Source organism: Macaca nemestrina, chromosome 17 (assembly GCF_043159975.1).
Source record: "Macaca nemestrina isolate mMacNem1 chromosome 17, mMacNem.hap1, whole genome shotgun sequence".
Taxonomy (NCBI): Eukaryota; Metazoa; Chordata; class Mammalia; order Primates; family Cercopithecidae; genus Macaca; species Macaca nemestrina.
In genome coordinates this window covers 13,710,910-13,855,088 of record NC_092141.1, presented here as the reverse complement: position 1 = coordinate 13,855,088, position 144,179 = coordinate 13,710,910, and the positions used below count along the sequence as shown (strand labels likewise).

General features: G+C 41.2%; 1 protein-coding gene, 1 long non-coding RNA gene and 1 pseudogene across 2 annotated transcripts; 1 reads left to right on the top strand and 2 right to left on the bottom strand.

The window, feature by feature from the left end:
- Positions 1 to 22,942: 22,942 nt before the first annotated feature.
- On the bottom strand, positions 22,943 to 23,384 carry LOC105473718 (small ribosomal subunit protein eS24 pseudogene; annotated as a pseudogene).
- An 8,015-nt stretch (positions 23,385 to 31,399) lies between these two features.
- On the top strand, positions 31,400 to 134,664 carry LOC105473537 (heparan sulfate-glucosamine 3-sulfotransferase 3A1). Its single transcript, XM_011727350.3, has 2 exons — positions 31,400 to 32,254; positions 131,901 to 134,664. Exons 1-2 carry the CDS (start codon positions 31,656 to 31,658, stop codon positions 132,520 to 132,522), a joined length of 1,221 nt encoding a protein of 406 aa, XP_011725652.2. The 5' UTR covers positions 31,400 to 31,655; the 3' UTR covers positions 132,523 to 134,664.
- Positions 64,064 to 78,612, bottom strand: LOC105473536 (uncharacterized). The gene is made up of 3 exons (XR_982289.3): positions 78,500 to 78,612; positions 73,141 to 73,196; positions 64,064 to 64,140 (listed from the first exon to the last, which is right to left on the bottom strand). It is a non-coding gene; the product is annotated as an uncharacterized lncRNA (long non-coding RNA).
- Positions 134,665 to 144,179: the final 9,515 nt, after the last annotated feature.

Below are 144,179 nucleotides of genomic sequence, written 5' to 3'. Positions count from 1 at the left end.
GAGCTGGGGAAAACTCATTAGCAAGGTAGATTTATTTTTACTCTGATTGTGCTAGCAGTTTTCCAATTTCTTCCAATTAGAAACTAAATTTATGTCCTCAATTGCATATGCTAAAATCTTATTATTGCTAAGACAATTGCATATGCTAAAATCTTATGTTATTATTGCTAAGACACCTTTGAAACAAGATAAAGGGTTTAATTGGTACAAGATATAAAAGATACAGTCCATAAGTTTGGCTATGTGCCCATGGTCAGTTTTAAAGAGTTAGTAAAGCGAGATAACAACAATAATATTTACTGTTTATTGGGCACTCTTTGTGAGTCAGGCACTCTATTAAGCCCTTCATATGTGTTACCAGAAGGGGTCCTGATCCAGACCCCAAAAGAAGTTTCTTGGATCTTGCACAAGAAATAATTCAACATGAATCCATAAAGTGAAAGCAAGTTTATTAAGAAAGTAAAGGAATAAAAGGCAGAACAGCCCTGAGGACTGCTGGCTGGCTATTTTTATGTTTATTTCTTGATTATATGCTAAACAGAGGGTGGATTACTCATGAGTTCTGGGAATGGGCTGGGCAATTCCCCGAACTGCAGGTTCCTTCCCCTTTTAGATCATATAGGGTAACTCCCTTTCATTGCCATGGCATCTGTAAACTGTCATGGAGCTGGTGGAAGTGTCCTTTAGCACGCTAATGGATTATAATTAGCATGTAATGAGAAGTGAGGTTGATCAGAGGCGACATTTGTTGCCATTTTGGTTTTGGTGGGATTTGGCCCGCTTCTTCGCCACCTGCTGTTTTATCAGCAAGGTCTTTGTGACCTGTGTCTTGCGCAGACCTCCTATCTCATGTTGTGACTAAGAGTGCCTTAACCTCCTGGGAATGCAGCCCAGTAGGTCTCAGGCTTATTTTACCCAGCCCCTATTCAAGATGGAGTCACTTTGGTTTGAATGCCTTTGACGTATGTACCAACTCATGTATTGCTCATGATAACTCATTGTAAGAGTGTATTATGATGCTAATACTACTATTATCCCTGTGTTTCAGATAAGGAAAAGCTGAAGCTAGGAGAGATAAGTAACTTGTCCAAGGCAACTGACAGGGTGTGGACCCAGATTCAAACCCTGGTCATTCAGCTGCAGAGCTTGTGCCCTTCACTCGGCTTACATCCTAATTCTCAGGTTTACTGTGTAGCCTCTATAATACTGGGGAGAGTATCTGGCCATAGTAACTGTTCAAAAAATGCTAGCAATCAATAGCAAATTGTAGTTTGGCTTTATCTTTGTCCAAGTATTCATTAGGCAAGTAATACTTTACTTTCTTACTACTATGATTTTGCCATGTTTTTTAATTATAGTTTTCTTGTCTTATTGCATTGTGGTCAGACATTATGACTGATGAAATTTATGCTATTTAAATTTTTTAAAAATTTAATTATACATGCATGTATAATAGTCTCTAATTTATGTTTTGAACCAATTTAAAATATTTTGCTTTCAGTAAATTAGTATGACTTTTATTCTAAGATGGAACAGGTATATTTGGTTTAATTTCAATAATTTTCATATACAGCTTTTGTTTCTTATGCTTCCCTTCTATTTTCTTTGTTTTCTATGCCACTATATTTTCTGGAAATTTTACACATGCCTGTGTTAGTTTGGAAGACATTCTGTCTGCTCGAAGTTCTGCTTATAGTTGTATAATGTCTTTCACAACTGATAAGCATTCTTTTAAACTTATATTTGTTAATTTAAAAATGATAGAAATGAAATTATAATTGGTGAGTTCCCTCAATGAAACATGAATTCAGTTATACTTTTGAAATGTTTTTTTCAGTATTTTAAAATTAATTTATGATTTTTTAACCTGTCACATTTGTCTCAAACATTGTAAGATGTAAAGTATAATATTTATTACACCACTTGTATTTATGGTTTTAGATGGAGTTTTAACTTCCTACTTATGGTGTTTTTACTTTTGAATTTTTTTTTTTTTTTTTTTTTTCCCTGAGACGGAGTTTCACTCTTGTTGCCCAGACTGGAGTGCAATGGCACGATCTCGGCTCACTACAACTTCCACCTCCCGAGTTCAAGTGATTCTTCTGCGTCAGCCTCCCAAGTACCTGGGATTATAGGCATGCGCCACCACACCCAGCTAATTTTTATATGGTTAGTAGAGACAGGGTTTCGTCATGTTGGTCAGGCTGGTCTCGAACTCCCAAACCCAGATGATCCAACCACTTTGGCCTCCAAAAGTGTTGGGATTACAGGCATGAGCCATCGTGCCTGGCACTTTTGAATTTTTAGTTGGTTAAATTGTCCCTTCAACTAGTTTTTCAGGAAGAATACATGAGCAGCATTGTTACTGAGTCATTTTACTAACTGTGAAAGTCATCGTATCATCTTTATTTGAGAATGATAAGTTGGCTGAATAGAGAATTCTACTGTTTTTTGCCAAAGTGTCTGAGGAGATATTTGAGGTCGATGCTTTAGATGTCAATGATAGTGACACAGGAGTTAAGAAAAAATTATTTAGGCAGATAGTGAGAGGAAGGAAGTCCTTGGTAATGTTCTTCTTTTAATAAAAAAGCAGCCCCAAATCATTTTCTTTTCTAATAAATGGCAGCCTGTAAAATCAACCTGCAGGCATAGACAAGCAAGCTAGAAGCTTGCACAGGTGAGGCAGCTGTGCCAATAGGAAAAGGCTACCTGGGGGGAAGGCATGTCCAACATGGCGGCTCCATCTTCCCCTTATCTTGTAAACCACGTGCCCAGTAAGGAGCAGGCAACATGGCCCAGCCAAGTACAGACTGTATTTGCATAATAAATGATTGGGGTGGGGTGGCCAGCTTCCTCGTGGGCTATGTAAATGTCACACCTGGTCCAACCAATCTTTGAGCCTTATGTAAATCAGACACTGCCTCCTCAAGCCTGTCTATAAAACTCTGTGCACTCCAAGGTGGACCAGGAGTCTCCCTGGGGCACCCCTCTGTCTTGTAAGAGAGAGAGAGCAGTTCTCCTTTCTCTCTTTTGCTTGTTAAATCTCTGCTTTTAACCTCACTCCACCTGTGTCCATGTCCTTGATTCCTTGGCACGAGGAAACAAACGTTGGGTATTTACTCCAGACAACAATGCCGCTTCAATAGTCCTAAAAAATTTATTAAAAATGGTTTGGCCTTTCCTTGGTTTCAGCTTTTTCTTTTCTTTCTTTTCTTTTCTTTTCTTTTTTGTCTTTGTCTTTGTCATATTTGTTTCTTTCTATTTGTTTCAGATGGTGCTATATATGGAAGTTCCAGCTTTCCTCAATTTCTTAAAATTTTAAATTAAACATATATGAGGCTTCTCAGTACCTGTTATCAAGGTTACTTACAGAATTTATCAACATTATATTTCACATTTTATTTTCTATTTTTAACTTATTATATTTTCATATCTGATCTCCTCATGCAAATTTAACCTTCTAACTATTTTAGGCGGGGCGTGGTGGCTCATGCCTGTAATCCCAGCACTTTGGGAGGCCAAGGCGGGTGGACCACGAGGTCAGGAGATTGAGACCATCCTGGCTAACACGGTGAAATCCCGTCTCTACTAAAAATACAAAATATTAACTGGGTGTGGTGGCAGGTGCCTGTAGTCCCAGCTACTCGGGAGGCTGAGGGAGGAGAATGGCGTGAACCTGGGAGGCGGAGCTTGCAGTGAGCCGAGATCGCGCCACTGCACTCCAGCCTGGGCTACAGAGCGAGACTCTGTCTCAAAACAAAAACAAAAACAAAATTTAATACTTAAAAAAATTCAATATTCAGTATCAGCCATTTAAAAACCATTTCTCTTTCTTTTCCACCTCTACTTCAAATACATTTTTTTCAATAAATATTATGAAACTAAATAATGCAAACTTAAAACTGTTGGAACTTTAAATTATTTTTTGAGCCTTGAGATGAATGTAGCTATGTGGCCTGAGCCACCTAACATGCAGCTGTAACTCCTGCTTTTTCCTGAAAATGACTAGGAAAGGCTTTGTGGCTTCAGAGATAAGACCTCCTTAGATCATCACTCCTCCCCACAGAATGTTAAAGCAATCATTCTTGCAATGTAGCAAGCTGTAATAAAATTGCTACAGCGTAGGTACTGACTTTGTTTGGAAAATGTTGCAACCCCTGTTAACTGCCTATATAAGGGAAACTGTAACTTCCCCACTTTGGAATGCTGACCCATTATTTTGCAGTCTGTGTTTCCCAAGCACTTATCCTCAAGCTCTGCACTTGAATAAACTCTATACACTAGTCATATTTTCTAAATCTAATTATCTAAGGCTGACAATATAAATATATAATACTTTCTGGATATCTGAATATATACATACATATATAGGTACATATAATTGTTATATTACTTTTCTGTGAGGAAAAGAGCTTTAATAGGTATATAATACTTCAAACAGTTTTCCTTGAAAACTTTACACACATTGCTCCATTGTCTTAAGAGCATTTCAAGTTGTAGGAAGGTCTGAGGCTAGTTAATTTTTCATCATCTGTAGACAGCCTTTCCTTTCTACCTGATTTTTTTCAGGTACTCTCTTTTTGTTATGTTTTTTACTCCTTTTAATCTGAGGATTTGCTTTATTTCTTTTGCTTTGCTCTGCTCAAGAAAGTTCTCGTGTGTGTGTGTGTGTGTGTGTGTGTGTGTGTGTGTGTGTGTGTCTGTGTTTTGAGATGGAGTCTCGCTCTGTCGCCCAGGCTGGAGTGCAGTGGCGCGATCTAGGCTCACTGCAATCTCTTCCTCCCGGGTTCAAGTGATTCTCCTGCCTCGGCCACCCGAGTAGCTGGGGCTACAGGCACATGCCACCATGCCCAGCTAATTTTTGTATTTTTAGTAGAGACGGGGGTTTCACCATGTTGGCCAGGATGGTCTCAATCTCTTGACCTCATGATCCGCCCACCTTGGTATACCAAAGTACTGGGATTACAGGCATGAGTCACCGCGCCCGGCCGCTCCTATGTTTTAAATTCTTGTTTTGATTGCATTTGTTCTGGAGAACCCCTCAAGAACATTAAGATTTACATATTTAATCTTAGTTCCTTGTTCTCCACTTCTATCATCTTTCTTATGTTTTAAATTATCTTTCTTTTTTCTGCCATCCTGGAATAACTTCTCCAATTTACTCTCCATTTTCTAATTCTCTCTTCTTGAGGATAAATTTTGTTTTCACCACTTCTAATAAATTTTGTTTTTATCACCTTTTTAGTATATTAATATTATCAAGTTTCTTGTTTCTGTTTTGTCCTACAGAGTCTCCCTTTTAATCTCAGTTTATCTAGTCATCTCATTCATTCTTTTTTTTTTTTTTTTTCCAGATGCAGTTTCGCTCTTGTTGCCCAGGCTGGAGTGCGATGGCACAATCTCGGCTCACCACAACCTCCGCCTCACAGCTTTCAGCAATTCTCCTGTCTCAGCCTCTCAAGTAGCTGGGATTACAGGCATTAGCCACCAGGCCCGGCTAATTTTGTATTTTTAGCAGAGACAGATTTTCTCCATGTTGGTCAGGCCGGTCTCGAACTCCAGACCTCAGGTGATCTGCCCGCCTCAGCCCCACAAAGTGCTGGGATTAGAGGCATGAGCCACCACACCCAGTCTCATCTCATTCTCATCTCATTTCAGTGAGCCAATATGTTATTTTAGTTTATTGAGAGCCAAGCAAATGTACTCTAAAATATACCAGAGAAATATACCATAAAATATCATTTGGAAAATTTTATTTTTCCTTAAATATATATTTCCTTTTACTCAAGCATGCATGATGAGACTTCTATCTAGGAATTATATTCGATTTCTCGTAGATTGAGTAGGTTCTTCTTGAATTCCTTTGAACTTTACCTATATGCTTGATTGCAGTCTCTGACACATCATCCTCATAATAAATATGGAGACTATAAAAAGATTGCATAACAGAAGGAGAAACAAGGTAAACAAAACGAATTTAAACTTAACTTTCTTATCTACTTAAAGGAGATAATAACTCTTAGGCCACAGAAAATATTGCAAGATTAAATGCCTAAGGTGTTTGACATACTCCCTGAGAAATACTTGACAAATACAGCTCTTGTTATTACATCAGTGGAGAATCTAGTCATTATCCAGAATATGAAATTGGCATGGAAAAAGCATCTAGTTATTGAAACTTTGGATACGTAAAAATAGCATTCATGGATCGAACCCATTTCTTACCACATCACTGCAAAATTACAAACAGCCTGGGAGTCCTTCATTTTTATTCTTCACCTTGAGAAGTGTGTGGACAATCTAACTACCAATGTCGTCCTTGACGTAACTCCTTAACTCCCTTTAAACATTATACTTCTGGGCAGGAACTGTGTTGATTCAACCAAACATAGGCAAGTCTAGCAAGTCTGTAGTTACAATCAGGCTAAGTAAAAACATCTAGGTTGTTTGAGGATACCAGGTGGCCATCTTTGCCTTTCTCCAGGTAGACCAGTCTCGTCAGTTATTTTCATCATTTGCCCTGTCTGAACCCCAGTTATATGCAAATCATTTTACTTAAAAAAGACCATATTTTATTGCTTTCTGAGTTTTCAACATTTCAAAAATGTTTTTTTAAAAGTCCTATTTCGCCGGGCGCGGTGGCTCAAGCCTGTAATCCCAGCACTTTGGGAGGCCGAGACGGGCGGATCACGAGGTCAGGAGATCGAGACCATCCTGGCTAACACGGTGAAACCCCGTCTCTACTAAAAATACAAAAAACTAGCCGGGCGAGGTGGCGGGCGCCTGTAGTCCCAGCTACTCGGGAGGCTGAGGCAGGAGAATGGCGTAAACCCGGGAGGCGGAGCTTGCAGTGAGCTGAGATCCGGCCACTGCACTCCAGCCCGGGCTACAGAGCAAGACTCCGTCTCAAAAAAAAAAAAAAAAAAAAAGTCCTATTTCAGGCCGGGTGCGGTGGCTCACTTTGGGAGGCCAAGGCAGAAGGATCACGAGGTAAAGAGATCAAGACCATCCTGGCCAACACGGTGAAACCCTGTCTCTACTAAAAATACAAAAATTAGCTGGGTGTGGTGGCGGGCACCTGTGATCTCAGCTACTTGTTCGGGAGGCTGAGGCAGGAGAATCTCTTGAACCCGGGAGGTGTAGGTTGCAGTGAGTCGAGATCGTGCCATAGCACTCCAGCCTGGTGACAGAGTGAGACTTTGTCTCAAAACAACAACAACAACAACAACAACAAAAAGTCCTATTTCAAAAAATTGTACATATAGACACATCAGTATTTTTTCTTCTCACTCTTTCTCTTAACTAATATTTTAGAACTTCACAGCTTTGATAGGCTTCCTGGATATAACTTCCTCTTCATATTTTCCTCAGTATAAGAATTTGCTCCTACCTTTTTTTTTTTTTAACTGGGTCCAGTGTATTGATTTAGAAATATCTTTTCCCTTCAAATAAATGTAGAAAATGCCATTGCAGAGGACAGAAAGATGTCTAAATTTCAGAGGCTATTTAAACAGCTTTTTCAGTTTAGCAATATTATAATTATTCTTATTTTTTCCCTTCCTTGTTTGAAAAGTGGCACAAACAAGGTAGTCTAAAGTGAATGTCAGGAGAGAGAAGAAAAAGCAAGATAGAGTAAAAAGCCAACCAAGCGGAGCTATCCTAAAATTAATGGTTACTTCCACTTTGCAGGCTTCTACAAAGTGGTATAGAATTATGTAGTTCTTAGGGATATTCAGGGATCAACTCCTGACCACCCACAACATCGCTTAATCTCCTTGTGCCTTAGTCCCTCTTTTTTTTTTTTTTTTTTTGAGATGGAGTCTGGCTCTGTCACCAGGCTGGAGTGCAGTGGCGCATTCTCTGCTCACTGCAACCTCCATCTCCCAGGTTCAAGTGATTCTCCTGCCTCAGCCTCTCAAGTAACTGGGACTACAGGCTCACGCCGCCACGCCCACTTAATTTTTGTATTTTTAATAGAGATGGGGTTTCAATATGTTGGCCAGGATGGTCTCCATCTCTTGACCCTGTGATCGACCCACTTCGGCCTCCCAAAACGTTGTGATTACAGGCGTGAGCCACCGCGCCTGGGCAGTCCCTCACCTTAAAATGAGACTGATTGGCCGAGCGCGGTGGCTCAAGCCTGTAATCCCAGCACTTTGGGAGGCCGAGACGGGCGGATCACAAGGTCGGGAGATCGAGACCATCCTGGTTAACATGGTGAAACCCCGTCTCTACTAAAAAATACAAAAAATTAGCTGGTGAGGTGGCGGGCGCCTGTAGTCCCAGCTACTCGGGAGGCTGAGGCAGGAGAATGGCGTGAACCCAGGAGGCGGAGCTTGCAGTGAGCTGAGATCGCGCCACCGCAGTCCAGCCTGGGCGACAGAGTGAGACTCCGTCTAAAAAAAAAAAAAAGAGAGAGACTGATTATCATTTTGTAGGGTTGTTCATGAAGATCAAAAAAATTGATAAAAAAAAAGTTTCTGTGAAAAGAAACTAAAATAGCACTATATAAATGTTAGGTTCTCTTTTATTTATGTTAGATTAGATCTGATATATCCGAGTTTACTTTTCCAATGGCATATGATCAGAATTTCATCTGTGTAAAAGTTGCAAGGATTTTTTTTAATTGGTAACTTCACTGAATTAAGAGTTCTACTCTTAGTGATTGAATATTAGATTATGACTCAACCATGATTCAAATGTACATGAAGATACCATTTATACTGATTTCCTTCTGTCTGTGATCCTTCATTATGTCAGTTTGGTGATGTAAATTTAAAGAGTTAAATTTCAGCAGCTGTGTAAGTAATGATATTACACTTCAATTAAAATTGCTACTTGATTCAAGCATTCTGACGGGACACCTGGCGAGGTTAGTTATGCAATAGAAGCTGCGGGCTGGTGGCAAATGTTGGCTGTGAAGTCATGTGTACTAGCCAAATTGATAAAGAACATTTACTTTAAAATGTTTTGGCGCGGCCGGGCATTGTGGCTCACGCCTGTAATCCCAGCACTTTGGGAGGCCAAGACGGGCAGATCACAAGGTCAGGAGATCGAGACCATCCTGGCTAACACGGTGAAACCCCCGTCTCTACTAAAATACAAAAAAAATTAGCCGGGCGCGGTGGCGGGCGCCTGTAGTCCCAGCTACTCGGGAGGCTGAAGCAGGAGAATGGAGTGAACCCGGGAGGCGGAGCTTGCAGTGAGCCAAGATTGCGCCACTGCACTCCAGCCTGGGCGACAGAGCGAGACTCTGTCTCAAACAAACAAACAAACAAACAAACAAACAAAAAACAAAATGTTTTGGGGTACGCCTTTGGCCTTTGAACATCTGCAAGCACAGTGGAGTGGAAAGAGTACAGACGTGGGTTGAGAGTTCTGAATCTGGTCCAGCAGTTCTAAGATCGTAGAGTGGAGCAGTAATGTTCAGACTTGATACAGAGAAAGCATCTAGCACACAGCTAATATCTATGACACTAAGTGATAGCAGTGTGGGTTAAAATGAATGTGTGAGGCCGGGCGCGGTGGCTCACGCTTGTAATCCCAGCACTTTGGGAGGCCGAGGTGGGCGGATCACGAGGTCAGGAGATCAAGACCATCCCGGCTAACACGGTGAAACTCCATCTCTACTAAAAAAATACAAAAAACTAGCCGGGTGTGGTGGCGGGCGCCTGTAGTCCCAGCTACTCAGGGGGTTAAGGCAGGAGAATGGCGTGAACCCGGGAGGTGGAGCTTGCAGTGAGCCGAGATCGTGGCCATTGCACTCCAGCCTGGGCTACACAGCCAGACTCCGCCTCAAAAAAAAAAAAAAAAAAAAAATGAATGTGTGATAGTGAATACTAATGAGTAACCACACAAAGCAGGAATCATAGAGACTCCGTCTCTCCAGATATTCAATCTTAGATAGAGATTCAGCACTACCCTTTTCCAGGTGGGTGACTTTGAAAAAGTTAATTTAAATATCTAACCTTCAGTTTTATCTCCTCCAAATTGGGAATAATACTTGGAGAGGTTGTGGTAGAAAAAAATGTTAGAAATATTATGCGTAGTGTGATTACCTGAATGTGTAACATAGTAAATGCTCAATAAAGAACCTGACTTTCCCCAGCAATAGATTTTATATCACTTCTTTCCCTCTATCCCCTGCATATCATGTGAGGTGTGCTGAACTCCTACTAACCTTAGTTAGTAGGAGAGGGATCAGGTTCAAGAGACCAAAGAAGAGACCCAGAGCCAGCAAACGAGACATGGGGTATTATTTTTATTTTATTATTATTTTTATTATACTTTAAGTTCTAGGGTACATGTGCACAACGTGCAGGTTTGTTATATATGTATACATATGCCATGTTGGTGTGCTGCACCCATTAACTCGTCGTTTACATTAGGTATATCTCCTAATGCCATCTCTCCCCACTCCCCACAACAGGCCCGGGTGTATGATGTTCCCCGCCCTGTGTCCAAGTGTTCTCATTGTTCAATTCCCACCTATAAGTGAGAACATGCGGTGTTTGGTTTTCTCTCCTTGCGATAGTTTGCTCAGTATGATGGTTTCCAGCTTCATCCATGTCCCTACAAAGGACATGAACTTACACATGGGGTATTATTAGGGATTTACGTATAGGGTACAGAATCCAGTGGCGGTGGGTTGAACAAGATATCTTCCTTACCTACTGTCTAGTGGTGGCGGGCTAGGCAGCAACACTGCAACCCCTTGCAAACAGCATGCAATTTATATGACATTTTCACCTAATACTCTCCCCTTAGTTACCTCCTTCTGGTAACCTTCATTTAACCCAAAACTCAGGGGCTCAGTCCCCTGTATGGCCCATGGGTGCTCAGAAGTTCCTCATAGACAAGGAATCAAGGAATGGGTCTCCCGGTTGGCCATGCCCAGTTTCCCAAGAACGGAACACACATTCAGATGCCTGTGCCATACAGGGTCAATCTGAGGGTATGCCTAAGTTATTGCTATCGGGTGTGTTTGCCCTACAAGTCCATTTATTTTCTTCATAGGAGTCATCATTCAGTATCTGAACTTATTTTTATTTATTTTTGTTTTATATCTTTCTTCAGACCACCATTTTGGTGACAGCAAGAATTAGCCCTCTTGTTCTTTTTTTCTTTTTTCTTTTTTTTTTTTTTTTTTTTTTTTGAGACGGAGTCTGGCTCTGTCGCCCAGGCTGGAGTGCAGTGGCGCGATCTCTGCTCACTGCAAGCTCCGCCTCCTGGGTTCAAGCAATTCTTCCGCCTCAACCTCCCAAGTAGCTGGGACTACAGCCGAGCGCCACCACGCCCGGCTACTTTTTGTATTTTTTTAGTAGAGACGGGGTTTCACCATATTGGCCAGGATGGTCTGGAACTCCTGACCTGGTGATCCTCCTGCCTTGGCCTCCCAAAGTGCTGGGATTATAGCCGTGAGCCACTGCACCTAGGCCCTTCTTGTTCTTAACTCTATCCTTAGTATGTTGCACATGTAAGTCACATAATAAATGTTGGATAAATGAACAAAAGAAATTATTATTAGTATTATTATTGATTTGGATACGAGATACTAAATAAGTCTTTTCAAGCTTTTCATATAGTTTGTTTTTAGTATTCTACTAGTTGTTTTTTTGTTTGTTTGTTTTTGTTTTTTGAGGTGGAGTCTCACTCTGTTGTCCAAGCTGGAGAGTGCAGTAGTGTGATCTTGGCTCACTGCAACCTCCACCTACTGGGTTCAAGTGATTCTCCTGCCTCAGCTTCCCGAGTAGGTGGGATTACATGTGCCTGCCACCACGCCCGGCTAATTTTTTTTTTTTTTTTTCTTTTTTAGACAGAGTCTCGCTCTGTCTCCCAGGCTGGAGTGCAGCAGCGCGATCTCAGCTCACTGCAAGCTCCGCCTCCCGGGTTCACGCCATTCTCCTGCCTCAGCCTCCTGAGTAGCTGGGACTACAGACGCCCGCCACCACGCCCGGCTAATTTTTTGTATTTTTAGTAGAGACGGGGTTTCACCGTGTTAGCCAGGATGGTCTGGATCTCCTGACCTTGTGATCCGCCCGCCTGGGCCTCCCCAAAGTGCTGGGATTACAGGCGTGAGCCACCGCGCCCGGCCACTCCCGGCTAATTTTTGTATTTTCTTTGTTTTAAGTAGAGACAGGGTTTCACCATGTTGGCCAGGCTGACCTCAAATTGCTGACCTCAAGTGGTCTGCCCGCCTCGGTCTCCCAAAGTGCTGGGATTACAAACATGAGCCATGGCGCCCGGCCTCCGCTAGGATTCTTGTCCTGAGTATATTACACTCTAGCAAAATGTTTACATGCCCTTTTGCCCATAGTTCAATAATTCATAATTCATATATTATGCCATATATAAGTCTTATTAATAGAAAATAGGTCTTGACCTTTCTATACATCTGTACTTGAGTAAGAACGATCTACATTTAATGACTGGATTGATGAGGCAGGGATTGGTGCAGGTGGAGTTAATTATGGTGACAGGTAGATTTTGGATCAAATAGAAAAACCTAGCATTGTTTTCAAGAGATTATTGGCCCAATCATCATAGATGCCAAGAAATTTAATTGAAAGGCTTTCTAAAAGTCTCCTGACCTCATTATATCTGCCAGGAGGCAACAAGGACTAGTGTAAGGCGAAAGTAAAGATGGGGAAGAAATGGAAGAGATTCCAATTTCAAATTTGTTTCCTGAGAAACAAAATAAAATAAAATTGTTCATTGACAGTTTGGGTTTTTTTTGTCTCTTTTTTGTTATATCATGCTCTAGATTTTTGTAATATCACATTAGATTCGGTGATTTATGTTGCCATATATTTTAAGTTTATAATTAAAGTAACAGCTAACAGACTCTGCTTAAAGTACATTATGTAAATTATCTTACCCTGCCACAAAATCTTCTATGATATATATATATATATATATATATATATGTTTTTTGTTTGTTTGTTTGTTTTTGAGACGGTGTCTCATTCTGTCACCAGACTGGAGTGCAGTGGCACGATCTCAGCTCACTGCAACCTCCGCCTCCTGGGTTCAAGCAATTCTCCTGCCTCAGCCTCCCAAGTAGCTGAGACTACAGGCGCGGTCCACCACGCTCAGCTAATTTTTGTATGTTTAGTAGAGACAGGGTTTCACCGTGTTGGCCAGGATGGTTTTGATCTCTTGACCTCATGATCCTCCCGCTTCAGCCACCCAAAGTGCTGGGATTACAGGCATGAGCCACCACGTCCGGGCTCTTCTATGGTATTATTAGCATCATGTCCATTTTAGAGATGATGAGGCTTGGAGTAATGTGCCCAAGGTGTCACAGGTGCTAGATAATTGTATGGTGATTTGAACACAGGTGAGCCCACAGGTGATCACTACTACAGGGGTTCACAAGCTGTGGTCCAGCAACCCTAGCTTAAACTTGCTAGAAATGCAAACATTTATTTCTCACAGTTCCGGAGGCTGGAAGCCAGCATGGTTGGGTTCTGGTGAGGGCTCTCTTTCTTGTTTATAGGTGGCTGCCTTCTTGCTGTGTCCTCTATGGTGGAGGCAAAGATCATCTTCTTTATGTCTCTTCTAATAAGGGCATTAATCTCATTCATGAGGGCCCCACCCTCATGGCCTAACAAGGGTCCCATCTCTAAATACCAACATATTAGAGATTAGAGCTTTAACACAGGAATTTGAGGGAGACACATTTAATCCATAGAAGGTGGTTTAGGGTTTGGAGTCGTAAGATGATATTGTATAATACCATGATAATATGTGGTTCTGATGAAAATGACAGATTAATGGAACAAAATAAAATGGCTCAAGATTCAGGAATGTGTCAAATTAAACATAAGATAAATGCATCATTTCAAGCCAGCGAGGAAAGACTAGGTATCAGGAAAACCAGTTCATTATTTGGGGATTAAAAAAAAAAAGTTAGATTGTTACCTTACAACAAAGAGAGAAATTGATTAGGTAAAAAATTTTACTCAGAATCCCTTTCTTATTAACTCTTTCTAATCTTGCTTTTTTCCTTAGGATATTTAATACATTAGTTTGAATTTCTGTGCCTATTCACAAAGATATCTAATCATATGCAAGCAAAATAGGGACTATCTTTTGTCTCAACATAACCATGTCTAAAATTTGCTATTTTTTCTTGTGTAAATGGAGTTTTGTTTGTTTGTTTGTTTTGTTTTGTTTTGTTTTGTTTGAGACAGGGTCTTGCTTTGTCAACCAGCCTAGGGTGCAGTGGCACAATTATAGCTCATTGGAATTTCAACCTCCCATACTCAAGCCATCTTCCCACCTCAGCCTCCGGGGTAGTTGGGACCATAGGGTCATGCCACCATGCCTGGCTAATTAAAACAAAAAAAAGAAAAGAAAAATTGGTAGAGTCAGGGTCTCACTATGTTGCCCAAACTGTTTTCTAACTCCTGAGTCCAAGTGATCCTCCTGTCTTGGCTTCCCAAAGTACTGGAATTATAAGCACAAGCCATAGCACTTGGCACTAAATGAGTCTTAAAAACTTGTGTTCTTAGATAGTCTGGGATTTCAGTCATTCTAAGTCCTTTAAAAGAGTATGGTCTGTGTCAGAGGTCAAGCTGTAAAAAGCTTAGAGGTGAGTTTGAGCTTTTAGTGTTTAATTAGTAAAGTTAAGCATTATCTTCATAGCCCCAGCTAATATAATTCCAGCAGTTAAAGGGCAGGGTGTTAAAGAGATGAGGCTATAAAATGCTCCCCTTTTTGGATAGGAAATAAAAGATACCTTCAGAGTAGTAACACTGGCAAAATCAATCTCTCTCTCGCTCCAGGAATTATGAGAAGTGGTCAAGTTTGCAAGAAAATCAACTACAGGCCTTTTCTAGGAAATGACAAAAGTTAGAATGAGCAGAAGCTCTGGGAGAAGGAAACTTTGGGGAGTTTTAACATTTTGAGGATGTTTCTATTAGTACTAAAAGTGTGAACGAAACAGAACAAGGAACTGCAGATTGAGTTGAAAAAGTGTGTTTTAGTCTGAGATAAAGTAAGAGTACCTTTTAAGAGTAAGTTGTGTAAGTAGGACAATGCCCAGCTTAAGGATTAATATTGGCTGTGGAGTTAGGCAAAGGTGCAAGAGAGCTTGATCATGCCACTTCCCAGATGTGCAACTTCTGGCATGTTTGCTCATCCTCTTTGGACCTCAATTTCCCCAGCTGTCAAATGGGGCTAATACAACTTACATTCAAGGTGACCCTGGGAGGACTCAGTGAGATCGTGGTTGCAAGGCACTTAACACATAGTAAAAGCTAAAAAATATTAGCTATTATTATTAATTGTATTGACTAATTATTGCATTATTATTATTATTATTATTATTATTTTGAGGTGGAGTTTCACTCTTGTTGCCCAGGCTGGAGTGCAATGGCACAATCTCCACTCACCGCAACCTCCGCCTCCCTGGTTCAAGTGATTCTCCCTGCCTCAGCCTTCCTGAGTAGCTGGGATTACAGAAATGTGCCACCATGCCTGGCTAATTTTGTACTTTTAATAGTGACTGGATTTCTCCATGTTGGTAAGTCTGGTTTCAAATTCCCAACCTCAGGTGATTTGCCCCCCTCGGCCTCCCAAAGTGCTGGGATTACAGACATCAGCCACCGCACCTGGACTATTGCATTATTAATTAGCTACTATTATTAATTGCATAGTCATGTGTGTTGTGACTTGAATTGGGTCCTCCCAAAAGATACGTTCAAGTCCTAACCCATAGTACCTGTGAATGTGACTTTATTTGGAAAGAGTCTTTGGAAATTAAGATTTAAATTAAGATGAGGTTATACTGAATTAGGGTGGACCCTAAATCCAATCACTTGTATCCTTAATAGAAGAGACACAGACACAGACACACACAGAGGGAAGATGATCATATGCAGAAACTGAAGTAACACATCTACAAGGGAGAAACATCAGGGAATGCTAGCAGACACTAGAAGCTAGGAAGCAAGGAACAGGTAAGGAAATACCCTTCCCTAGATATTATCCCTTTCAGAGAGATATATCCCTTTCAGAGGGAGCATGTCCTGTCAACACCTTGATTTTGGACTGTTAGTCTGCAGAGCTAAGATAAAATAAATTTCTATTGTTTTAACCCATCTAGTTTTCAGTAACTCGTTAAAGTAGTTCTAGGAAATGAATATAGTACTTAATCTTTCACTTTTAGTTGTTTAACAATATGCCTGGAAAAGTTATATTATTGTATAGAAAAAAATAATAATTAAAAATGTACATTTATTTAACTGTTGTTCTATATGTGTTTTCATTAAAAAAATTAATTGATGCCATCATTTTGCCCCAGAAGTTTCAGTACAACTTGAAAAAAACTATCAGACAAGGCAAGAGAGGAGATGGACATTAGTACTTTGGGGTTGACATCATTTGGATTTTTGTCTCCAGTGGCAAAAATGCAATAGAGGAGAAAGCAGTAAAGGGATGAATGTTGCAAATAGTACTGTAAGAGCCTGAGCCCGTATCTGACCTGGAATAGAAACCTCACGGGAAACAGAAAATAAAAGTTCTCTTCTTGGTAACCACTGTCTACTTCGTTTTCAGTTACCCAAGTGTGCACCAAGCTTTCTTATGATTTTGCAGGTAATGCAATATTTTCCATCATCTCTAAAATTTCATTTATTTTCTACCACCTCCAGGGATTTTATGTGCTTTATGAAATAACTTGCTCAAGGTGAAATTTGCTTAAGTGGAATATTAAATAACCTGAGGAGTACCTGCAATGATTATTCTAATTCCAGTTAATATTCAGGTTCAGCTGTATTCATCATTTTTTTTTTATTTAACTTAAAAAAAAATCAATTACTAGCAGGTCCTAAGAGAACAATCAATTCAAACTTCTTGCAGTAAATATAAAGCTATTCATGTTAATGTGTGTCTATATGCTTGCATATGATGTGTGCCTGCCTCCACTAGGTATTCCAGAAAACAATGAAGAGGAGATTATTTTGGCAGTGAGGGTAGAAGAGATCCCTGAGTTGAAAGTATATCAATTCTTAAAAGCTCTGTAAATATTTATTAACTTGATTAAATAGAGCTGTTTAGACTGTAGGAGATTGAGCCATCCATACTTTAAAACTGTATTTAGTTCTGATTAAGTAAATATGCATAGAAACTACCAGTAATTAATCTTTCACTTTGAGTGCTTAATCATATGACTCAAAAATCTATAGTGTGTGGAAAATAATTAGAACTAAAAAGAAAAACAAAAAATCATTTGTTGAAAAAGGTGGCATGGATAGATGCTTTAAGGTATGCCTTATAGGTTCCCTTTAGTAAACTCATTTAGTAAACTTCTTCAGTGACTGCTGCAGACACAAAATATTGGATAGGACAATCATGTATGTAAAAATTAACTTCCTTGCGCTTTTTGAAAATTGAACTGAATTTCCATTTTCAGGGCCCATTTTTCTTGGTCCATTCTGGGTAATCTCAGGGTCTCTCCCCGACCCCCACCCCACAGCCTTTATCAATTCCTCTGATCTTGCCCCCAGGTCTCCTGGGTGGTCTTAGAGAATGCCAAGACATCATAGGGAATCTGGTTTTGGCTACCATTATCCGTACATAGGCCATCTGGCCCTTGGTCACCACTCCATAGCGATCACAGCTGTACTAGCTACAGAGACCATGGCTTCTCCAGACCTGGATACTTTTTAATTGTTTCTGTGCCTTTTCCATTTTGGAGCTTTGAGGGGCCCCTGGAGAGTGATTGGAGGTGCTACAACATAGGTGTTCTTTTTTTTTCTGCTCTCATGATTCTCTGGGCTCTTTGAGACTCACCCCTTCCCTGGGCCCTCCTATAGGCCTCCTTTACTTTCAGATTCCCTCAAGGGATGTCAGGACCCATGTCTTACCTCCAGCTTCTGCTACACTTGTGGCTTAGAAATGGTTCTTGCTTAGGAACCAGGAACATTTCACTCTCACTTTCCCCCTAACTTACCTCCCTCTCCTGCAACACAAGGAATGCTTTTAAGTCTCCTCTAGAGATGGGGAGCCAAGAAAACTAACTCAAAGTCCTCTTACTTTTCAGGTTTAGTGTATATGCCCACCTCCTTCAAACAATCATCTAAAGATTAATTTTTAATCTACTATGAAAAGCATATGGTACCTTTAAAATAAAGGAGTACCAATATTATAATAAAACAAAAAAAAAAGTATGGTCCTCTACTTTCAGAAAACAAATTGAGAAGAGAACAAATAGAATAACCATGTCGCCCTCATTGAATCGACTTTTAACAATACGTTACTTATTTCAGTATGTCTCATTTTCAAACTGTGAATTCTTCTTCCTTCTGATGCTTTGTTTTTATTCTACCCAATGTTGAAAACCTAGATGCTCTACTCAAACATGTCTCTTGACCTTTTTGCACACTAACTTATTTTTAAATGAGTTATATTTCAAAAACCTGTCCCCATTTCTTGCGTGTATCACAGAATATGAAAGAATTTACTCAGGGTACAAGCAAGAAGCATGAGGCGATCTCTATGTAATTATAAACCTTTTCAATTATTTTTGGCCAAATCAATAATTCATGAAAGTTGCCATTTGTCAGGACCTTGGTGAAACCCCTATCCCTTGGGGAGAGTGGGCCCTCCGAGAAATTACAGAGCAAAGAAAATTCCAGATATTTGGTGAAATATCCCCCTACCTCGTCTCAAAGTAAACCAGGCCCTCACTATATGCAGCTGAGGCCCCAATATGTTCACAAAACATTCGTCCTCTGAGGTTCCTGATAATAGCAATCCCTATAAAGCTGAGGATTGTGTTTGCTGATGGGTGTTCCTCAGAACAATGAATGTTACCGGATAGGGCATGAACAAAGAGAGCCCATGATCCTCAAACCTTGGAAAATGTTGAATTCAGCACAATTTAACTAGTATCTTTACTGCGACATCATCTTAGAGACTATAATATGCTAATGTTTATCGGGAATGTTCAAGAGACGATATGGTCTCCCAAATTTGTTTCATCACAGTATCGTTTTTTATGGGACATTTTTCAGGGTGAAGATGATACCTGGGGAAATGCTGGCCTCTTTGAATACTGGAAATGACAAGAAGAAAACCTGAGCATCCACACAGAGAAAGACCTGCTAGGAAAACCGTGGTGCTGAGTGTAATACCCAGCCTTCAGTGAATATCAGCCATCTTTCATCTCCCTTCCTCATCATCCCGCTGGTCCAGACTGCAAAGAGTTCTGGACACTCATTTTGGTAAGAGCAATTCTTACCATTGGTAATAATTTTCATTTGTTTTGTTTCTCAATCTGGGATACCCACGTTGCTCATATCCATCTGCAGAAATCTTACTTCTACAAGGCCCTATTTAAATTTCACTTACTTGGAAATTCTTGGTGATCTCTCTCTCTCTCATTTTATTTTAACTCACTCTCAATAATAACTCCCAGTTTAGCAATGGATAGATTTTTAATCATCATCTCACCCGAGGCTGAGAATACAATCTTGCCCCCAACACGAGATTAGTAAGAATTGTATATGATTTAGACAGCAATTGAAATAGTCACTATGACTTCATTTCAGGCCTGCTTTGTCCTGCAGTGAGAGCTGACTTGTGACCAAAGCTGTAGCTTCCATTCTAAAAGTGACTTGAACCAGCCTCTGTCCCTGCTTGCCCTCTTGTCTGCTGCCCACTCAGGGCTACACCTCCTGGCACATCCCCAAGTCAGTTTGGAGCAGGGCATCAGCATGCCTGACTGCAAAGACAGAAGACAAAACCAGCCAGTAAATAGACACAAGGCCAACTGTGAAGAAGAATTCAATGGCAATAATCGCAGTGGCTTTTGATTTTTGCTTTTCATTCACCTGCTTTATCTACCCCATCACAGGGTTTTCTGCTGCTTTCTTTGGAAGATAGTTTAGAGTTTTCTATTTGTACCCTCTGCTGACAACATAGTTTAGGCTGATATGATTTCATGACTGGCACCTAACTAGAGCTTCTCTACTGGGTTATCTACTTCAAGCTTTTCCAACCCATCCAGCATGCAGTCCTCAAAGCAATTTTCTAAAATGCTAACTTCATTATTCCTGGGATTGAGAATAAGAAATCAGGCACTTGAATTTGAGCGCTGAACATCCTGAGGTCCTATTTTTGTTTGTTTGTTTCTTTATTTTTATGTGCTTTGACTCTCAATAAACCTAAGGTTGCCAGGTGCGGTGGCTCATGCCTGTAATCCCAGCACTTTGGGAGGCCGAGGCAGGTGGATCACGAGTTCAGGAGATCGCGACCATCCTGGCTAACATGGTGTAAACCCCGTCTCTACTAAAAACACAAAAAATTAGCCGGGCGTGGTGGTGGGCGCCTGTAGTCCCAGGTACTCAGGAGGCTGAGGCAGGAGAATGGCATGAACCTGGGAGGCGGAGCTTGCAGTGAGCCGAGATCGCGCCACTGCACTCCAGCCTGGGCGACAGGGCGAGACTCCGTCTCAAAAAAAAAAAAAAAACTAAGGTTTTGAGACCAGGTAGCTTTCTATCCCCAGCAAGTCCGAGTTAGTCCTTTTTTCCTCCTAATATTGTTGTGATTAAAATAAGTTCAGAGAAGCAAATGGTTTTCATTCATGAACAATAAAGCTTTCGAACACTATATTGGAATTATTTGCACATAAAATCCAAAACAACGGGTATATTTTGTTATATAAGAATAATCAATTAGACTTCAAAAGCAAACACTCCTGTTTTATAGTCAATAATTTAGTAATGTGTTAAACCCCTATTAGAGTAAATAAAAATGGCTGTTTAAAATGTCAGAAATAGTTAACTCCAGTTGAGCAGGCTCTCTGGAGTCAGGCTAGGTGGCCTCAGTTCAGGCCTGACTGGTGTTCTGGGAACAGGAAAACAGGTGCAGTCATACAGGTGACAGCCGGTGGGTCCTGGTAGGTTTCAGCTGGTGGGCATGGAGTGGCACAGGTTGGCATCATTAAAAATATCACTGGTGACCCAGCTACCTGGGTGGGCTGAGGCAGGAGAATGGTGTGAACCCGGGAGGCGAAGCTTGCAGTGAGCCAAGATCGCGCCACTGCACTCCAGCCTGGGCAACAGAGCAAGATTCCGTCTCAAAAAAAAAAAAAGAAAGAAAGAAAAAGAAAAAAAAATCACTGGTGAAAATGTCTGATTAGGCAAGCAAGGAAGCTTGTAGGGTAGAATAGAAAACCAAATTTGGACTGGGCATGTTGGCTCATGCCTGTGATCCCAGCACTTTGGGAAGCCAAGGTGGGTGAATCGTTTGAGCCCAGGAGTTTGAGACCAGCCTGGGCAACATGGTGAAGCAATATCTCTAGAAAAAGTACAAAAATTTGCCAGTACTGGTGGTGCACGCCTGTAGTCCCAGCTACTCGGGAGGCTGAAACAGGAGGATTGCTTCGGCCCAGAAGGTGGAGCCTGCAGTGAGCTGAGATGACACCACTGCACTGAAACCTGGGTGACACAGTGAGAACCCGTCTCAAGAAAAAAAAAAAAAAAAAAAAAAAAAGGAGAAAACCACATCTGTTGAAATTGAGAGAGACCTGATATTTTAACATCCTGATGAATCTTGAAAATGCCAACAACAACAACAGAATTTATCAGTGCACATAACTACTAGCTCCAGGGTAGAGATGAATCCAGGACCTCAGATTAAGTTTCGTGGAATCTCCTTCCTGCTTGCCTCTGCATTCCTGTGTTGACTCCATCAGAGAGGAAAACATGGTAACCAGCAGCTCAGGCTTACATGCTGTCAGCCCAGCAGCCCAGGGAGAAGAGCACTTCCTTTTTCAGTAGTTGCAGCAAAGTCCTAGAGTTGAACCTCTGAGCCTGACCTGATTTACTTGCATCTTTTAAACCAAACCCTCTGGACAGGAAGCTGGGCTACTTAGACAGCTAAAGCCAGGGGGTCAGGCTGGCTTTATTGGGATTTTGTGATGTGAGTCCAAGGAAGAGTATTTGCCCCGAGGAAAATCTGGGTGCTGTTATTGGAAGAGCAGGAGAGAAAAATTAGAGCTATTCACTGCCATCGCTCCCCAACTCTCATCTACCTCTCAACATACATAGCAGAAAGCACTCTTCCCCCGGACTCGCGAACGTCTGGGGCAGATTTTGTCAGGAGAGTGCTAGAACCCATGTGAGTCCCCTTGACACCACTGTGCCCATTAGATCAAGGTACTGCTTCTTCTAAAAACATTTTATTGCCATCTGACAAAACATTAGCATTATAAATTACAAATCTGCAATGACCGACATGCAAAAGACATCCTGGAATGTGATTAAAGTAAGTTCAGAGAAGCAAATGGTTGCCATTCGTGAATAATAAAGCATAACATAAAAAATATAAAAATGTAAAAAAAATACATTAAGTTGGGTATAATCTTCACAGCCTAACTAACTGTGGTCCTAAGTTTGGTATTCCGTTGTCCACTGTATTCCTTTTCAGGTGAACAGGGGCAATTTTGCAAGGTTCCTTAATAATTTCTTGACTTCAGTGCTTCTTTTCTTTTTCTTTTCTTCTTCTTCTTCTTTTTTTTTTTGTTTTTTGTTTTTTGTTTTTGGTCTTCAAGGTGGTTTCTGGCAGCAAAATCCTGATGCAAGTCTTGAGAGTGAGAATAATGGAAGCAAAATATTGGGTGACAATACTACGAAAAAAGGAACATGACTTCTCATCTGGTAACTTCATTCTCAGGAATTGGGCGTAACCTACAGAAAACATGAGGAGTGGGTAGGTCAGGAAACAGACTACAACGTAATGTAGAAGTCTATGACAAGCCCCAGAGGCTGCAGAAATCTAACGCCTGCTTCTAGGAAACTTTCTTAAGTTAATAGATAGAAATACTTTCTTTCCTTTCTCCCTGTCATTGCACACACATTGACTGAATTTTTTTTTTCACATGAAAGTTTTTAGTTTATTAATCTTCTCATGAAAAGTCCAAAATGGGCACAGGTAGCCTTTACTGCAGCACCTTCATTCCTTCGGCTTTTTGCCAGCACCAACATTGGCCTTTGCAGTCCCCCTGACTTTCTTCATTCTGTTCTTGCGTTCCTTTCATGGCTTTCTTGAGGTCTTTTTCTTCTCATACAAGCCATGTCTTGCAAGTCTATGTTTGGGTTCATTTTTCTTTGCACAATCCAGGGAGTCATGAATCATGCCAAAGCCAGTTGTCTTGCCACCACCAAAATGAGCTCTGAATCCAAATACAAAGATGACATCCGGTGTGGTCTTGTACATTTTGGCTAGTTTTTCCCGAATTTCTGTCTTAGGCACTGTGGCCTTCCCGGGGTGAAGGACATCAATGACCATTTGTTTCCTCTGAAGTAGTCGGTTGGTGATGAACTTTCTAGTGCGGATAGTTACGATGTCGTTCGTGATGGTGGCCTATCTTCAGACAGTCAGGGAGGAAAAAGCTGACTGAATTTTTAGAAAACCACTGCATAAACCCTGTAGAATAGATTTAACTATCCTCCATTGATGGACATCTAAGCCATCATTTTTTTTTTTTTTTTTTTTTTTTTTTTGATACAGGGTCTCACTGTATCACCCAGGCTGGAGTGCAGTGGCGCTATTTCAGCTCACTGCAACCTCTGCCTCCAGGGTTCAAGTGATTCTCCTGCCTCAGCCTCCCGAGTAGCTGGGACTACAGGCACCTGCCGCCGCGCCTGGCTAATTTTTGTATTTTTAGTAAAGATGGGGTTTCACTATCTTGGCCAGGCTGATCTTGAACTCCTGACTTCGTGATCCACCTGCCTTGGCCTCCCAAAGTGTTGGAATTACAGGCGTGAGCCACCGAGCCCGGTCCCATATATATATATATATATATATATGCATATATGTGTGTGTGTGTATATATGTGTGTGTGTATATATATGTACATATTAAAAGGAGAAACAGTTTCTTAACACTAAAATAGGGATAAATGAAGATTTGGTTATAGTTAATCATTCAACAAATATTGATTGACTGCCTCTTGGGTGGCACTTATTCTTTGTTTCTCAATGTCCCCACCTGCCCCACATTCCTCAAGACTCAGTTCGAAATCTACCACCTCCACCAATTCTCCCTCTAGTTTCTAGCCAATAATTGATTGTCATTTTTGCTCTCTTCTAATAGGAATTTGTCACACAACTGGAATCCTGCTCTCCTGACTTGATACTGTTTCTAGCTAATAATTGATTGTCATTTTTGCTCTCTTCTAATAGGAATTCGTCACACAACTGGAATCCTGCTCTCCTGACTTGATACTGTGTAGGAGAGCTTTCTAGAAATGCAAAGTGGCCTTGTCAGTCTCCACCAGTGTCTCACAAAAGTGCAGCCCGTCAAGAAAATTGTACAAGATCCTCAAGATCTGCTCTTGATTTCTGCTCTGGTCTTATTCTCCTGCTACTTCCAGCTCTCTTTAGTAGCTCCACTAAGCCAATCACTTACTTCATTCCGACTGAAACACAAGCTGTTCACAGGACACCACGTCCTCTCTGGTCTCTTGGCTTTTTTTTCTTCTTTGAGACAGAGTTTCCCTCTTGTTGCCCAAGCTGGAGTGCAATGGTGCGATCTTGGCTCACTGCAACCTCCGCCTCCTGAGTTCAAGCGATTCTCCTGTCTTAGCCCCCCGAGTAACTGGGATTACAGGCGCATGCCACCCTGCCCAGCTAATTTTTGTATTTTTAGTAGAGACTGGGTTTCTTCATGTTGGCCAGGCTGGTCTCGAACTCCTGACCTCAGGTGATCTGCCCGCCTCGCCCTCTCAAAGTGCTGGGATTACAGGCATGAGACACTGCATCCGGTGTCTTGGCTTTTTAATGAAGTGTGCTCAGGCCCTGCCCCACCTCTGGATACATAAGTCCATTCAACACATCTTTACTGGGCATCTCCTTACAACAGGTAACATGCTAGATGTTCTAGGTATACTAATGGGCAATGGGGTAGGATCCCTTGGAGTGCTTGTAGTCTAAGGGGGAGACATAGACACAACCACACATCTATATAGCAAGAAACTCTCATACAGTCTGCAAGGAACAGTGCTGGGCACTATTAGCATCCATACCAGGAGATCTCATTAAACCAGGGGCAAGAAATGGACCAGGAAAACATCCTTGAAGGTGAGTTTAGAGCTGATATCTGAAGAACAGGTTGGGGTAGGGGAGCAGTGCATTCTAGGTAGAAACACCATGTGCCTCAAATCAGAAAGAAACAGGTCAGCTGGGTGCGGTGGCTCATGCCTGTAATCCCAGAACTTTGGGAGGCCGAGGCAGGTGGATCACCTGAGGTTGGGAGTTCGAGACCAGCCTGACCAACATGTAGAAACCCCATGTCTACTAAAAATGCAAAATTAACCGGGTGTGGTGGCGCATGCCTGTAATCCCAGCTACTCGGGAGGCTGATGCAGGAGAATTGCTTGAACCCAGGAGGCGGATGTTGCGGTGAGCAGAGATTGCACCATTGCACTCCAACCTAGGCAACAAGAGCAAAACTCTGCCTCCAAAAAGGAAGGAAGGAAGGAAGGAAGGAAGGAAGGAAGGAAGGAAGGGAGGGAGGGAGGGAGGGAGGGAGGGAGGGAGGGAGGGAGGGAGGGAGGGAGGGAGGGAGGGAAAGGAAGGAAGAAAGAAAGAAAGAAAGAAAGAAAGAAAGAAAGAAAGAAAGAAAGAAAGAAAGAAAGAAGAAAGAAAGAAAGAAAGAAAGAAAGAAAGAAAGAAAGAAAGAAAGAAAGAAAGAAAGAAAGAAAGAAAGAGAAAGAGAGAAAAGAAAGAAAGAAGGAAAGGAAGAGGTGAAATTTGTGAATTGAAAATGAATCTGGTGAGTGTGGAACATAAAGTCTGATAGTTTATTGAATACAATATAATTCTGCATTCTAAGGGGTGCATTCATGTTTTGGCTCACTAAGCTCATAAGCTCTTAAATCTGTGTCCCCACTTGTGGGACATACTCTGTTCTGAATGCCTTTTACTCTTAATCTCTATCCTGACCTGGGTGTAGCTCACATCAGTGGGCTCCTGAGTTCATTGGCTTCTGCGTTAGTTTGGCTGATATGGTATCCTGGCAGGCGATGGAGGCAAGGATGTGACTGAGAGACAGATAGGAAAGGAGCAGGACTCTGGAGAGCCATAAAGGTTGTTTCTCAGATATGTGGGTCTTTGGGGAAAGGGGAGGTAAAAAGTCTTCGGTGAAGCACTCTAAATTCTTGGAGCAGAACTATCCATGAGTTCATGCACATCAATTATGCGCATTATTACAGGCGGCCAAAGGGTGGGTGATCTCCATATTCTCCTCACTGCTAGAAACCTTTAGTTTTTTTTTTTTAAAGTATCTGTTTTTCTGTCTATCGATCCATCTGTCAATCTATCTCTCTCATATATCTACATCCACCTCTCTTCCAGAGAGAGAAAGAGAAAGAGGTGGATGTGCATATGGATGTAATTGTTTTGTTTGTTATATATTCAGGTATATTAAGTTTTCTGAATGAGTATAAACGATTGATATGTGAGTCAGTGGGAGTGAGTCATCTTTAAGAATATTCCTTACTTTACAATGTTAAACCTCTGTGGTAGGGCATGAGAGATGGTAAGAAATGCTCGTACAGTAGAATAACAGGTTTATAAGATCCAGGCCCGGGAAGGGATTGAAGGTGGGAGGCCTCACAGGACCCTGGGTGGCATTGCAAGAGTGGACATCACAGTAAAGGAAGCCAGAAGGGTACAGAGAGGGAAGCTGAAAGTCACTGAACACAGACCTCACCCCTTTCACCACCGAGCACAAGACCAGCTTCTGTGATAGCAAGAAAAACCTGGAGATTTTTCCAAGGCAGAGCCTTATTGCTTTCAAGGGTCTTGAAAGCATGCTTTAACATGATGTGATAATGAATTTTAGGTGTTAACATGACTGGATTGAGGTATATGTACAAAAGGCATCATTTTGGGTTCTTTCTGTAAGGATGCTTTCAGAGGAGATTAGCATGTAAGCCTGAGTGGACTGAGTTGAAAAGATCCACCATCAATGTGGGTAGGCACTATCCAGCTGGTTGGGGGGCCTAGACATAACAGAAGCAGAGGAAAGTGAATGTGTCTTTTTTTTTTTTTTTTTTTTTCTGAGATGGCATCTCACTCTGTCGCCCAGGCTGGAGTGCAATGGCACAGTCTTGGCTCACTGCAACCTCCCCCTCCTGGGTTCAAGCAATTCTCCTGCCTCAGCCTCCCAAGTAGTTGGGATCACAGGCACCCACGATGCCTGGCTAAATTTTGTATTTTTAATAGAGACGGGGTTTTGCCATGTTGGCCAGACTGGTCTTGAACTCCTGACCTGAGGCAATCCACCTACCTTGGCCTCCCAAAGTGTTGGGATTACAGGCATGAGCCCCTGAGCCCGGCCCAATGTATCTTTATCTACCTCCTAGAGCTGGAATACATTCTCCTTCTCATGTTACTGGGCATCAGAATTCCAGGCTCTTTCGCTTTTGGACTCCAAGACTCACACCAGTGGACCTTCGGTTCTCAGAACTTACACCATTGACTCTCTGGGCTCGGAAGCCTTCAGACTTGGACTGAGCTACACTACCAGCATTCACGGTCTGTGGCTTGCAGATGGCTTGTCATGGAACTTCTCAGCCTCCATAATCACGTGAGCCGATTCCCCAGTAAATAACCTCTCATCTCTCTATCTCTATCATCTCTCTCTAATCCATCTATCTATATCCATGTATCCCATTAGTTGTATCTCTCTGAAGAAGCCTAATAAACATGGAATAACAAAGAGAAAGGGAAGAACAAGAAGAAGCTGTGCAACAAAGTCTGTTGTGCTCTCTGGTACTTTGGTAGGCACTTTTCCCCCATCAAAGACCCATAATAATCATCATCTCCAACTTGTTTCCATTCTAATGTAAGCATCTGAGTGGATGAAAGAAGACATTTTCTAAAAGGCTGTGTAGTGTGACTGCATCTAATGTCATCACGAGGCTTTAATCACCCTTCTTGATTTTTATCACGATTAAACATAATGCCACATACCTATCCCCTGCTGTCTTATCAAGAACATTTCTTTCCCTGATTCCTTTTCTAAGAGGTGCCTTGGACAGGCTGTGTGTCACCACGAAAACTTGCTGCCACTCTCAAGGGCCTCTTCTATGGACCTGTTCCCTCCTGGTTGTGGTAACCCTTCCTTTCCCTCATTCTGTCCCTCATTCTTTCAGACATAAGGGTAGTGACAGCGCCAGAGCTACTAGCTTGGGGTTGTTGTCTTTTCTAGTCCTTTATAAACAGTTCTTTTGTAAATAAACCCTCCATGTATTATCCTAATTTGAATGTGCTGTCTGATTCCTGTTGAGATCCTGACAGATTCATCCCTCCCACCAAAGCAACATCCCCATTTGTGCTGTCTACTAGGGGAGCCACCAGCCACCTAGGGGTATTGAGCATTTGAAATGTGGCTAGTCCCAACTGAGATGTGCGGCAAGTATAAGATTCTTTCACACTGGATTTCAAAGACTTGGTATGAAAAGAAAGAACATATATGATTTCAATCATTTTTATATTGACTACATGTTATAGTCACCTTTTTGGATGATGGGATATATTATGAAAAGATAACTTTCTCTGCTTCTTTTTTAACCTTTGTAAGGTGATACAATTTATTAGAAATCAGCCTGGGCAACATGGCAAAACCCCATCTCTACAAAAAACAACAACAACAAAAAAACTAGGTATAGTGGCACACGCCTGTAGTCCCAGCTACTCAGGAGGCTAAGGTGGGAAGATCACTTGAGCCGGGAAGGCAGAGATTGCAGTGAGCCAAGACTGTGCCACTGTACTCCAGCCTGGGTGACACTCAGACCCCATTTCAGAAAACACACAAAAAATTACTGGAAATTAAAAATTACCCATGCAGCTTTTATTTGTGCCTCACATTTTGCTTCTAAGGTACAGAGCTGTCCTACATATCATGCAAGTGATGGTGAGAACCGAGCAAGTATTTAATTCCCACCTAAAGGAAAGACCTGTGCTCAGAAAGTGAAAGACCAAACGCATGCTATGATGTCATGTTGGAGCTAGAAGGGAACTTCCAGCCCATCATTTTCCAGTCCGGGAAACTGGGGCATGTTTATAAGAATTCGCAGAATTGCATGTGTTCAAAACAACTTAAAAATGGTCTTTGTTTTGTCTTCCTTCTGCAAATCTGACTGAAGTACTTAGAGAAAAAATCTGAAAACACAGGAAAGCTTAAGTTAGCATTAGATCTCAACTGGTTTGTCAATATCCAATTTTAGAACACAGAAGGACGTTAAAGCTTGGCAGGGCTTGTCCATCCTCGTAAACGCCCAGTGCTTTATGGCATCAGAATCTAAAGGGCTCTTCAATGGTTGTTGAATCAGTTGGGATTGGTAATTCATAAACATAAAACCATATCCAGCAGTGAGTATTTATCCAGCAGGGCACAAATTCATGGATCCATGCAAGCCCAGAGTTAGAACCACTAGGTTCCCCTTGGAAGCTGAAAAAGCGGAAGCTGACTTCCACTTCCATGGTCAAATAACGGAAGGGCTGCGAAGTTCCTGCACGGGGGCGCAGAAATGCCTGGTAAGTTTCCTGCACCGTGGACCTTGAGCCTACGGTGGGCCCTTGTTAGTACCCACAGTGGACCCAGAAAGCTGCCTCCACAGCTTGTAGCGGCTGGTATGAAACTGCCAGGCTACCGCCCACATGGTGAGGCATCCCGTGGAGGCAAGGAAGTCAAGAAATAAGGAACAAATAGGATTGGAACAAAAAACCACCTAATGCATCTTCCACAGGCCACCTCCCTCCATTAGACAGCAAGGCGGTTTGTATCCCTTCCTGACCTGCTCTCCGGGGAGCGCACGAAGGGGATATAAGGTCAGGGGAGGCAAGAGAAAGAGGAAACCGCCGTTTATGACAGGACATTTAACCCCTTTGGGAGCGTGCACGAGCGCGCGCGCGCGCACACACACACACACACACACACACACAAGTACAAACAACAGTAAGAAAATACACACTACATTAAAAATTGGGCATAGGGACTTGGGATAGGAGCTGCATTTTTTTTAATTTTAGTTTTGCCTTTGATTTATGCATTGGTTTTTCTCCTAAGAGTCTGTTCCTTTCTAGGCCCTGGAGGACTGGATCATCTTATGCAAATCCAGGGGAAAACAATCAAAAGAAGAAAAGAAAAGAAAACAAACAAACAAACAAAAAACAAACTGATGGGAGAAAGAGCTTTGCTCCAAGGCCCGTAGCAGACAGTTGAGTAGGTAGAAGTCGAAGCTGCCGCAGAGGAATTCGGCTTGCGCTAGACAAACGGGGGCGTGGCGTGCAGCGCAGTACTGGAAACTGCTGCAAACAAAACTTCCAACGGGACGAAGAGTAGGTTCCAGGCGATGGAAAGTGGTGGGATGGAGAAGGATAGGGCAACAGTGCCGAGAGAGGAGCAGAGCGCGGGGAACCTGGAGAGGGCCAGGGCTGCGGAAGGCTGAGCTGCGGTGGAGAGCTCTGGAGCTCCTCACCAAGCTAGTGGCTTCTTGGGTGGAAGTCAGGCCTCCAGGGATCCGGCCGGCCTTAGCTGTCACTCAGGCAACCCCGAAGCAGCCGCAGACCCCGGATCCACTGGAAGGGGGCGAAGCCGCCGGGAGGAATGGGGGACACTGGGGAAGGGGCGTCGCCCCTGCTACCCCCGCCCTCTCCAGTGCCATTGGGCGGCCGCTGCGGAGCCCGCGCCACCTTTTCTCCAACCTACCCCGCCCGTCTGGCCCCGCCCGGCCGCTGGTCCGCGCCCCGCTGCGCTGGTCCTGGGGCTGGTCCGGCCCGGGCCGTTGACGTCACCAGCAAGTTTGCTGCCCTCGGCGTCCCACGTGTGGCGGCGGCGGCGGCGGCCCGGGAGGCAGCTGGTGAGCGCCTGCGAGCACAGTGGCGGGGGCCGCTGACAGGTCCCGCGCAGCCCAGCCCCGCCAAGCGGCTCACCGGTGGGGTACAAGAGCAGTTTGGAGCAACCCGGCGCGCACGGAGAGGGGTGGACGGCTCCGCAAGGGCCTTCTGTCTCCCGCTCTGGCAGAGGGACTCGGGCGGACCTCGCTCCTTGGCCAAGAGAACCTGAACCAGGGCGGAGAGAACGCGCCCAGGCGGGCAAGGGGACCAGAGGAAGCCCGAGCTGGAGGGCACTGTCGCTCGCCCCTGTCTGGAGCGCACGGAGCGCAGAGGCGCCGCAGCCGCGCGTGCCCTCACCGGGACCGAGCCAGGGATGCAGGATCGCTGAGCGGACATCCGCCCCGAGAGGCCGCTCGGGGCCGGGGCTGAGACGCACGCCTTCGCCACTGCTGCCAAGACCCCGATTCCGGCGACTCTTGGGGGGAACCGGGTGGCCGAGGGCTGCCCCAAGCTCAGGACTTGGGCGAGTCTAAGACGATGGTTTCTTAAGCACGGACCCGCGTTCCCCTTCCCGCCCCCTCGACTGGAGGCAGGGATCCTGCGTGAGGCCCCCGGGGGCTCCGTCTCCCCGCGGAGCCCCGGCCGCTGCCTCCCGGGACAGTTCGCACGGCCGCAGAGGCGCACGGCGATGTGGCCTCCGTCCAGCGCGCAGGCACGCCGGGGGGATGCTCTGGCACCTGTCGGGGTCCCGGCCTAGCATGGCCCGCGCGTTGTCCGACGTCGCCTCCGGCTAGGATGGCCCCTCTGGGCCCTGCCGGCGCCCTCCCCACCTCTGCCGAGCCGCTGTCCCGCAGCATCTTCCGGAAGTTCTTGCTGATGCTCTGCTCCCTGCTCACGTCCCTTTACGTCTTCTACTGCCTGGCCGAGCGCTGCCAGACCCTGTCCGGACCCGTCGTGGGGCTGTCCGGCGGCGGCGAGGAGGCGGGGGCCCCTGGTCGCGGCGTCCTGGCCGGAGGCCCGCGGGAGCTGGCGGTGTGGCCGGCGGCGGCACAGAGAAAGCGCCTCCTGCAACTGCAGCAGTGGCGGAGGCGCAGGCCGCCCTCGCCGCGCGACAACGGCGAGGAGGCGGCCTGGGAAGAGGAGTCCCCTGGCCTGGCCGGGGGTCCCGGCGGCTCCGGGGCCGGAAGCAGCGTGGCCGAAGCCCCGCAGGGGACCCTGGCGCTGCTCCTGGACGAAGGCAGCAAGCAGCTGCCGCAGGCCATCATCATCGGCGTGAAGAAGGGCGGCACGCGGGCGCTGCTGGAGTTCCTGCGCGTGCACCCCGACGTGCGCGCCGTGGGCGCCGAGCCCCACTTCTTCGACCGCAGCTACGAGAAGGGCCTCGCCTGGTACCGGTGAGCGGGGCGAGCCCGGGCGGGGGCTGAAGGATCCGGGGGTCCTGGGCTGGGAAAGACGTGGGAGAGCCCTCGGTGACCCCCGGTTCGCCCTCCTGCCCACTTCTTGCAGAAGGCGAAGGATCATCGAGGTTCTTTCTTCCCTCTCCGCCTTCTCCTTCCTGGGAAGTGGATGTTGAGGGAGACAGTGGGAGGGAAATTCTGGCCTTCATGATTTTCGTCCTTGGGGATCCCTCGCCAACAAATAGCCAGTCTGGTCTCTTTCTCCTGCTCTGCAAAAGTATTCATGTATTTAACTAAAAAAAAAGTCTCTTCTAAATTAGAAACCTGTTCAACAATTAATAGATTTCCTTCCCCTTCCCAAGGAAGCCCGTTTTCATTCTTTATCTTTCGGGCAGTTCTCTGTGGTTAACACAGTCTTTACCATCAGATATTTATTTACCTTGACCTTTTGCCAGATAGTTGTCCTAGGTGGGAAGTAATATAGAGACTTAGTAAAAGTGTCAAGAACCAGAGAATCTGGGTAGTTTGGAAAATATATGCCTGTCTGAGCAACAGAAAGCAACCAGGCACTGTATTTTAAAGGACGCTTGGCAGTAACTTTTGTTTGAGGGCAAGGAGTGAGTTTTGTGAAGGGCCTTTGATATTTGTAGGGAAAAGTAACTTTTGTCTCTTGACTGACAGAAACTTTTCCAAAGATCTTCAAACAATCCTCTTTACAGATAAGGTAGCCAATTAAAAGAAGAAGAAGACAAAAGAGGGAAAAATACCTTGGCACAGCTTTGCCAATACAGTTTAGGAAATAAGTTTCGCTTAGATCTTAATCTTAAATTTGCCAGTCTCTTCAAATTCAGACCACCGTTAATAATAAAATCAGCCAGATTCTAATAAATCTAGTGTCGCCTGGATTTTGTTTGCCATAATATATTGGCTTTTTTTTTTCTTTCTTCAAAGTACCAGTAAAAATTATGTTGCTAGTTTTCCATTTTATAAAGTTTATCTTGTTCATAAAATATGCATTCCGTTTGTTATTTTAACTGAAACAATGTTACGAAAATTACAGCACAATTTAGGTACATTTCAAAAAGCCCATTAAATTAACCATTCATCCCCAACACAGAAATGGATATGATTTGACAAGTTTATTTACTTGAAGGGCCAATTACACTCTCAGATTGATTTCAGGAGCCGAATTTACAGTAAATCTACTCATAGAGAAAAGATTTGGCCCTAAAAATAGAATTTGAACATTAAACACTTTTAAAACAGTAACTTTCCATTTGTTGGAAAGAAAAAACAAACAACATTCCCTTAATATAGATGATATATCATTTCAAATCATCAGCCACTTAAAATATCCCCTTGTGTTTCTGTCATTTATGTTGTATCCTTTGGGAAGTTCTTATAAAAATGACCTGTTGAATCTGAAAACAACAGGTCCTTCTTTTTAGCACAAAGGCAGTTCTGTTTTTTCCATCAAGGACACGAGAAAGAAGTGATTAAAGACCCCTAAAACTCTTATCTATAGCAGTTTGCTATTGAATTCGGCCTCGAACCGTGCTATAAGCGAACACATTTCAAGCTGACTGTCTAAAACATCTAACACTACGTTGGGCTCTGAGGTGCTATTAAATATGGTGAAATATTTAGTACTAAAACCCTTTATTTTCCTTTTGCCATGTCAACTTTATTTCCACAAAGTAGGATTGTTTCTTCTTATTCCAGAAATGAGTATTTGAGGGCACAGTGTATCTGCAGACCTGGATCTTATTTTCCGTGGACCTTTCTGAGCTCCTGTAAGGGGGAGGAAGGTTTCAAGGTAACTAGAAACATAAGTATTTTTTTTTAAAAAAAGAAATAAAAAAAAAAAAGAAAAAAAGAGTCATAAACTTGTAGGCCACTCTTTCCTTTGGAAACTGAAAGCATGCTATAAAGTAAATCTCTCCTTGGATTGTTTACTCCAGCAGAAGAGTTCTATAAAGCAATTTATGGTGGTTACAAAAATAACTGCACAGTAGACTTCATGGTTTGGTGAATTTAATTTTCTAAGTGTTGGAGCAATGTCTTTGTTTTACCATTTGCAGTGGTTTTTTTTATTGGATGCATAAATTTACGTTTAACTCAATTACATAGGAAACTTATTTTTAAAAAATCCAACCTATGGAGCCTGGATTATGTGATTATTTAATGAAATTTCCCCAAAGTTCTCTTTCATCTTGGCTCTGAACTTGGGGTTTGATGTTTGTGAGTAAGACTGAAGGCTCAACTATGAAAAAAAAAATCTCCCACCCAGAATGCCACTTAAATATTAAGTGCATTTTAGCTACTTATATTTGGCTAATAGTTTAGAACAGGGGGATTCAGTTAGACCTGCATGAGTCAGCCCAAACTTTGCCATACAGGATTTGTACCACATGCTTATGACCACACTAACACAGACACACACATATGAACAGAAATAAATTCCAGATATTTGCACCCAGCAGTGAATTATGGAAGAGAAAACCCTATATAATTATTTTTAGGTGTACATTGACGTGGGAGAATCCTAAAATGTCTAGCCTTTTTTTTGGCCAGTGAAATCACTCAGCTAGCCATGATAGTTTGTGGTGGCAGCGCCCCCTACTGTCCCCACAAAGGGACAAATCTGTTGCTATTAGCAAGTTTGAAGAAAGTCTCTTGGAGAATGAGTCTGTGAGTTAGAAATGCCTGTTGCTGAACTTTTTCAGTCAATTACTCTCACTGGGAAGAAAATAAAATACTTTATGAAGTTTTTTCCAAGCAATAAACACTTCCTTCATTTGAACACACTTGTAGTGAAGGCAAAGAAAACAAATGTATTATTCAAAATCTCTAGAAAGAACGTTATTCTTACTAATTTAAATGTCCTAATAGACTTCCTCTAAAATAAATACAACAAAGGCAAATTTTTTTATGCTGAGAAACTCGACCCTGATGGAGTTAAAAAAAAAAAATTCCTCAAACTTAATTTAGCAGACATGGTATCAGTACAACAAATGTCTGTGGCTTGCGTGTCACGGGAAAGCTGTCCTTTGCAATGAATAGTCTCCATTTCTCTTGTATGTATGGTGGCTTCATAAAGGAAAGGAAAAAGTTTCCTTAACTTCAAAACATTGAGATACTTGCTGGAAGTCAGGACTGAATACTCCTACTGTAGTTCAAAAGCAGGCGAGCTTAGAATTTAATAAGGAAGCTCCCTTCTGCTTGTTTCCATCTGCACCAACTAAAAGGTATGCCCTTTTTTTTCTCGCAAGCTAAAAGATACCTATTAATAAAGTGGTTAAATATGTGTGTATGTGTGTGTACGTGTGTACACATACACATACATATGTATGTATATAAATGTTTAGATTCAATAACATTTCAGTCTATTATGTTGGTGCAAGATAGGCAATATTTATTATCCAGTCTCTTACACTAGCATGTCTATTTCTTATATTTCGATTTCTTTTCTTTAGCAAGTCTGGACAATTTCAGCAGAGAAGGATACCACTAGAATCATTTTATTCTAGAGGATACGGGAAGATCAAAGATAGTCCAAATCAGAGTTTAGGAGTTAGTGCTCCCCGGACTTGACCAAAATTTGAAATTTCCTGGCCTCAAATGATCATGGCCCTGTTTTTCAATCCATTAGAGAGGCAGACTGAGCAGAGGCCCTTTCGATTCCTAGGAGGAGAAATTGGCATTTCGTAGCAGCTGGGAGCAGCTGCGAAGTCCCTCCACGTACAGTTTCCCACCCTCCTGTACTGTGCAAGCCCCTTCTGTGTGAAGAGTTTGAAATGAAATCCGAGCCAAGGAAGCTGCAGTCTGGCCACCCATGCAAGGTCATATGGACTGAAGGCCAAGGGCACTCTGTCCTTAGGGCAGAGGAAAGAACATTGGGACTAGGTGAGGGCTAGGAAGAGAGTGAGATGTTGCTTTGGACTCTGAGTCTAGAGTACTTGTCTACAGAAGTTCTCAGTACCTGGACGTTCCCCACCTACTCACAGGTTGGGGAGCCAAAATGCTGTCATCTAGTTTGCTAAATGTCTGAACTCTGGGCTCATCCCCAGTAGACAACCAGAAATGCAAGTTGATCAGCCCAGTTCCTGTGTGTGTGTGTGTGTGTGTGTGTGTGTGTTTGCCCTCACACATGCGTGTGCATGCAGGAGCAGACACCCAGAAGGCAGGGACAATGACGGAATTTATGATAGGAAAGTTACTAAGTAGTTGGGGAACTTCTGAGCAATATTGGACATCCTGAGTAGGGAACGGTTTGGGGGCACTATTGAGATCATAGTCCAGGCATTAAACACAACAAAAACCCTTGGTAGAGCTTGGACTAGAATGCCTTGTGTGAATGAATATTCCTTTACAGGGATGAGATTTACAGTATGCTCCTATACTTCATGTGAAATTCATAGACTTCTATGAAAATCCACCACTACATTATAATCTCCTGCCCTCTCTTTAAAAAGAAACACCCTGGCCAAAATATTTGTCTCCTGTAAATAAGTCTGTTGATTGGCCGGGAAAGAATAAGTGCCAAATCTGTATTTTGGCAGGGTCATGGGAATGAAATAAGCCTGTGTAATTAATGACAACAGGGGCTAACCTCACATAGACCAGATGCTTAACTTCATGAGAAGAGTGTTGCAGGGCAAACAAAACTCCCTGATATGAACAACAACAACAACAACAACAAAGGCCTCATATCTCTCCGGGACACAGTTGAACAATTGCAAATTGCAATTACCATCAGTCAAATTGCTGGGCCCAGTCGGGAACTTGATATTCTCAGCTCTTTTCCTTGGGGGGCAATCTTCCTCCACCGAGTGATAGTAAGTTGGCTGAAAAAGAGCATCGTTTCTTGGTATGGGTTTCCTAATGATATTAAACCCCAAGCTTTTAGAAAATTTGTTTCTGCTTAAGTGATGAGTTGCAATTGTGAACATAAGGTTTCTTATTAAATATGTGCCTCTAATATGTAATCAGAGGAAACTGTACTCCCTCATCTTTGCATTTTATAAGGATATCTTAAAAATGCTTGTCAGCACTTTAAAACTTTTGCTAATTTGATACAGTTTAAAAATCTCTATGGGGGATATTTATATAGTGAACAAATAAGCTGTTGTGAAGCCAAAATTGGGAAATTGAATTTATGAGAGGGAAGTTATTAAGTAGTTGGGGAACTTCTGAGCAATATTGGACATCCTGAGTAGGGAAGAATTTGGGGGCACTATTGAGATCATATGCCAGGCAATGCTGAGTTAGTGAATGGAAGCCTTTCCCCAGTTTCTTGCCTTCAGTGATGCAACTCTTGAATTTTTGCCTTACTATGTGGTCATGATTCTTCATGCCCCTAAAAACTTACATTTATCCTAAGATTTCCCGACTGCATTACAGAAATTCAGAACTGGCCTGTTTCAGTTGTCTGATGACAAGAAATGTGAAAAGAGACAGGGGAAGTGTTTATTAACAATGAAGTTTAGTACTTGCCATCAGGAGTTCCAGAGACATTCTTGCAAAGGTTTCAACACAGACTACCGACTCCATCAGCCTGCTTTGAATGTGATGTGTAGCGCCACCTAGTGGGAGGAGGAGTCAGCAAGCAACACCCAAAGGGAGGACTTGGAAAAATCTCATCATGATAGAGCAGATTTGCGGTCCCACTTTGAAAAAAGAAACTACAGCAATATCAAAAACTTGTGTTTAGGTAGCACTTATAGCAAGATGATGTGCCTAGCACAGATGAACTGCACTTTGCCTTTTTCCAGGCAAGGATAAGTCACTTCATTTAGGCAGGGAGTTGATTCTTTGGAGAGAAATAAAGAGATTTGGCTTCACAATAAACTGAAAACCAAGATATAAATGATTAGGGGATTTATATTAAAAATGCCTATGACTGAAAGGAATACCATATGCCCCAGATTACTTTTGTTAGTGTGTTTTGCCTCTGTGTCTGAAAGCCAGCTTCAAATGAAAATACTTCCAGATGATTTTATTTCAACATCAGTAATGCAGGCCTGTTCCTTTCCCTGTGTGGTACAGGCTCTGGAGGACGGTTCTGTGATTCTAAACAGAAGCCTGTTTAACTCTTAAGGCGCTTGAGGTGCCCCGTTGAGAATCCTGCCCATCACACCCAGAACAGCTTCACGGGAAAGCGCTTCGAGAGTTGCGACAGGACAGGCGTTTCTGCGCCTGCAGTCCAGGCTGGGATGCAGGGTGGTGGTCAGGTTAAAGGAAGGCAGGATGAAAGGGACAAATAGGACAGATTGAGTGGAGAAACTGACAGACACCACCTTAACCAAGTAACCAGGGTTAGCATTCCCTTGTTGTGTTGAGATCATGATCCCTGATATAATACAATAGGATGGCACTTCACCTGTGCGGTCATCTTCCCCCAAATCCATAACCCCAGTATAGCCATGAGAAAACATTAGACAAACCCTAACTGAGGGATATTTTACAAAATCCTTGACCAGTACTCTTCAAAAGTGTCAGGATCATGCAAAACAACGCAAGACCACTAAGCTAAGCTGTCTCAGATGGGGGCAGACAAAGGTGAGTCATGACTAACGAGTAAACACGAGGGTGCCGTTGGTCGGATCCTGGGTCCGAACTAAGACATTTATGGGAAAACTGGGGAAATGTGGATAATGTGTACAGTTTAGTTAATAGCATTATTATTCAGGTCAATTTCTTGGTTTTGATCATTGTACTGTACTAGGATTGCTATATCCCCTAAGATTATCATCTGGGTGAAAGGGGTATGCGAATTCTCTGTACTATTTTTCACAGTTTTAATATCTAAAATGATTCTAAAATCAAAGGTGTAAACAGCAAAGATGGCAGGAGAAGCCTAACAGGCGTTGAAGGATGAGGGCTCATGCTGAAATACTGTCTGTGCCGATTCCCTTTTATTCCGTGTTTCTCCTTTCCTTTCCTTCGGAAGGGCCCCCAGGATGGGCCCGCCAGCTTCCCCTCCCCTGCCCGCACCTGTTGCTTCCAGACATGCTGATCTTATCCTCAGCTGATTTCATAATCATATTGGCTCACGGCTCCCCTCCTACTCTCTTGTTCCCGAACCAAGCACAGAGACAGTTTTGTATTCCTTTCTTTCTGTCTTCTGCAGCGGGCAAATGTAAAGTGAAGAAGGTGTGAAAGTTTCCCCAAAGCTTTTTGTCATAGAGAACAAAAACGCTGATGTAAATGACAGGTCTCTGAGGGCACAAAGAGCTAAAAACTAAAATAAGGGTCAAAGGAAAATCAGACTTGGGCGTATGACTTTTTTTTTTTTTTTTTTTTTTGCTACAAACATAGAAAGGAACAGGTGTCAGTGGTTGAAAGCTGGTTATAGGGTAAATAGATAGATAGGGCCAGAGCTGTGGATGCACCTTATGGCGAAGATGACAACACGGTCCAGATTTTCCAGGCCAGCTTAGGAATTTTATCTGCTTACTTCACTCGTTCTAACCTGTGTTGTAGACACTTTGAGTTATGAAACTTTCCGTAGGAGAAAAACAGACCTGGAACAGTTAACACATTCAAGGAAGAGGCAGGAAGAGAGAAAGTGCAACCTTCAGGGCTCTGGAGGACCAATTTCGTTGCACCTTCTAACCATGCGGGTTTTTTCCACTGGAACCATTCAGCCAGACTCCCAGCGTTATCAGACTCAAAATTCCTGTCTAGGTGGTGTGCTGTCGTTTTCTGCTTCTGTTTTTAAGCACACAGTTATGTTGATCTGCGCTTCTGGTTGAATAGAGTCATGAAAATCTCCCTCAAAACATTTCCTCTGATATTTTTAATAACTGTAAAAATAGTTTTATCCATATCACATTTTTCCCTAAGCAAAACAAAGCAACACCCACTCCATCAAGAGACTCCAAGAAACTAACAGTATTTTCTTTTAATCGTTCATTCGCTTATCTTTATTGGATCTGTTGTATCAACTGCTTTCGTGCAAGGGATAGACTGCAAATGCTTATGTAGTTAAAAATAATTTCTGTGATTTTCTCTGTTTGGCGTTTTTCCATTTTAGTGGCCATACACTTTTCTTCATGCGTTTTAGCCTTTTTTAAAAATAGCAAAATAATTGGATCCCACAGTGTACCTTTGATGAAATCTATCATTTCAGAGGTGAGGTGATATTAACTATACTTGTTGAGGCCACGCTATGTGCTGGATGATGCAGAATGACCTGTCACTCGTTGTCTGATGTTATTAATGTGATTCCTATTTTTAAGCAGGTCCTATCATTTTCTACATTTTATAGATCAGAAAACAGGCTCAGAAAGATGAAATAACTTGTCCAAGGTCGTAGAACTATGTATGTTATAGAACTGCTGCCAAACCCAGGTTCACCCACCTCCGGCATGCCAGTGCCTCACCACTGTGGTGAATGGTCTCTGTGATGGTCTCTAGCAGAACTGCCTACAGCTAGTTCCTGCCTACATAGCAAGCCACCAGTGTCTTAAAGGTGCAGGGGACTGAAAGGCTGCCGCATGTGGTAGAGTGACTTGGACTTTCTGATCTTGGACCTTTAGTTAGAAAATCGGACAGCACATTAGGGCCAGGTGTGGTGGCTCATGCCTGGAATCCCAGCACTTTGGGAGACCGAGGCAGGCAGATCACTTGAGGGCAGGAGTTCGAGACCAGCCTGGCCAACATGGCAAAATCCTATCTCTACTGAAAACACAAAAATCAGCTGGGTGTGTGGTGGTGTGCGCCCTGTAATCCCAGCTACTCGGGAAGCCGAGGCACAAGAATCGATTAAGCCCAGGAGGCAGAGGTTGCAGTGAGCTGAGATTGTACCACTGCACTCCAGCCTATGCAACAGATTGAGACTTTGTCTCAAAAAAAAAAAAGAAAGAAAGAAAGAAAGAAAACAAAGAAGTTTGGGCAATCCATTAAAATACGGTTGTAAAAGTGAATTTTTAAAAGTATTTAAATATCTCTATTAGTCAATTGGCCTATTATGGAATAAGTAATTATGGAATAACTATTATTAAATAACACTTTTAGTTATTTTTGTCAATTTTACTCTCTTTTTCTCTAAAGAAGTCGTCTGATCACAGAACTTATCTCGTTGAACATATCAGAAATCTCATGTCATTCAATTGATTTTTTTCCCCATTTATTACAAAATAACAATAACCACCAAAAACACTTTCCAAACTACTGTGTGAGAAAGCCAATATGTTGTCAGAAATGTAATCAGAGCTGGGCGCGGTGGCTCATGCCTGTAAACTCAGCACTTTGGGAGGCTGAGGCAGGCTGATCACTTGAGGTCAGGAGTTCGAGACCAGCCTGGACAACATGGTGAAACCCTGTCTCTACTAAAAATACAAAAGATTAGCCAGGTGTTGTGGCCATGCCTGTAATCCCAGGTACTCCAGAGGCTGAGGTAAGAGGATGGTGGAGCCTGGGATGCGGAGGTAGCAGTGAGCCGAGATTGCACCACTGCACTCCAGCCTGGGTGACAGAGTGAGACTCTGTCTCATTAAAACAAAAAACAAAAAATAAAATAAAAAGGAAAGAAAAAGAAAATACATGGAATCGGAAGGATGCTTGCTGCTCCTGGAATTGGAGCAAGGAGAACTGAGGCTTGTGTGCCGTGGCTAGTGTCATCGAGCTACCTTGAGGTCCCTTTTGCACCGTAGGGATCCCCCAATCCAGTGCTCTCCCGAAACCTTGCTGAGCCACTCTGCCAGTCTGTCTTCTTCACTTTTCTGTATTTTCATCTTTGGATAGATGCTTTTTACAAATTCTTTAGATATGTTAATACCCCCAATGAGAGCACAACCTGGTTGTTATCCGAAGTACTATTCTATCTTCATTATTGTTATTATTAATAATGTTTGTCTAATTGATTTCCTGTCATCTGGTCATTATTAGCACCAAGCCTTTACTGGAGTGGTCAGGTCATTAGTCACATAAGACATGACTGTTGATCTGAACTTCCTTTAGTTCCAATAAGATAGAATCATAAACAGATAGGATGTTGGAGGTAGAAGGTATCCGAAAAATAAAGGTTGTCTTCTGAATAGGAAGAAACAGAAGTGCTTTGCCCAAGGTTAAGCTGAAAGACAAAAACTCAGTGCTTCTAAGTCCAGGGATATAATTCTTAAATGCAATTGGGGAACAATTGCATACCTCCACATATGTAAGTTTGGTTTTGGCGGATTTGCAACAAAGATAAAAATATTTTTTTTTAATGGAACCAATCGTAGCATTATTTTTTTCCTCACAGAGCTATTAAATTAAAGCATTGAATTGAATTGAATCAATGGTCAATTCATCTTTAAATTTCTGTTTTTCATCTCAGATGTTTTCCACAATATTTTGATACTTAGAGGTGTGGGAACACGGCGAGTGCGATTGGTCTTGGGGTCCTTGAAAGTAATTTGTGTTTTATGTCCGTTGCCTGCTTGTAAAAGATTAGCAGGAGAAATCTGAGTATGGACAGGAAAAAGTTTGCTTTTTCGCTTTTTTCTCTCTTGAGTGTTCAGAGTAGGAAGTAATCAATCAAATTACGGGAATAAAATTTCTTTCCCCTTTTTCAGAGTTCTTACTTGGATTAGATCTCTCCTTTCACTAGGAAATATCAAAGTTGCCAGGCTGGTTTGAATGACAAAGTCAAAAATGATGTGTTTGTTATGGTCATAAATCTCTGCGGATTCTCATTAAGTTCAGGTATTTAACAAAAGGGAACCGGATTAAGCTGCAACTAAAGTTGTATTGCCGGAGCTAACTGCTCCCCTCGCCACCTTTCTAAATGGAAGCCATGTTTGCTCTAACTCTGTGTTTTGAAAAGATGCTGTAGCAATGCAGTGATTTCATTTCACAAACAAAGCTTTTCACAAAGTAAACACAAACTTGCACCTGTGTGTGCATGTGTGTGCGTGCGTGTGTATGTGTGTTTAATTTTCTGGTGAGCTCTAATTATTCTTGTAGTTTCTTTTGTCAAATGTTGTGTGTTTGCTTTTTCATTTTTTCTTGTTTTAAGAAAGAAAAGCCACTTTTTTCTTTCTAATGAGGCCTTGGTGTAGAAGGCTTTTGGATTACAACATTATTTGTTCATAAGGGCTTTCCCCAAAGCCAGAGGGTCTACTAGAATGCCCTGCTAGGGTTTAATGATGGAAAGAAAACAGATTGGATCTGTTTTATATTTATATGGGGAGAGGTCATAGGGAGCTAACGCTTGTGAAGAAAATTCTTGGGATTTTCAGGTGCATTTGCTCTGTTGGCGAAGGGTGGCAAATTGGGGAGCAGGCCTTGGAGAAACTACTCAGCTCCCACGGATTCTTACCAAGTAGGAAGGAGGGCTCCTAGAGACTTGTCCTCTGACTTTTCAAAGAAACTTGGAGTATCGACTTTTTAAAAACATATTGTAAAAGGATTTACATATTAAAAACCAAAACCCACACGAAAACCAAACAAACGTCTGTGTGGATGAAGCGAATCAATCTCAACTGAAGTGAATGGCTGCTAGTTTACAGCCTGTGACGTGCGGTGAAGGTCAGAGTTAGACAGTCCACAGCTGGAGTGGACCAGGGAGTTTTTCAAACTGTGAATCACGAGACATGAATGTCTGATAAAATCAATCCTTCTTTAAAAATGGAATTACCTATAAAATGGACTATACTAAGGTAACATAAGAGAGTGAATCCCATATGGTAAGAAGGACAAGTGCTGTCTTGACAAACTCGGTTCTGTTTTTTATGTTTACTAATATAGATACGAGTGTGCTGAAAGAGTTGGGTGTAAAATGTATTTGTTATAGTGGATCCCAATAGAAAAAAAAGTTTGGAAAATACCGACTAGTGTACAAGAAAGTCATGTTTGAAAAGACTAAAATGGATGTGCTAAAATGACTAAAATGAGAAACTAAGTGTGAACATTCTATGCTATGGATTCTAAACTTCAATCCTTTTAACCCGATATGCCCAAGGCTTGGAACTGTACCACAAACAGAATCACTATGAGTTTAATGAAAAAAAAAGTTTAATGCCCCCTTACGCCAGGTGTCAGCAATTTTTTTTTTTTCTTTTTTCTGGAAAGGGCCAGATACTAAATACTTTAGGTTTTGTGGGTGGTGCAGTGTTTACCACAACCACTCAATTCTGCTTGTGTAGCATGGAAGCAGCCACAGATGATATGTAAATGAATATGTGTGGCTGTATTCCAATAAAACTTTATTGACCCAAACTATAAAACCACTGGCTGTCGTTTGCAGACTTCTGGGCTAAGCCAGAGGCTTCAAATATCTCATATGTGCTTCCTTTACTTATGGTTTACTCTCAGGTGAGCACCCGCAGCTAATATTCATGGCAATGTTAGGGAGGCCGAAGGTAGGTGATAAAACACCAATTCAAGATCCAGTTCAGAAATAACAGAGCTCCCTGTGGCTGTGTGGGAATGGGATTAGGCCGTGCACTCTGGAACTGCATGCCAGTGATCTGTATTTTTGAAACACACAAAGTTGTTTGGGAGGATGACATTTTCTAGAATGTGATTATATGCTCAACTACAAACATTCTGTTTTGAAACAGACATAAACACCAATCAAAGCAGTGGTAGCTCTTTTTTTTTTTTTTTTTCAAGCTTAATAATCTGTTTTGATGCTTCCTTGACTTTGTACTTGAGTGTGTTTAGTTTATAAATCATCCCCTGCTCTCTCTTTTGCCTTTTTTCTTTAGATGCCTGGGCACCATATGAATCATTTAGGAGCAGTAGGGGTACAGTGAGGTCACTTTGATTGTCACCTGACTTCTGCACTGAAACAGCATTTCATTCACCCATCTGTCTGTGCAGGTGAGGAGTGAGACATCAAGTTGGGAACAAAGTTTGGGAAAGATTTTTGAAAATTATTATTTTTTTTATTTTTGAGATGAGGTCTCGCTCAGTCACCAGATTGGAGTGCGGTGGCACGATATTGGCTCACTGCAGCATCCACCTCTTGGGTTCAAGCAATTCTCCTGCCTCACCCTCCCCAGTAGCTGGGACTACAGGTGTGCGCCACCACACCCGGCTAATTTTTGTATTTTTAGTAGAGACGGGTTTCACCATGTTGGCCAGGATGATCTCAATCTCCTGACCTCCTGATCCGCCCACCTCGGCCACCCAAAGTGCTGGGATTAGAGGTGTGAGCCACTGCGCCCGGCCTCAATTATCAAGTGGCATGTTTAAGGAGTTTGGACTTTATTCAAGGACAGCACAGTCCGATGGAAATGTAATGAGAAACTTACATGTAATTTCAGCTTTCTAGTAGCTACCTTATAAAGGTAAGACTAAAGAGGTGAAATTAACTAATAATATTTTAACTTAAGCCAATATATCTAAAATATTATAATTTCAGTATGAAATCAAAATAAAATATTAATAGTAAGAAATCTTGCAGTTGTTTATATTGCCTTCAAAATCTAGTATGCATTCTATACTTGCAACAGATTTCAATTTGGGTTAACTACATTTCAAGAGCTCAGTAGACTCATGAAGCCAATGGCTATTCTACTAGCTACTCAAGGCACTGGAGACAGAGGCAGGGGAGGCACTGAAGGCTTTCAGTGGAGGACTGATTTCACAGACCTCCTCTCGTTCTGCTTTGGAAATCTAATTCTCGGTGGCATATGGATGCACACTGGGATAGGTGGCTGTTGAGGAATCTAGAGGACAGATGATAGAGGCTTGAACTAGAGCAGAGCAGTGCAGTGTGCATGGGAAGTGAGGGAAAGATTTGGTAGATGTTTCAGAAGTAGGTCTTGTAACGTTGTGTGGAATACTAGCAATGCGGAAAGGAGGAGGAAAGGGAGAGTAGTTGAATACTTATTAGTAAGTGTAACTGTGATAAGGAACACAGAAGCAGGGTCTGGTGGCTCACACCTGTAATCCCAGCACTTTGGGAGGCCGAGGCAGGTGGATCATGAGGTCAGGAGATTAAGATCATCCTGGTCAACATGGTGAAACCCTGTCTCTACTAAAACACAAAAAATTAGCCCAGCGTGGTAGTCCGCTCCTGTAGTCTCAGCTACTTGGGAGGTTGAGGCAGGGGAATTGCTTGAACCCAGGAGGCGGAGGTTGCAGTGAGCCGAGATTGCACCACTGCACTCCAGCCTGGGCAACAGAGCAAGACTCTATGTCAAAAAAAAAAAAAAAAAAAAAAGCACAGAAAAATGAGTATTTAGATTGTAATTGGTGGCTAAATGGTTGCTTATGGTATAATTCTTTCAAATTTTGCTCTATTTTATATTTCCACAATAAATGCTGGTAATGGAGAAGGGATGGTGGTTTCAAGGTCCGTGGTATCAGCTTCTACAGAAAGGATGAATACAGGTTTGAGTGTTTGCCTTGTGAGTTAAGAGGTCATTGGTGACCTTGAGGCCAGGTGGGCTTTTGTGGTGTGACAGAAGCCACATGGCATGGGGTGATGAGTAAATGGAAATGAGTAAATGAGTAAATCCTGTGTCAGAAGACACAGGATGTAATGTGTATCTGTGTAATCTTTGCCACCTTTCCTGTCTTTCCTGGACTTGAGTCACCCAATGGGATCCTCATACTTGCTTTGTGATGATTTTGACTAGTTATCCATGTGAATAAAACTTCCTGAGATGAAAAGAGGGTTTAGAATGTTTTTACTGTATTTTTTCCTGGTTACTGCACTTATATGCCCTGGTTTCTGTGCTTATGTGGTTACTTATATATAGTGGCTTGATGAATAGTTTTTTTATCAGAGAGTTTTAGCCAAATCCATCCTTCCTTCTTTCCTTCCTTCCTTCTTCCCTTCCTTCCTTCCTTCCTTCCTTCCTTCCTTCCCTCCCTTCCCTCCCTCCTTTCCTTCCTTCCTTCCTTCCTTTCGTTCCTTCCTTCCTTCTTTCCTTCCCTCCCTGCCTCCCTCCTTTCCTTCCTTCCTTCTTTCCTTCCCTCCCTCCCTCCTTTCCTTCCTTCCTTCCTCCTTTCCCTCCCTCCCTCCTTTCCTTCCTTCCTTCCTCCTTTCCTTCCCTCCCTCCTTTCCTTCCTTCCTTCCTTCTTTCCTTCCCTTCCTCCCTCCTTTCCTTCCTTCCTTCCTTCTTTCCTTCCCTCCCTCCCTCCTTTCCTTCCTTCCTTCCTTCTTTCCTTCCCTCCCTCCCTCCCTCCTTTCCTTCCTTCCTTCCTTCTTTCCTTCTCTCCCTCCCTCCCTCCTTTCCTTCCTTCCTTCCTTCCTTCCCTCCCTCCCTCCCTCCCTTCCTTCCTCCCTTCCTTCCTTCCTTCTTTTCTTCCTTCCTTCCTTCCATCCCTCCCTCCCTCCCTCTCCCCTTTCCTTCCTTCCTTCCATCCCTCCCTCCCTCCCTCTCTCCTTTCCTTCCTTCCTTCCTTCCTTCCTTCCTTCCTTCCTTCCTTCCTTCCTTCCTTCCTTCTTTTCTTCCTTCCTTCCTTCCTTCCCTCCCTCCCTCCCGCCCTCCCTCCTTCCTTCCTTCCTCTCTCTTTCTTCCTTTTTTTTTTTTTTTTTTTTTAGAAATTGCAGACTGTGCTCTTTGGATGAATGCTTATGGTTTCCAGCATTAATTATTAAACACATGTAACCATGTAGCATCTGAAATGCCTGTTTAATTTTCGTGAACGTTTTGGTAAAAGCATAGTGGTTCTTCTTCAAGCCAGCACTTGTACCAGTCTATTCTAAACTCCATTGCAAGTATGTAAGTAGAGACAAACTTGCTTTAAGGATCTCCATTTTTTAAATACTTGCTTGAAAATTTCATCAGAGAATGAAGAAATTTAAATACCTTATGTTTTTTCCTCACTCACATTGAAGGCTTTTTAAAAAGTTTTACCATTGGCTCTTCTTCCATCAGTGACGTGTTTTTATGTGTTCACTGTGAATACCAGATAGCACATAAAATCCAGATACTCTTTGCCTTGCATTCAATACTTTCCTTTTTCTTCTCTGGAAATCATGGTAATGGTGAGAAACCCTCAAAATCAAAGCAAAACAAAAATACTCAGGAGTGAGAAAACCAAACCAATGTATTATTGCCGTATTGTCTGACTCACAAATGTATTGCTCATGGCAAAACCAAACCAAACCAAGCCAAATGCCTTTGTAGTGTTCAATTTCTCATTTAGTTGACAGCGAATATTTCTCTCCAACTCATAGAGGTTCGTAGAGAAAAGAATCAGAGAAAATTTCAAGCTGAATATTGTTTAAAATAAGTGGAGTGACTGTATGTCAAGTTCAACAACTATGTTCATGCCATCTCTTTAGATTTAATGTTGGGATATTGCAAATAATTAATGTACTTCACCATGAGTTTCTTTTCCAGTTTGACAAAAGTTTGATAAAAAATCTAAGGGTAGGCCTTTAGCAGCATGGTGATGTGTTAAGGGGCATTTTTTCTGGAAGGGATGAGGGAGAAGGGAAATTGAGAGAGTATGAGGAACCCAGAAAACTGAAGAATTTAAAAGCTGGTGGCTTACGTTTAAATAAATAAGTGCCTGAGATCTTCACTTTTCTATTAGCCTGATTAAAGCCAGACTCCTTGTGACTCTCTGCATATATGTAACAAAACTTTAGAATATTTCAATGCATGACCAGAAACTCCGTACAACTGCAGCGGAGGAGAAAGCAGAGAACCAAAAGGGGAAGAGGAAGTAGCACTGATCAAATGCTTCAGAGGTTCACCAATAAAAGGGCAAAGAGGCCAACATGGAGGAGAACGTGGTCTAAAGGCAGTTTCAGGTTTTCTTAGCGGTCGAGCCGGATTTTTTCAAGGAATAACTCTGAAGACTTCCGTGAGTCTTAAAATTCACAGATGCTGAAATGTTTGTACCTTCCCTACGTCCCCCGCGTCTCATGCCTTTCTATGGCCTGGGTTTCCAGTGAATTTCCTCATACCCACAGTTTAATGCCTTTTCAGTTACCACTATCATTTTGTTCACAGAGATGCATTTTTCTCTCATATCTGGAGAATGAATGGCCGTAACATCTTCACAGGAATTTAAACGATCTGCCTCTACAAAATTAACAAATGACCTATTCTCAGGAACTGTGCAGGCTACTTACACATGATCAAAGAGCAAATGTGAATCTTTGCCTGCCAGAGGTTACTCTGTATTACAGCATTATCTAAAAAATAAGGCACTCGGAAAGACATGAGAGTATTTCAAATACGATTTCTGATAGACTGATTGATTTCTCAAGGAAAGAAAGCATGAAAATCATTAAAGAATATAATGAATGAGAAAGTAGTGTTATGCAAATGAAAAGGTGATTATTTTGACATCTTAGAAATACGTTGGGCATTAAATGTTTCATTTCACGTGCAACTCCTTGGTCGTTTAGCACACCACATCGGTGGACAGATTATATGTTAGCTCTATTCATGCAAGCATGTTTTCCTTCATTTATAAAAAAGCAAATAAATCATAGTTCATTTAAATAGCTACATGAGTATATTGATTTGGACTTCTGACTTATGTATTCCTATTATCATAGTATACTAGCACGGTTGTAAAGGTTTGGGCAAAATTATTGCCCTTTTAAAAAGGAAGTTCTGAAAAACCAAATAATAACTGGATATTTAAGCAACTTCAATACGTTGATGTGGACATATGACTTTTATGTAGGCCTATTATCAGGATTCCATTGAATATGCTAGCTCAGTTTTAAAAGCTCAGGCAAAATCATTTTCCTTGAAAACAGAAAGTTCTTTTTCTTCCTCCCCAAGGCCCCTAAAAATTTGAACTATTGAACTCAGATTTGAGTGATGATGTACTATACTTTGCCAAACGAGTTGTTTCCCCTTTTATAACATCCATCAGGAAAAAAAAAAAAAGGAGGAACACTTCCTTTCATTTGTTCATTGGTCAAACTGTTTGCCAGGAAAGTCTTTTTTTGTGTGTCTGTTCGCTTAAGTCAAGGTAATTTTAAAATAGGAAGAAAATTTCACACTGTTCTCAGGTGACATTTAGGAAATAAAAAAGTATGAGTCTGTGTGTTATGTTCTGTTGGTACAGAAATGCCCAGACAGTAGTTAAAGGGTGACCCCCCTCGGAACTGAGTTTATTTATTCTTATCTAAACATAAAGTACTTTATTATTAAGAAAAAAGTACACTATCACAAAATCTCGTTATTAGCATTGGAAATGACCTTGGGGTCATTTAGCCCAATACTTATCTGATAGACCAAAGTTTATTAAAACAGTTCTGTAGCTATTCTAGTCATCAGATAATGCTTTTAAGATAAGTGCTCAAAACATTGATATAACATAACTTATTTGGATGGCAAAATATTTATTTAGTCCATTGCTTGCTTTGCCTGCTCATTGACGAGCAGATTCACATGTATTTATTCTGTATTTGTGTGGCTAGTTTTGACACAGTGCTGGGTGGGTAGACAACTTTAGAAATATTATTTTATTAGCTCATGTTAAAGTTTATTTATTAGGAAGTTTCTACCTTTTTTTTTTTTTTCTCTGAGATAGAGTCTCACTTCGTCACGCAGGCTGGAGTGCAGTGGCTTGATCTCAGCCCAGTGCAACTTCTGTCTCCCGGGTTCAAGTGATTCTCATGCCTCAGCCTCCTGAGTAGCTGGGACTACAGGTGCGTGCCACCCCACATCCAGCTAATTTTTGTATTTTTAGTAGAGACGGGGTTTTGCCATGTTGGCCAGGCTGGTCTTGAACTCCTGACCTCAGGTGATCCACCCACCACAGAAGCTTCTACTATTATGTGTATATAGCACATATATAAATGTATATGATAGACATATAAGTTAAGTCAGTTCTGCTGTAATGCTTGTATTGAAATGCAAATTTGTTCCAATGGAATTAATATATTAATATTAATATCTTTGAGTTTACCATTTGAACATAATGTGAGTTTTTCTTATGTGCACTTTCATTCACAAGAAACGCCAGGTGAATACAGAAAAGTGAAAGCTGCACCCAGCCTCACAGGAATACACAAACACACACATACAGGTACATGCCCCAACTGCCTACCAGAGACCTCAATTCACTGTGTGTGTTCTTTTTTTTTTTTTGAGACGGAGTTTTGCTCTTGTTGCCCAGGTCGGAGTGCAATGGCGTGATCTCAGTTCACCACAACCTCTGCCTCCTGAGTTCAAGTGATTCTCCTGCCTCAGCCTCCCGAGCAGCTGGGATTACAGGCATGCACCACCATGTCCGGCTAATTTTGTATTTTTAGTAGAGGCGGGGTTTCTCCGTGTTGGTCAGGCTAGTCTCGAACTCCCAACCTCAGGTGATCCGCCTGCCTTGGTCTTCCAAAGTGCTAAGATTACAGACGTGAGCCACTGCGCCCGGCCCACTGTGTGTGTTCTCAGTCTCACCCATCCAGGTCTGTTGTCTGGCTTTAAGCTGGATTTTACTTTACTATGTTTTTCTATTTAAAATTATTATTTTTTATTAACTTGTTTTTAATTGACAAATACTAATTGCATGTATAAATGTATAAACACAGTACAATGTGATGTTTTGCTAATCTGATTTTAGATAACCTTCCATTCACCACTTCGCAGTAATTCACAAGCTGCAACCCCTCCAATGCCCACTTCCATGAGAAAACACTAGGGCTTTTTCAAAGTAAAAGTGTCATTTTTATTTTAGAATTTCTGGATTTCTTAACCATTAGCGTGTATGGAACTGTGTTACCATTGTTATTTAGGTTCTTTTTTTTTTTTTTAATATGCCACTGATGAAAATTTTAAGTGTTGTACCCTAATCCTATTTTCCTCTAAGTCCTGTGGTTTTTTTTATCTTTGAATTTTTATCGGCATAGTGATTTGAAGAATGTGTGTGTTGACATTATAGCACAACCGACTCTATATGCTCCCCCTTACAAAAAACATGGCAAATGCCATGGCAAATGCAAGACATGGCAAATTCAAAACTGGTAGCCTTGCTTTTGTTTTGTTTTTAACCTAATTAAGATCACAGCATATGTATAATTTCTTTTTTTTTTTTTTTTTAAGACAGAATCACTCTGTTGCCTAGGCTGGAGTGCAGTGGCATGATCTCAGCTCACTGCAGCCTCTGCCTCCCAGGCTCCTAAATAACTGGGATTACAGGCAAGCACCACCACAGCCCTGCTAATGTTTGTTATTTTTAGTAGAGACAGGGTTTCCCCATGTTGACCTCAGGTGATCTGAGGAGTTCAGTCGGCCTCCCAAAGTATAATTTCTTATGATGCTTTTTTTTTTTTTTTTTTTTTTTTCGAGACGGAGTCTGGCTCTGTCACCCAGGCTGGAATGCAGTGGTATGATCTTGGCTCACTGCAACCTCTGCCTCCCGAGTTCAAGCAATTCTCCTGCCTCAGCCTCCCAAGTAGCCCAGATTACAGGTATGCACAACCATGCCCTGCTAGCTTTTGTATTTTTTATTAGAGACAGGGTTTCACCATTTTGGCCAGGTTGGTCTCGAACTCCTGAGCACAAGTGATCTGCCCACCTCGGCCTCCCAGAGTGCTGGGATTACAGGAGTGAGCCACTAGGCCCAGCCTAAATCCTCTTTTAAGAGTGTCTCATAGTAATCATTACCCCTTTAGGCACTTTTTAATTTGGGAATATTATAAGGGATACTTTTGATGGAAATCTTTGTTTGTAATGTTATTTCTAATATTGGGTAAAAGTTTAAAATACATTTCCAGAAGTCGAATCATAAGGTCAAAGGCTATGAACATTTGATACATATTGCCAAATCGATGTCCAAAATGGTTGCATGAATTTACACTCCCAGCAGTACTGTACCAACAGAACAGTGGTAGAGTTTCCACATCTTTATGATGCTGAAACAACAAAGATAAAAAATTTCATTAAAATGAAAAAATGTGTCCAGTTGTATGAATGGCTTTCTTTTTTGAAAAGATACACAGTGCTAGGCATCTGGGAATTTAAAAATATATAATTATGTGATATGGTCAAGAAAATGTTCAGCTTATCTAATAATAAATGTTTTCCTGGGTAGCTGCATGTTGCCTGCATATTTTGTATATTTAATAAAAATGACAAATTTGAGTATCTTTAATAATGAAAAATCAACATCTATTTTGAATACATGAAGTAATTCAAAAAATCGAATAATCAACCTACCTCTAAATAATCGCTTATATTGACATGGTCTCTGTAATTCCTCTTACTCAGGTAAGATTTTGTTATTAGGGTGTGTCTGGTGTTATGCTAAAAATCTAATTGACATTCATTCATTCAGTATTACCAAGTCTCTTTCCTGTGGCAAGCACTGTACTGAATATGGATATGTCTAGGAGAGACTGGGCCCAGGCTTCAGATTAGATTGAATAAATTTTCAGACACCACTGTGGAAACTTTGACTTTTTTTTTTTTTTTTGGAGATGGAGTCTCGCTCTGTCACCCAGGCTGGAGTGCAGTGGCACAATCTTGGCTCACTGCAACCTCTGCCTCCCGGGTTCAAGTGATTTTTCCACCTCAACCTCCCAAGTGGCTGGGACTACAGGCACCCGCCACCATGCCCAGCTAATTTTTTTTTTTTTTGTATTTTTGTAGAGACAGGGTTTCATCATATTGGCCAGGCTGGTCTTGAACTACAGACCTCAGGTGATCCGCCCACCTTGGCCTCCCAAAGTGCTGGTATTACAGGCATGAGCCACCGTACCTGGCCTGGAAACCCTGACTTTTAAAAAGATTTTAACCTTTTTTTTTATTTGAGACAGAGTCTTGCTCCGTCGTCCAGGCTGGAGTGCAGTGGCGTAATCTCGGCTCACTGCAAGCTCCACCTTCCGAGTTCACGCCATTCTCCTGCCTCAGCCTCCTGAGTAGCTGGGACTACAAGTGTCAGCCACCACACCTGGCTAGTTTTTTTGTATTTTTAGTAGAGATGGGGTTTCACCGTGTTAGCCAGGATGGTCTTAATCTCCTGACCTTGTGATATGCCCTCCTCGGCCTCCCAAAGTGCTGAGATTACAGGTGTGAGCCACTGTGCCCAGCCATTTTAAACATTTTTTAAAATATCGCATGGATTCTGTTGTCTGGAAGTCCTGTAAGTCACTTAGGCAATCCTTATTGTTCAATGTCTAACTTGATTCCAGTATTTCACTATGACAAATAAAACTGCCGTGGACTCCTTGTTACTAAATCTTTACTGCTCACCTATCATTATTTTCTTAGGATAACTTCTCAGCAGAAAAGATGGCTGAGTAAAGTGGTATATGCATTTTTTATATCTTTTGACAGCTGTTACAAAATCACCCTTTGGAAAAGTTGTATCAAATACTATCTCTGGTAGTGTGAAGAGGCCCATTAATCTAGAGGTTCTAGATGGAGAGCTACTCTAAGAACTCTTTACACACACACACACACACACACACACCAGAAACTGCTACCAAAATTTCTTGGCTTCTTTAAAATAGTCATTAGACATAAAAGCAGGGGCCTGAACTTGATGGAAATGGTAGTCATATTGACTATGATAATAAAGCACTTTCTAGTAGGGATCTAGCCCTGGCTTTGCCATTAATTAATTGGTGAATTTGTACAAGGTACTTGTGTTTTATCTGTGCCTGAGTTTTTTTCATCTTCTAAATAAAAATGTCAAATTTGGTGATTTCTGTTGGTTTCCTCCAAGCCTACAATTGTATTATTCTGTATGTATTCTGTCCTGGATTATGTAAATTTTGACTAAGGAAAGCTTGTGGGCATGACTGTTGTCATGAATGTCCTCAAACTCTCATTATTCCTCTGGCCTGGGAGGGAGCAGTTAGCTTTACTGGTTTCCTTGCCAGACCTAAAGGCTCTTCAGAGTCGAAGGCAGTAGGGAAGGAAGGTTTTCTTTCATGAGGCAGCCAGAAAGCAACCCCATGAATACAATGAACTGGTAATAGCTTGGAGAACTGGAAACTAGCAAGATTTCCTCCAGTCCTGGCCAGGCAGACTTAGGGTGAAGAAACCTTAGTTCCATGAATTAATAGCATGCTGAATAGGTGTTATGGTTTGGCTGTGTCCCCACCCAAATCTCATCTTGAATTATAGCTCCCATAATTTCCACGTCTCCTGGGAGGGACCCGGTGGGAGGTAATAGAATCATGGGGGTGGGTCGTTCCTGTGCTGTTCTTGCAGTAAGTCTCACGAGATCTGAAGATTTTATAAAGGGGAGTTCCCCTGCACACGCCCTCTTGCCTGCCACCATGTAAGGCATGCCTTTGCTCTTCCTTCGCCTTCTGCAATGATTGTGAGGCTTCCCCAGCCATGTGGAACTGTGAGTCCATTAAGTCTCTTTCCTTTGTAAATTACCCAGTCTCAGATATGTCTATCAGCAGCACGAGAATGTACTAATGCAGTAGGCCATCCTACCAACCAAATGTCTGTTCTGCCGTCTAGTGCTAGACATGAAAATTGTGATTAATTGCACCATCCAGTTTATTGGTTAAAAAAATCTTTAGGGTTGTTGCTTGCTCTAGGAATAGTGAACTAATTTTTAGGATGTCCCTTGGTCTCTCCTGCTGGGGAGACACTAATTAAAATTGGATTCCTAAGACGTTAGGTGTTATTAAAGGTTTTTGGACACCCTTAACATTGCCGTGGTGATCTTCAAGATATGTCCACAAAGTCATATACTCTTGGTACTCTTTTGTTTAATAATTGAAGTGTAATCCTCCTCTTGGATGTGGGCTAGACCTAGTCATTCACTTGCAACAAAAATAATACGAGAGAAGTGATGAGATATATCTTCCAGGCTTGGCTTGTTAAAAGATTGTGCTTTCTCTCTTGAGTGCATTCTCTGTCTGGAATGACTTGAAGTAGCAGAAGTTAGCTGCCATGTTTTATGAGCAGCCCCTATGGAGAGGCCCACATGGCAACCTGAAGTCTTCCAACAGCACGTGAGTGAGCCTGGAGTGACTCTTCCACCTTAATAAAGCATCCACATGTCTGCAGCTCCAGCTGATGACTGTGATCCCAGGAGATACACCGAGCTGAGCTGGAACCACCCACTTAAGCAGCTGCAGCATTCCTGACCCTGGGCAACTGTGTGAGATAATCAATGTTTGTTATTTTAAGCTAGTAAGGTCTGCAGTCCCTTGCTGTGCCGCAATTGTTAGTGCAGCCACCACCACCATTTGCTAAGGCAGTGCTTAACCTAAGTTGCATCAGAATCACCTGGAGAGCTCATTAAAACTCAAGTTCCTGGGCCTCAGTCCCAGAAATACCAATGCAGTAGCCTTAAGGTGAGGCCTGAGCATTTGCATTTCTAACAAGCTTCCAAGTAATGCTGATGCTAATAGTGTGGAGATCATCCTTTGAGTGACAAGGCCTTTATCTGCTTTCCAGAAAGACTTGTGTGAGTATGCTGTTCACAGCAGGGTAAATCTTTTCCATGGCACTTAGCTGGGAAATGTTTCTAGCTCCCGCAGTCTAACTGGAGCCTCTACTTCCCAGCATTGACGGAAATGATGGTTAATACTTACAATGGTTATTTTTGAGGCTTCTAAACCTGCTGGGCTTTCGGTAGACATTCCAGCCACTAGTCAATTATCAGCTCATTACTTCCAATACAATTTCCCTCCCTTCTTAGCTTCTATTGGCTAAGAGATCAGGCGACTCCTTGCTAACCTCTGGTATGGTCTTGTGCTATCTGGGAACCTCAGATAAAGGCAGAAGGAGCTAAAATCTTTGATTGACCCCTAGAATAAGCTGTGAGATGAAAGTATTTTTTCTATTCTTTTCCCGATGACAGTCACCACAATTAGAAGTGAGAGAGCGAAAACTTCCTGATTGGAACTAGGAACCAACAAGGGTAGATTCATGCCCTGTAGATTCATGCTCTGTAGTTTCTTCTTCAAAGCATACCCCTGCTTTTATCTTACCAGTGTGTTTCATTTGCAATGTCTTATGAATTTGGCAAATTTTGAAATCAAAATAGAGGCTGGGAATTTCATGTCTTTCTGACCTCATCCATTATCCATTTTTTTGAAACTAAAAGATGCTTTTTCCCCACTTAGGGTAGGAGTTTGCAATTTGATGGAGGAATCAGAAAAGAGCCTCAACATGGGTAGTATGTGTAATGCTAGGCAAAGGGTATAGGTAATAATTATCAGAGAATTTCACAACTGAGAGAGCAAGCAAGAGTGGTCTTGGTATGCTAGAACATTTGGGGGAAAGTCTCCTGAAGGAGATGGGATGATTTAAAAAATTGACAGGAATTAGATAAACAGAGAGACACTGAGAAAAATTTCCAGGTAGGGACAACTGTGAAGTGGAAGAGGGTCGCAAATGTGAATGCGTTACAGGATGGTGGCAAGAGGATTAATTTGACTAGAGGGGATATTTTGTCTTCAAGCAGTATTTCAAGGTGAGATGGGAAAGAAAAAGCAGACCCTCCTTTCGGGGGACCCTGGACATCAGTTTTAGTGTTTTACAATTACCATCTATAGATATGGAGAACGTTTTTCAGGAGGGTGATGATGAGACATGACTTTCACTGTTTTAAGAGTGATATGGGTCAGGTGTGGTGGCTCATGCCTGTAATCCCAGCACTTTGGGAGACCGAGGTGATCGGATCACTAGGTCAGGAGATCGAGACCATCCTGGCTAACACGGTGAAAACCCGTCTCTACTAAAAATACAAAAAATTAGCTGGGTGTGGTGGCACGCACCTGTAGTCCCAGCTACTCGGGAGGCTGAGGCAAGACAATCACTTAAACCTGGGAAGCCGAGGTTGCAGTGAGCCGAGATCGCACCACTGCACTCCAGCCTGAGTGACAGAGCGAGACTCCATCTCAAAAACAAACAAACAAACAAACAAACACAACAAAAAGAGTGATATGGCAATGGGTATAGGCTGAATTAATTGAGCACAACGATAGAGAGTACTGGGGTGAGAACTGCATTAGAGGATGGTCTTAGTTTATCTACTATAACAGAATGCCACTGACTTGAACAACAAATACTCATTTCTTACTTCTGCGGAGGTTGGGAAGTCCAAGACCAAGGTGCTGGAAGATCTGTGTCCAATAAGGGCACTCTTCCTGGTTTGCAGACTGCCATCTTCTTATGTATTCTCATGTGTCAGAGACAGCAGAGAGAGGGAGACAAGCTCCCCTGTGTCCTTAACTCCACTTTGGAGGCTGTATCCTCATGCCTTATTTTATTTTATTTTATATTTTATTTTATTTTATTTTATTTATTTTTTGAGACAGAGTCTCGCTCATCACCCAGGCTGGAGTGCAGTGGCACCATCTCTGATCACTGCAAGCTCCGCCTCCTGGACTCAAGCCATTCTCCTGCCTCAGCCTCCCGAGTAGCTGGGACTACAGGCACCCGCCACCATGCCCAGCTAATTTTTTGTATTTTTAATAGAGACGGGTTTTCACCGTGTTAGCCAGGATGGTCTCGATCTCCTGACCTCGTGATCTGCCCGCCTTGGCCTCCCAAAGTGCTCTCATGCCTTCATTTAAATCCAGCCACCTCGCAAAGGCCCCCAGCTCCTAGTACCTTCACATTGGAGATTATAGTTTCAACACATGACTTTGTGGTGGGGGGCGGTGGGGGCACAAACATTCAACCTGTGTTGTTGACACTCACCCTCAACATTCAGCTCAGTCACATACCAAGTGTGAGGATAGAGGGTTCTGGAGGTGGGAACTCTGCCAGGGACACAGCTGATGTCTTTTGGGCTGGTGACAATGAAGTCCTGGACCAGGAAAGACTGGAGAGGAAGAATCATCAGATTTTGATTTCTGGTTGTTTGGGAGACTAAAAAGGAATCACAAATGACTCTTTCCAACTTTGTAGCATGGTGGTGTGGAAATGGGTAGAACTGAGGGAGCATGGATAAAGGGGCATGGTTGTGGATGGACAGAGACGTCAGGCGGGGAGCTTCGAGTTCTAGGTGGAACCTTCCATGAGACAGGGGTAACACTACAAATGGAGGCTTGCAATGATCTGCTTAGAAATGAGAAGACAAAGCATGGATGGATTGAGTATTTAGGAGTTGGAAGGAGGAGGAGGTCTTGGAAGAAATCTTGCTGTGGGCATTGGGGTATTCTAAAATGCATTCAGAGAGGATGGATGAAATCTAGGGCAACTGTAATGCCATGGAGGTCAGGGGAATGGTCATTTTAAATGTGGACAGGAAGGAGGCTAAGGAGAGCCAAGAACACTGAAAATCGGATGCATTTGTCCACTAGGAGGTCAGGGTGAGGAATCTCATGGTGTGCAATATTTTGACGGAAATCCGGACATCAGTGGAAAAGCTTTAGTGAAATTGGTTATAATCTTTCTTCCAGGACCTCCTGAACTCCAGGACTCCACATAAAAATCCTTTTCTGCTCATTGGGATCAGGCTGTTAAATAAGCAGGGTCTTGTGGTGGAAAAGGGTCCGCTGTTTTCCCTAATTCAATATATACAATTTTAACTTACTCTTTTCCTGCCTCCCATATCTCTAACAGAACGGCTAGTTCCTTGAGTTTGTGTTTTGCTCAATTTTTTATTTTCCTGTGGTTTCTGGCACAGTGCCTTGCACACAGTAAAAACTCAGAAAATAGCTGTTGAATTCCCCATCTACTTAATCCTGTAAAATAAAAGCATGGTTCTGAAGATCAGGCAGGTGAAATGACCTTAACAAATTAAAACATAGCCTGGACCTCTCCTCTAGGGAGCCCAGCCTCTATGAACAGAAGCCAGCGGTTTCCTTCCAGCCCATTCAATTGTGAGCCCTGTATCAACTTCAGGATCAAATCCCGGTAGCAGCTCTCACATCCTCTCTGCTGGCCCCCTCGATGCCCTTTTTTTCGTGAGTATTTCTTAGCACCCCGACTTTCTCTAAACCTCCATTTACAATTTCCAAATGTATTGGTTTCCTAGTCCTTCCAGGTAGGGTCCCACAAGAAAGTGGTCCAAGCGGTCACCCCCTAGGAGGGAAGGATCCTGGGACACAGGAGCCCAACCTTTGCTCCTGCACCTGCCATATGATGACTTGATTTGGGATAAGTCAGTTCCCCTCTTTAGAACTCAGTATTATCCTCTCAAAAAATGCATTTGATTCAATGTTTTCCGAGCATATTCATTCATCTTTAGAGAAATATCCCTAAGTAATTCATAGACATAAAAAGGACATGGTAAGGAGAGAGATGAAGAGAGACAGAAAAAATAAATCTATCCAGCAACATTTTGTTACCCAGAAAAGCATTTTGCTGTGGAGTCTCTTTGTTTTTTAAAAGCATTATTAGTGGGGCGCTATGGCTTATGCCTGTAATCCCAGCACTTTGAGAGGCTGAGGTGGGTAGATCAGCTGAGGTCAGGAGTTCGAGACCAACCTGGCTAGCATGGCGAAACCCCGTCTGGACTCAAAATACAAAAATTAGCCAGATGTGGAGGCACATGCCTGTAGTCCTGGCTACTCAGGAGGCCGAGGCAGGAGAAACGTTTGAACCTGGGAGGTGGAGGCTGCGGTGAGCTGAGATCATGCCACTGCACTCCAGCCTGGGCAATGGAGCGTGACTCCATCTCAAAACAACAACAACAACAAACCATTATTTTGAAAATTTCAGTATATGGCAGGACTAAAATAATTTTATAGTGAAAACCCATCAACCCATCATCTGGATTCTATTCTTTACGTTTTACTATACTTGTTTTTATCATATATATTTCCATCTACCTGTCCTCTCTCTAGCACTAATCCCCTTTTTGATTTTCCGAATCCTCTGACGATATGACTCTCCTGAGACATCAGGGGCTTGTGGGAAAGTTAGGGAAAGTTGCCAATTAGCCATTGAGGTGAAGTGAGGTTGGCCAATTGGCAACCTATGCCATCTAGGTTGCCCTCAGAAGGCGATTTTCTTCCTGCCGTCGTCAAAGCATAGAGCACTTGCTAAAATAATGCATCAACTGAATTATGTAAAATGTGAACATAGGAAGACTGAGTTTTTTTGAAAACAGACACACATAATTTATAGATCCAATTAAGTGACGTCCATCAAAGCAGTCCCCAGCAGAGGTTATGTGCTTACTCTAGTATTGCCATCACACAGAGCATTTGGGGGGATTTTTATCTGGAATTCCCTCTAAAACTATATGTGTCACAAAGAAATTGGCTTTATTGTTTATAGACAGGCCATACACTGATTAGATTCATAATCACAGCTTCAAAAAGTCCCCTTCCTCCCACCTTTCTCCCTTTAATTCCAGTTTGGCTCTAGTTCTAACTACCCATGAGTTTGTGTGGGCTGATAGAGCACTTGTGAATTCCCTAGGTTTACAGACACCTAAGAAGAAAACCTTGGTAACAACAGGCTTCTCCTATATCTGTAATGCTGAGCAACTCATTGTCAAATGCTTGCGTCTCGGTTTCCTTCTCTGTCAAATGTGGTCAAGCACGTTTACCTTGCTTTAAGTGAGAGGGTTGTTGTGATTAAAAAAAAAAAAAAACTAAACAAAAAAACAAAACTGAGATGCATAGGGACCTAAAACTCCTGTACATATGTGAAAAACACATGGATACTTTGATTTTAACTATGTTTAAATAAGTTGTAGACTGGACACAGCGGCTCACCCCTGTAATCCCAGCACGTTGGGAGGCTGAGGCTGGCGAATTGCCCAAGAGTTGAAGACCAGCCTGGGCAACATGATGAAATCCCATCTCTACAAAAAACACAAGAATTAGCTAGGCCTGGTGGCGTGCACCTGTATCTCAGCTACTCGGGAGGCTAAGGTGGGGGGAATCACTTTGAACCCGGGAGGTTGAGGCTACACTGAGCTGTGATTGTGTCACTGCACTCCAGCCTAGGTAGCAGAGTTTGCTTGTCTCAAAAAAACAAACAAAAAGGAAACACCCTTAGAATGCTAGCAGTGCTGGAATTATGGATGAGTGATTATCTTTTTTTTTCAAAACTGTTTATAAGGTGATATTATTACCTTCATCATGAAAAAGTGTATTAGAACTAAGCATCCAATATTCTTTTCATTTTTAGGACAAACAGCAAGAAATGACTTTTGTAGTAGTTAGTTCAAGAAGGAAACACCCAGTCATTTGAGAGAGAGATGGAACTAGCATGGAGAAGGTCCTTCTTTGTCTCCTGGTAGCATTGACTACCATTTACGCCTTCCATATCCTAAAACCATTGGTTTACTTTGCATCTCTGAGTAACAGCTGGAATCTCTCAAATGTGGTGAGAATATTCATATATCAATAATTCTAGAAGGTTTTTCTTCTACCAGTTTTGAGCTATGAGAGGATTTTGAAAGGTTAGAATAACTGTTTGTTAACCAGCTAACTCCCATCTTCTGCACAGCGCCACTTTCCAAGAGGGATTAATGGCAAGTCTCAGAATAGAATTTCCAGCCTACACATCTAGGACATGGCTTCTGTGAGCAGGAAGGTGGGAGGAGTGTGGAATGGTTAAAGACCCATTTTAGATGGAGACGAACAGAGAATGTGAAAACCAGGAAGGTGACAGCCAGAGCTGTTGATAAGCCAGCTCCAAAGGAGAGGTAGCACTGAGATTCTTCAGACGTGCTTTTCATTTCTATTTTACTTGTTGTTTCACTACCTTTCCCAAGGGATTGAATTTACATCAGAATTTTACTCCCAGTGGAGGTCTGTTGCATTAAAGTTTCAAAAGTTGATAGTTGTAAAAAATGAACCCCCCCAAATTCGCTACTTGTTATATAGAGATAGAAATGGAAGGAGCTGGCAGGGCAAGGCTGGGGGACGCCGGCAGTGAATCATCTGATTCATGCAGGCTTTGTGTACTTGCTGACAGTCCACAGTAGTCTCCGGTGGAGGGCTGGGACTGGTGTGTGTATCTGCCGCATCTCGCAGCAATGCATGTGGAGCTTGGACGCCTGGACTCTGCTCACATAATATGGTGCCAATAGAGCATCATAATTAAAATCTTTAATTATCACAGAAACATTTCCAGCAATGAGAGGGACTCAGCCGAGGAGAAAAGTGATCTAATTCTCTCTTCTTTCCACCCAAAATAAGCATAAAAGAATGCTGCATAAAACGTAACAGCTACCACAACAAAAACAAGTATACCCAGCCAAAGTTCAAAGAAAAGAAATCCTGCCAGGGCAGTAAGTGGGCGCTGAGGCTGCTGTAGCCCACAGAGGATGAACAGGAGAAAGGACCTGGGTTGAAAGCTGGGATTTAGGAATTGGCCACTGCCTGCATTTGCCCCTAGAGACAAAACCATGCCTATACATGCAGCCAAGCATCTTGACATGCTCCATGCTCCTTGACCTCATAGATTAGAAAACCCTGCCTCCCAGGCTCAGCAAAAGTGTCAGGAAGCTTGCCCTCTCTCTAGACTTTTGGACAAAAAGTAAAAATAAAAATAAAAGTCACTCATAAGGAATTAAAACCACAAGTCTGAGCTGTATGTTTGCATGTGGCCTGAGTTTATGCTTCCCGTGAAGTGTGAGAACCACAAGCTGAGAAATCAACAGAAGAACTGGTGTCAGGACCATTGAAACCCTTGGTATCTTTGGCAAAAGAAAAACTGAAGCTGTTCCGAATGATTTTCTACAACTTGGTTCCCAGGAGACTTCCCTAGAATGAACGACCACAATTGAGGATGGGAAACACGATTAGAAATTTCAATCACTCGAAGAAAGACACCTACCGTGTGGAAGAGGCAGTAAAACCAACAAACCCCAAAATTGACCTCAAAATCATCATACTCTGAAAGATACCTACATGACTGTTTCAAATTTATTAAAGAAACAAAATACTAAAATTATTACCAAAAATCTGGACAGCATAAAAATATTTGACAAAGAGCCAAATAGAATGTGAAATGAAAAATTGTAAATGTTGAAGTTAAAACCTCAACAGAAAGGATAAACTGCAGATTACAAAAGCAGAAAAACATAGTCCAGGCATACCTCGGAGATCTTGCAGGTTCTGCTCCAGACCACTGTAATAAAGCAAATATCACAATAAAACAAATATTACAATAAAGCAAGCTGCACAAATTATTTGATTTCCCAGTACGTATAAAAGTTATGGTTTTTTTTTTTTTTTTTTGAGATGGAGTCTTGCTCTGTCGCCCAGGCTGGAGTGCAGTGGTGCCATCTCAGCTCACTGCAAGCCCCACCTCCTGGGTTCATGCCATTCTCCTGCCTCAGCCTCTTGTGTAGCTGGAACTACAGGTGCCCACCACCACGCCCGGCTAATTTTTTGTATTTTTTTTAGTAGAGACGGGGTTTCACCATGTTGGCCAAGATGGTCTCGATCTCCTGACCTCGTGATCTGCCTACCTCGACCTCCCAAAGTGCTGGGATTACAGGCGTGAGCCACCGTGCCTGGCCTAAAAGTTATGTTTATGCTATTCTGTAGGTTATTAAGAATGCTATGTAATTATGTTTAAGAAAGTATATAACTTAGTTTTAAAATACTTTATTGCTAAAAAAGTGCTAATGATAATCTGAGTCTTCAGTGAGTTGTAATCTTTGCTGAGAAAGGGTCTTGCCTCAGTGTCAATGGCTGCTGACTAATCAAGGTGTTGGTTGCTGAAGATTGAGGTGGCTGTGGAAATTTCTTGAAATAAGGCAACAGTGAAATTTGCCTCGTTGATCCACTCTTCCTTTCATGAAAGATTTCTGTGCAGCATGCGATGCTGCTGTTTGATAGCATTTTACCTACAGTGGAACTTCCTTTAAAATTGGAGTCAATCCTCTCAAATCCTCCTGTTGTTTTATCTACTAAGTTCATGTGACATTCTAAATCCTTCATCGTCATTTCAACAATGTTCACAGCATCTTTACCAGGAGGAGATTCCGTCTCAAGAAACCACTGTCTTCGTTCATCCACAAGAAGCAACTCATTATCAGTTCAAGGTTTATTGCGAGATTGCCACAATTCAGTCACATCTTCAAGCTCCACTTTCAATTCTAATTCTCAGGCTCTTTCCACCACATCTGGAGTTACTTCCTTCTCTGAAGTCCAGAACTTCTCAAAGTCATCCATGAGGGTTGGAACCAACTTCTTCAAAATTCCTGTTTGTGTTGATATTTTATAACCTCCTCCCATATATTACAAATGTTCTTCATGGCACCTAGAATGGTGAATTCTTTCCCGAAGGTTTTCAGTTTTCTTTGCCAAGATCTATCAGAGGAATCATTATCTATGGTAGCTAGAGCCTTACAAAGTATATTCCTTAAATAATGAGACTTGAAAGTCAAAACGACTCTGTCCTGTGGGCTACACAATGGATATTGTATTAATAGGTATAAAAAACAACATTCATCTTATACATCAGAGATCTTAGATAACCAGACGCATTATCAATGAGTAGTAATATTTAGACAGATATCCTTTTTATTTTCTGAGCAGTAGGTCTCAACAGTGGGCTTAAAATATTCAGTAAACCATGCTGTAAACAGATGTGCTGTCATCCAGGCTTTGTTGTTCCATTTGTACAGCACAGGCAGAATAGGCTTAGCATCAATTGTAAGGGTCCTAGAAATTTTGAAATGGAAAATGAGCATTGGCTTTAGCTTAAAGTCACTGGCTGCATTAACCTCTAACAAAAGGGTGAGCTTGTCCTTGAAACTTTGAAGCCAGGTATTAACTTCTCTGTAGCTATGAAATTCCTAGATGGCATCTTCTTCTAGTATAGAATAAGGCTATGTTGTCTACATGGAAAATATGTTGTTTGGTGTAGCCATCTTCATCAATAATTTTGTGTAGATATTCTAGATAACTTTTTGCAACTTCTGCGTCAGTACCTGCTGCTTCATCTTACACTTTTATGTTATGGAGATGGCTTCTTTTTTTAAACCCCATGAACTAGACTCTGCTAACTTCACACTTTTTTTCTGCAACTTCCTCACCTTCTCAGCCTTCATAAAATATAAGAGAGTTAGGGCCTGGCTCTAGATTAGACTTTGGCTTAAGGGGATGTTGTGGCTGGTTTGACCTTCTGTCCAGATCAGCGATAAGGCTGTTTCACTTTCTTATCATTTGTGTGTTCGCTGGAGGAGCACTTTTTGTTTCCTTTAAGGACTTTTCCTCTGCATTTACAACTAGGCTAACTGCTGGAGGAGGTCGAGCTTTCAGCCTTTCTCAGCTTTCAACATGCCTTCCTCACTAAGTTTAATCATTTCTGGCTTTTGATTTAAAGTGACGGATGTGCAACTCTTCCTTTCCCTTGAACATTTAGAACATTGTAGGGATATTAAATGACCTAATTTCAATATTGTTGTGTCTCAGGTAATAGGGAGGCCTGAGGAAGAGAGAGATGGGGGATAGCTGGTCTGTGGAGCAGTCAGGACACACACATTTATCGATAAAATTCCCTGTCTTCTATAGGCATGGTTTGAAGCACCTCAAAACAATTACAATGGTAACCTCAAAGATCACTGATCACAGATCACCATAACAGATACAATATTAATGAAAAAGTGAAATATTGAGAAAAATGCCAAAATTGTGACACAGAGACACAGCATGTGAGCATACTATTGGAAAAATGACCCCGACAGACTTGCTTGATGCAGGGTTGCCTCAAACCTTCCATTTAAAAAAAAATGCAGTATCTGCAATGCACAGTAAACCAGAGCTCAATAAAGCAAGGTATGCCTGTAATAACTAAAAGATACATGATAAACTTACCAAACAGCAGAGGAAAACAGCTGAAACATGTTAATAATGAGAAGATCTGAGAAACTTCTTAAAGAGATTAAAAGATGGAACTATAACAAGGTAGTTTACAGACTCCGAGTATAGACTTACTAGGTCCAAAATGCATTTAATAAAACTTTCAGAGGACAGAACATGGAGAACTTTCAGATAAACAAAGAGAGAAGTAACTATACAAAACCTTTACTGAAACTACTAAATGACAGACTTTAGCAAGAAAGACTGAATCCAGAAGGAAAGCAAGATGTACTAAAAGCAAGGGTGAGTTGGGAAGATGGTAAACACACTCATCCATCCAAACGAGCTGTGACTATAAAATTAAAAAAAGTAATATGTGGCTTGGATTAAGAGCAGTTTTACCAATGATAAAATTAGAATGAGAGGAAGGTGAAGTGGAGGGCAGTGTTAAAGCATTTTATTTTTTATTTTACTTATTTCTTTATTTTTTGAGACAGGGTATCGCTCTGTAGCCCAGGCTGGAGTGCAGTGGCACGATCACAGCTCACTGCAGCCTTGACCTCCCAGGCACAAGTGATCCTCCTGCCTCAGCCTCTGGAGTAGCTGGGACTGCAGGTGCAAGGCACCGTGCTCAGCTAATTTTTGCATTTTTTGTAGAGATGGAGATTCACCATGTTGCCCAAGCCGGTCTCGAACTCCTGGACTCAAGTGATCTGCCTGCCTCGGCCTCTCAAAGTACTGGGATGACAGACAGGAGCAACTGCGCCTGGCCTCAAGCTTTTTAAACCCTTGCATTGATAGAGAAGGATTGCAATATTAATATGAGGTTTTCTTAAATTAATTACCATGCAAAATTTGAAATGTAACCAATGAAATAATAATTTCTAAACTGGAAGGGGATTCAATAAAATAAACTTGACTACTCCAATAAAAGAAAAGAAAAAAGCAAACAGACGTAGTAAATGGAGAGCATCAAATAAGATGATAGAAAACAAGTCCAAATTTCATCCAGGCACGATGGCTCATGTCTGTAATCCCAGCACTTTGGGAGGCTGAAGCAGGCAGATCACTTGAGGTCAGGAGTTTGCGACCAGCCTGGCCAACATGGCAGAACCCCGTCTCTACTAAAAATACAAAAATTAGCCGGGCATGGTGGCATATGCCTGTAATCCCAGGTACTTGAGAGACTGAGGCATAAGAATCGTTTGAACTCGGGAGGTGGAGGTTGCAGTGAGCTGTGATCGCACCACTGCAGTCCAACCTGGGTGACAGAGCGAGACTCTGTCTCTTAAAAAAAAAAAAAAAAGAAAGAAACAAGAAACAAGTCCAAATTTCTAAGCACAGGGGACATTCCACATCTGTGGGTTCTGCATTCAAGGATTCAGCTAATCCCCCGCCCCCCACCGCCACAAAACAATACAATGATAAAAAGTAACATAAATGCTTAAAAAATGTGGTCTAATAGCTATTTACATAGCATTTCCATTCTAGCAGGCATTATAAGTAATTTAGAGAAGATTTAAATGTATACAGGAGGATGTGTGTAGGTTATATGCAAATACCATGCCATTTTATATAAGGAACTTGAGCATCCATGGATTTTGGTATCCTTAGGGGGTCCTGGAACCAATCTTTTGTGGATACCAAGGGGCAACAGTCATCAAAATAAATTTAAATGGATTAAAATCTAATACTAAAGGCGTCTCAGACTGGATAATTTACTCAGAAAAAATAAATCTCTGCCAAATAGCATCTGAACCTTTTGAGAAAATCCCTACTGCCTTTAATCTTCCTCAGGATATTTCACTTCTGTTATTTTCTGCACCAAGGGGTAAAAATGCAGGTTGCTGAGCACTGGCAGAAGGAAGTTCAGGGTACAGAAAAAATATCATTAACACATGTCATGAGGTGCTGCTGATGGAGGCAGAATTGCTTTCCTGGATTAACAGTAAAAACTTCCTAAAACCCACCTAATCTCTTTAGCTTCCTGAAGAGCAGTGGTAATTCAGCTTTGTGGTCCACGAGACGAGTCCAAATGTTTTATTGTGCAATCGTAGATTGGCCCATTTATTCAACAATAATTAATAAGAAATTAATTTTTCTTCATAATAAAAAATTAGTGCCTGGCACTGGTGCCCACAGTTGCGATTTTGGGATCTTTAAGTTGTCCTTTCACAGTTAATTAATCGCATTTTAAAAATACAGCAACGTGTATTCAGCAAAGGAAGGAGCTGCAGCCGCATACTCCAGTAACAAATACCCATTGCCAGAGAGGCAGCAGCCTCCAGTTCAGCGTTGGGGACTCGTGTGTGTCCTCTGAAAAGGCTGTTTCCTGAGCCTTTGCTCAACTATGACCCTTTGTACTCCATTCACTTCATGATTCCCAGAGTTAGAGAGTGTCGGAGCTGAAAGAACCTCTGGATTTCCGTGAAGCTGCTCTAGAGATGAGGACAATTTACGTGCTGCCTCTCTGGTCCCCACACTGGGGTCAACACTTCAGAGTAGCCGGACGTCTCTGACATTTTCTTAGTTTGCTTACATCCTCACAAAATGCTTACATACATCCTGCTCCAGTTCCCTTGGCCCCAGCTGGCATAGGTCCTCTTGAAGAATGACTTGAGTGAAATAAATGCAACATTGGTAGCAAACAACACACAGACCCTCCAGGTGACTGAAAGAGCTCAGAATATGTCGTCCCTTCTGCAGCAGAAAGCTCCCTCCTAAATCCCTTTTTTCCCCTTGTACCCCACCTTCAGTTTCTTTCCATACCCCGATCAACCTAAAGAGATGATGTGGTTCTACCCTTCGCTGCGGTTCTGGCGAACATTTCAGAGACTCATCACTGTCCCTTTTTCCAAATGGGATCTAGATATCCCTGGAGGACGCAGGGGTGGAGGCAGGGCTGGGAGAGGCAGGGCTGGGGAGGAGGAGGCAGGGCTGGGGAGGTTAGATAAAATGATTCTCTTCTCCCTGCTTCTCATTTGCATCATACGAGATAACAGGTATGTATTTTTCCCACTTATCATGGACCGTCAAGAATCTATGGAATCTTGTTTAGGGCCCCTTTAGGTCTGACTCAATTTCTTTACCCCAACGAAATGAACAAATCTTGTTTAGGGCCCCTTTAGGTCTGACTCAATTTCTTTACCCCAACGAAATGAACAAACAACAGCTGGCTGACTTAGCTTTTCAGGCTCTCTATCGGGTCCCGACACACAATCCCCTTGTAAAAGAAGCTAGGGCCTTCCAGGCAACAAAAGTTAGGCAGAAAAAATCATCTTTTTATGAACTCAAATACTGTCCTGTCATAGTAAATATAAGATGGTTTACGGTCACAGGGCACCTCGACTGGTTTCATAAACGCTGGCTCCTGGAGCTCAGCTGGGTGCCTTGATATTTGACTCTGGATGGAGTTCGGCCCGGTGGAAACGTTTGCCCGTGATTTCCATCAATGTAGAAAAACAGGACTTAGAGCTCATAAATTCTCTGCCTGGCCAGGGGTGGGGACGGGAGTTCTATTGTAGGGCCTGGGGGAAGGGCCTGAAGCTTGAGGGTGGAGGATGTTAAAGGACTTCCATCAGGATACTGTTTCTTCAGTTTTTGAATCTGTCTTTCACGGTGGACATTTTTATAGGGCCATTCAATCCCAGGATGTAATGGAGATCAGAGCGGGTGTGAGGGGGCTGCAATGTCAGGAATTGGATAGGGTTACTGTCCCTCCCACCCGCTGTCCCTCGTGTGTGCCCGGGCAGCCACACTGGTGACAGGATGTGAAATGTTCGCAGAATAGACGAGGCTGGCTGTCCACGGCACACACGTCTGTCCCTGCCTCTTGCAGAATGAGCGGTCCTGGACTCCTCCAGACCGTGACTGTGTCTGACTCATCTCCTGGCATGTGGTGGAAGCTCAGTCAACTCTTGCAGGCTGCGGCTCCTTTTTCCTAGAGACGGAGCCAGAGTTACTTCCTGGCTATTCCAAAAAGGCAGGGTGGTCATGGCGATGGGGAGAAGGGAAAGAAGAGGGAGGTACAGCTGTTGTTTATTCACATTGTCAGGTATTGTGAGCTGTCACAAACACTGGTCTTTGCTTGAGAATTCAATTGTTTATAAGGGACATGGGCGGCATGACTTTGTCAATTGCAGGTTTCTCCTCCAGCTAAGCTCCTGGACCCAGTGTCAGCCCATGCCACTGAGAGCTTCATCTGAGGAAGCTGCGCCTTCAGCACCACACAGAGCCGCACCTTACACCCTCCTTTTGCCCTTTGTCTCTCCTCTTTGTACCCCTGGGATCCGGACATTGGCACTGGCACAGTTCATAGCTCTGTCATTTTCCGGTTTGTGTGAGTGAAATGCCTGCTGTTGGGTGTGGCGTCCATCTCCTGCTGGAATTCCCCAGTGTCTCCAGCCTGGTGGGAGGTCTGAGACATTGTGGACAACGCATTTAAGAATGGTCTGGTGGCCGGGTCCAGTGTCTCATGCCTGTAATCCCAGCGCTTTGGGAGGCCAAGGTGGTTGGATCACGAGGTCAAGAGTTCGAGACCAGCCTGGCCAACATGGTGAAAGCCCGTCACGTCTAAAATTAAAAAAAAGATTAGCAGAGCATGGTGGTAGGTACTTGTAATCCCAAATCCCAGCTACTTGGGAGGCTGAGGCAGGAGAATCACTTAAACCTAGGAGGAGGAGGTTGCAGTGAGCCAAGATTGCACCACTGTACTCTAGCCTGGGCAACAGAGCAAGATTCCGTCTGCAAAAAAAAGAATGATCTGGTATCTCAGGGTGAATGCTCACAAGAAAATCAGCACAGAGGGAAGGAAAAATGCGGTGCAGTGTCACTTCCTAAGGCAAGAGACTTAGGTGGTGGTGGACAAGAATACACAGTCGTACCCAAAGTCCAAACTTCCTTTCCTCTAGGGCAATGGGTCTCAGTTCCGGCTGCTCGTTACAATCACCTGAGAGCTTGTAAACACCAGCATCCTTGTTCTGTCCCCAGCGATTTCTACTTTTATTGGTCTGAGGCGGGCTCCAAGCCATCTCTGCATCTTTTAAAAGCTCCTGAGATGATTCTAGCATCCATCAAGGAATGGAGACCTCTGGCTGAGATGTGTTATAAACAGAAATAAGAGAGATGGAAGCAATGTGTTTCTGATCTCTTAGTGGATCATCTGTGCCCACCTCTCCCACAGGCTACACGGTGTCAGGATCTGTGCTTTGCTGTACAGTATTGCTGGAACTTAAGTTTGAATTTTACCAACCTTCCTTCTGTAAACTTGAGGAATGTCACTTTAATTTCCTACACTTCGGTTCCCCTGTCTTTTACAAGAAGAAAACATTTTAATAAGTTTTCCTGAGGTACTAAGTACTTCAGTTCCAAACCAGATTCTCTACTAGGCACCTGTGTTGATATCATACTTTGATCAAAATGGAATTGCAATAATTAATTATTTAGAGATATTTACTCATGATATTTAGGAATGGAGCTATATTTTAGTAAGCTCACTTTACCATACATAATAGGCAGGATATCTAGACTAAAAGAAACTCTATATTCCAAACCAAAACTCCAGACACACGCTGTAATAAAATTTGTTTTCCTCCATGTTAAATGTCCTGAGTATGATGATTGTGTTATGATTACTTAGGAGAATGTTTTTGCTCTTAGGTAATAATACATGTGGAAGTATTTGAGGTGAGATGTCATGATGTTTAACTCTATTACGGTTCAGAAAGGATATACACAGTTACACACACACAGAGGCAAAGGAGGCAGGAAAAAAGAAATGGTGACTCTAGTTGAAGAGTATGTGGGTAATACACTTTTTTTTTTTTTTTTTTTTTTTTGAGATGGAGTTTTGCTCTTGTTGTCCAGGCTGGAGTGCAATGATGCGATCTCGGCTCACCAGAACCTCCGCCTCCTGGGTTCAAGCTATTCTCCTGCCTCAGCCCCCCGAGTAGCTGGGATTACAAGCATGCGCCACCACGCCCAGCTAATTTTGTATTTTTAGTAGAGATGGGGTTTCTCCATGTTAGTCAGGATGGTCTTGAACTCCTGACCTCAGGTGATTTGCCTGCCTCGGCCTCCCAAAGTGCTGAGATCACAGGCGTGAACCACCGCGCCTGGCCAATATACTCTTACTACTGTACCTTTCCTGTAACTTTGAAAATTTTCAAAATATAAATTTAGAGGATCAAATAATTGTTAAGAAAACAAGATGGGCTTATTGCAAAAAAAAACAAAACTAAACTTGCTGCTTGAAAAATGAATAGTAATTGTACAGCCTAAGCAAAAAATAAAATAAAATAAAAATGTATATTTGCACCTTGCTCCTCAGTCTCCTCAGTTGCCTTAGGGATAGCCTGTGCTTCCATTCTGTACCTGGAATGTGAAGAAGAAACTACTGTTCACTGAATTTGGTAGGAACATGCTCATTTCCATTTCTAGAATTTTCTAAGGGGAAGGATACTTTAAAGATAATCAATTGCCTAAGACCTTAATGATTAATAAATTAGACAATAACAAATTAAACATGTATGATAAAAGATCAAACTTTTATAATATATAATATAAATAAAATTATGTCATAAAATTTAAAATTTATCTAACAATATAAATAATTAATATATGTTATATAATTAAATTTTATATAACATTAAATTATATACATATCTAATTGAATATATATTCACATGTAATAAAAACGGTATATTTTCAAAACTATTTTTACTTTTAGGTGTAAGAATAGTGTAGAAGTAGAGTTTGGACACATAAATGTCTGAATTTCTAGATGCTTGAAGAGGTGTCATCCATTAATACGAAATTACCTGTTTCAGATTTGCCTTGGGTGGTAGCCCCCAGCTGAGGGGCTAAGAGACTGGAGTAAAACCAAGCATCTCCACCCAGTCTCTTTTTTTGTTGTCATAATAATCCTAACAGTTAATATTAATTGAATACTCATATGTGCCAGCCTCCAGGCTGATTTGTATTGCTTGTTTTACATAATTGTTACAATTTCCCCATGAGGTAGGTATCATTATTAGCCTTTGTACAAGGGCATAGCTGAGATTCAGACAGGCATTGTCACCTATTGAAGGTCACATCACTACTAAGTGGTAGAGGCCGAATCTGAGCACAGAGCAGTATTATTCCTGAGCTCAAGCCTTAAACCATTGTAATCTACCACCTGGCCCTGTATTATGACTTTTCAGTAGCATTGTGGGTTTTTTCTTCAAGGGCTGTTTTTTACACTGGCATTTCATAAACATTTTTGTGACAATTTTTTAGACTTTCTTGTTTAGCTTCTTGGCTGATGCAGCTCTGCAGTCTCTAATCTCTTCATTATTCCCTTCTTTTAAAAAGCATGTACAACATATTAAGCCTGAAAATGATACAGATAACCTCTCTCGTGCCAGATTTGATATTTTGCCGTGTTTGTTTGTTTCAGGCATAGCTACAGATAGTGATTGTTTTAAAGGAAATAAACTGGGATAGTTACCAGATTCCACCCTCTGCCTTCCTTCCCTCGAGATAATCATCTTCTTTAACATTTTTATCATTTGCTTTCTTACTTTGAATTTTTTATCACTTACATACAGCATAAATCACTACTTTTTTGTTGTTAAATTGTATAATAGATCTTTGAAATTTTTATTTTATCTATACATTATTGAAATACATAGTACTTTATACATATTATATATAATACCATATATATAGTATAAAGTAATGTTTTCAACATTAAACATTTTTTGCACATCCAATTTTTGTTTGTTTTAGAGATGGTGTTTCACTATGTTGTCCAGTCTGGTGTGCAATGGTTATTCACAGGGACAACTGCAGTGCACTACAGTCTCTAACTCCTGGGTTCAAGGGATTCTTCTGTCTCAGCCTCCCAAGCAGCAAGGAGCTACAGGCTCGAGCCACTATGCCTGGCTTTTCAATTTTTTTCTTAAATCTCTTATAAATGAAATATTGGTGGACTATAGCTTTCCTGAGTCATAGATGTTTTCCCTCAAATTTCTACAGAGTCTGCTTCCAGGTCTTACGGTATGTAATGGTGTTAAGTAAAGGCCTTAGACCACTTCTTTTATCTTGCTTTTAGGTAACTTGAAGGATTCTGTCTTTATTCTTAAAATTCAAAACGTTTACCAGGACACAGCAAATGCTTGTCCCTTTTGAGTAATTTTGTTAACGGCGAACGTTTTCTGTCTGCAGATTCCAGGTCTTGAGATCTTTTTCCAAAACATTCAATGACCTGCATCGTGGAACTTCGTTCTCTGATCTCAACCTGTCTGCTCATCTTCCCGTTCCCATCTCTGAATAGCTTTTCTCTGCAGCCTAAGAGGAGATGGCTTCAAGCTTGGCCTCCACAGTGATACTTAACCTTCCTACTTTTGTATTTTCAGTTTCTTTGAAGGATTTCACCTGTCCCTTTTTTATTTCTGCTCACCTCTTAAGTAGCTGCTTCTTAACCTGTCTTTATTCTTACTATTTCCAATTTCATCTCTGTCTGATGAAGTCCATATTTACATTTAGTGAGAGTGTTGGACAGGTATCACTTAATTCTTACCTCGGGTTTTTGTTGTTGTTGTTACAAATCTTTTTTTTCTTTCCTCTGAAAGGTGCCTTGCTGTCTCTTTCTCTTTAGAGCTTGTCTTTTTCTTTCAATTTGGTAACTTCTCTTTCTGATGTTGGTGGTTATCTGTTGACTCACGCTCAAATGTTCAAGGGTTTTACTCTGGCCTTTAGTTCGCTCAAAAAGTAGAGTGTGTGATTCACCTCAGATAAACAGGAGGTCTAGCTAATGAAAAAATCCATTTTTATTAAGTGATTCAGCAACTGTGAAGAGGGGAAAAGAGGTGGAATCGCACAGCACCCATTAAGGAAACATTTCTGGGCCATCCTCCGACCCGTGGTCATTTTTGTGAATCTGCTGGGCTAGATGTTTGCTTTGTATGTATCCTTTTGTTTGTTGGAAGTTTGATGTTCTCGTTCGTTTTAATTTAGGTGAGCTAAGGCGTCTCTGTGGCTATATGATTTGACTGCGTTGAACCTATTGCCTATTCTAGTAACTGCACTTTCAGGGAACATGTTTGCTGTCCTAAGGATGTTCTGCTGGGTGCAAGCATGTGCAAGCATGGCTGCCATTGAGTTTCTGAGTGCATTTCTGTTTATGCTGATTTCGCCTTGCTTTTTTTTTTTTTTTTTTTGAGATAGAGTTTCACTCTTTCACCCAGGTTGGAATGCAGTGGCACGATCTCCACTCATGGCAACCTCTACTTTCCGGTTTCAAGCAATTCTCCTGCCTCAGCCTTCCGAGTAGCTGAGACTACAGGTGCCTGTCACCATGCCTGGCTAATTTTTGTATTTTTAGTAGAGACAGGGTTTCACCATGTTGGCCAGGCTGGTCTCAAACTCCTGACCTCGTGATTCACCTGCCTCGGCCTCCCAAAGTGCTGGGATTACAGGCGTGAGCCTCCACGCCCAGCCTCGCCTTGCTATCTAATTCTCCCTAAATCTAGGGAGACTGAAGTCTTTCTGGTGTCGCCCCTCATCACACCACATACTGTTTTCGGGAAGGTGTTATATCTGTGCAACATGGCCCTTGGTGTCATCCTTCTTGATTCCTCAAAGCTGAACGTGGATGCCACCCTTCCCTAGGGCTCAATACTGAAGAAGGTCTTCCCAGATTTTTCTTCTTCTTTGGTCGTTGTGCATACGATTGGGAGAAAGACAAGAGAAGGAGGAAATCTAATGAAACCAAAGGTATCTTTTATTTCATAATTTGTGCCTTTGCTTTTATGCTTAGAAAACAGTTTTTCAGGAATGGCTTCATATGTCTGTTTTCAAGTTCTTATATGTAATATACTCTCAGACACATTGAACTCTTCACACATCTGGGGTTGACTTCTGCATGTGGTTTGAGGTGCTGCTGGAGCTTTATTTCTTATCTCAGGTAGTTAAATGATTGTCCCAGCACCTTCTGTTAATTATAAATCTCTTTTGCATTTTTATTTTATGAAAAAATGACACATTTATGAATGTAGGGGAATTTGTTTCAGTGTTAGGTCCAAAACTCCACAGGTAAGCAAGTTCTTAATACAGTCTAACATCGACTTGAGAAACTCTTTTTTTTTTTTTTTGAGACAGAGTCTTGCTCTGTCACCCAGGCTGGAGCGCAGTGGCGCCATCTCAGCTCCCTGCAAGCCTCCGCCTTCCGGGTTCACGTCATTCTCCTGCCTCAGCCTCCCGAGTAGCTGGGACTACAGGCGCCCGCCACCATGCCTGGCTAATTTTTTGTATTTTTAGTAGAGACAGAGTTTCACCGTGTTAGCCAGGATGGTCTCGATCTCCTGACCTCATGATCCACCCACCTCGGCTTCCCACAGTGCTGGGATTACAGGTGTGAGCCACCGAGCCCAGCTGAGAAACTCTTTAATCAAGTCTAGGATGGTTTTGAGGCAAGATGCTTCCACTCTAAGGGGCTCTCGGGGATCTGGGGACCTTGGAGAAGACAGGTGAGTCTCAGCCCCATTTCTGTTTTCTAGGACACAGGCTCCTAGTTGAACACCAGGCTGAACTGCCTGCACCATTTCAATTGTGCTGTGTCTCCCTGTTGCCAAGTTGAGTCTGTGTAAGTGAAACGGGTTTAATGTTGAATGTGACACCCCTACAAGAGCAGGTTACATTTCTTCCTCCACCTGTTTCCATTCCCATACTGCCTGAACCACGGTAGGTTTATATGAACAAGGGTTTGGAAAAGACTTCCTGGAGTGGAATGGAGGAAGGATGAACTCCAGGCAGAAAAGGCCCACCCAGCAGGAGGCATAAGGGTGTAATCTGTGCTAAGGAAGCCATGGGTGTATTTGTTCAGCAGAAATGGCGGTCACCGCCGGGGAGGAGTGGGCGATAACACTGATGAGGTAGGTATTGTGGGACTCCATTGGTGAAAATGGTGAATTCTAGACTGAAATGTTGGTGAGTTAATTGCAAATCAGACAGGTGCCGCTGAATGAGGTTAAGTGACATTATTCTCAGGGGGCTTGAGGAATACTAATTTGGCACACCAGGACACAGGGTGGAATACAGTCAGGGGGCAGTCTGCCTGTGGGGAGATAATTTATGGGGATATTGCTATCATTGGGTTTCAAGATAATAAGGTACTAGAGTTGTTGGGGGTGGAGGGGATGATGGAGGAAGGTAGTATCTGTTAAATGCTCAGGGATGGCATCTTATCCCAATCCTGCAGGTTTTGAAAATCTGGATGAACGTTTCCTCTTTGTGCTTGAAAGACAAAACCTTTGCCTTATCTCTCTTTCAAAAGGAGGCTGAGCATGCTTCGAACTAGATTGCCTTGGTAGGTCTGGGGACTTGACAGTTCCGAAGTCAGCACCCCTCAACAAGAAAGGCAGTAATCAGTTGAGCGCCCCTCGGGGTTTTGCACTGAGCTGCCTTAAGCACACAGCCCACAAGGCATCACAGAGATACCAGCACGGCACAGGGCCTAGCAGCTGTCAGATGTCAGCTCTGGTAATGACTGTATCTTATAAAACTTTGTGAATTTCCCATTCCCCTTGTGAGCACTTTTATTTCTCATTTATATTTTTTAATAAGCTTGATACATTATACATTGCTCATTTGCTACTAAAATTGGAACCAGTAGAGCAATAACTGGCAATTACCTCCTGAGCGCTGTGAATTTTCCTGCTACTTTTCTGGAATCCGTAGAAGACTCAGAGCTACTCAAACCACCAACCAGGCTTCGGTCTTGGGCTTTGCAACCGGACCAGTAGGCTTGCCCAGCCTCTGCCTAGAACACAGACTAGCCACTCAATAGAAACTCAAAAAAAATGTACAATCGAATGTCTGTTTATGAGGCAGGAAGTTTGCCAGTGATGACTTGGGTCGCCAGCTTTTATTCCCTTATTTGGCCCCGCCCATGTCCTACTGATTGGTCCATCTTACAGAGTACTGATTGGTCCATTTTACAGAGTGCTGATTGGTCCGTTTTTACAGAGTGCTGATTGGTGCATTTACAAACCCTTAGCTAGGCACAGAGCACTGATTGGTGCGTTTTTACAGAGTGCCGATTGGTGTATTTACAAACCTTTAGCTAGACACAGTGCTGATTGGTGCGTTTTTACAGAGTGCTGATTGGTGTGTTTACAAACCTTTAGCTAGACTGAGAGCACTGATTGGTGCACTTTTACAGAGTGCTGATTGGTGCATTTACAAACCTTTAGCTAGACACAGAGCGCCGATTGGTGCGTTTTTGCAGTGTGCCGATTGGTGTGTTTACAAATGTTTAACTAGACTCAGAGCACTGATTGGTGTGCTTACAAACCTTTAGCTAGACACAGAGAGCTGATTGGTGCATTTTTACAGAGTGCTGATTGGTGCATTTACAAACTTTTAGCTAGAAACAGAGTGCTGATTGGTGCATTTACAAACCTTTAACTAGACACAAAAAGCTGATTGGTGCATTTTTTGCACAGTGCTGATTGGTGCGTTTATAAACCTTTAGCTAGACACAGAGTGCTGATTGGTGTATTTACAATCCTTTGGCTAGAAAGAAAAGTTCTCCAAGTCCCCATCTGACCCAGAAGGACAGCCGGCTTCACCTCTCAATGTGTGGAGTGAAGACTGCCAGTGAAGTCTAGGAATATGGTAGACTAGAGGATAGGATTAGAGATGGTTTGTTAATATGAACACTATCCAGGATGTTAAGGAACATGGTGGATATAATGGACTAAACGTGTTCCTGCAAAATTCATACATCAAAGCCCTTATTTCCCATGGGATGGTATTGGTATAGGTAGCACTTTCAGTAGATAATCAGGTTTAGGTGAGGGGATGAGAGTAGAGATCCTATGATAGGATTAGTGCCCTTATTAAAGGAAGAGACCAGGGGTTTCTCTGACTCCTCAATGTGAGAATGCCACAGAATATGGCCATTTACAAACCAGAGAGAGAGCCCTAACTAGATGGCAAATCTGCCTACACCTTGATCTTGGAGCTCCCAGCCTCCAGAACTGGGAGAAATACATATTTGTTGTATAAACCATCTTGTCTGTGGTATTTTGTTATAGCTCCCCAAAGTAACTGTAACAATTCAGAAAAGTAATAGAGATACAAAGTCGTCAGACAATGAAAATGGCTACTGGAAACCATGAGAGTGTGAAAGTGAGAATTTAGACTTGGTTAGTATATTTAAATAATCAGTGCTGTGTTTAATAACACCATACCTGACACCAAACGTGTGGGTTTTTTTTTGTTTTGTTTTGTTTTGTTTTGTTTGCTCACACCAACCAATTCTCCAACTCCCCAGACACCACTAGGTCTCCGACAACTCAATTCAGTTCTGACACTATCTACCTGGAGTTAGCATCCTATCCCTGGAGTTAAGGGCTCAGTCCCTCCCACAAGGCTGCCCCATATCAGATGCTAATCTCAAGTCCCAGGCCTCCTGTACTTCCGACTGACTGGCTAAATATCAAGGTTTCTCATAACCCCTTTCTTGGGTTCAATAATTTGCTGGAACAACTCACAGAACTCAAAAAAGACTGTACTTATTATAACCGGTTTATTGTCAATAATACAATTTAGAAACAGCCAAATGGAAGAGATGCTTAGGACAAGGTGTGGAGGAAAGGCATGGATCTTCCCATGTCCTCTCTGGGTGCACGGCCTCCCAGCACCTCCATAAGCTTTCTGAACCCTGGTTGTTTAGGGGCTTTTATGAAGTTCTGTTACATAGACATGATGAACTAAATCATTGGCCATTGTTGATTAGCTCCAATTCCAGCCCCTTCTCCCCTCCATGGAGGTGGTAGGGTGAGGTTAAAAGTTCCAACTCTCTAATGGTGCCTTGTTCTTTCTGGCAACCCATTCCCCTGAAGCTATCCAGGGGCCCCCCAACTATCGGTCCTCACATTTACTTGCAAAAGGTACTTACTTATCACTCCGAAAATTCCAAGAGCTTTAGGAACTGTGTCAGGAACTGGGGACAAAGACCAACTTTTTTTTTTTTTTTTTTTTATGATCACAGGACTTTAAAAGTAAAGACATAGTGTTAGATGCTATGGGGAGGGATGGAGGTGAAGTCTTATTTTCTTCCCTTGAGGTGAGTGGGAGTGACGGGTGGGTCTCTGTGTGAGAGACACATGGTCATAGAATGCAATAGCCAAAGGAAATTTGGTAATCATTAAGTCTAATGTATATTCTGTGAGGGGTTCCTAGGCAACTGCAAAACATGAAATTCCATGGTTAAACACGTTTGCTAAAAGTTGCATACCATATGAAGTTTCATACTGCTTAGTAGCCCATTGGAAGGCTTGAAGAGTTTTAGAGTAAAGATTAAACACATTTTTCTCAGCTCTCCCTACACTTGTCTCCAGAATCCCTTTTATCATGGCACAAGTATTTTCATTCATTCAACAAATATTTATTGAATATCTGTGCTTGGCACTGTACTATGAAAAGTTGGTATTCTAGAGAAGGCAGTTTGAGAAATGATGATCTTGTCCAACTTCTGGGTTTTTCAGGTGAGCAAATTAAGTCTATGAATAATCATATTTTAGTCAAAGGAGGTAGTTAAAAAGAGAGGCTGAAAGAGGAGGTGCCATTTCCACAGGGAAATCAGTAGGAAAAATGTACTGCAAGATCACGACAATTGGGAAGCGTGATATGGGCTGCGTGTGATGGTTCACGCCTGTAATCCCAACACTTTGGGAGGCCAAGGCAGGCAGATCACGAGGTCAGGAGATCGAGACCATCCTGTCCAACATGGTGAAACCCTGTCTCTACCAAAAATACAAAAATTAGCTGGGCGTAGTGGCACACACTTGTAATCTCAGCTTCTCGGGAGGCTGAGGCAGGAGAATCGCTTGAACCTGGGAGGCAGAAATTGCAAGTGAGCGAAGATCACGCCACTGCATTCCAGCCTGGCAACAGAGTGAGACTCTGTCTCAAAAAAAAAAAAAAAAAAGAAAGAAAGAAAGAAAAAAAAGTGATATGGAGTTGTAGAAATAGTTTGGGCGGCAGATTCATTTTTTTTCTGAGAGTGGCATATAAAGAAAAAGGACTAGATAAGATGAAACTGCTTGCATCTTAGTGGTGAGGAGTGGGTCCACGTGGTAGACAGTCAATTTTAAGTCAGAGAGGGAGGACAGGTGGAAATTAGGCAGAGAAATGCACATACACACACACTTTCTCTCTCAAGCGACCCCCAGAGCTGGCAAGAGGGTGGAGATCAGATTCACCTGGTACTTTTTAAAAATTATTTTGAGATGGAGACTCCCTTTGTCACCCAGGCTGGAGTGCAGTGGCACAATCTCAGCTCACTGCAGCCTCCGCCTCCCGGGTTCGAGCAATTCTCCTGCCTCAGCCTCCTGAGTAGCTGAGACTATAGGTGCGCACCACCACGCCCGGCTAACTTTTGTATTTTTAGTAGAGAAAGTTTCACAAAGTTGTCTAGGCTGGTTTCGAACTCCTGACCTCAAGTGATCCACCCGCCTTGGCTCCCCAAAATGCTGAGATGATCACCTGATACTTTTTAGCATTGTGCTGGATGTTCTGAGTGATGCAGACATGAGCAATGGAGGTTTCTCCCCATATTCTATGGAAGAGGTGACGCAGCCCCAGCTCCAGGCGTTATTTCAGAGGTCACGAAACCAAAATCTCTGTGGCCCAGTGGAGTGTGACAAAAGATATATCAACCTCTTCCATGCAGAGAGATGCATAGCTCTCCGGTATAGGTAGGGAGAAAGAAGGAAAGATTTCTTAGATAGTGAAGGCAGGTCAATCGAAAAGGCCAGAAATAAAACTCCACCACGGGCCGGGCGCGGTGGCTCACGCCTGTGGTCCCCGCACTTTGGGAGGCTGAGGCGGGCGGATCACCTGAGGCCAGGAATTCGAGATCAGCCTGATTAACGTGGAGAAACCCCGTCTCTACTAAAAATACAAAATTTGCCAGGCATGGTGGTACATGCCTGTAATCCCAGCTACTTGGGAGGCTGAAGCAGGAGAATCACTTGAACCCGGAAGGCGGAGGTTGCGGTGAGCCGAGATGGTGCCATTGCACTCCAACCTGGGCAACAAGAGCCAAACTCCGTCTCAAACAAACAAACAAACAAAACAAACCAAAAAAAACCTCCACCATGATGAGAAGCAACCTCTGTGAGGAGTTACCGGGGGAAGAGTCCCCTGTGGAACTAGCATTGATGTCTCGATTCATTGTGTCCCTCTCACACTGCTTTCATTACTTGAACAGGATCTGGTGTCATTAAGATATCAATTTTATTTAGGTATATCTGCATTGGCAGTTTAATTATGTCTGGGTAAGGCCCGGTATTTATTCATGGGTGATCTTTGTAGTTGTCAGACACCAGCCTGAAGATAAAGGCGTCCATGCCTGAGGAATGCTAATGCTCCCCAGCCCGCCGTTTGACAAGCGCACATGCCAGTTACTACCAAACTGATTATTTCAATCATTAACAACACATGCATCAGCGTCCTTCACCCGAGATTGCCACATGCATTCATCTTTTCATAAACAATCATCTGACAAGGGTGCCGAGAATTGATGTTCTGGGGGGAATTGCCCAACTTGCCTTAGCCACGGATGCAGCAAGCTGAACGCCCCGCTTAGCATCGTCATTTCATTAATCAGATTAGCACAATGCCCAGCTGAGTGAGTACCATGTTCCTAAACGATGTCCAATCAGGGTTCCTTTCTGTTGTCCATGCTGGTGGCTGCACTTTGATTTTTTTTTTTCCTGGAGGATTTCGGCTTTGCAGATCCCCTTAGAAAACCTAGATCTTTGCTTATCCCACCACCCATCCCATTTATAATAATTACTCTTGTTCCAAGGAGCAGGGTGCAGGGAGAGGCTCTGGGTTTGTGGAGGCGCCATCTGCTCCTTATTGCTCACCTGAGTCAGAGCTTCCTGACATCACTTCTCCGCAGCAATGAGAGCCAAACATTCACACAAAGAGGCCAGGGCTGTGCCAGACGGCGCAGGGCCTGAAAAGTGATGAATGAAAGAAATGTGAAACAGCAAAACTGCTCCCAGGCAGCGAGCCCTTCCTTTAAAAGGTGACTCACAGAAAAGGCAGTTTCGCCTTAGTTAGAAAGGTCGTCCCAGACCCTTACAGCCGAAGGACTAGCATTTGTTTCTCTGCACTCACAGCTTGTACAGATCGCATCTCACCCATCGGGGAAAAGAGAACATTCTGTTCAATTTCACTGAGGCTTTTTGTTGTTCTTCTTCTTATGATGTAAGGCAAACTTCCAGGGTTTGGGTTTTTAATGGTTTTATATGATTGCCTTTTCATGAGACACACAGTTATATTTATATTTTTAAAGCAAACCCAAAGTAAGAAAAAAATTATATACTTTCATCATATGAATGGAAAGTATTATATATTTTTTTTCTTTTCTTGGAATATTTTCATTTGATGACGCAAACGGCATGATGATGATAATAATGTTTTCTATTTATTTGTTGCTTGACTAATATATTTTTTTCAATTTTCACAAAAACTGTACTTTCTTTTTAAAAAGAGTTTTGGAAACTGAGATGAAGAGACTTTGGACAACTTGCCCAAGACAGTGAGCTACTTAGTGGTAACCCTTGATGAGTGGGTTTTAAAATCCTACTTTTACCACATAAAAGTCATCATAGAGTCCTGCTAGTCCAACATTCTTTGCGATGCTTCGGAATCCAGATCGATGGTTATTTATGTGATGGGATCTTACCCACTTGTGTTATGTAGCTCCTTCTCATTCTTCTTTTGAAAAGCTTTAACAGTTAAAAATTCTTTTTTTATAATTGAGCCAAATACCTTATTTTTTAAAACATTTCCAACCAGTTCTAGATTTCCTTCTAGATTCACAGAGAACAAATCTGAATCTCCATGTATTAGGTTGGTGCAAAAGTAATCACAGTCTTTGGCATTGAAAGTAATAGCAAAAACTGCGATTACTTTTGCACCAAGCTAAAAGTAGTCACTGTCTTCAGATATTTTAAACAGCTATAATGTCTTCTGGAAACTTCTCTTCTTCAGGCTGATTCCAAATGTTGAAGTTATGTGGCACTGTATTAGTCTGCGTGGGCTATGTCGGAGAAAAAGAAATTCTTTTTCTCTACTTCCACACATCACTCGATATAACAATTTTGACACTACATTCTCCAGCACACATCATCTGGGTGTCTTATTCAATTCAGTTCTGACACCATCAACCTGTAGACAGCATCAGATATCATAGGTTAAGGGCTCAGTTTCACAAGACTGCCCCCCACTTTAAATGCTAGTTGCGAATAGTATACCTCTGATTGACTGTCTGGTTATAAATTGGGGTTTTCCATGAACCCTTCATTAGATTTGTTTAATTTGCTACAGAGGCTCACAGAACTCAGGGAAACACTTACGTTGACCCACTTATTACAAAGGATATTACAAAGGATACAGAGGAGCAGCCAGATAGAAGAGATGCATAGGGCGAGGTATGTAGGAAGGGGTTTGGAGCTTCCATGCACCTGGGTGCACCACCCTCCAGGAACCGCTGTGTGTGCAGCTCTCTGGAAGCCGTCAGAACCCAGTCTTGGGTTCTTGTAGAGGCCTTATTACATAAGCATGATTGATTAAACCATTGGCCATTGGTGATGAACTCAGTCTTCAGCTCCTCTTTCCACCCCAGAGGTGTGTGTGTGGTGGTAGTAGGGGAGCTGAAAGTTTCAACCCTCTAATTACGATGTTCCCCTGGCAACCAGCCCCCATCCTGAGGCTATCCAGGAGCCCCCAGCCACCAGTGATCTCATTAGCATTCACAAAGACACTTATTGCTTTAGATTCCAAGGGTTTGAGGAACGGTGAACCAGGAAACAGGAAGACCAAATATCAAAATATGGTAGCCTGTGATGTTTCAAAATGTCACAGGCTACCATAACAAAGTGCCACAGGCTGGGGGACCTAAACAACAGTTTCTTTTCTCACAATTCTGGAGGCTGGAAGTCTGAGATTGAGGATGGTAGGGTTGCTCTGTCCTGTGACCTCTCTCCTTGGCTTGCACATGGCCACCTTCTCTCTGTGTCTTCACACAACCTTTCCTCTGTACAGACATACTCCTGGTATCTCTTCCTCTTCCTTTAAGGACACCAGTTCTATTGGATCAGGGCTCCATTCTTACAACCTCATTTAACTTTTTTTGGGGGGGGACAGAGTCTCGCTCTATTGCCCAGGCTGGAGTGCAGTGGCACAATCTCAGCTCATCGCAACCTCCACCTCTTCCGGGTTCAAATGATTCTCATGCCTCAGCCTCCCAAGTAGCTGGGCCTGCAGGTGTACACCACCACGCCAAGCTATTTTTGTATTTTTTTTGTAGGGATGGGGTTTTGCCATGCTGGCCAGGCTGGTCTCAAACTCCTGACCTCAAGTGATCCACCCGCCTTGGCCTCCCAAAGTGCTGAGATTACAGGCATGAGCCACTGTGCTTGACCCCTCATTTAACTTTAATTACCTCCTTTAATGCCCTTTAATCTTCAAATACAGTCACATTGAGAGTTAAGCCTTCAACATACCAGTTTTGAGGGGACATAATTCAGTCCGTTCCAGATATCAGTGAAGTCAAGGCATCCATTTCCTCAGTATGCTTTACTACATATACAGCAAGCCAGGACTGTTCACAGTTGAAAGAGGTTTCTGGAGGTGTGTGAACCATCTGAACTTCATCCTCTTTCTTCAAGTAGTCTTCAGGACTTGTGCCCACTCAATGAATCCTGTGGAAACTGCCAACAGATGGCCATCTGGTCAAGATGTTCAAAGGCTCAACCTAAACAACTTTGAAAATTATCAAAACTAAGGCAAAGGATATGATTCTACTAAAGAAGGAGACTTCTTAAGGAGCAAGAGTCTCTAGGAACTGACTGTTCAGCGGCACTGAATGTAAAATTGGAATAACCACCCTCTCAAATCTCAAAGAAACTGGACTTAGGGCTTTTTATTATTATTATTAGAATGTGTTTGGGGAAGTGGACAGGGTGATTATATTAACTGGCCCTTCCATTCCCAATGTGTGTACCAAGAGCGAGTGAGACAGTGATGAATTACCCAGGATGAGGTTAGAATAATTTAATAAAAAGAGGTGGAAATGGGGTCTTTAATTCCTAACCTTTGGAGCTGTGGCTAAAATCCATTAATAGAACATGGATTAAGAGTCCAAAGTAAGATTACTCAGCATCACCCGCCAGTGAATCACTATGGCACTTGGGTCAGAATTAATATCTGAGAATTCTTTGAAACTTTATGGCTGGAATTTTTCTTTCCCCCTGGCTTGGCTTCTTTTGTAGTCTTAGCCTCTTTAGCAGAGGAGATAGGAAATCTTTGGCATCCTTTCAAAAACTCATTCAAACCACAGGGTAGAACTTTAAAGGAGGCCTTTGGGGATATGTGGGGTCAGTTGGAATAGTTTATATCATAGCTTTCAGTTTAAAGAATTTTTTTACAGCATCAGTAGGGAGAATTATATCACAATACATAAATAGATTTAGCAGGATTTACAAATCCACATGTGTTCCCTTAAGCAGTAGTTTTCAAATATTTGATGACCTTAGAACTCCTAGTTCAAATGAAATTTTACACTGAAGTGAAAATGAACAACACTGATAAAAGGGGAGTTTCTCTGCTAAAATAAGGATGTGAGGTCCCAGAGATCCCTTCTGCCTTTCCCTTTTGCTCTTTTGGGTAGCCCCTAAGGGGAACGAATGCCAAGATCTTCCAGGAAGATAGATCGAATGCTTTTTCTTTAGGAGACTCTTGTTCTACAGTGAAGTTCCCTCAATGAACCACAGAAATGTGTGAGCAAAAGCTGATCATTAAGTAGTAAGTCACACCTCTCTTTAAGTTTTGAAAAATATTTTGAAAATGATAGCTGGTCTTCCAACATAAATGCGGAGATGAAAGAAAACAGACTTTTCTTTCTCCACAGCAGGAGCACTTAAAAGTCTTTGACTATTTAAACTACTGGAAAAAGGTACATTTTATCAATTGAGCATGCATTTTTAATCCATCAAATCATGCAATGTTGAAGATGGAAGGAACCCTAGAAATTGAAATCAAATGAGGCAATTACACAAAGTGCTTTGGAACCTGTGAAACATTTTGCAAGAGTATAATTTGATGATGATATTTAACCCCTTCCACTAACTAGAGCTTTACTGTGCCTTTAATGTTTAACCGTGAATCCTTTGGCAAGAACTCAGAAAGGGGAAAACCACCCTGCCCAGTGTCAAGCTGCTGGTCAGTGACACAGATAACACTAGAACATTATAGATTGTTGCTTGAAGACATTGTGATCAGTCATAAAAGCCTAGGAATCAGAGGTCAATCAGAAATTAGAAAGAAATCGTTTACTTTCTCTTACACAAAAATATGTTTTATTTATACCTACGGTGGATCCCAAGGGACTACTTTCTGTTGGAACACAAAAGACAAATCTATCAGTCTTGATCTGCAAATCTAAAGCATGTTTTAGAGAGGGGATTTAGGCTTATTTACTAACTAAGCCCAAACTGGGGTGCACAGGAACACCCTCTCTTCGTAGCTCTACAGTGATACATTTGGAGCAAATGGGTGGAATCTCATCTTACATGGTTGGTGGTGAGCTTCTAAAATGAGTAAAGAAGTTAAAGATCATACAAAATCACAATTTTTTCTGAGGACCGTTCAGACTCTTAGAAACTCAGTGACAAATCATATGTTAATATTATTGTCTATGGAAATTTCACTGACATGTTCCTTTTCCTGTGACACTGGAAACTAAAGTCTCTTTTGAATTGAGGAAGGCAGCATAAATAAGGTGTGTTTTGTCTTCTTTGTGCTTGACTGGTTGAATATGAATCATGTGCTCTGGTTCCTAAACAAGTTGCCTGTTTGACTTACAAATTGACTCATGGTGATAGAACTGATTTGAAGCTCAAGTTAATTTGAAATGAGGATCTAATAACAAACATGCAGTGATGTTTAAAGAAAAAGATGTTCTTTGCCAACGTCTCTAACCTGTGAAGTGAAATTATGGAGAATGACCACTAACTCCCTGAGCTGACCATTAGTACCCTCATCCATGCTAGAATTGAGAAAAACACTGGGAGCTAGTACGGTTGACTGTCTCCATAGATATGCCAACTATTCCTCCCACCCATATTTGTGCATTCCATTTACCCCATCCAGATATGGAATCATGGAATCTAATTATGTCCACTTGCCTTGGATTTGAACTGGCCTTGTGATTTGCATCAGCTACTAGAATATGGCAGCAGCAATGTTGTGCCAACTCCAGACTTAGCCACTTAGAGGCCTAACGGCTTCTGCTGTGGCTCACTTGGAGCCCTGAGCCACCAAATAAGAAATTCAACAACCCTGCTGAAGAGAGGCTCAGCCGGCCCCTAGATCTTCAGCCACCACAGCTGAGGACCCAGATATGTGAGTGAAGCCGCCTTGATATCATTCTAGCCCCAGCTGACCTCTCTGTCAACTAAAGCTAAATGAGTGACTCTAGCTGATATCACATGGAGCAGATGAATCACTTAGCTGAGCACTTTCTAAATTTCAGAATTATGAGCAAATAAATGTTTTGTATTGTTGCAAGCATTAAGTTTGAGGGTGTTTTGTTAAATAGCAGTACATGACAGTTAGTTGGCCAAGAGATTTCTGATAGATTTTGTCTTATAGACTCTTCTCTGACCCTCTTCCTTCTCCGGATAGGCTCTTCTGCTTTGGTGTCCCCTAATTTTACCCCAAATCTTGATGGAAAAAAAAAGCAAAACCAAAACACCTGGGACTTCCTCACTGGTAGACCCTGCACGGTCTTCCCTTCCTTCCAAGCAGATGATGTGGTTGCGGGGATCTGGCCTGAGTCTCTGAATGTTCTCTCCTTGCAGGAGTGGTCAGAAATGTGGATCAGGGTATCATACATTTCAAATTCCATGTTATGCTGGCATTTGGTTTTCAATTCCCATTACAGAAGAAGACATGGACAGGTGGCCACAATTACTTTCTAAAGAATTCAATACTCCAGGGAGAAGGGGTTAGTGATAAGCATCAGAAGTGAAAAATTAGACAATTGTGGGGTAACCAGGGTAAGCAGAAGGAATTTCTAAGAATTTCTAAGTGCTACTGTGAAAATAGCAACAGACAACCTCAAAGACTTGCAAAATGGTCAGACCACTTCTGTGGCTAATCAGGATGGCTTGGAGTCAGTCAGTAATTGAGCCATTTCAGTCAATTCTAAAATAAATTGGTCTGCATAAAAAGTAGAATAACCATCTATAAACAAAAAGGGTTTATCCCAGTATCCAATATCATGGTAAATTTATTCCATAAAATGCAGTTGCTGGATGTTTAACCATTAAGTAGTAAGACACATCATTTCTGTTGTATTGAAAAACACTATACAGATGATATGTCATTTAAAATACACAAATGTAGTCCTGACAGACCAAATAGATGTTTCTTAATACAAGCATCCTTTGAAACCCTGGCACGGTAAAGCAATCGCTACAGAATGTTTATTGTATTAGTGGAACAACTCCATTAAATCCAATAATGTTGTCACCTAAGAAAACACCAAAGCTGAGTTTTTAACCTTACAGAAATATTGATGGCATAAAGTGGAGGCTGATGAAATAAAGATTTCTTATTACTTTTACTACCTTGGAATAACCTTCTACCTGTGAACTGTAAGAAAATGCTTTGCCAGTGCCACCACCTGCCCTCCAGGGCAGCTCTACCCTCAGTTGACAGGTGTTCGTAGAAATTTTATAGGAGTTTTCAGTGAGGCATCAGTTGTCTTTAATACTTGAAAGAAAATTGAATGGAAGGATTCAATTACTCATGTGAAAAATGAGTCTTCTACCCAAGGTTTGGCCACTGCTGGTATGCTTGTTTTAAAACTGAATTATAGGCGCAAGACATTTGCCAAAGACACAGGCATTAATTTTTCTCAAACCATTCAAGATTGGGAGGACAGAATAGGAGGGAGCAGAGAGAAAATAAGATAATAAGAGCTTCACGTTGATTTATTCACCTTTGTGCAAAGTAATGGGGACAAGAGGGAGGCGGCCCCCGGAGCCTGGAAGAGAGATGGAGGAGCTGAGAAAGGAAGGATTGCAGGGCAGCCTGCCAAATAGAAAGTCAGATTGTTGTTCTTAGATGATATAAGATTGCTTTATTTCTCTAGCTGCTTTATAAAAATACATATGCATAAAATATGCCACATGATGCAGCTGGAGTGAACGAAGGCCACTCTATTTATCCAGGAAAGGACTGTATTCCTAACTTGCCTGTCTGTTAGCTCATTTTTTGAATAAAGATAAACTGATCCTCTACCTAGCAGAGCTCAGGCTATGATTCCAATGTGTTTGATGCTAGGAGTGCATGAGAGATTGGCTTATAACCTGCCCTGGGCAGATGGATAGATGGATGCTCTGAAGCACAAAGTTGACACCATACAGAAGTCTGTGTACGTGAGTTATCATAGTTGCGGAGGAGGTTCTGTCCTTCGCAGACCTGATGTCAGGTCACTTAGCACAGGTGGGAGAAGTATTGGACAAGGAGTCTGTGCATTCCTCCCTCAGCTACTAACTAGCTCCATGCAGGACTAGGCTCATAATTTTCAGGACCCAGTGCAGTAAGAAAATGTAGGGATCCTTGTTAAAAAGAAAAATGAGAATTTTAAGACAGCAGTGTCAGAGCATTAAACCAAAGGCAGAACCCTTCTAAATATGGTGATCTTTTGAGTGCAAGACTCTGTGGGACTGCGTGGGTTACATGTCCAGAAAGCCCAACCTGGCTCCATGATTTTGTGACATGAAGCTTCTCATTTGGGACCGTCAGTTTCCTTGTATTAAGAGAAGCCAATTGGAAGCGATCAGCAGCTTTCACCCTAGGGGTGTTAAACGTGGTCATGGACAGTTAGCAATATTATTGGTGAAGTTGGATCTTCTCTGTATTATGGAATTTGAATCTTAATCCCAAGAAAACCTTCTTTTTTTTTTTTGGAACCACGTGACAGTGCAGAGGGAAATACCTACTCTCTTGGGTATCCAGGAGATGGGGAGCAGAAAGCTTGTGTCCATTGTCTCATGGAGTAAAAGAAAACTTATATTAACAAAGAGTATATTTTCTCATGTCTATAAAAGAAAATCAAGTCCATTCCATAAATTAGCCCTTGCCTTTCTTCTAAAACAACTTAAATCTTTTTTTTTTTTTTTTTTTTTGGTCTCCAAACAGAAAATTTAAAAAATAGCATAAGCTCATTTATCTTGGAACTGACATTGCAGGCAAAGTTGACAGGTTTATCTGTTTGAAAAGAGACCTTGAAACCTAAATGCCTTCTTTAATGCTTGGGCTCTGAAGTTGAACTTCTGGGAGATGACAAATGAGAATGGGATGAAGCATAACTTTTCTTATTTTAACCATAAAAGTATCACTAAATCCAAGCATATTACTTGACTTACAAGTTCTGAGAAATAGAACTCTATGTCCAGCAGCTGCAAAATTAGTAACTGGTTCTCTAGGTCATTTTGGGAAGGTTCTGGAGTCACCAGAACCTTGCTGATATTTCAGTTTCTCATCTTAATGGAAGAATCTAGTATAATTCTGTGGATTTGCTATTTTTTCCCTGTTCACACCCCAGAGGGTAGCCATTGGGTCAGTAAAACTCTAGAAACAATTCTTCAGCATTGGAAAAGCCATTTGATACCAACTTGCCTTTTTGCACTGAACAGGTGTGTTTCTGACTTATAAGTATTTTTGATTTTTTAAACAAGATTTTTCTTTTTTTTATGAGGGAGAAAGCTGATTTGAAAGAACAGACAACCCAATATATTTGGCCTATTTTCATGGGTTTTCGATTTCTTTTTTTTAAAATACATCTATTTAACAAATGCAGTCGATCCTCACTATTCACGGATTTGTGTCTGCAAATTTGCCTACTTGCTAAATTTATTTGTAACTCCAGAATCAAGACTTGCAGCACTTTCAGAGTCATTTGTGGGCATGCCCAGAGCTGCCAAAAATTTGAGTTGCTTGAGGTTTGCAGCTAAGGTTGAATGAAACAACACTCTGCCTTCTTGTTTTAGCTCTCATACTGTAACCTGGCTTTCTTGCATGTATTTGGTGACTTGGTTTTTGCACTTTCATGCTTTTTGTCGATTTCACTGTTTAAAATGGCCCCCAAGTGTAGTGCCAAATTGCCGTCTAGTGTTCCTAAGCACAAGAAGGCTGTGATGTGCCTTGCAGGGAAAATACGTATGTTAACAAGCTCCCTTCAGGCACAAGGTATTGCACTATTGGCCATGAGTTTAGTGTTAATGCATCAACTATATATTAAATAATGTGTCTTTAAACAGAAACACATAAAACAAGATTATGATTTGAGCATTTGACAAAATGTGACCAGAAACTCACAGGAACCTAGCCCTATGTTTCCCCTAGGAGCATTGGCTCAGTATTCACTAATTAATGTTTCATTTTATTTATTTATTTTTGAGACAGAGTTTCACTGTTGTTGCCCAGGCTGGTGTGCAATGGTACAATCTCGGCTCACCACAACCTCCACCTCCCAGGTTCAAGTGATTCTCCTGCCTCAGCCTCCCGAGTAGCTGGGATTACAGGCATGCGCCACCACGCCTGACTAATTTTTGTATTTTTAGTAGAGATGTGGTTTCTCCATGTTAGTTAGGCTGGTCACGAACTCCCGACCTCAGGTGATCTGCCTGCCTTGGCCTCCCAAAGTGCTGGGATTACAGGCGTGAGCCACTGCGCCCTGCCATTATTTATTTTTTTGAGACAGGGTGTCACTTTGTTGCTCCGGCTGGATGGCAGTGGCACCATCACGGCTCACTGCAGCCTTGATCTCCCTGGGCTCCAGCAATCCTCCCACCTCATTCTCCCAGGTTGCTGGAACTACAGGTGCCTGCCACCATACCTGGATAATTTTTTTTTTTTTTTTTTGTAGTTTGTAGAGATGAGGTTTCACCATGTTACCCAGGCTGGTCTCAAACTCCTGGGCTCAAGCAGTCCACCTCCCTCTACCTCCCAAAGTGCTGGAATTACTGGTGTAAGCCACCGCACCTGGCCTGCAGCAACTTTATAGAACATAATTACTTAGAATAACAAGAACTGACTGTATGTGTTAAGAGTCAGCTCTGTTCAAATGCCCTGAAGGAGGCAAAGTGCAATAAAAGGTTTCCTATCTTCAAGGAGTGTGTTTAATAGCAATCTTTTCCATTTTTGAGTACTTATTCCAAGCATCTTAAATATTGTATCTGCTTTAATTTTCTCAGTAACACTGTAAGTTAGACATTAACCCCATTTATAGAAACAAAGAAACAAAGACTTAAGTTATCACAGCTACTACTAAGTAGGGCAAGAAGGATTTGGACTCTCCACATCATGCATTCATCTTCCCACCTAGTCAAGGGGAAGAAAATTTGCAGGTTATGGTTTCATAACAAGATTCTAATGCTTGTGATTGCTTTGGGATCTATGGAATTGAGACAAAAGAAAGTACCCAAATGGGTATTTCTGGCTAGTTTTCTCAAAAACACTAAATTCATCCTAATTTCTTTCTCCCTCTTTCTCTGAGACATCTGTGAAAATGCTCTCAGAGAAACTCTTCAGGGATTTATAGTCCTTCCTATGTTAAGTTCTTTCTCTTCTTATTTGTTACACTAAATATAAGGCAGGAATTTTAAACAAGCAAGAAAAGAACTTTATACTCTGGACTATGATCTTTGACGACAATAAGTATCACTGAACATTTTGTTCTTTTTTTCATTTTGGGTTATTACTCTCCTATTTGTTCAAATTATAGACCCTATCTAAAGCTTTAGGAAGTTGTTTCCATGAAAGTAACATCTTTCTATCTTGATGCAATCAGATTTCTCCTGCTTTTTGTTATTTTGATTTAAATTCTTTGCAATGAATGTAACCAATCTCAAATGACAGATACAGAGTTGCCTTAAAAATTAATAACTTCAGATTATAACAATTCTTTGTATATTTTCATTATTATTTTTCTTATCTCCCCTTTAAAGATCTGGGAACTCATTGAAAACGAGTCTCTGTTCTAGACTTTTCTCCTTCCGAACAAGACTTAGGAAGATGACATTTCCTTTTTCTGTTTCTTCAGGGTTGCTGTAAGGATAAAGTGAGATAAACTACAAAAGTCACCTTAAGCAGTGTGTGGATTATAGCAGATATGTATTAAATATTAGTTTCTTTCCTGTTTCCCTTATTAAGCAGTTTAATTTCTACTTAGCAGTGGATGCCATTTACAAGGTTGGTATGCAAATGAGAAAGCCTAACTTGACTATATATATTAACCTTATACATGTAGGTATTTTACACTTTACACAGTTCCCCCCTCCTCTGCAATCTTGACATGTTCTATTCAATTTAATTCTTACAGCAACACTATAAAAAGGATGGAGCAGGTGCTGTTGTCCTTTTTTGATAAGATGATGGGACTGAGGTCTAGAGTGGATGAGATTATTCAGGGTGAGATCCAGATGTCACTGAAAAGAACCTATTATATTTCCTCCATTTTCATCATAAGTCAAAGCATAGCATATATATATATATATTTGTGTGTGTGTAACCATAACCATGTTGTTTACTATTGCAAATATGTCTTGGAAATATTCAACAAAGATGATAAAAACCTCCAGAACCTGAATCCTGCATGCTGCTCTCTGATGCTTCTATCTCCTGCTGCCCAGATGTCTCTAATTTCAGACTTTTGTCTGATAGGACTATGGAAAATAATTGTCTTTCCCCATCTTCAGTATTCCATCAGCAGATATTTAAGAGCGACTCTCTCGTAAACTCTTCATACCCAGACGTCTTGCTTGTGTCGATCTCTACTTTATACTTTATTCCCCTTTCATCCTGACCCCCCTCGGGCCCTGGACTCTCTTGGAAAACTGATTTCCTCATGATGTTGCCTCCATCTCCTTGTTGCTAGGTGTTCGGCTAGCTCCTGAAGCGCTAGGCTTTGTTTGTCAATTTCTGAAACTCAGGCTTCTTTGAAATTTGCTTCGACCTCCCGACAGCCTTAGGACCCTGTTTCCTAATTTGAACTCAGCATTCTCCTGGTCAGCCCCTGGTCTTCCTGGCACCATTCCTAACTAGGACTGCTCTACCTATGCCTCGCTGTGTTACCTGATGACAGTCAGATCTTTTGCAAATGCAATGGTAAAGGAACACAAGTGCAGCCAGCACTTGGGAGGGCATAAGAGATGTGTAGAAGATCTTGTGTTCAGCAGCCCATCTTCGTCTGAAACAGAATTGCCAGAGAAGTCACCGGTGAACTAAGTCCGTGGCTTCTCCCCTTAAAGTATGCTGTTTCAACTCATGTGGCTGATTGTGCTTGCAAAGAGCCTTGATTTTGAGCTCTAATTACCAGCCGCTAATTCAAGCCTGGCCTCTGATCATTCATCTTTTAAGTGTTCAGCTTCTGAATCCCATTTGGTTCCCTGTCCCCTCTCTCTTTCCTACCACCTCCCCTTGATGTGGCCAGAATAGTTAACTCAGACAATTAGTAAATGCTGAATCATTGAGTCAGTGAATGAGGCAAGTGTCTGTGTGAGGTATACAACTTCCTGAGTGGGTTTAATGGAAGCCTAAAGAGATTTTTCACAGATTCATGGGTTTTCAAAGGAGAAATTTGCATATTAATAAGAAGCTGTTCAGACTGATTCGCTTAATGTGTTTGGAGTAAGTATAATTAAATGTCAAGGGAGATATATCATGAAGTAATGAAGCTGAAGCCAATTTATCAAAAATAAGGTCTGGAGAGAGACATTTCAAATAATAAACAGTTCTCTAACCTTCCTTTTTAAGGTGATTTGCTTAGTCTGGGCCAAGATTTACATGTTTTTTGAGACTTGGTTCAAACAAAGATGCTGGGAACTGGGTGGGGGTGGGGAAGGAGAATGCACATTTTTTCCCATTCAAGTTTATAACATTCAAGGAGGTCTTTCCTGTCTGAAACACTTTTAAAGGGGACAAAACCTATTTTGTTTTCCTCACTCAGATATTGGGATGTGGAGGATGAGCACCCCACCCAAACCCCACAATTACAGCTGCCATTTGAAAACTCCTGTTCTGATGAAAGGGAAGGTGATATGCAACGGGAGCTGGTTCATCAGGAACTGCAACTGTGAGAAAAATGGATGAAAATACAACCCCGAGTTCTTGATTTTGAAGAGTGAGCTATTTACTAATGAATATATTTTAAGAGTTGGTCATTCTTTGAGCAAAATCAATCCATGCTTTGCTTTGAATTCACTTAGGAGAGATATCATGATAAAATTGCACAGCCGTCTTTTTATGCTTTTCCTTAACTGTTGGATTAAATTAAGAAGTTTAGGCTCATGTAATACATGGATTCTTTTGAGTTCAAATGACACTGAAGTGACCTCAGGAATAGTTGCCTGACCCAATCAAATGGAAACACTCAATAGCATCTGATTCCGTTTATCAGAATGTGAAAGTCACTGGGTTCATTTCTAGCCAGAGAAGAGGGATCAGTGGCCCTCACTGGCCCACCTCAAAGAGGTCTCGGGGGAAGAGAGGAAGGGCTTGAGTCAATACTGTAAAACCACTGAGTGGAAGAAAGAAAATGCCTGCCTCGTATTCATTTGTCACACTGAAAAAATGAAAAGCCACATACAGAAAACTGAGAGATTGAGTTGCTTACACTTGTATTGACTGCGAGTTGTGCTGACTGTGGTCATGGGGAGGATAAAGCAGAGACAGGCCATGATTCAGTACTATCAGCTTTTGGGGTGGTGGTAGGCTCCCCCAAGTCTTACAAAGGGAGCTAACTTTGAGAAGCATCCATCTATTTTGTTTCATAACCAAACAGATTGTTAGATTGTCTATATATGATTTTTAAAAGTTAGTGTTACCCACTGCCTTTGTAACAGGACTGCTTTTGAAATCTGCTTGTCTTGGGTTCAAGTCTTCCACACCTCCTTATCATCTGGCTCACTTGGTACAAGTTACCGAAGCTCTCTATACTTTAGTTGAGTCATTTGGAGAGTGGGAGCAGTAATGTCCACCTTGCTTTGCATTTGTCAGGATTAGAGATGATGCATGTGGACCACCTTGTTGATATTACTGTTGTGATTGTCCTTTGACCCATAACTTCTTGTCGCCATCCTTTCTGGGTATCATTTGTAGACATCGTTTATACCTCAAATGATTAGTGATAATGAGCCTTGCAATTTCCTCTTAACTTCATTAAAGTTAAAAATAAGAACTGTATTTTAGGTGGGATTGCCTATGTCTGAGCAGGAGTGTCCTTTGGGAAGTTTGTGTTGCATCTATTCAAAGGAATGAAAAGGGGGCATTTCTTCTTCTGAGATCAAGCCCCTGGTCTTTCTCCTTTTCCTAATGGTAGATATATGCCCACCCCAACCCGTGTGTGTGTGTGTGTGTGTGTGTGTGTGTGTGTAGTTAGATAAATAGATTGATTGATTACTGTTGTGATTTCAAATGTAGCACTAGAACTCTTTTTTTATTCTTAAATATCTGTTACAAATTCTTAATACATAATACAATCCACGATGATTGAATTGGGGAGGGGAGCTCTAGAACCCACCTGCTTAGCCACCCTCTCATTTCATGGAGTGACCCTAAAACATTTACAAGGAGACTTTGGGGTTGTGTTCAGCAAGTTTTGATATGAAATGCTTTTGAATTCCTCAAAGTCAACCCACAAAATGTTTTCCCTGTAGTGTTATTTCCATATCTTTCACAGGAGTTATGAAGGTAGGAGGATTTTGTGATCAAATATGAATGGAAAATGAATTCAACAAACATAAATGAATTTTCTACAGTAGACTTTTAAAGTCCGTGGACCTTCTAAAATTCACTGTGAAAAGTCAGATGGGATTTGTCACATACAGTGTTTCTCATATTATGATGACAGTGGAAAGCATTTTAATGAAAAATCCTTAGGACTCTGTGTTTCTTGGAATGCAGCTTGGGAAATTTTTTTTTTAATTAAAGCAAATTATGAGTTATAAAATAACTTCTTTAGGATGGATGGTCTTCCTTGTTAGGATTTGATAATGGGCTTAAAGTAGTTATTTTAGACCATGTAAACATGTCTTTTTCTTCTCTTGAATAAGTAGTCAGCAATAGGAATATTAACTGCCATTTTCTTTCCTCAAAATGTGGGCCTAGAGAATGAATTTTACATGATAGATTGGTGTTATGATATGATTGATTTGACTGTACCATGGGTCAAGCAATTCATTCTCTCCCTAACAAATAGCAGGTGCTATTTTTCCAAGGAAACCACCTACATAGAAGTAAAATATCTGTTTCAGGGCTGTCAAAAATACTATGCTATGGAATTCTACATATTTTATTGCTTTGTGCAGCTCATTCTTCTCCCAGGACTACCATTTCCCTTTATCAGAGTCTACAAACCAATAGGAGTGTATACATAGAGCGTTTGTGACAGCTGTTTATCTTGGATCCCATATTTCCCAGCTTTATCTCCCCGCTTCACCCCCGTCCCCACCACTGCACATGTCCACATCGTTCCATACATTACCCATGCTCCCACATCCTGCTCTTTATATCATGCCTTTGTGCATGTGTCCATCCTGCTGCTTCAAATGTCTATTTTCTTCTTTCCTACTCATTCAACTCCTATTCGTCTTTAAAGTCAACTCAAATGCCGTTTCCTTCACGATTTCGCCTTCCTCCGTTCCCCCAGTGGTCGGATCCATCACACCCTCTTCTGCATCATACGCCACTTTGTTTGCAACTCATTCCCTGTCACCATGGAAGTTCTCCAGGAAGCGGATCCTAAGAGGGAGTTAGAAGTACAAAAGGTGTCATAGAAAGGGAAATCTGTACAAGTAAAAGGAGGGAAGCTGGATTGGGCAGACCCCCATGCAGACCTGATAGTCTCTGCCAGACCAATGGGAGGCTCTGGAGCAAAGATGGCTCAGCACAAGAGTCACTGGGCTAAGCCTTGGTGCCACCACCTTGTTCCACTATTGACCAAGCTCTGCTGTGAGCAAATCATGAGCTCGACAGTGAGATGGAGCCTAAAGGCTCTAACAGCTGAAACCTGTCGGCTGCCCACACGTCACACAGCTGGATGGCAGGCAAGTCGTTTCCTGAAGGGTGATCTGAGTAGCACATCTCTGTGCCTGTCACGTTTCCCATCATTTTTGTTGCCTGCCAGAGTTTTTATTCCTTGACCCACATGTCCAGAATATTAGAGGTAGATGGGACTTTGGAGCCCATACAGTGCATCCTTCACATTCCATTAGGAATGGAGACGTTCATTACTCATACTGCGTTATAACTTCCCTGACTGTATGATCCATTCTGAATTGGATCCCAAATCAGAATCCAGTAGATCTCCTCCTTCTTTCCAATGACACAGATCAGTATATATACATATATCTGGCCAACCCAGGAAGCACTGCCTATTCCTGGGGGCCAAGAAGAATGAATATTGATAGCTGTAAAAAAAAAAAATAAGAACATTATGAGTGATATTGTGATATCTGCACTGGGTCATTGTACTTCAATTATACATTTCCCAAAAAAGCAAACAGCAACCAAGAATATTGACACTTTAAATATTAGCCTTTTGTGACTTGAAGTCCCCACACAATTACAGATAATGAAGGGGAGCTAAAATCCTCAAAGCCAGATCCACTGCAGCCGTAGTTGGAAGCCTACGAACAAATGTTTGTAAAAGGAGGAAAATCAATGAGCAGAATGGGAATACATCGGAGCAGAGTCTTGTTTCCCTTTCTGTTGATCAATCAGTCTTCCTAGAAGCTGCTGGGCTGTGAGGTTACCTTAGATGCATTTCCAAAGACCCTGAGCTCTTGGCACTTTGTGGTGGGCAATCTTTGTGCTGTGGGGAGCAGGGGGGCTTCACTCTCCCACCAGGGTCCACTCCGCTCCCGGGGTGATGGATAATGCCTTAATTACCAAACCCAGAGCAGGTGATGTCTGTCTTCTTGGTCCTCAGGGCTCTTGATTACTTAACTCCCTCCCTAAAAGGAAACAGTTTCCACATCAATAATTTAACAGAGCAATTAGGGGAATTTAAAAAGTATAATTAGACAAGAATCAACTCTGTGTCCCTTGGGTATTCTGTCCCTTTTTCTTTTTCATGCTCCATGCCCTCCCTCCCCTTTTTCTAAAGGATCATTTTGTGGGCATAGCAGATAGGAACATAGTTCAATGTCTTTAGTCCAGGAGAGAGAGAGAAAAAAAAAATCGGTTTAAAGGAATGAAGGAAAGGAACGGAAGGTAAGCGCACACCCAGACCGTCTGGGTTCAGTCCTGGGACCTGCTGTTTCCCACGTATAGCAGCCTCAGCTCTCGGGGCTTGAGGAAGGCAAAGTAGGTAGGTTATTTGGGGCTGGAACAGTCCGTCATGCAAGAAGTCTCTGGAAATGGGGTTCTCAGTCCCCAGAATAGTGCCCAGCCAGCAGCAAAGTATGTGGTAGCCCCCATAGAAAACGACCTCCATGGACCAGGTGCAATGGCTCACACCTGTAATCCCAGCGCTTTGGGAGGCCAAGGCGGGTGGATCACCTGAGGTCGGGAGTTCGAGACCAGGCTGACCAACATGGAGAAACCCGTCTGTGCTAAAAATAAAAAAAAAAATTAGCCGGGCGTGGTGGTGGGTGCCTGTAATCCCAACTACTCGGGAGGCTGAGGCAGGAGAATCGCTTGAACCTGGGAGACGGAGGTTGTGGTGAGCTGAGACCACACCACTGCACTCCAGCCTGGGCAACAAGAGTGAAGCTCTGTCTCAAAAAAATAAAAAAGAAAAAAAAAAGAAAATAACCACTGTGAATGGCTTTTACTTTACTCTGATCTGCCTGGTATCCTCAGGTGAGGAGAATATATATTTTTTTAACCTTGAGGAAATGAAAATTAATCACAGCCCAACCCAATAATATGTATATTAAAAAAATTAAAGTTGCATCCAAGTTCAATTTGGTAATAAAAACTTGTGCTTTAAGTGTTTCCTTTCCCCAAATTCCCAGTGACATGGCCAAAGAAATAGTAGGAATAAGGAAAAAGCACTGTCAGTAATGGAAAAAGGACAATCACCATCTACCAGCAAAGAGCTCATAAATTATCTCAGATACAATGCGGGGAAGTCTGGATTGAGGCGACAGCAATTGGGAAGTTGGGACAGGAGCCACTGAAGGAAAGCTTGTTCTCAGAAGGAAGCAGAAGGGACCATCTGCAAACCCTGGAACTCAGATGCTGGGCCCCAGGGAGGGTGCACTGCAATGCAGTGACAGAGGGCAGATTCTAAGACTGCCCTGTAGAGACAGCAAGGGCCAGGACTGAACAAGCAGGATTCAGGCCTGCAGATGGCAAGGTGGGTGCCTGGAGCACTGATATCCTGGTTTCCTAGGATATCATGTCAAGTACAGCTGGGGGCTTAGTGCAGCCAGCCTCAGGTCTCAGCCTTGGCGTACTAGTTCCTGTGCTCTCTCCCTGCCTCCTCCTCTTGGGATATTTATTTGACTTTTATTTTGATAAAGTAAATCACAGAAAAAAAAAAAAAGGTAACATTTCTCTTCTCCCTTGCTCTGGCCCTGAACAGATTTCAACAGGCACTCAGAAAAACGGAAGCCCTTTCAGTCACAAATATGGACAAACACAGATCCACCTCTGGGGCCCTGTAAGGTCAACAGGAAGAAACATGATCAAACATAAAACTCGGTCTTTTAGAAAAACAGAGTCAATTGGAGGCATCAGAATGAATGTCCTCCCTTCCTGACCCTCTATGATACAGAGTTTCAGTATGAAATGGGAGAAAACTGGAGAAAATCTCTTAATTTGTTTTCTCCAGATTTCAGTCTGTAATTTGAAAAGGTTAACTGAGTATCATGCAAAAGTCATGAAAGTGGCCTAAATGCATCCTGATTCCAAGGAGAAAAGTTTAATCAAGGGAAAACAACAACATCAACAAACAAAAACCCTACAATTATCTAGATGACAAAAACAGATTGCCTAAGAGGAAAAAAATATATAATGCTGGCATTAGATGTCTCCCTTGAAATATTACGTTTCAGAAAGCGTTAGCCTCATATTACAGTTTTAAGGAAAAAAACATTTAGGACAATAATTTTTAACTGTCCAAATTACCTGATATGGTTAAGGTATAAAGAAAGTTAAGGCATCCAATAAAAATGAATGAACTAAAATTATATCATAATAGGAGTAAAAATCTGTGATTGTTATTTCTTATTTGTAACAGACACACTAAAACAAAATGAAATAAGTTTAAAAATATAGGATAGTCAAAGCTGACTTACCAGACTTGGGAGTATGCAGACACACTCACACATACACACTGCAAGACAGAAAAGAAAGGAAATAAAAGAAAGCAAGCTGGGGTCACAAAATTAGCATCAGGCAAAGTAAAATTCAAGGTAAAACATGTTAAATAAAATAAAAGTATCTATTTTTAATAATCAAGGGTATAATTTACAGCTTGAGATTTATGAACATTTATGTAGTAGATGACATAACCACTAACATCAAAATATATGACCTGAAAGCTGTTAGAAATGCAAGCAGTGAATTTTTTAATTTATTTTTACTTTTAATTGGAAACTATTATAGATTTGTAGGAATGTGAATACATTTTGCAAAAAGTTCTTATGTACCCTTCACCCAGCCTCTCCCAATGTTATCACCTTCTATAGTTATTGTACCATCCCAAAACCAGGAAATTGATATTGATAGAATCCATAGAACATGTAGAAATTTTTTAAAAATATCACAGTACTGGTGGAATATTCTAATACATTCATTTGAACTTTTGCCAGAGCAATTGGAAAAACGAGAATAAATATAGAAATATCAAAAATGTGCTTAAGCCCAGCTCAGTGGTGCACACCTGTAATGCCAACACTTTGGGAAGCTGAGGTGAACAGTTCACCAGAGTCCTCAGCCTAGGCAACATGGTGAAACCTCATATCTACAAAAAAACACAAAAATTAGCCGGGTGTGGTAGTGTGTGCCTGTAGTCCCAGCTACTCAGGAGGCTGACTCAGGAGGATTGCTTGAGCCCTGGCGCTTGAGGCTTCAGTGAGTTGAGATCATGTCACTGTGCTCTGGCCTGGGTGACAGAGTGAGACCCTGTCTCAAATATATAGGCTTAATTTTGATCTGATTAATAGCTGTCAGAAGGCTACTTATCTACAAACAGAAAATAGTCTTTTCAAAAGTCTGTGAAATATTTGTAAAATGTGTGTATACTTGGCCACAAACTCATACTCTGTAAGTGACAAGTAATAACAAAGGAAAAATAAAATTAATAAAATCAATATCAGGTTAAAAACTACTTTATAAACACCTTCAAAGAGGAAATCAAACAAGCAGTTAAAGGCCATTTATGTAAGAGCCAAATGATAATACTATATGCCTGTCATATTTTTACAGTCAGTGATGTAAGTAGAATGAATTCACATTTTTATGTATTTTAGTATTAAGATAGAATGAAAATGGATAAATAAGCATTCATGCCCTCGAACTTGAAAAAGAGCAAAAAGTAATAAAACAATGAGACTAGATATGGCCAAGAAATTATAAAATATACATTACATAACTCTGCAATAATGAATTTAAAATATATCTGAAATGAATTCTCTATTGAAAGACACAAGTTACTAAAACTCTCTGTGGGAAACAAAGCAGGCATCTGTTATTGAAAGGCAATTCAAATTGAAAACAACTGATTGAAAACAGGCAAAAACTTACCGAGAGAAAACTATTGGAGATTTCTCCGTGTAAAACTAACTCTTACCTATTTTCTGTAGCACCCAGAAAACCTCTCTTAGGGTGGAGGGCACGCATTCTATGGAAACTTCTTTCCAGGAGCAAGAGCAATCCACCATTGTCAGAGCTGCCATTTCTCAACATCTTTGCAGCATTTGATATTCAACACTATAGATCACAGGCACATTTACAAATGATTTCCTGCATCCTTTTGGTTTCCTCTTCTATATGACACCACCCTCTGTCTTCCTAATTTTACCCCAAATGTGGGCTGTCAAATATCCAGGCTTTGTCTTACCCATGATTACATTTTTTGTTTCAGTTACCTGATCCAGTTTCCTGCTCAAGAAATTAACTAGACAGGCCATATTCTTCGTCTTTTCCTTGTTATTTCACCCACTTTCCATACAACTACGTGGCCAGATCTTCAAATACAGATTGGGTTTATTTATTTATTTATTTATTTTTTTCTAGAAAGGAAATATTTAAGAAGAAAATAGAGAAAGCTTCACTTCTTCTTTAGTTTGATCCTAGAGTCTCAGATGCTGGACTCTTGAGACCTAGTTCATCCTCTCTTTTTTGTGAAACTCCTAGCTTGTGTAACTTCTCACTTCTGCCTTTGGTTCCTATCTTGACCCACTTCTATTTTTTTCTAAGCATTCAGCATTTCTCACTCACCCTAGCTGTCTGTTGTAGCTTGAATATGTGCTTTATCACTCTCAATAAAACTTCACTTGTGTTCTGGGGTTACCACAAACTTATGGCCAAAACTGAAAAGGTTATCTTTTGTACTTGCTTTTTTTGTTTTTGTTTTTTAGGTTTTTTTGGTCTAGGAAGCTTGACTTGACTTGAAACAGCTTTGGTATCATTAAATATTATTTTGCCATTTTTTATTGTTTCAGTTTTTATGTGTTCATTCATATGTCCCCAACTGACAGCAAATGGCCATTTTCTTGTCTAATTTAACTTGGTATTAACCATCTAACCTGTGTCATCTGTCTATAAAGTGAGATTTAAATACACATTGCTTAATAATTGTCTCCTGAAATATATAAATAAGCCCGGAGATGGCGAGATTGGGCAGCTTTGCACATATTTTGCTATTTCCCTCAGTATATAGACTCCCTAATCTCCTGGATGACCTATGATATTTTGTTTTGATACTTTTATATTATCTAAGGTAGACAGAAATCACTAACCTTGTTTCAACAAGGTAGAAAACAAAGTGCCCATTAGTTGTTGAAAGAAAACCATACTAAATTAAAAACAATCAAACAAAAGCATACAATACAATATTGAAGAGAAGTAGATTTCTAAATGGGAGCCTGTAATTCATCTCTTAGTAATAGCACAGATAAACAATAGACTTTCTGAGGGTCAAGTCTCTCAGTATTGTTAACTTTTTTTTAACCATAATCCATGTTATTTATAGGCATATACATATACACAGATGAATATGAAATACATGTTTATGAAACAGTACTTTCTCTTACGCTATGTTGTCTGATTTTTTTTTTCTGATTCTATTTTACTGTATTCCACTTTTTAAATTCAATGTCGGTGGCAATTTTCTAAAGCAGTGGTTTTCATCAGAGGACAATTTTGCCCCCAGGAGACATTTGGCCACGTCTGGAGACACTAGTAGTTGTTATCACACCCTGGAGAGAGAGTGGAGGAAAGGGAGGTTGCTACTGGCATCTATCTATGCAGTCCAGAGATGCTGCCCAAATTCTACAATGCATAGAACAGCCCCCAAACAAAGAATTATCCATCCTGGAATATCAATAGTGTTGGGGTTGAGAAACCCATATCTAAAGAGTTGTAGCCACAGATCCAAACACACTTCCTTCAATCCTAGGGTTACCAAGAAGAGAGGAACATTGCCTGTAACAATATGATAAAGTTCTTCAAAGAGGAATCATTAGAGCGATTTTTGTCTATATGAGGACCCCACAACGTAGGCCCATCTTTCCTATGATAATGCTTGATGTACTCTTTCTTCAAGTTTATATCAACTTGTGAGACCTTGAAGGCCATGCAGGGCACGCTGAGGTTAAATGTTAGCAAATACCTCTCTAAGTGTCCATGAAAGCGGATTCATCACTCGGGGCGATTAGCAGTGTTGGGTTAGAACTAATGAGCTTTGAGTGCCAGTAGTTGCTATGTGAGCTTAGTGGGGCATTGAAACTCAACAGCACTCAACTTCTTTCTGACCTGCCTGGCCCTCTATTACTTCAAAACCCAGCAGTGAGAAAACTGCTGAAACAGCAGTGTATTCCCCATCAGGCTAATTACTTCTTTTCCCAAGATCAAGAGTACATTTTGGAAGGGCTGACACATCTGAAAGCAGAGAACATCCTGCCTACTGGGGCAGGGAAGCTCAGGCAGTTTTTGTGCCCCTCAAAAGAAAGAAGCAATTAGCAAAGGATCTGAAAGCAGAACACAAAGCACGGGGACTTCTGATGGAGTCTGTAAACCAACCCGGCCAAGAGGCAAATGGTCACTCAAACTCAGAAGCAAGAGTTTGGGAGTGCTGCCACCATAGACAGCTGCTGCCATGTAGACGAAAGGGTGTCAGTGGGCCTGGGGAAGCCCAACAGAATGCTTGGAAACCATAGAGAATTTGGAAAGAAGCCCATGAAGTTGCTTTTGGTTGGAAGGTTTGAGGTTGTCAGAGCAAACTCTCAGCAAACTCAACATACAGGGATATTGTTCTAGTTTTCCAATGAATAAGCGCTTTAAAAATCGAAATGATCCCACCACTTTGGGAGGTCGAGGTGGGTGGATCACCTGAGGTTAGGAGTTAGAAACCAGCCTGGCCAACTTGGTGAAATCCCATCCTACTAAAAATACAAAAATTAGCCAGGCCTGGTGGCGGGTGCCTATAATCCCAGCTATTTGGGAAGCTGAGGCAGGAGAATCGCTTGAACCCAGGAGGTATAGGCTGCAGTGAGTGGAGATTGTGCCATGGCACTCCAGCCTGGGTGACACAATGAGACTCTATCTCAAAAAGAAAAAAAAAAAAAAAACTGAATGAAAATATTTGCATATTCTTCGGCATCGAGGATTGTTCTACAGACATAGACTGGTTGGGAAATATTTCAGATGTTGCTCTGGCTAGGAGAATAGGGTCCTAGATTTTTGTTCTTATTCTGTTGATATAACATTGGGCAAGTGACTCTATGTCTTCTGACCAGGATCTTATAATATCTGAATGTACAGTAGGACTGATACAATTTTCAAAGGCTTGTCTCCCCTCAAACATACTGTAGATTTAAGAGGATTGAATGATAATGAAACTGTCCTAAAGTATATCAGGTTTTGTTTTGTATCACTATTTAAGCAGACATTAGAAAATAATAGCATACTGGGAAAAGGAAAATTAATGAGTCAAAGCAATAGCATAAGAGACATGAAGAGTATCAATAGCAATAGCATATCCATTCTTTATTGATCCTTTACCAGCCTTTTTATTAATTAGAGGGTAGATGTAGGGAGGTGGCGGCAAGTAACTGAATTTAATTTCCATAACATGAATTTTCTATTCATTATTTATTTTCAATGGATGAGGAAACTAATACACAGAAATTAAGAAACTTAGGGTCAGATAGTTATCAGGAGATGGAACCAGGTACTTTTAACCCTCAAACCTGACATATTTTCATGCTATTTTCCCATCCTGCTACCTCTAATAAGTTCTATGCTTCACACAGGAGATGACTCTCTGATATTTTGGATGTCTACAGTTATTTTAAATGCTTGTCATTTGTTAAAACTATTGGTCGAAGCTTAATGTGGGGTGAGCAACCAAATCAAACCATAGCTTGGAGTTCCTTTTTTTTTTTTTTTTTCTAGACTTGGGAAAGATTAAAACAATAATTAAATTTTCTCCCAGAGAATTGGCATGAGTGAATAAAATAACCATACATCAGAATCCACTTACTTATAAAATCACTCAGCTATTTTAATAATCTGAAAGGCCAAATTAGGTCAATCTCAAGAAGATTAATAGATCATATGGCAGTTGGTTCTTAGTGTGGGTTAAAATTAGCAAATTATCATCATCATCATCGTCGTCGTCGTCATCATTGCTATTCTAAGCACTTTCAGCTTACAATACTTTTATACAGAACTTTGGATACTCTTAACAGTTTCTTCTATGGCTGTTCCTCTTCAAAATAGACATAATCATTATCTCAATGATCTCACCCCCAGCATCAGCCGTTTGCAGCTTTATAAATAAGGAAAAATGGGCTAAAATAGAGGTTAAGTGTCTCATTCACTGATGTTCAGCCTATCAGCGTGATAGATAAGAACAAAAGCCAACTATTCTCAAACTTTTTAGAATGTTAGTTCTGTAACCATTCAGACTTAATCTTAAGGCCCTAGGCAGCCGCCAGGATCAAGTCCTATTTTCTTATCTATTTTTGGTGTTTCAAGAACACATTAAGGAGAGAAAATGGATCAAAGCAAAAACAGCAATTCAATTTCTTAGAGGGTACATCAATACTTTCAGTGTGTGGAAGTACAATGTTAACCAACCATTCCATTTCCTAGAGGTAACCCACTGTTAATAATTTGTTATGTATCTGTCCAGATTTTTGGTAAGCTTATATTATATACAAATATAGCCTATCAGTTATCTAGGGCTAAAATAATGCTTCATAACATTACCACAAAACCTCAGAGACATACAATAACAGTTATTTATTTTGTAAGTCTGCAGGTTTTAGCTGATCCAGACTAACTTGGAATCTCAGCTGGCCTTGCTTATGTGTCTGTGGTCAGCTGTGGGTCGACCAGATGGCTCTGCTGATCTTGGCTGAGCCTGAGCAGAGGAATTAGCTGGCTGAAGGCTGACCTAGGGAAGGCTTTCCTGGGATAACTGAGGTGGCTTTACTTTGTTCCATCTGCCTTTCATCCTTCAGAAGGCTAGCCCAGACATGTCCTCACAGTGATGAAGAATTTTCAAGTCTCTTCTTATAGCACAAGTGCTAATGTTTCATTGGCCAAAGCAAGTCACGTGGATAAACTAAATATCATGAAATGGGAAAACAGATTCCACTCCTGACACAAAAACTAGAAATTCCATGGCAAACGGCAAGGATAAAGAGAGGAATGAAGAATTGGAGCCGTCAACACACTCAACCTAATACTAAAACACATTCTAACTCAAAACATTTTTTTTATTGCCTGTTTTTTCAAACATGAGATAGTATCTTATCGTTTTATGACTTGTTTTGTAACCTAATACTATTTTGGGGATCTTTCTAAGTCATTGGAAACAGATGTAACTCAATCTTTTTAACACTGGGAAATGTTACATTATATGAATAAATTAGAGATTTTTCAGCAGTCCTCTAATGATGGATAAGCTAATAATCATTAAGTTACTTCCTGTTTTGAGAAGTTTGTTAACCGTGCTGCAGTAGACACCATCTTGCATAAATATTTGTGTTTCCACTGTAATTTCTGTAAATTAAATTCATATAAGTCAGACTGTAGGATCCTTCCTACTTCACCCTCCAGCAAGACTCAGCCACTTATACTTCTCTGAATATGCCTCCATTTTCTCAAGCACTAATCTCTTATGCCTCCATTTTTTCAAGCACTTTTCTTCTAGAATCCTTCTTCTCCCAGTGGACCCTGATAAACTAAAATAAAACTTTATTAGAAAATAAATTTACGGCCAGGCACGGTGGTTCATGCCTATAATCCCAACACTTTGGGAGGCCGAGGCAGGCAGATCACCTGTGGTCAGGAGTTCGAGATCAGCCTAGCCAATGTGGCAAAACCCCATCTCTACTAACAATACAAAAATTAGCCAGAGATAGTAGTGGGCGCCTGTAGTCCCAGCTACTTGGGAGGCTGAGGCAGGAGAATTGCTTGAACCCGGGAGGCAGAGGTTGCAGTGAGCCAAGATCATGACACTGCACTCCAACCTGGGTGACAGAGTGAGACTCCCTCTCAAAAAAATAAAATACAATAATAAAATAAATTTCCATATAATTGATCATTAGCTCCTGTTCTCTATATCTGACTCACTCTGCAACATCGCAAGTTTACAGATTATGCAAATTATTGGGAGGTCACTTGTGACTCTACTTTTATCATCATTCTTGTCTTCACTCAAGCACTTCCGTGTTTGTGAAGCTTTTTCTAAATTCCTTAGGCAGATTCAGTACTCCTTCTGTGAACATAAACATTCCCTTATAGTAATTTTCCCATTGAAATACATTTGTTATTGTGTCTACCTGCCCTCTAGATAGATGCTGTTTGTCTCAGGGACATTATCTTTTTATTCATGTAGCCAACAGGATGCTTGGCCAAGATAGACATTCAATAAATGTTTACTAAACAAAAATTTTGCACTTTAGGTCAAACCTAATGTTAGTCATCTATTAATAACATTCATTCACTAAATATTTATTAAATTTGTTCAGTGATTTAGATATGTTTGAAATGAGAGTGTGGGTAGAATGTGAATGTGCCTAATTGAAAAAGGATGATCTTTTTAGAGCATATGATGAAATTTCAAATTTTTCCCTCAGAAAAATGCATATATACTCATTTCCACACTTTTACATACACTTATTTTAAGTTCACTGTTTCCTGATACTCATTCTTGGAACTCAAGCTAAGAACCTTGGCCTTAGGTGAATAAGAACATAGCCTAATGTCAGACTTAGCTATGCTAAGAACAGATTTTGTGAACTTGAGGTTAGACCATCTGTCATAACCTACGCATTATAGTCCTTCATTCTTATAAGAAGTGTACACGTGGCCAGAATAGAGATTCTGTCATATCTATATCTTCATCTACATTTTGGCTATCTTGCCTACCTCCTAAAATACGCTTGAGACTCATAATATTTCGGGTCATTGATAATGAGATAGCTACAAAGATAGGGAAACCACAAAGTTGTCTCATCACTTGTTTGACGTTTCTACCATAATTCTATGTAAATACATTGATCAGTTTGATTTAGTGGGAGAAAGAAAAAGTTTCCAAAAAATCACTGGATTGAAAATATGACTTCTGCATTAAAAAAAAAAAGTAGCTTAAGGTATATTTAGATCAAATAAAACATCAAGATCTCATCCAAAATAATAGCAAAAATTAAAATATTTTGAAAAACATCTCAATAAGAATTGTGTACAACTTGCCTGTAAAAAGCTTTACTGAGGCTTCACGACTTGGGTCTAGGCAAAGAGTTCTTACACATGTGATAAAAGCATAATCCATAAAATAAATCTATAAATTGGACTTCATCAAAATTAAAAATCTTTTACTCAGTCAAAGACACTGTTAAAAAAAATGCAAAGTCAAACTACAAACTGGGAAAATACTTGGAAAAACCTCCTATCCATCAAAGGACTTTTATTTTGAATATATAAAGAACTTTTATTTATTTATTTATTTATTTTATTTTATTTTATTTTTTTTGAGACAGAGTCTTGCTCTGTCACCCAGGCTGGAGTGCAATTGTGCAATCTCTGCTCACCGCAACCTCTGCCTCCTGGGTTCAAGTGATTCTCCTGCCTCAGCCTCCCGAGAAGCTGGGATTATAGGTGCGTGCCACTGTGCCCGGCTCACTGTTTGTATTTTTAGTAGAAATGGAGTTTCTCCATGTTGGCCAGGGTGGTCTCGAACTCCTGACCTCGTGATTCACCCGTCTCGGCCTTCCAAAGTGCTGGGATTATAGGTGTGAGCCAACATGCCCGGCCGGTGAAGATATAAAGAACTTTTAAAACTCAGCAGTAAGAAAATAAACAGCCCCATGTAAAAATGGGCAAAAAAACTGTAATAAACATTTCAACAAGGAGGCAATTAAACACATAAAAAGATGTTCAACATCATTCATCAATAGGAAAAGGTAAATTGAAACCACCATGTGATACCACCACACAACTATTAGAATGGCTAAAATTATTTTTAAAAAGTGACAACATTAAGTGCTGACAAGGATGTGAAGCAAATGAAACCCTCATACATTGCTTTTGGGAAATGAGAAATGGTAGACACTCTTTTTTTTTTTTTTTTTTTTTTTTTGAGACGGAGTCTGGCTCTGTCACCCAGGCTGAAGTGCAGTGGCGGGATCTCGGCTCACTGCAAGCTCCACCTCCTGGGTTCACGCCATTCTCCTGCCTCAGCCTCCCAAGTAGCTGGGACTACAGGCACCCACCACCACACCCGGCTAAATATTTGTATTTTTAGTAGAGACGGGGTTTCACCGTGTTAGCCAGGATGGTCTCGATCTCCTGATCTCGTGATCTGCCCGCCTCGGCCTCCCAGAGTGCTGGGATTACAGGCATGAGCCACCGCACCTGGCGGATACTCTTTAAAACAATTTGGCAGTTACTTATAAAGTTAAACATATACTTGTTAAATGACCCAGTAATTTTGCCCCTTACTGTTTAGCCTAGAGAAAAAGTTTGTATTCACATACAACCTCTGCAAAATGTTAATAACAGTGCTAGTCATAATTATTGAAAACTGGAACTGACCATGATGTCCTCCAGCAGGTGAATGGATAAGCTAACTGTGGTGCATGTAGGCAATAGAATACTATTCAGCAAAAACAAAACAAACAAACAAAAAAAACCAAAACGAAGCAAACTGGTTGCCCACAGTGGCTCATGCCTGTAATCCCAGCACTTTGGGAGGCGGAGGTGGGCAGATCACCTGAGGCCAGGAGTTCAAGACCAGCCTGACCAACATGGTGAAACCCCATCTCTACTAAAAATACAAAAATTAGCCAGGTATGGTGGCACATACCTGTTATGCCAGCTACTTGGGAGGCTGAGGTGGGAGAATCGCTTGAACCCAAGAGGTGGAGGTTGCAGTGAGCCAAGATAGCGCCCTGCACTCCAGCCTGGGCAAGAGAGGGAGACTCGTTTCAAAAAATAAATGTTATTGCAATTTTATATGTCTCAAATCGAATGTGAAATTTCCTGTTCTACTCTTGAACATTTTTCATTGAATGCATTTTCTTCCAAATACATTGAAGAATTACACAATATTTGAATTAAATCCTATTTCCCTCTTCATTTCCATTTGAATTGGCATTTCATAAAATGCAAGTACTAGTTTGGGAAGAGATGACTTTTTACTACCTTTAGTTCATTAATCTAGGAAAATTATATGACTTTCATTTCCACAAATTTTCTTTTATGTTCCTCAGTAACATTTTTATTTTGTTTTATATTTAAATTAATATTTAGCAAAACTGACATTTCTGGAGGACAACTCTATGAAGTCCAACATGTGTACTGATTTGCATAACCAACACCACCATCCGAATATAAAACAGTTTCATCACTTTAATCTCATGCTATCACTTTGTAGTCTTACCCTCTCCTCATCTCTGGCAACGTTTCCTCTAAAGGAAAAGCCATACCTAGAAACACGTGACCTCACGTGATCCACCCTCCTTGGCCTCTCAAAGTGCTGGGATTACAGGCATGGGCCATCACGCCCAGCCAAATTGCAATAATTAAAAGAGTGCTGCTCTACTAATGCCAAGGTAAACATAGAACAGTATCAAAACTCCGAACACAAAATGAAGGATACATAGCAACTTAGTATATGATGTAGGTGGCATATCAATACTGGATAAAAGGACAGGTACTTGTTCATAATTTTAAAGTATATATATTTCAAATTTGACTTTACATAATTTAAAGTGAATTAAAAAATAAAATACAAATCAAAGATGGATATTTATTTAATATTAAGATTAGAAAGACCTTTCTTAGGAAACATTATAGAGGAAAAGCAAAAGTCATAAAGAAAAACATTGATGGTTTTTAAAATATTTTTTAAAAACACTATGAACAAAAAAGAAACAAGAAAAGATAGACGGGAATGTTCGCTCCATAAAAGACAAGGGATAAATATCATTAATATAAAGAAAACGTTTGAAATCTAAGAAAAAAAAATCCCATTAGAAAAATATAGACAAAACAAACATAACCAGAAAATGTCTTTGAAAATCATAATCTTGATAAACATCTGGGAAATGCTCTAATTTAAAGCATACGTACGAAAATATTAAAAAAAATAATCATTTCCCTATGCTTACTGGAAGCAATTGAAATATAATACAAAGTGTTAAGGACTGTATGAGAAAATATATACTTTAATATACTGAAATAGAACCAAAATATTTTAATATATTAAGATTCAAAGACAAAATATAAATACCTTCATAGAAGTTTTACGGTATGGCTCAAAAGCTTTTAAAATACTCATGCCTTCATTTCTACTTCAAGGAAATAATTAAACATGTGAGTCAAAATGTTTGACTTTAGAAACAACTCAGGTATCCAATAATAAGGGATTCACTGAACACTTTATGGCATTTCATAAAATAGGATACTGCGCAGCAATTTAAAACGAAGTAGATGTGCAATTAATGACAAGAATGGTGTTTCTATTTATTCCAAAGTGCAACAGGCAGTTTAGAATAGTGTGTGCACAATATGATTTAATTTTATAAATAAAGTATTAACCTACAGCTCTGCATAGAATGAGATCTGCATGGATGTATTTTTAAATGCTGTATCTGAGCGGTGGGTGAGTAGTTTTACTTTCTAGAATTTTGTGCTTCTCTGAATTTTCTAAGTTTTCTATAATGAACCTTTTTGGCATGTAGAATTTTTTAAATGTTGTTGAAGTTTAATTTTTTTAAAAGCCCATTTGGACAGCCGCTATTTTCTGCTGCTCCCCCCAGAGCCTAGCCTGTTTCGTTTTCCTGTGCTGAAAGAAGAGGGATTTCTGTTCGGTCACACAGATGTGAGGCGTCTGCAGCGTTTCTGCTGCGGTGGAACCACCTCGCCCGCGTGAAGTGCCTCATCTGGAAAGTTCAACCCCTGACAGCCCCAGGCTTTTTTGGAATGGACAGCCTGTCTGCCGGCCTTGCTTTTCTTCACCATGACTTAGTCTAAGTCCCAGTGTGTTTTCTTCTGGCCCACCCTTTACATTTCAGGTCCCTGGACAAGAGCACAAACGAAGGCCCACATACCGTTTGTCTGAACATTTAAAAAGTTATAAATCAAGCTAATAAACTGTTAAATGAAATACATCCTATTCTCCTATTTTGACAAATATTCCTTCCTAACAACAAAACAGAAAAATACACATAAATCTATTATTTTTCTATGCCTGAAAGTTGGCAAATTACCAGAAATGACTCAATTTAATTATTATTGCTCATTTGGGCATTTTGTTGATGGGCCAGCAATGTTGGGATGAGTAATAAAACAAAGACATACGCAGATCACGAACTACTACATACTCACGCGTACAATTTGTTTTTTATCTCTTAATTTCAACAAAATGCTAATTATGCTACCATCAAGATTTTGAATACTAATTTTTTTTTTTTTTTTTTTTTTTTTTTGAGGCAGAGTCTCACTCTGTCGCCCAGGCTGGAGTGCAGTGGCGCGATCTTGGCTCACTGCAAGCTTCGCCTCCCGGGTTCACGCCATTCTCCTGCCTCAGCCTCCCGAGTAGCTGGGACTACAGGCGCCCGCCACCTCGCCCGGCTAGTTTTTTTTGCATTTTTAGTAGAGACGGGATTTCACCGTGTTAGCCGGGATGGTCTCCGTCTCCTAACCTTGAGATCCACCCGCCTCAGCCTCCCAAAGTGTTGAATACTAATTTTATTCTACTGACAGCAATGGTCTAAAGCAGGAAGTGAAAAATGTTTTATGAAAAGGTCCAGATAATGAATATTTTTCAGGCCACGTGATCTCTGTCACACGTACCCAGTCCCGTGTTTGTGGTTCAAAAGCAGCCAGAGAGGATACATTTGCAAATGGACGTGGCTATGTTTCAATAAAACTTTACTGACAAAAATAGCTGACCACCACTGCTATCCAATCCCAGAGCACTTTCATCTCGTCAAAAGGAAACGTCATACCTATTAAACACTCACTCCCATTCGCCACTCCCCTCAGCCCTTGGCAACAACTAATCTGCTTTCTGTCACTATAGATTTGCGTGTTCTGAATGTGTCATATAAATGGAATCATGCAGTTTAAAGAAACTAGCTGGGGTTGACCTGTGGGCCATAGTTGGATGACCTCTGCTCTAAAGAATTTTTGAAGTGCAAGTATACAAATTTGAACATATTTTGATCAAAAAAAGTAAATGTAAAATTTAAGAAATGAAAGTTATTTCCATGTGTATTTAAAAGTTGTCTTTATTTCTAAAATATTCCAAGTTATCTATCAAAATTCAAAGACAAAATGTAGATTCTAATTAATAAATACAAAATTTTGAAATAAAAATTATTTTAAATTGACTTCTTATTAATTTTTAAATTGTAATTAAATCTCAAACATATTTATAAAATTAGAACTGTTCTCTGTTCTAGCTTTTAACATCCATCTAGTTGCCACTAGCGTCAGTACCATACTTCAGCTGTTTCATCTGGACCTACATGTTTATACATGTCAGAGTGGCATCATTTGCTCCATTATGAAATATGCCCCTCCACCTCCAAGTGCAAATGTTGTGAGTACTTCTATAATGTGTTAATATCTTCAGGACCGTGAACTGGATTAGGAGGAGAAGCAGAGAAATGAGCACTCAGTAATGCTAGGACATGATACTTTTACTTCAAGACGCTATTTCATGCTCTGTGATAGGAAGCCCTGGATAAGTTACTTAATTTGATTTGTTTTTTTCTCTGAGCTAACTACTTCCCTCACCCAAATCCTTCCCCAGACTGGAAGCAGTGTCTGTAGGCTGCAACACAACCCCTGTATGTTCTCAGCATTTGGACCTTTTGTTTTAAAGACACAGGGCAAGAGGTTTGCCGAAGCATTTCCCTGGGATTTAAATAGGAGGGTGGGTATTTAGGGTTTCTGGTTGCACTATGCTGATGCTGGAGTGACAGTTTCTGTAATAAATTTGTGTGTGTGTGCAATTTGTGGGAACTTCCAAATTGTGGGACTTAAAGCCAGAGCCCTTCTTGCCTGTGTCCCTATTGGATGGATGGTTTTACTTCTTAGTGGTGTATGGTACAGCTGCACCAAGAGGCTGTGTAAAATGCGCACTCAGGGATGGATTTCCTAAAGTTTGTTTTGTCTGCATGCCTCATTTCATGATGACATTATTAAGGTTTTATATCATAAGAGTGATTAATAAGAGATTATTTTGGAAGTTTGTTTTGATCTGTATGAGACAAAATGTTTCTCCTTTTCTACTGTTCAAAATCAAGCACGTGGTAGCGGGTGCCTGTAATCCCAGCTATGCAGGAAGCTGAGGCAGGAGAATTACTTGAACGGGGGAGGTGGAGGTTGCAGTGAGCCAAGATCGCGCCACTTCACTCCGGCGTGAGTCACACAGAGCAAGACTTCGTCTAAAAAAAAAAAAAAAAAAAATCAAGGACACTGAGATATTCACACAGGGCGAGGATGGCAAATTTTAGAAAGAATATCCTAGCAGTTCAAGACCCCAGACTCCTGCCAAAATCGTAGCTGCAAGTCACTTTTCCTGGTTCAAACTTGCAAGACGTATTGATTTAGCACCTAGTCTGTGTCCAGAACCTAACAAGTAGAATAAAATAAACTGACAGAAAAATAAGGAATGAACAAGCAAACAACAAAAAATACCACCATTGCCAAAATGTAACAAAGAACCTTTCTAAAATTTTAGATTTATCCTCATCATGTTTCTCTCTCAGCTTCCCCACTCTCCTTAGATTGTTGATTTCCAAACAAGGAAAAGCACATATTCCCCCTTATCTCCAGCCACACATATGCAAAGACCCGATAATTCCAGGCTGATGAGAGCTCTGTTCCGAAGCAGCTGCCCGCAGTTGCACAAAAGCCGATAGCACAGCTCTCAAACTAATCATTTATAAAACTCCTGTCAAGAGCCCAGATCAGCCTAGATGTTGGGTTTGCTGCGGCAGCCACCACAGAGCCAGGAGAGGGGCCTGCCCTTGGCCCAGACTCTCCCCACTTTGAATAAGAATTCCATTCTCCCCTTCTAGATGCTGACCTCATATCATGGTTATGAGAACCAGGTAGGCTGAAGAAAAGCCAATTCTTCCTTTAATCAGGATTCAACATTTAATATAACTTTCACAGTTCAGAAGCACTACAAGGGAATTCCACCCACGCCCCCAAGATGGATTTTGTTTTTCAAGTAATCAAGCCCTGGGCACATTATATTTCTAGAATTAAGGCAGAATAATGTAACTTAGAAAGAACAGTGAGCCAAGCGTCAGAAGACTCAGAATCTAAGCCTGGCTTTTTGTGTTCTTTTGGCTGAATGACTTAGGAGAAGCTCCTTCTCAAACCTTTCAATATCCGTGAAATGAAGCAGCTGGATTAGGGGATTTCTAAGGTTTTTTCCAGTTCTAATTTTTAGTGGTACTGCTTGGAAGAATACGGTCCTTGCACTTTCCTATCTCTGGTAGATTCTAGATTCTTCTCTTTTTTCTCCTATCTTCTTAGTCTCTTTTCTGTCTCCTTGTAACCTATCAATCTCTCTCTGTCTCTCTCTCTCTCTCTTTCTCTCTCTCTCTCGCACCCAAATACACACACACTTCTAAGGGCTTGTAATTATTGTTCAGGCTTCAGCTCCTAACTAACTTAATTACATTTTATTTCTGCTATGTATTTGTCATCATTTTTACGCATACATTAAGAATAATTCTTTAAGACATTTCTATTCTGACTGATTTTAGATGGCCCCATATTTTACTGAAATACACTAACTTTTTCATTCTTGTGCTTTTAATTTTTCTCTATCTATTGCTCAGTTGACATGAACTTTCAAGTTTGTTTGTTTCCCAGGGTTACATGGGTGTTAAGTTTTTTAAACCATTGCATATCTGAAAATGTCATTTTGATATGTCATCAAATGAAATAAAACTTAGCTGAGCATAAAGGTCTTTTTCTTTTAAGCTCTTCTCCACTTTTGGCACTTATTACTGAAGGCTAAGGCCCAACTCCCCCGTCTCCTCCTTCATTTGTCAGTAGCCTAGGTGTTGTGTTATTTGTTTCTCTTTCTGTTTAAATGCAAGGAAGTACTTTCTTTTTTCTCAAACTCTAAAAACTTGCTAGTATTTTCAAAGTATGTGCCTCTGCCAGGGCCAGGACCAGGGTCAGGCAAGAGTGGCACCTAGGCTAAAAAAAAAAAAAAAAAAAAAAATTAAAGAGATGCTTACTCTCAGAGTAGGAAATGTTACTTTTTGCTTGGTACACAAGGAATGTCAGAAGTCCAGCGATGGCCCCACGGTGGGGAAGAACGACGTATTCCTACCTTTCCCAGGTGGTTTCTTAGGCTCTGATCGTCTTACAGATTCTGACATAATTCGGTTGTTTGTGAATTTTAGTTTTCAGTGTTGTAAGGTTATTTCTCTGGATATTATCTGATACTTTGATAGGACATTGATAGAAACACACCAGCTCCTAGGAGACAGAAACCACTTTAAAACAGAATTTGGGACAATGCATACCGTGTTAGAAATGGTATTTCACATCTTATGAATTACATGAGTTCCCCCAACGAAGTTAACATAGAAAGGGGGATCAGGGGTTGAAGCAATGAGCCTTGGAAGTTACTGGTTTATTTTTACTGTTTCTAAGAGTCAATGAAAGAGAAAATGTGTGGAATTGCTTGGGAAACTCTAAGATCCAACAGAAACATAAAGCGTTCTTACTTGAATTTAGGAGCCCAAAACACTCTTGCCCCTTGTCTTCCAGGAAGATTGTTTGATCTGACCTGACTACAGAAGGATTCGTTATCTTTTCATGAGGCTCCCCCAAATTAACGATCAAGAGTCCTTGACTTTTCTCTCCTCCCCTAGAGTCCAGGGAACGCTGTGCTGTTTTCTTGAAGTAAGCTTTGGTACATATTGTGTCATAAAGACTAGTGAGAATAAGTATCCAGTTTTTTTTTCTCTCTCTCTTTCTTCTTTACCTGGTCATTAAAAGTTTTAAAAGGAGCCTGCTATCAGTGACGCCGGTCAGTGTCCCAACCTCTCACCCTGATGTTCAGCTTATCTTGATGATGATTTGGTTCTTAGAATTGCATATCCAGATTCAGTTAGTGTGGGAGCTGGTTCAAAGACATAAGTCTTCCTACCCACAGAAGCCAATTCAAACAACAAGTAAAGGGAGTTTTCTTTCCATCCTTCTAAGTCACGTTTTCGGAGGGGTCCCACGTAACAACAGCAGGAAAAGAAATATTAATGTGAGTGGGACTCGGCCCAAGGGATGGCGAGCTGACAGCATGGAGAGTTTCCAGCAGTTTCCCCTGCTCCCAGACATACACCATCGAGGACCCACAGGAACTACCTTCTCGCCGTGGCCATGAAAAGAGCATGTTTTTCTAGCATGTTCTGCTGCCGGAGGCTTCCAAAAACAGACACACAGTTCTGTTTGGTTGTACAGACTTAAAAAAAGTACATGTTCATGGGCCAGATTTATTTATTCCTCAAGGCACATTACCTTTGCATTACAACTCAGGGACTTCCCTTTGCAGGATGTCCCTTGCAGAAGATAGCCTTCGGAAAACATATGATGTATATTACCTGTTCGCAAGATTTCAGGAAGGGTGATTTGCATTCAGAGATGGATATGTAAAGAATGCATTTAACACTCATATGTTTTGGCAGAATGTCAGAGATGGCCAGGAATGTCAACCAAAAGTCACTCTGATGTTCCCTGACTGTTTCCGAAGGTTGAAAGAATATGCACTTTAGAGCTGGATGGACCTGGGTTTTCATTCTTGCCCTATTAGCAACCATGCGTGCTTGGATAAGTCACATTATCTCTGTGAGCCTATTTCCCCATCTGTAAAATGAGGGGAATAATTCTAGCTTTTCATTTTAGTTGTGAGACTGAAGAAATAATACATCAGACCTTGTTCTACAGTAAATGCTCGGTAAGTGCTCATTTTCTTCTGTCTTCATTATCTCTTCCTAAGGACCCTGAACTTAAATTTCTGGCTGCCCTGGATCTATTATTTTTAATGTAGTCCTATCCATGAATTTCATCTTCTGACGTTGACATTTTTCTTTCTTTTTTTTTTTTTTTTTTTTGAGATGGAGTCTCGCTCTGTCACCCCGGCTGGAGTGTGGTGGCACAATCTTGGCTCACCGCAACCTCCGCCTCCCGGGTTCAAGCATTTCTCCCTCTTCAGCCGCCTGAGAAGCTGGGATTACAGGCCTCCATCCCCAGGCCTGGCTATTTTTTTTTTTTTTTTTTTTTTTTTGTATTTTAGTAGAGACGGGGTTACACCGTGTTGCCCAGGCTGGCCTCGAACTCCTGAGCTCGGGCGATCCGCCCGCCTTGGCCTCCCAAAGTGCTGGGATTACAGACATGAGCCACCGCACCCGGCCTCCTGACTTTGACATCTCATTTCAACGTGTCAGGCACAGAAGAAGCACAGGATAGACGTGGGTCTCCTTCATCACTTGCCTTGTGGAATATAGTGAGACCTCTCTGCTCATAGATTTCCTGGTCTTTCTGCTGCTCCCAAGCCCTAGGGATATATCAAGTTCACTTTCATTTTAACTAACCTCAGCACTTTCTCTTGGCATCAGTTATTTGAACTGCATTCTTTCAGATCTCATTGATTTTGAAATCAATTCTGTTGATGCAGAATTGCCCTGTGTCATTATTTATACAAATCTCTTGATGTGATTGGTGGAGCCATACTTCAGAACACAGCAGCATAATGCTGCACAGAGCTTTAAATACAAGTTAAAAAGGAATTAAAGTCTCACTCCCTACATGAAATCTTAGAGATGGGAAGTCCTACCGACATTGAGGACAATACGCTTTTTTTGTTTGTGAAGAAATCGAGGCCAGGGGAACGAAAGTGATTTGCCCAAGATCACACAGCTTATTAATAGCAAAATCAAGGCTGAAATCCTTATTACTATTCCTGCTTTTGAGTTTCCTATAAAACTATGTTGTCTTCATGGAGATACATGATCCATCTGTGTCATAGTTTAAAATAAAACGAATACTATTTTGTCTCCACTAGAATCCTCATGTAGAAATCCTAACTTTAAAAAAAAAAAAGTAACTCTGACTCTACTGAAACAGAAATCCAATTTATTTATTTATTTATTTATTTATTTATTTATTTATTTTTTGAGGTGAAGTCTCACTCTGTTGCCCAGGCTGGAGTGCAGTGGCGAGATCTCGGCTCGCTGCAACCTCCGCCTCCCGGGTTCAAGCAATTCTCCTGTTTCAGCCTCCTGAGTGCTGGGATTACAGGCACATGCCACCACACCTGGCTAATTTTTGTATTTTTAGTAGAGACGGGGTTTCACCATGGTAGTCAGGCTGGTCTCGAACTCCTGACCTGGTGATCTGTCCACCGCTGTCTCCCAAAGTGCTGGAATTATAGGCGTAAACCACCACACCCGGCCCAAATTTTCTTTTTTGATGGGGAGAGGGGACCACTTCCTTCTTCAAAATAATTGTTCACTTTAATAAAATTTGTATTATTTTCCACCTTTCTTTTTTGCAAATGTCTACATTGTTTCAGTCATAAATCAGCTATCTAGCCTCACCGATTATACTCTAAATATTTCTTTTGTCCTCACCCACCCTGTCTTTCCCACTGTCAGCACCCTAATCCAGGTCTTTAACTCCTCGAGCTTGGATTCTGTTGGAAGAGCCCCCTAAAGTATTTAACCACCTGCAGTCCTTTCCTGCTCCAAACCTGCACACTGCTTCAGATTTAATATATCACTGACATTAATCAAACCATCATCTTTTTTGGTCTAATTTCGTACAGCTCCCCAATTCAAGCAGACAAATTTCTTCATCTCATCTGTATTCAATTCAGGATTTAGTTCTTTCAGGATCTTCACAGCTACCTTCTGGATAACTCTCTCAGGTTCCCATGTTTTCCATCTGTTGAATTTGCTCCATTGGCGCCATTGTCTGTATATGATTTTTGTAATCCCCTTTGGCTGCTGACTTTCTCTTACCCGCTGCAATAGAAATACTCTTGCACTAGGCATTGGGAGGACCATCCATCACCTTCCATACAGTGAGTATGAAGACGTCAGCATACTGCTCAGCCTCTCTGGACCTCAGCTTCCTCGTCAGAAAAATTAGGGAATGTAATTACTTACCTTATCTCTTTTTTGGCTGCGTAAGGATTAGCTGAGAAAGTCGTCGCCCAAATGTTTTGCAAGTGTAACTTATTCTTCAGTTCTCTCTTTTCTGAGTTCACACTCTTGAAACACATCCTCCAGGTTACACTGCACACCACTGTGCTCATAGGGGTCCATGTGAGGGGCAGATGCCGTCCTTATCATTTACCTGGGGTGAGGGAGAAGTGGTCTTGGAGAGGACGCCTGACTCCTAGGTATATGATCTCCATTCCTTCTCCTTTGTGATCTAAATTTACACAAATTGGAGACATAGTGGGCTTCGCAAATACCCTTTAAAAAAAAATCATGCTTTTCTTGGAGCATTATGGGATATCGGTCCATTTATTTTTTATAAGAGTAGTAAAATCTTAATTCAAGTACAACATAAATATAAAAAAGGACACAAATCATGGGATAGAGCTCCATAAATTTTCACAAAATGGATATGCTTCTGTGACCAGCACCAGGTCGTGAATTGGTACTTTTCCTTTGGCCTGGAAGTCCCTCTCATGCCCTCTTCTAGACAGTGATCCCCGCTAAGGGTAACCTCCATTTTGACATTGAAGGGGATAGATGAGTTTGGCCTGTTTAAGAACATTTTTTATAAAGGAAATCATACAGTGTTTCCTTTTTTGTGACTGGCTTTGTTTGTTAACACTGTGATGTTCACCCACAGATCTTGTGGTTTGTTTGAGATGGAGTCTCGCTCTGTCACCCAGGCTGGAGTGCAGTGGTGTAATCTCAGCTTACTGCAACCTCCGCCTTCTGGGTTCAAGTCACTCTTCTGCCTCAGTCTCCCAAGTAGCTGGGACTTGTAACAGGTGCCTGCCGCCACACCCGGCTAATTTTTGTATTTTTAGTAGAGACGGGGTTTCACCAGTTGGTCAGGCTGGTTTCAAACTCCTGACCTCATGATCCACCCACCTTGGCCTCCCAAAGGCCTGGGATTACAGGTGGGAACCACCATACCTGGCCCACCCACAGGTTTTAAGTCATTCATTCTGTGTGCTGTTTAAGATCTCACTGTTTAAGATCTACGTGCGTCTATTTTGGGTGGACATTTGGAGAGCTTGAAATGGGGACTATTAGGATTGTCTGTGAACATTTGTGAACCTGTCTTTTGGTGAACATATGTATCATTTCCATTGAGTATAGCCCTGGCCATGAAATGGCTGGGTCACAGTGAATGCACATGTTTGGCAGATAGTGCCAAAGAGTTTTCTAAAGTCACTGTGCCAGTTTACTCTTTAACCACTAAAGTGCCAGTTCCACATTCTCACCCAAACTCAGAATTCTCTGTGAGCTTTTATTCTAGATGACCAGTGGGTGTGTATGCTATTGTGTTTTACTTTACATTTTCCTGATGACCGATGAAGTTCAGTGCCTTCCTCGTGTGTTTATTGATTATTTACTTTTTTTTTTTTTTTAATTTTCAATTTCATTGTTAGTTGGCACCTAATAATTGTACATACTTACGGGACACAGAGTGATATTTCAATACATGTATACAATGTAATAATCAGATCAGGGTAGTTAGCATATCCATCACCTCAAACATTTATTACTTTTTAGTGTTGTGAACTTTCAAAAATCTTCCCTTCCAGCTTGTTGAAAATATACACGAAATTGTTGTTAACCATATTCACCCTACAGTGCTTCAGAACACCAGAACTTATTCCTCCTATCTAGCTGTAATTTTGTGGATATGGTATTCTGTTAACAAAACTTTGCTTCCTTCAAAAGTGCTTATTCCAGCTTTTTGCCTGTTTTTCTTCTATGCTGTGTAGTTATTTTAATTATTGATTTATAGGAGTTTTTTGTTTGTTTGTTTTTTGTGGTGGATCTTGCTCTCTTGCCAGGCTGGAGTGCAGTGGCCTGATCTCAACTCACTGCAACCTCTACCCCCCAGGTTCAAGCGATTCTCCTGCCTCAGCCTCTCGAGTAGCTGGGACTACAGGCACACGCCACCACGCCCAGCTAATTTTGTATTTTTCGTAGAGACGTGATTTCACCGTGTTGGCCAGGATGGTCTCGCTCTCTTGACCTCATAATCAGCCTGCCTTCACCTCCCAAAGTGCTGGGATTACAGGCGTGAGCCACCGCCCCCAGCCCTATGTATTTATTTATTTATTTATTTCGCATTATAGTTGCTCCTTTAAGAAACTAACAAAACTTTACCTCCTTCAAAATCATCAAGATGTTCTAGGTTTCCTTCCAAAAGTTGATTGTTTCACCACTTATATTTGTATCAGCAGACGACCTGGAATTAATTTTTCCTAGATAGCTGGAGGCAAATGCCAAGATTTATTTTTCCATATAAATAGAAAATTGACCAAACGTCATTGATTAAAAATAAAATGGGGAAGGGTAACAGGGTAATTGTTTTTTGGAAGAAGTACTTTCAGAGACGGCCAGTAGTACTTCCAGAGGGAGGGTGAAGGAGCAAAAGACAACATGACGGCAATGAGAATTCAGGGCAAATGGCCCAAATGGATAAGAAGAGTGAGGCACATGAGGGTAGTTCTTTTTATTTTTTCCTGCACATATTGGATGCACCATGCATATGTGTTGTTGAGTGTCATGGAGGGCTCTCTCAGGTGGTTCCCAGATCATAGAGGTGGCAGTGATGCAGCCAGTGCTAGAGTTCTACGCTTGCCTCTTGGACCATCGTTAAGGCACAACCATGGAGGCAGGTCTGTCCCCTCAGTAGTATGGCAGTGGGAAAGTCCTCTGGGTCATTTTAGTACTCCCACCATTAACTGCTGACCTGGTTGAAGGCTGGGATAGAAAACAGAAGACAACTTAGCGTGTCTATCATGGTTCCTGCTTGACCATAACACTTCCTGCACCACAGACGCACAGCAGCTCTAACAACCCTAGGCCCCGAGAGCCTTACCCAGGGTGACAGATCAGATCCAGAATGGAATTCCCCAGCACAGTGGAGTGGCATGATGTGTGAGCCAGATTTAACATTGCCCAGCAGTTGCCTTCCTGGCACAACTGCACCCATGCCATGGAAGGATATGAAATCCCCTTAAAAACTGAACTCATCTCTCTCACACCATAATAAGATAATAAGCCAGGCTCTGCCCTTCCAAATAATGTAGCCAGCTCACGGCCTTCAAACCAGGCATCCTCATTGTCTGAATGACAAATGGGCAGGTGTGTCAGGAACATGGCAAAGAGCTCTAACTCTCTGAACCCTTTGTTAGCTGGACTAAGTGGAGTTCTCCCGGAAGTTGGGAATTCAGAACACTGGGTGTCACATTCTTAAAAAGATTGCTTCCCTCTATTCCCTACAGTAATAATGGTCATGTTGACACTTCATTACAGTCCAGGAATTTTGAAACTTTGACTTGATTTTTCTGGTAAGGTGAATAAACTGAGCATAGAGATGCTAAATTACTATCTCATAATCATGCAGCAGGCAGTGGGCATGGACCACAAACCTCATTTTTTGATTCGAGATCAGCTGCACAAAAATCTCATAAATTGTATTTCCCTTTTAGCAAAACCACAATCTCCTTCAGCGGTACATTGTTCTAATGTTTAATTAACCATAAAACAAAAAGACTCTTTTGTCTAACTAATTTCTATCAATGCCACTGAAATGTTTGTTCTCCCTTAAGTTCTTTTCTAAAAAATTATAGTAAAATACACATAACATAAAATTTACCATTTTAACCATCCTTAGGTTCAGTAGTGTTAAGTACATACATGTTGCTATGTGATCAACCTCGAGAACTCTTTTAATCTTATAACACCGAAACTTCATACCTACTGAACAATAACTCTCTGTTCCTCTTCCCTACAGCCTCTGGAAACCACCATTCTACTTGCTGTCTCAATGAATTTGAGTACCCCAGATATATCATATAAGTGAACTCATGCAGCATTTGTTTTTTTGTGACTGGATTATTTCACTTGGCATAATGTCCCCAAGGTTCATCCAGGTTGGAGTGTGTGTCAGAATTTCTGAATAATATTCCATTGTATGCATAAACCACATTTTGTTTATTAACTCATCTGTCAATAGACACTCGGGTTGCTTCCGCCCTTTGGCTATTGTGAATTCTCTTTGAGTTCTATGGGAAGAAGAGCAACTGTGTATAATCTACCTTGCAATAATTCTTAATTTGCTTGTGAAATTTCTGCTTATCTTTGCCTCCCTCAGGACAAAACAAATACACTTCTATATTTTTTTTCCTTACAGTGTTGGTCTCAACCCATTTCCTCATCCTTATACCTACTGTAAATGTTTCCAAATTCTACTCACTATTTAGAGGGGAGGTTGGAATGGTCTACACTACGTAGCTTGGAAAGTAAGTTCTCCTAGGACCTATGCCTCCCATCATCCAGTTGAATTTCTCCCATCCTTCCTCACCTGTTCTGTCTTCAGGCAAACCTCATGTGATTTCTCAGTGCACACACCTTCGTGCTCCCATAGCCTGCCTGGTATTTCTATAGACCTTTTGTAATACTGTAATAGATCTTTCACTACCCATCCCGGGCCCCAGCTTTTACACAAAGCACAGTCATAGTATTAGGTTGGTGCAAAAGTAATTGTAGGTGTTGCCATTAAAAGTATTAGGTTGGTGCAAACGTAATTGTGGTTTTGCCAATAATTGCAAAAGCCACAATTATTTTTGCACCAACCTAATATGTACCTTACTGTGGTAAAGAAGAATGATTTCCAAGTTCTAGACACTTTGAAATGCAGTATTCCAACATACATAAGCCTTTTGTTTTATATGCTAGTATGGTGCTGTGTTGAACATTAAAATGCAGTAAAATTTGCAATAAGAAAATGTATGAAAAAAAGTATCCCCTTCATTGACTTTTTTCAAAAAAAATGTTTATCCCTTTTATTGAATTTTTTGAAAAAAAAGATTTAAAGATTGCAATTTAAAGAATTCTGTTGTGAGTCCTGTCACAAAGCAACCATTTTCTACAATGTAAGCTTGATTAGGATTTATTTAGACTATCGTTTCTTTATTTTTGCAGAAAGAAGCTTGCAGGTAGCTTATAGTTAAGCCCAACTCTCCACACCCACCCCATGCTAAATCAGTCAGTTTTCCTCACCCTGCCAGTGACAGTAATGAATGTGTTTTTCTTTTGCAATCCGATTTTAGCTGTTTCCTCTTCAAACTCCTCGTATGTTGGATAGCTCTTTTCCCTACTCTATTGAGATTATTTAAACTATGGTTCCTTTTTTTAGTGGTTTTAGCAGTGTTTCCTCTGGCCCAGCGCAATCTATAGCCTCAATCTCTGCAAAGTCTCCTGCAGCTCTTGCCCACCCCAACCACACCCATACACCCAACCCCTTCCCCAGTAGGCCAACCAGGAGCTCCCAAGTGAAGTATTATGCTCTCTCTATTTTACTGGTCAAAATTTGAAATAAAGTAGTTAAACGTCAGAGATATATAGAAAAAAAAAGAGACAGCAAGGCTGGCTCTTTCAAAAAAAATCTATAAATACTCTTTCTTATCACTTCTATGTAGTTGATGGTTGCTTTTCAAGCCCAAAACTTTTTCACACATTTGTTTAAATTTCCTTCACTGAGAAATTCCAACCATCTCTGGATAAATCTCCTGGCTCACCTTAGACAAGAGTAACGTAAGCTTTTATATTAGGTTGGCCTAGCCAACTTTTCAGTTCCATAAAAGGAGTCACAGAGCAATGAGTTATATGCATTCACACCACGGAATCTGCATAGATGGTTATGCCAATGTGTGTCTCCTTTGTGTCAACACCAAACTATCTGGTCTTCGCTTACTCTTACCCAGACCTTAAGGTCTGTCTAGGAGATGGGTAATGAGGTACCTTAAGAGTTATTTTGAAAAAGGAAGTTCACATTTATTTCAAAAATTAAAAGCTCAGAAACAGAAAGCAAATGCCTATAAAAAGTAAAGCTAACCCGACTGAAATGACAAAAATAACCGCCCCACCCCGCCAAAAAAAATGGGAGGAAACCTGAGTATGGGCTAAGGGAAAACTTCCCCTTCAACTCCTGAAGGTTTGCTGAAAATCACTGATGAGAGACAGATTCATAGGAGAAAAGGCATACACGTTTATTACTGTATATGCAAGAGCCTTCAGAGGGAAGACTTAAAGATACAGAGGAAATTGTCCATTTTTATGCTTGGGCTTAGCTAAATATGAACAGTTGTATAGAAATCTGATTGGACAAAAAGGGTATGATCTAACCCAAATAGACCCAGTGGGGGAAGCCCGCAAGGCCTCTCTGTCTAGATTCTTCTTGGCCTCTCTGAGCACGCCTTCCTTCCTGTTAGGTGTGGGGCAGGACCCTCTCAGGAATGAAGGTCTTATGACCTACAGTCAAACAGGATAGGTCAGATAATTTCTTTATGGCCAATTTTTATACAGAAAAGTGGAAGGAAAGTTAGGGTAATGTTTTTAGGATTATGGCTGGCTTTGGGGAAAAGGAGTTCCGGTTTCTATGACCTGCCTTGGGGGAGAGGGATTTTAGTTTCTATGGTGAGTCTTGCGTAAGAGTAGGACTGAAAGACAGAAGGGCAGGAGAAGTTCAGAGAAAAACTTCTGCTTCTGAGGCTGCTTTTGAGGCCTTCATTTTGGAGTATAGTTTTCTGAGTCCCAGTACCTGCATCATTAAAACTAAGGGAGTATCAGGGCCATCCGATTGCCTGAGAGATTGAGGAATTTGTGCCAGAAATAATGCAGAGGGGAGCAGGAATACTTATTAATCCATTGATAGGATGTTTGTGAATGACTTTAAAATAATCCAGCTGGCCTGTTGGGGAAGCAGAAATGAAGGGATTTAGAAATAAAATTGGCCATCCTGAAGTTCTGAAACTGGATGTGAGGTGTATGAGATTGATTTGACAATTTTCTCTGCTTTTGTGTATGTTTGACGTGTCTCACAAAATGTAGTTAGCCCAGATGGTGTAGCTGGGACAAAAATCACAGGGAATTAATAACTGCAAGCTCCCATGACACAAAGTGTATCCTTTCCCTGCAGATGCAAAATAAAAACGAACCACAAATTCCATGAACAAAAGTAACAAATCTATCATCGGAATTAAAGATATAATACAAGCCTAGATAATGCCTACATTAAAAGAGAAATCAAAACTACAAAATGAAATAACTAAAGATCTCTGACTATCCATCTGTCTGTATCTATCTCAACAAATAGTGCATTTAATTGCAGTATACTTAAGTTGGAAGAACCAATAGATGTAATCTCTCCTGTTCATATGTTTTGACTGGCGAGGTCAGTAGAAAGCCTTCTTGAATAGAGAAGCACTATCTGCTTTATCAAGGCTCCAACTGGGTTTTTGTTTTTAATGTGACAAGGTGATATCTCATTTGTCAGGAGGAATAAACAGACAAGAATCATCAAGGGCAAGTTGAACAATAGAAAGTCGGAATGTACTCTGGTGTACATGAAAATATACTATCACACGATAATCACTTATAATTGGGCCAATGTAGAAAGGAATCAACATATTTAGAATATGATAATGATGGCATTTCAAATCATTAGGCAAAAGATGGATTCTTTAATAAGTCTTGTTTGTGGCTGCAAAACTCAGGAATTACAAACATAAGTATTTTGTGTAATATGCTACGCGATGTTGAATATAATTGCTTTGTTTATAAGAAAACTACAGGAAGGACTCAGGATATTTTAATACTATCTCATAACAGTATAATTGTGTTGATGACAATATTCTAATTCACCTGAAGATTTTGACCAAGGTTATTTTCTTACAGCACTGTGGATAAACAATAATAAAACACAGAAACTTAACATGGCATTTATTCGGTGCCAGGCACTTTTCTAAGCTGTTGAGGTATATTAACTCGTTTAATCATCACAAAACTGTACGCGATGGGTAATACTATTATTCTCTGCTCAATACACGAGGAATCTGAGGTGCGGAACTCGTTGTGCCATCATCAGACATCTAGCAAGTGGGCGGGGGATGGGGAGCTGGAATTGCTGCCTGGCTCCAGTGTGTACTTGACCGTCTCTCCTGGGACTGAGCTCTCTATGCACATCTCTGACGTGTCTTTTTGCTTTTCTCAGGGACCTGATGCCCAGAACCCTGGACGGGCAGATCACCATGGAGAAGACGCCCAGTTACTTCGTCACGCGGGAGGCGCCCGCGCGCATCTCGGCCATGTCCAAGGACACCAAGCTCATCGTGGTGGTGCGGGACCCGGTGACCAGGGCCATCTCGGACTACACACAGACGCTGTCCAAGCGGCCCGACATCCCCACCTTCGAGAGCTTGACGTTCAAAAACAGGACGACGGGCCTCATCGACACGTCGTGGAGCGCCATCCAGATCGGCATCTACGCCAAGCACCTGGAGCATTGGCTGCGCCACTTCCCCATCCGCCAGATGCTCTTCGTGAGCGGCGAGCGGCTCATCAGCGACCCGGCGGGCGAGCTGGGCCGCGTGCAGGACTTCCTGGGCCTCAAGCGGATCATCACGGACAAGCACTTCTACTTCAACAAGACCAAGGGCTTCCCCTGCCTGAAGAAGGCGGAGGGCAGCAGCCGGCCCCACTGCCTGGGCAAGACCAAGGGCAGGACCCACCCTGAGATCGACCGCGAGGTGGTGCGCAGGCTGCGCGAGTTCTACCGGCCTTTCAACCTCAAGTTCTACCAGATGACCGGGCACGACTTTGGCTGGGATGGATAACCATATAATTTAAAAAGAAAAAAAAAAAAATCAAAATATAATATATTTTTTTACCACTCGGTAGAGAAGAGGCAGTTTAATATTTGTGCTGAAAATATGTTTCGGTATTTTTTTCAATGAATGTTAAGAGATTGTTCTCACTCCAGCCCCATCTTAATGGATAACCAACGCCAAACACGTGGATCAACAGGAAAGGAAAAGTTCACTCATCTAAAGTCTTTCAATGTTCCGTTTTATTTGATGTTCTATGTACCCAGTCATAAAGTATAAGCATCAGTTGTCATTAAAAGTTTTCAGAAAATCTTGAGGATAAACATCTCTCTCTTTTTAATACAAGACCCTGATAAAATTGATATCTATCCTTATATTTTTCTCCCTTTTTCCTGTGCCACTTTTTCTTAAATTATTTCCCAGTTAGTATTATCATGTTTGTACCCCATTTCACAGTTTTCATAGTGCTTTCAAATACACGTTTTTGATCATTAAAATACTTTAAAAAAAATCTTGCTCTGTCGTATAAGAGCACAGGAGGTAACGATTATTATCCCATTTTACAGAAAGGAAAACTGAGTCGCTGGGAGGCGAAATGATGTATCTAAAGGCTAAATGGTGGACCCTGGACAAAATTCCATCTTCCACTTGTTCCGTATTTTATGCCACTTTTTCCAGGGAGAATGGGAAGGAAGGCATCTGCACCTTTAGAAATGGTTAGCTAGTTTTCAGATGATCTGAAAAGGGCCAGAAAGGGTGTTTCCTTGTTTTCTAAGTTCCATGGCACCCAATCTCATTACATAGTTCTGTTCAAGAAAACTACTCAGACCCGGACACAATCTCTCTTAAGAGCAGTCTTGCCTCTTGGCTACTAAAAATAGCCTGAGATACAGAAATCTTGACTGATGGATGCTTGATTGAATTGGAGAGGAATTATTGGATTCTTGCACGGAGGACAAGGTGGCCAGCCATGCTAGGGGTAGCACAAGATGTGTTAGGAACGTACCTTACCCATTTGTTGGTTTAATTGACTTTTAAAAAAAAAGAAAAACAGATTTCAATTAGCGCTTACAAGTATGAGTCTCGTGTGTGTTTTTGGTTTACCTCTTTTTAAAGAGAGAAAACCTACCTTTCTTTGTAGTATCTCGCTTCTAACTTTGGAGCTAGTACTCTAAAAGAGTTAATTAGCAATTCGTTTTCAACGTTTTAACTTTTTTATTTTTCATGGATGGAAGATGATCACTTCGTCACTTTATCCCCCCCCCCTTCCTATTTATACCATTTATAACCTAATGTTCGGTAATATTTGGAGAAATATTCTAGGAAATTCATTTGTGGGAAAATGGTGGCTCTTCCTCTTCTCCCGTCTGTTTCTGCCCATCCTCTATTTAAATCACTCAAATAAATCAATAGTTTATTAAGAGTATTCCTTTCCTCTCTGAGTGGGTATTAACAAGATTAGCGTTAATGGGAATTAAATTGGTTTAGAGAGGAACACATATGCACGAAATATATAAAACATTTATAATTAGCCTGTCAGCAACATTTTACTAGAGGTTTAAACCCAAGAGGAAAAATGTCTTCTATTTCATGGAAGTTTTCTTTATCTGCCAAAATTTAAAGGACCAGACACTCTGAAATAATATTCTTTTTCTTCTCTAATGTTGTCAATCAAAAGAAACTAAAGTTGTTTTAAAATATGCAATACAATTGTACATTCACCATAGATGCTGCAGCAGGTGTTGTAAATATTTCTTGAGAAGCTTAACATAGGATCAAAATGAAGGAAAAAAAATCTTTTAAATGTTAGATATTGTGTCATTGCTCCAAATCTTCGATTTATCTGTTAATATCCCATTTACAGGAGTTAAGTAAACCCCAAATCCAGGTCACCTTTTTTTCAGCTGATTTCCTTCATGGCTATGCCCTCAATTTCCCAGTGCCACAGACTGTTTTTATTCTACTTGAATCACTAGCTGCAACAAGATAATTCTTATCATCATTTCTCTTAGCTCATTTTATTTGTACAACTGATTCTTTTGTAAGTGTTTGCTTGGCGTTATGCAAAAGTAGCTTGCACAAACAAACAATTGCATTCTGCAACCTTCATTTTTTTTAATGTGAAAGAAATAATAAAAGAACAGAATTGAATGCAAAGGATCTCTTTTTGAACGTAGATATTTTTGTTCATATTATTTTCAAAATGAATGACTACAGAAAATGCCAGGAAAATCTTCAAGCTTCTATGAGTTCCTTAGAGTGTTAGAAGTGATAAGTACCAGCAAAATGTATAAAGATTTAGAGTCAGTATTCCCTAACAGGAATATCCATTCATTTCTGCCTCTATACTGTACTCATCCCTGCTGTGCATGAACCTGACCTCACATTTATTTTGTCCATTTAGCTACACCAAATCGTAGGCTTTGACCTCGATTGGAACACCTTAGCATCCATTCTCTGAGCTGTCTGCTCCAAAGCCATGCCTCGCAATCCCCTTCCCGTTTCTTAGAGGTATAGAGTGTTGTCTTTCAAGAAGAACACCTAGAAAATACAGTTTCGTTTTGAGCAGTTTGCTTCCAAGGTCACATCTACAGTATATCCATTCTCCAGAGAACTTAGCCACTTCTAGGGAAATGAATTTCATTTCAATAAATGGAGATTAATGTGCTTCTAGAGAATGGATATTGATTATTCTAGAAATATTAATCCCACTCTAATTTTCTTATTTTCAAAGGATCTTCAAAGCTGAAACCAACTTCAGTGGTCATTTGGATCAAATTCCTGTTCAGCACCTGAATCCTTTCGTTAACTTGTTATGCGGGGGTTTAAAACATTGACGTGTCTGTAAATTCTTAACTCTTGATATTACAGTTGAAAAGGGGATACATTTCTCCTAAACAGTCTCATCGTATTCTGCCAGCTGAGACCTGCTGAGTCCCCAGCTCCCCATGAAGATATCTTAAATTCAATATGTGAATAAAGAAATGTGTCTATAAAATAATAATGCCTTATATTTATATTGCAGACTAACCTTTCAAATGCATTATTTCTCCGTATACCAATAACAGCAGCTCTCTACTCTCATTAGTTTCACTTTACAGATGTTTCACTAGGTTTCACTAGGGCTTAAGACACGGGTGCTCAACAAAAGGTGAATTTGCATGCCAGGGCAATGTCTGGAGATATTTTTGGTTGTCTCAAGGGTTGAGGAGTGTAGGGTGCTACTAGCATCCTGGGTAGAGGCCAGGGATGCTGCTAAACATTCTGTAACGCGCAGGAGAGTCTCCATCACCAAAAATGATCTCAACCAAAACGTCAGTCATGCTGCAGTTCCTGGGTTAAGATGAGGATCAGTCACAGCTAGTGTGTGCCTCAGGTCTAAAAGCCACATTCTAATTAACGCTGGACTGGTAATTCTTTCAGTCACCATTCTAGATTTTCTCTTGAAAACCTTTCTTTTCTATTGTTTTCTTCCCTCCCTCCCTCCCTCCTTTCTTTCCTTCTTTCTTTCTTTCTTTTTCTTTCTTTCTTTCTTTTTTCTTTCTTTCTTTCTTTTTTCCTTCCTTCCTTCTTTCCTTCCTTCCTTCTTTCTTTTCCTTTCCTTTCCTTTCTCTCTCTCTCTCTCTCTCTCTGTCTCTCTTTCTTTCTTCTAATAAGCAGGGCAATGTTTACTGTTGTGCTTTGCTGGGAAAAATGCTAAAGGGAACCAAACTCTGTTTTTATAATGAAGATACAGAAGCAGCTTGCAACAAATGGATAATTGCAATTGTGAGAAATGGAATCAGTCAGCTTCAGGTGGAGAATAACATTCCCATAAAACACTTCTAAAGGCTCTTTCAAGTTCAAGCCTTGCAGTTTCTATTTGCCTCCACAACAGGGCCGTGACTGTATTTCTTGTCACCTGACAAAACCAAAGTGCCTAGAGAGAGAAGTAAATATCTCCATTTCTGTTAAACAGCTAAATTCAGATGGATGTGCTATGGTTACAAATAGCCTCGAGTTGCTGAATAATAGCAAAGGAGAGCAAATTCCTATTGCCTCATATCCTAGAAACCCAAGAACTTTGTGCATAATTTCGATAGAATCAGAGAATAGAAAAATGTATGGTTCTCAAACACAAGAAAAGTGTTGCTGGGATTCATTCCAATATAAGTCTTGGTGCAGAAAAAAAAAGGGTCCCTGTTTATTCTCCTATTGTATCCTATAATCACTGAAGGAGAGTGGAATTTTAAAAACCCAACCCCAAGCCCTGTTGGTGAGGCACTGGTGTTATTGTAGAATCTGTGGTCCTTGAAATATCTTCATCAACGTGCAAACAGATTTGCCTTGAGTCTCTAATATACGGAAGAAGAACATGGATAGGAAAATTATAAATCTGTTTGCTACGTATTGGAATACTGAAATGGCAGGCGTTTCTTTAAAAGCTTGAAAAAGGGTGAATTTGGGGAAATTATGAGGCAGTGCGACATCACATACGAAGTCATAAAATAACAAATTTTAGTTACGCCAGGAGGAAATAAAACTGAAAATAGAAATTGTTTCTAATATATGGTTCCATTGTGAGATATTAGAAAATGTTAGTATGTTTCAGGCTATAGCCCAATTTTTTTAGTTTAATTTCCAAATGTTGATTGTATTCTTTTAATAACCATATGCTCAACAACTTCCTGTCCTCTAGTTTTACTGTGAAAATAAAAGGGAACACTGAATGGGTAGCACACATTCTGGTGTGAGTCCTTTTTTCTCTAAAATGTCTGGGTATGATATTTTAGTTACTTTTGAAGGATCAGATAGGATGAGATCTGGTGTCCTTCATTAGCTCTGCCTGGAAGATCCACGACTACGCTAGATTTTGAACTTGGTGCTAACTTTGATTATTCCTAAGAGGGCTTTTGTGTAACTGTCTAGTCTCTATGTTGACCATTAGGTCTCTCCCAAAGTCATTTTATAATAAACCTAGAGTGTTCCCCCACACCCCAAGGGGAGTTTGGTTTCATTGCAAATAGAAATAAAGGTCTTTCCCCCTCCCATCTTCTACCTCCATGCTTCTCTCACTTTCCGGTGACTTCTGCCACATCCTGCTTGTGACTAGTGATCTTTGGCATCTGATTCTTCCCTCTCTTAAGACGTACCATATCTGAGGATGTCCATTTCCTACTTCAGATTCCCGGGAAAAAAATTGCAGCCCACCTAGGGCACTTGCTCTCAGCTTCAGCTGTAGGAAAAACAGTCTGAATATCTGATACAGACACCTAGAGAGATGAACGTGAAATAGGCTTCACTTTCCCCAAGAGGATTTACATTAGGAAAAAAAAAAAAAAGCCCCAAAGGAGGATGGATGGAACTGAACCTGAAAGGTTGGAGGCATGTTTGACACAGGAGATGGGCGTGTTGTTGAAAGGATGCTTACCTGGCTTCCAGTACCCCAACGCCTCACTACGGACCTGAAGAACCAAGGGCAGTAATGTGTGGCCTTCCACCCCTCAAAGGTTATCTGCCTCTGGTCTGGGCAGTGGCATTTTTCTCCCACCTGTTTTTCCAGAAAGCCTTATCTAAGCTCAGATTTCTTTATTTCAGGCCTGCAACAGCTGGTCAACCAGCGAACTGTAGGAAGCAAGGAAGCTTTATAGTCATTTCACTGCCATTTTTCAGAGGCAACAAGAGTTTTTGATTAAGTGCTATCAACGGATACCTTTATAGCCAAACCTAATTTTTATTTCAGATGACTTGATCTTACTCCTAAATTCCAGGTCAGTTGTTCTTCATTATACAAAGTCCAACTAAATAGCCTATAATAGTAATACCTTACCTTTATACAGAATGGTTCAAAGCATGTTTATATCAAAGAGGGTATCGACTTTAGATTTGAATAGTTTTTTTTTTTTTCTTTTTCCTTTCTAGATTAAAAAAAAGTTTATATGGTCTATTGCAACTCATTCCCATCTTGGGCAAACCCCGTATTTTCCCTCAGCTGAATTACTTACAAAAGTCTTTTCAGCATCTTTCTTTCTACCCTTCTTGATTTTACTTTTTTCCTCATCTGAGTAAACTTTTACTCTTCAATTTTTTCCTGTACCTTATGTCAAAAACTATTTTACATATTTTTTATTACTCTTTTCTTTTTTTTTTTTTTTTTTTTTTTTTTTTGAGACAGAGTCTCGCTCTGTCACCCAGGCTGGAGTGCACTTATGTGATCTCGGCTCACTGCAAGCTCTGCCTCCTGGGTTCAGGCCATTCTCCTGCCTCAGCCTTCCCAGTAGCTGGGACTACAGGCGTCCGCCACCATGCCCGGCTAATTTTTTGTATTTTTAGTAGAGACGGGGTTTCACCGTGTTAGCCAGGATGGTCTCGATCTCCTGACCTAGTGATCTGCCCTCCTTGGCTTCCCAAAGTACTGGGATTACAGGCATGAGCCACCGTGCCTGCCCTCCTCCTTTCTTTGCAACAAGACCCCTAATTGTTATTTTCCCCCTTTTGTAACAATCTGGCCTCAAAATTATACCTTACTTTTCATTTCAAAGTGCTTGGCCTTCATCCTACCCTCTTTGATGTTCTTTGCCCTTTCTCAAATTGTGCCTTTCCACGTTAGGGAAAGTTCTCTTTAGAGAAAAATCCCCTCCCTACTATCATTGAAGCATATGGCATTTGAAACTTTCTTGTGGATGTAGCTTTCTTATTCCTTCCGACCCACTGAAATGCAAAAATTCCAACTGGTTGACTTCCAACTGGAAAGTAATTCCGTATCGAACACACCTAGCTCTTCTTCTTCTATCTAGCCATAAATAATGAGTTCTTTTTCAGACTCTTTGGCCCCTGCTATTTGCTGAGGCCATTAATAAAAAGTTCTTTATCAACAAGATGATGCATTCTACTAGCCCGAGCTATATATAATGAACACACAGAAAAAATTGGAAGCAGATCTGTTTTTACCAGCCTCATCCTGTCTTTTCACTGAAGTTGCAAATCTCCCACGTGTAACAATGCCCATAGTCTGTCTCCCTCATCATTCCTGCATGTCTGCTCCTAGGTTTCTTACCAGTCTGGTCTCTGCTTGCTCATTACCGTTTATTTCCGTGATGCTTTCATTATTTAATGGACTTTTGTTCCAGTTCATCATTTTTACTATTGTGTCCCTTATTTATGTGGTTGCCTCTTTGATGTGTTCCAGGTCTCTCAACCTGTGCTGAGTCGGCTTTTTCCCTGACACTCTGTCATTTGCATAAGCAAACTTCCTTCGTTTCATTCCACTTACCGGATGAATGAAATATATATATATATGAATGAAATATATATATGAATGAAATATATATATGAATGAAATATATATATATATATATATTTTTTTTTTATATGTGAAATGGAGTCTTGCTCTGTCACCCAGCCTGGAGTGCAGTGGCGTGATCTCAGCTCACTGCAACCTCCACTTCCCAGGTTCAAGCAATTCTCCCTGCCTCAGCCTCCCGAGTAGCTGGGATTACAGGTGCTTGCCACTATGCCCGGCTAACTTTTGTAGTTTTTAGTGGAGATGGGTTTTCGCTATGTTGGCCGGGCTGGTCTTGAACTCCTGACCTCAGGTGATCCTGCCTTGGCCTCCCAAAGTGCTGGGATTATGGGCATGAGCCACCGCACCAGGCCAATTATATATATATATTTTACCCTTACATGACACTTCATACCATGAAAGAGAAAACAATGGCTTATCTAATCCATCATTTTCTTGATCCTGTCTTTTTTTATGATGTTCTTTAGACTCACCAGCTCTTTCCGTGCCCTAATGATGAAACCCCATGGCTTGTATATAATCTTGTGAGTAATTTTTGATTTGGCCACAAATAATGAAAATTTGCATGAATCATTCAATCCCACTGAACCTTAATTTTTTCATTTATTAAAAAAAGAAGAGGATAAGAGGATTAACAGTTCTGTCAGTCTCATTCCAACAGTGACAAGTCTGCAAGCATTCTATGGTTGAAGCTGTTACTAATAATTATTTTTCTTCTGCCTCTTAAAATGGTAATCTTTAAGTCACTAACTTTACTAACTTCTCATAGGCTGCTGAAACTGTGACCAAAGTTTGTTTTTAGAAATAACAATCGGTGCTAGCTGGCCACTGAGCCTTTCCTTTCAATAGAAATTGATCACATTTGTCAGTGTTGGAGAAGTGGTCACTGCCCTTGAATTGTGTGTTGTTTCCTACTTCCCCTGAAGTCCCAACATTATCACCCTTCCTGAACTCTAAGGTTTCTGAAATAGTTCTGTTAAAAAAAAAAAAAAAGCCTTAATAACAGTTTCTAAATTGAGGGTATCTTAATCCATTCATTTCTGGCTCTTTAATTTACAGACATTCCCCTACCTTGAACAGTAAAATGTAGCTATAAAGAAACTCAATCATTACTTCTATCATTGCTTTGATCTGGCCCAGACTGGTTTTCCTTTGACATAGGCTATTTTCTGTGAATTTTTATGACCTGGTTTCTCCTGCCTCCTGCACCATTCCCTGCTTTTGCAAAAGGAGGTAGACACCTTACCTTTTGAATTCTTTCTACAGAGAGTGCACCATTTATAACCATTTGGAAATGGGGACCAGGCTTCTCTCCTCTTGATAGGTCATATAAATGCCTTCTGAGTCTACAATTTACACAAAGGTTATTAAGTGGCCAGAAAAGGCAGTATCTGTTGCTTTATTTCCCAGCCTCTATCGTCCTTACAACTAAACCCATGGCTTTGATTTGTGGAATTTTCCTTAGGTTCTGGGATGCCTTTTGAATTCACTTTTATAAAAGGATTTTTTTATTTTGTTAAAATATATGTAACATAAAATGTATTATCTTAACCATTAAGTATATAATTCAGTACATTAAGTACATTCACAATGTTGTTCTAGAACCATCACCAATATTCATTTCTAGACTATTTTATCCTAAACTGAAGCTCTAGACCCACTAAGCAGTAACTCTTCATTCCCTCCTCCCTCAGTCCCTGGCAACCACCATCCTACTTTCTGTCTCTATTCTATGTACCAGAGGTCCCGCCTACCTTGAAGGCATACCCAAATTTTGATTATTCAGCTCATTTTGTTTTTCTACAAGCAAGCTCCCAATTGTTCAGTCCTGCCCAGCAGCTGAGTAATGTCTGCTACCGCTATAGCCAGGTTTTAGACTTTCCAGCCCTTCCCTCAGTTACTCCAGATCAGGAGGTCTGCCCAAACCCATCTGTTTGACTACATGCCTGATACGTCTTGCTAGACCTCCCTTGCTTTTATTTACCAAGGCAGATTAGGAGATTGGACAGTAGTCTTCTATTTCAATCCACTCAAGCACTGGAAAAGTCTCTGTAGCCCTCTTTATTGATTTTACTGCCTTAGTGATCGCCTCCCTGGTCTATTCTAAAGCCAAGGGAAACCCAGTTATGATGAAATTCTTCCAATGGCTGTGGCCCAATTTTTTCTTTACACATTTTTAAATACATTTTCTGCATGTTATCTTTTAACTTGACCAGATTTCTCACAGGAATTTGAAAGGTAGCTTATGCATCTTTGGTTCCTCTCGATTTAATTCATAGTCCCCGGGTAGCTGTTGTCTCTCCTGAAGGTTTCCCGTGAAGAAATCTCTGATTTACATGGGGCACAGAGATAGCAAAAGTTCCTTCTGCCTTCTCCTGCCTCTGCCATATGCAGGTGAATTCACCACTCGCTACAAAATAAGTGAAGCTCAAGCTTCAGACTCTTCACTGGCGCTGAGTACTTTCCAAGGTCCTTTACCCCTACATTTCTACTTTTGTATTTTTCTTCTTAAAGGGACCCCTAAAATTATTTGAGTGTCAGGGTGTCAGGTGCTATTAAACCTATATCTACTTTTGCTTGCTTGATTTGTTTGTTTGTTTGTTTGTTTGTTTGTTTGTTTGTTTTTTGAGACGGAGTCTCGCTCTGTCGCCCAGGCTGGAGTGCAGTGGCGCTATCTCGGCTCACTGCAAGCTCCGCCTCCCGGGTTTACGCCATTCTCCTGCCTCAGCCTCCCGAGTAGCTGGGACTACAGGCGCCCGCCACCTCGTCCGGCTAATTTTTTTGTATTTTTAGTAGAGACGGGGTTTCATTGTGTTAGCCAGGATGGTCTCGATCTCCTGACCTCGTGATCCGCCCGTCTCGGCCTCCCAAAGTGCTGGGATTACAGGCTTGAGCCACCGCGCCCGGCCTGTTTGTTTGTTTTTGACAGAGTTTCACTCTTGTTGCCCAGGCTGGAGTGCAGTGGCATTACCTTGGCTCACTGCAACCTCCATCTCCTGGATTTGAACGATTCTCTTGCCTCAGCCTCCGGAGTAGCTGGGATTACAGGAACCCGCCACCACGTCTGGGTGATTTTTTGTATTTTTAGTAGAGACAGGGTTTCACCATGTTGGCCAGGTTGGTCTCGAGCTCCTGACCTCAGTTGATCCACCCATCTTGGCCTCCCAAAGCGCTGGGATTACTGGCGTGAGCCACTCGCCCGCCTGCTTGTTTGATTCTTGAAGACAAATTTGCCATACCAGCAGAGTGAAACTTCTTCCCTTTTAACCACCTTCTTTTTTCTTTTTCTTTTTTCTTTTTTTTTTTTTTTTTTTTTTGTTGATAAAGGGTCTTACTCCAATGTCCAGGCTGAAGTACAGTAGCGTGATCACGGCTCACTGTAGCCTTGAATTCCCAGGCTGAGGTTATCCTTCCACTTCAGCCAACCAAGTAGCTGGGACTACAGGCATGTGCCACCACACTGGGCTAATTTTTTGTACTTTTTGTAGACATGGGTTTTACCATGTTGCTTAGGCTGGTCTTGAACCCCTGGGCTCAAGCAATGTGCTCACCTTGGCCTCCCAAAGTGCTGGGATTATAGGCATGAGCCACCATGCCTGGACTCACCTCCTTCTTGATTAGTACATCTCAAATCCCACACTCGCCTAGTTCCTCAGTTAGATTCTCCAGTTCCTCTTCCTTATTCTCGTCATTCGCATCTGGCTGATGGCATTCGTTTGACAAAGGGTGGCTCATGGGTCTGTGTAAGAAACGAATGACAAGGCACTACAATGGGTGATCATTCCGTCTGCTCCATTTGAAAGGACTGGTGATGACGCAGTTTAATTTTAGCTGGTAGTACCAGGTGAAACTGGTCAACACGCCAAAACCAACGATGACTAAGGAATTATAACCTACAAATCACCTGGCACCCTTTTTAGGCCCTTCTTAGCCTATATTCTAACATACATATTTATTACAAAGAATCAGTGTACTGTAAATTATTAGTTAAGAGCATGGCCTTTCAATTTTAATTCTAGATTTGCTCATTTCTAGCTTGGCGACTTTGGTAACAGGAGTTAATGTCTCTGTGCCTCAGTTTTCTCTTCTGTAAAGAGGGGATGTTAATAATAGCATTCACAACAAAGGATTGTTATGAGGATTAAATTATTATGTAAAATGCTTATATCAATGCCTGGCACACGGTAAATAGGATGTGTTTCAGCTTTTATATTAGCTGTTGTTTGGGAGCTTTATATTCACTCAGTTTCTTGGTTCTAAAATGACTGTGGTATGCATGAATATGTTTGTGTACTTAGGCATTCTTATATTCCAGGCCTCTTTGCACAGAGATTATATAATTTGAGATAATTGCATTGCATCATGTGATTATTTTACCTTGAAA

Coding starts and splice junctions, on each gene's coding strand:
- LOC105473537 (XM_011727350.3), top strand. CDS start 31,656: ATGGCCCCTCTGGGCCCTGCCGGCGCCCTCCCCACCTCTGCCGAGCCG. Junction 32,255..131,900: donor AAGGGCCTCGCCTGGTACCG/GTGAGCGGGGCG, acceptor TGCTTTTCTCAG/GGACCTGATGCCCAGAACCC.